Genomic DNA, 135,791 nt, shown 5'->3' with positions numbered 1-135,791 from the left:
CATAACAAACACTGTCATTCTTATTATTATAAACATTACCGCATGTAATCTCTACATATCCGTTTGCTACAGAAAATTTATATCGGTCATACAAGCAGTCTCTAGAAGACGTCAAGCATACTTAAGTCTGTCAATGTTTTTTTTTAGTCGTGTCCTTCTATTTCCTGTTAAGCAAGTTCTCTATAGTGACAATGACTGCGCAGCACTTATTAAAGCTGTACAGGGCACAGAAATGTACAAATGAATGCCTTTATATCTTCCTACGTCCGCCTAGCTCTCTGCTCCAATTCAGCGCCAGTACTAAGTTCACCATTCATCGTGATGACGTTATTCGACTGCATTTTTTTGCACATTTGCATTCCCTTCGCACACTATGCAACATCTCCATATGCCTGTCAAAGCCGTCCATCAGGAATATTTCCGCCAAATGTATCGAATCTTCCGCTCTCCCAGTAGGCATACAATCGCTTCTCTGTTCCTCTTCCTGTACACACAATGCCCACCATGTCCTATTCACGACCTTTCCAGGTTGCGAGTTCTTCAAGGGATACGCAACGCAGAATTTCAAAGCAAGAGGCCTGCGCTTTGACTGGTCACAGGTGCAATATTCTTCCAAACTTACGCACGGCCCCGTTATTCTCCCAATTCTCTATGCTCAGAGCTGATCAAATCTACTACATGAAGGCACTATTCTATATTCAGCAAGGTAAAGGGGGAATTTCTGTTAAATGCGGAAACCACTCGCCAATACAACTTTTGACATATCACAAGTTGCACAGCCAAAAAGAACGAATTATGGGAAACATTCATTGTGCAGTCTAGAATCATTCGTAATAAAATGGAAAAGTTCAATATATATATATATATATATATATATATATATATATATATATATAGAGAGAGAGATTAAACAATACACAAAAGGATACTTTGTAGCCGAGAAATTTGGTGCAGTATCATGTGAAATTGTTTGTGTGCTCTTGTACTATCGTTTTGTTTTGTATCTTCTATCGTGACGTGGTTTTCACAAAAGTAAGTTGAGCTGCTGCTATTTTATTTGTCAATTACATTCACCATGCTTGTGTTGCCAACAACGAAATGTATAGGGGGCGGGGACTTTTGTCAGGCATTGTCTCCTCACGATTGTACGAGGAATCAATACACAGATCAAATGTTCCTTAAATTATCCGTCACCACTACCTGAACTACAAGAATCGCTGCACATGTCGCAGTAGCACAGATGAACATTCTTAGGTTCGCAACATCAGCGTATGCCCCCTTTTGCTCCGGCCTCAAGTTTTGTGCATCACATTTGGGGATGTTAATGATCACCTTGTGGTCGAAATGAAACCGGCGTCCCCCACTACAGCATGCCTCATAATCAAATCGTGGTTTTGGCACGTAAAGCCCCAGAAGTCAACTTATGTGTATCAGAATGGTTTGATGATCAGGACAAAAGGCATGATGATCGCCTTCAGGCATGTTTGAATCGGATCATCGGGATACCTGTATTTCAGGGCTGTGAATTTAAAATTTCACCTTTTGAATTAAAATTCATAACGCTACCTGCGATGTTAACACGGGACGTTTTTACGTGGTGATGTCAATGCAATACCTCTACTGGCTTCTTTAACTTGCCCTTGCCACAGAATTGCACAACACTGTGCTGAAAGAGGCAAGTGTTGCATATGTCATTATTTTAAGATGAATTTGTGTTTACTCGACCCGCAGCACTTTGTCAACGTCAAGCTGGAAGTTCCTGAAACCGGTCCCTTTTCGGAGCTCAACGTTAATTGGGCTAACTACGAGGCAAGTGTGACCCTTCGCTTCACATTCACGGTAAACGCTAGACTACAGTGTTACAACGGTAGACAAGTGTGTGCGGTGTCTGTTGGCGCTGTAAGTTTCGTGCTCCAAGTAACTATTAAACTTTTCAATTCCCAGCAACTCGGCAAACGTTTTATTCAAACCTATTGTTAGTGACTGCAATCTTGCTGTTGCTAGTCGCTTGGTGTAGCCCACTTACTACTGCAACTTAGCGGTGATGTCGAGGAGTATCCCGGTCAGGATAAGCTAGGCCGATTCCTCTAAAAGACTAGTGCAAATAAAACTTGCGATTTGGCACTGTGTAGTGCGTTCTTTAAAAAAAGTCTCAAGATCACCGTGCGGAACTACAAGCTATTAACGATATATAAGTATTACTCATAACTATATACTAATATCTCAGTTTTTAGCTATTTTCCACAGGCACTGAATTTTCTATTCTCTGACTGAACAGGTAATTTGGCAATACTTCATGCCTAAATGTCATAGCTATTAGTGGTGCCACCTGTATCATGTTCCTGCGCATTCACTGCGCTTTTGTGACACGGAACCGCCTTTCTATTTCACTCAGATGTTCTTTTTTTGGCTCACCCTTAAATTTATTACTCTACAAATCGCCAGGTAATCGGAGCAATAAGTGGCAATCGTGTAAATGGTGGCGGTATCCTGCGACGCTTTTGGCCACTATATATATATATATATATATATATATATATATATATATATATTGTTACGACGCGCGACAAACGGTGTTTATTGAACAGGCCTCAGGGCGAGCCTCCGACGAGCCAGAAGAGTTCTCTTCTTCGTCTTCTCCGCTAACACTCCTCCTCTTCTACTAATGCGGCTACATTGACTGTAATATTCCTCCCCTCCTAGACGAAGCCCGCCGGGCAAGTCAGCTAAGTTCTCGGTGTGAAGGGCTTGAGACGAGCGACATGCACAACCTCAGTCTTGGCGGAGCGCGGTCCAGTTGCGGTGAGACGCGCCAGTCGATAATTCACTTCACTGAGTTGGTCAACAATAACGTACGGGCCAGTATAGTTGGCAAGAAGTTTCTGACACAGGCCACGTTTGCGCACCGGACACCATAGCCAGACTAGATCCCCTGGAGAATAGGTGACATCCCGATGGTGCCTGTCGTGCCGTGCTTTTGACCGCACTTGCGAAGCCAGAGTACGTATGCGGGCCAAGCGTCGAGCTTCTTCAGCGAGACACAGTCTCGGCGATGGTGAGATCGTCGTGGGTGGAGAAAGAAAATATGGTGTCCAGTGTGTGACGCGGCGGACGAGCGTAGAGTAGGAAAAACGGGCTGTAGCCTGTAGTCTCGTGCTTTGCTGTGTTAAAAGCGTATGTAATGAATGGCAAAATGTCGTCCCAGTTTTTATGGTCCGATGCGACGTACATGGACAACATGTTCACCAGTGTGCGGTTGGTACGCTCGGTCAGCCCATTTGTTTGCGGGTGATACGGTGTCGAGTGGCGAAAGCTGGAAGCGCATAATCGAAGAAGCTCTTCCACGACATCTGCAGTAAACTGGCGGCCGCGGTCACTGATGATTACTCGAGGAGGGCCGTGACGGAGAATGATCGAATGCAGGAGGAAAAAGGAAACTTGGCTGGCGGTGGCAGATGGCAAAGCAGCCGTCTCGCAGTACCGGGTCAGATGGTCGGCACATACGATGATCCAACGGTTCCCTTTCGATGAGCGGGGAAAGGGACCCATGAGATCAATTCCGACTTGCTCGAAAGGAGAGCTCGGAGGCGTCAGTGGTTGTAGGAGGCCGGCTGGCGTCGTAGTTAGGTGTTTGTGGGCCTGACACTGAGCGCAACTGGCCACATACATTTCAGTTGACCGACGCATTCGGGGCCAGTAAAACCGTTCTTGGGCACGATGAAATGTACGCGCTGCTCCGAGATGTCCGGAGGTAGGATCGTCGTGCATAACCTGCAGAATAGAGGAGCGTAGCTTCTCCGGAACTACAAGAAGGAAGCGGGCACCAGTGGTTGCGAAATTCCTCTTGTAGAGGAGGCCATCACGAACACAAAATCCTCGGCTTGTTGTGGAGTCATGCGCGTTGAAAAGGGGCTCTAAGCTGAAGTCTTCTCGCTGCTCCTTCTCGAAGGTCTCTTTATCAGGGAATGCAGGTGCCAAAGAAGCAATCAAGTGATCAAAGTTATCGGCATCACAAAGAGTGGTGTTTAGCGGCATTCGCGAAAGGCAGTCAGCATCAGCGTGTCGGCGACCACTCTTATATGAAACTGTGAAGTTGTACTCCTGAAGACGTAGAGCCCAGCGCGCGAGTCGACCAGAGGGATCACGAAGATTGACAAGCCAACACAACGAATGATGATCTGTGACGATTGTGAATGGGCGTCCATACACGTACGAGCGAAAACGTTGCACAGCAAAAATGACCGCTAGGCATTCCTGCTCCGTAACGGTGTAATTGCGTTCAGGCTTACTTAACGTACGACTCGCATAAGCAATGACATGCTCGTTCCGGCCGCATCGCTGAACGAGGACTCCCCCGACCCCCACGCCACTCGCATCGGTGTGGATCTCTGTTGGTGCAGCTGGGTCGAAATGCCGAAGGATGGGACCCGTCGTCAGTAAGAACTTCAGTTGACGAAAAGATGCGTCGCACTCGTGAGTCCACTCAAAAACGGCGTCCTTATGCAGAAGACAAGTCAGGGGATAGGCGACATCGGCAAAAGCAGGTATAAATCGGCGGAAATAAGAGCAGAGGCCTAGGAAACTACGAAGCTCTTTAACAGACCGAGGAGGCTTAAACGCTTCAACAGCTGCTGTCTTTTGCGGATCAGGCCTGATACCATCCTTGTCTACAAGATGGCCAAGCACCAATGTCTGCCGCTCACCGAAGTGACATTTCTTAGAATTGAGTACTAGGCCGGCGTTTTCGATGCAGTCTAAGACGACTTCCAGGCGCCTGTTGTGCTCTTCAAAAGTGCTTCCAAAGATGACAACGTCGTCTAGGTAACACATGCAAATATGCCATTTGAGGCCTCGAAGAATGGTGTCCATAAATCTTTCGAAAGTCGCGGGTGCATTGCAAAGCCCAAACGGCATGACGTTGAACTCAAAAAGGCCATCCGGGGTTATAAAGGCCGTTTTTTCTTTATCCGCCGGGTGCATTGGGATTTGCCAGTAACCCGATCGCAAATCTACAGAAGAAAAGTAGGATGCTGAATGAAGGCAATCCAATGCGTCATCAATCCTTGGGAGAGGGTAAACGTCTTTCTTGGTAATCGAATTGAGACGGCGGTAGTCCACACAAAATCTCCAAGTATCGTCTTTCTTTTTCACCAGTATAACTGGAGCAGCCCACGGACTAGATGACTCCTGAATTACTCCTTCTGTAGCATTTCGTGAACCTGTTCGTCGATAACCTGGCGCTCTGACGGTGACACTCTATAGGGTTTCTGTCGAACAGGCTGCGCCGACCCCGTGTTAATTCTGTGCTTGGTTCGAGACGCAGGCAATGGACGGCGCGTTATCGCCCTGGGCGAAGTCGAAGATGCTTAAGTGTTTAGTCAGGACGTTCACTAATGTACGGCGCTCGTCCATGCTGATCGACTTGCTGATCATTGGCAGAATCTTCGAGTCTTCCGAGCAGATGTCAACTCGTGTATGTGGAGCATCTGTGAGCACGGCGACTGGCGTCGATCTGTGCTCTTTGAAGGAAGCAAGCTTCATGCCAGCAGGTACCACTGCGGTTTCGCCTGAAGGGTTGACAACCCATAATTTGGAGCGCCGCTGAGCAACAGACACAAGACAATGTGGCAGAAAAATGTTCTTCTTCATGCACGGTAAATACGCCGGCTCTACTGTGGCGTCGAAAGCCCGATGAGCGGTAGTAGCGCAGCCCACCGGCACACACACAGCTGACAAAGCAGGCACGAGAGTGTCCTCACAGGCATGAAATGCGCCATCCCCGTTTGGAGCATCCTGCATGAGCTCGTAAGAAATTTCACCACTCACAAACATCTCCCCTGTTCGGCAATCAACGGTGGCACCGCACATCTGCAGAAAATCAATACCTAATATAACATCATGTGAGGAACGGGGGAGGATTGTAAATTCAGTCGTGAAAACTCTACCGCCCAGTGACACTTGTGCAGTGCAAATACCAACAGGCCGCAACGAATCCCCGCTGACGCCACAAAATGTTGCCACTTGGTTCCATTGAAATACCACTTTGCGTCCTAATAACCTTTGGAAAGCGAGACTCATCACAGAGACAACAGCACCGGTGTCCACTAACGCCAATGTAGACACACCATCAACGAGGACTTTCACTTTGTTCTTCAACATAAACACAGGCGGAGGCATATCTTTCAGCAGCGAATCTCCAGCGACCTCACCTCCATTGGCCGCGCTCTCTAGTTTTCCGGCGGTGGTGATCTTGAACGACGCCGTGGTGAAGGAGACCGGTGCAATCGAGGAACAGGAGGTGGCGTCACGCTACGATCGGAGGCAGGTGAGCGGTTCCGTAAGCTTCCTTGCCAAAAGTTGCTGCTAGAAGGCGATTGCGACATAGGAGGCCATTGGGCGTTGGGGGCTGGGGCAGCAAGTTGATCGTACGGATACCTTTGGCGTTGAGGACAAAAACGGGATATATGGCCAAGGACGCCGCGTACGTAGCATGTCGGAAGCGGACGGCTTCTGCGGTAGTCTTCAGAGCTGTCAGACACGTCTGCACGCCTAGGACGGCATGACTGGGTCGTAACGCGGAGCATTGCCAGTGGTGGGGCGTCCAGAGGAACGTGCGTAACGAGGGTGAGGTTCAAATCGGGTATCCGAAGAGTAGTGGCCTCTCGATGCCGGTGCGTGTCGGTACTCTGACACATTCGCGACGCTGACCGACGGTTGCCATCCATTCAAAGGTGGTGAAGTCGCCGGGGCTTGCGAAAAGGAGGCATCTGAGACATCAGGCAGGCGACGTGTCGTCTCGGTGTGTCTGTCTAGCTCTTCGCGGACGATCTGTCGTATGGTCGACGCCAAGTCAAATGAAGAGCTCATATCGATGCTGGCCACAGTGGTAACATTGGCCAATCGACCAAACTTTGGCGTTATTCGGCGCATCTTCAGCGCCTCGAACGTACGGCAGTGCTTCATGACATCAGACACTGAAGCGAGACTGTCCTTGCCGATCAGAAAATTGTAGACATCCTCTGCTATGCCCTTGAGCAGGTGCCCGACCTTGTCTTCCTCGGACATTCTTGCGTTAGCTTGCTTGCACAATTTCAAGATCTCTTCAATGTAGGCAGTGCAAGTCTCCCCTGGTAGCTGTGCTCTCTGTGCCAAGGTATGCTCTGCGCGTTTATTTTTTGCGTCCGAGTCGCCAAAGCATTCCTTTAGGTCATGAACGAAACGTTCCCACGTTGTTAATTCTTCGTGGTTCTCAAACCACATCAGGGCAGTGTCAGTGAGAGCGAAGATAACGTTGGTTAGTTGGTCGGTGGTGTTCCAGCCGTTCGACTTGCTTACCCGTTGGTAATGTCTGAGCCATTCTTCGACATCTTCACCTGCTCTCCCGGCGAAAACCCGAGGTTCTCGGTAGTAGCGCCACGTACCAGCAGGCATTGATCCCGGAGCGGCAGGTATCGGTCCCCGAGCGTCTCCTTCGTTGGTCATGTTAACAGGCGCAGGGGGTAGTCCGGCGAGGCGACGACTCCGGCGAAGAATAAATGGCTCCGGGTCCGTCGTTACTTCAAGTACCCAGCACCTTCCACCAAAAACTGTTACGACGCGCGACAAACGGTGTTTATTGAACAGGCCTCAGGGCGAGCCTCCGACGAGCCAGAAGAGTTCTCTTCTTCGTCTTCTCCGCTAACACTCCTCCTCTTCTACTAATGCGGCTACATTGACTGTAATATATATATATATATATATATATATATATATATATATATATATATATATAAACCGTTTTTTGGGCTGCACAAGCTTTCTCGTAGAACAAAAATCGTAAAAGGATTGCGCATTAATGAATATGTCACTAACCAACGCGGTACGCCGGCAGAGAAGTAAAATATGAAAGGCCATTGCAGCTTTATGTGCTTTCTCTACATGTGATGCGTCTCAAAAATATCGCTACCAGCGTTGTTGCTGCTGTACACCTGTCCGGTGATCCGTATTTGCGGAAACGGTAATACGCTTACGGATAAGGTAAAACCCGGCATCGTGCCGAGGCTTCGTATTGACGTTATTGTAATTAGATGGCCACCCGCAAGCTGGTGGGCAAGAAGAGCAGCGTCTCCTATCAATTACAAAAGCGACAAGCAAAACCGCTAACAGCACAGCGTATAAAGCGCTTTCATGTTAAGTTGCTAATGCAATCACAATCAATTGTTTCGGAAAGAACATATATTTTTCGCAAGACAGACGAAAAGTTTGAAATCTAAGATATTTCATTGAAATGAGACAAGGTTGGTCGGACTTTAGAAATTTCATAAGTAGAATGGCATTGCAACCTATAAAAAAAATCGGCAGCATGTTACACTCCTGTAACATGTGAAGGCGAAAGCCTGCTGCACACGTGGTAATACATTACGTTATACAATCGAAGGGGTCACACTTCTTACGCAACATAACGAGCGGCAGTGTGAAGTAAACGTATCGCGCTGTATGTCGACCTTCTCAACGACACATGCGAGCACCTAATTCACTACCTAAAGGTTCTTTCTTTCTTTCTTTCTTTTTTTCTTGTGTTTCTTTCTTGTGTTTCTTTATTTCTTTCTTGTGTTTCTTTATTTCTTTCTTGTGTTTCTTTATTTCTTTCTTGTGTTTCTTTATTTCTTTCTTGTGTTTCTTTATTTCTTTCTTGTGTTTCTTTATTTCTTTCTTGTGTTTCTTTATTTCTTTCTTGTTTCTTTATTTCTTTCTTTTCTTTCTTTCTTTCTTTTCTTTCTTTCTTTCTTTTCTTTCTTTTCTTTCTTTTCTTTTCTTTCTTTTCTTTCTTTTCTTCTTTCTTTCTTTTGTTTCTTTTCTTTCTTTTCTTTCTTGTGTTTCTTCATTAATATTTAGCCGTTGCATCTTTGCTTGTTTACGGAGGTATGAGCCATTCCTGATATTTTTTTTGGATAACATTTTTTTGCTTCACTGGACTAGAAGCGGTTTTTTTTTTTCGGGTATGAGCCATTGCAACCAGCCACTTAAGGCTTTCGCCTTAAAATTAGAACTGTCGAAGTGGGTTTAAAAATAATTACCTGGGGGAACTGCAGAATTGGTTCAGACAAGGCATATGCTTAGAGGATATGTTTGCAACTCGGTGCATAGAGATTTCAGTAGCTCCGAATAGACCTTTATGGATAGCATTTCTAGATATCAAAGGGGCCTACGACAACGTAGATGTGTAATTGTTACGGGATATTCTCAAGCACGAAGACATAGATGACGATTTCGTGGAGCTGCTGCGGGACATATATAAAGACCAATGAGTACAAGTTGTATGGGAAGGTCGAAAATGTAACCAACTGGTGGAAATTGACCAAGGACGGAAGTATGGAAGGCCTGTCTCCATTGTTCACGCCTTATGTTAACGGCATAGACTCCTGGAAAACATTTCAATAAGGTTTTATTTATCTTACATGCGTAATGAACACATGGTGCAACAGAAGGTACCCGGAATTATGTATGTGGACGACATAGTGCTACTGGCGGAAAATGCAAGAGGTTCAGACACTAGCGAATATCTGTGGCAACGCAGCGACAAATCTAGGCTTAACGTTTAGCAGAGAGAAATCGGGAATTATGAGCTTTAGCGAAGAGACGAGTAATTACGTGGCATCAATTCACCAGCAAGTCATACCCATAGTCAAGCATTATAAATACCTCGGCGTATACATAAACGAAGATAACACTTACTCATGCACCCAAGATAATCTGAAAATAAAGGGCAAGCGGAATGCAGCAGTAATGATGCATAGAGTACTTTGGGGCTACAATAAATAGGAGGTAGTGCTTGGAATCTGGAAAGGCGTAATGGTACCAGCGCAACGTTCACGAATGGCATTCTGTGCTTAAAATTGGATATCTTGTCGGGGCTGGAAGTTAACCAAAATTCGGTGGGCCGGATGGCTTTGTAAGCCCACGGCAAAACAAAATTCCTCTTAGTAGGCCGAAAAGCGCATAGCAAGTTTAGTGGAAGAAATATGCAGGATAATGGATGAAAATAAATGGGCAGCTAAAGTGCACAAGTATCTGTACCTGAAAAGCGTGGACACAGAATGAAGAGCTCAATAAGGTTGGCAAGCAGGTACAGGGTAGTTGAAAGTATAGACAACCAGGTGTCGTCAGAAAGTCGGAGAAACAGACAGCAAAATAGATGCAAGGAATGGAAACACAAAAGACGTTGGACATTTACAAGAATTGGAAGGAAGAAATAAAAAGGGAATCTGTACGATAACACAAAGGTCAGTGCATTGCTATTTGAGGCTCGAGCTGGTTGCCTAAGGACAAAAACATGCCGGAGTTTTGAGGAAGAGAAAAAAAGGTTAATCATGTATACAAAAATGCTAGCAATGACAAGCATGCATAGCATACCCGAGTAGCTCAAGCAGGCTGGTTGACTATTTGTCACCACCCCGTTTCAAAGGGGATGTCAAAAAATCATCACTGTACTCACCGGATCCTATATAATTGCTGAAACTGTGCTCCATCCAGAAATGTTTCAGAAATATCTCCGCTTTCGTATACATTGTTGCGCACTAATTGAAGCCGGCGCCGGGGCGGGGTTGTTGTCGCGATGGGAAACTGCCTACTTTTCCAGCGAGAAATTGTCATAGAAAGCCACGAGAGAACCTGGTGTTCGCCTAAGAGCAATGACTACTCGCACTTAATAAGGGCTATCTACTGATGCCCTGAGTGTCTGAGGAATATCATTCACACGTACATGATCAGTTGAACAATAAAACGAATTCTCGTACTAAGATACTATTAACTGGGACGACCACAGCGCTTGTCTACATCTGTCGTTCGCTGTCCTTTGTCCAAGTTCGCGCTGTTAAACGTCATGGATCAACACCACCTAGCCCGGTCGCATACCTCACTAAAGAACTCACCGTTGGTGCAAAAGAAAATCGCAGCTGTGAGCGACGGTTAGATACAATGTTCATTTTTTTCATTATTCCATTCTGTCTGAGCCGACACGTGTGCAGGGAACCACCTCTTCAGTGCAGGGTCTGGCTCTTGTGTCAGGATCGATATCAACGGATATTAGCATAGGTCTCTCAGACCGTAAAATTTTAGTGCTGACAATTCCTAACTTAGACGTGAGCACCAATCATAACCACAAGAGTTCGCGTATCCTAATTGCCGACTGTAACCGAGCTGTTGATGAAAGCATAACAGGCTATTAGAGCAAGTGTTAGGTGATTTCTCAATTCATACTTGCGACATTGCTGACTGTGGTTGAAATATACATTGCGAGTAGTTTACCATCCAAACTCGAGAGAACTAGGCGAAAGTCCGCTTTGATGACACGCTGTTAAGTCCCTTTAAACAGCAGCTGAAAAAAGACGAAGAGTAACCGCATAGATATAGCGGTACTTTCGCGAAATCTTAAGAAATTAAAATTGCAAGAAATAATTTTTTTCGATACCTTTACGGGCTTTATAAATCAACAGCTAAAGTTTTGGAGATACTTATTGAAACCAGAGGACCGTGCTAGATAAGAAATTGCCGGGTCAGTAGTCACAAATGAATGCAATATATATAGTGAATAAGTTCAACGATTATTTTCTGTCATTGTTCACAGGTTCATCGCATATAAGTATGGCTTTGACGTAACCTTATGCCTTTGTGCCAGAAATCGTTATAGCAGAGACAGGTGTGTTGAAGGTTTGCAAATTAATACCAGAAAAGGCACCGGGTCCCGATAACATCCCACAAGTTTGAGTCGTGGCGGGGTGCTCAATGGTTAACCTCCTTTTTGCGCGTTATTTTTAAGGAGTCACTCGTAACAGCTACACTTCCTGCCGAAGAGCGCAGAAGTGACTCCTATTCATAAAGAAGGAAAGAAAACGCTAGTACAAAAATACGGGCGCATATCGGAAAGTTACTGTTGCAAACTGATGGAGCACATACCTAGCAAAGCAATCATGACGTATTTAGGATAAAATATATAATTTCGAATCTAACACGGATTTAGAAAAGGACTATCGACAGTAACTCAACTTTTGGAGAAAAGATTTCGCTTCAGTAATTGCCGATTCGAAACTGATGCTATATTTATTTTCTCGAAGGCATATGATTGCGTCGCACATTCCAAACTCATTGAGAAGCTTAGGTCCATTGGTATAGATTCAAAATTAATAGCACGAATTACTGCCTATCTTTCGAATCGTACGCAATTTGTCGAAAATAGCAAGATTTGCTTGACGCGTGTGGGGTGGGTGTTAGAGCCATTATTGCTTCTGATATATGGTAATGATGTTGCCACTTTCGTGGAGCTTACAAAACAGTATTGCGAACAACCCTCGAGTACGGTAGAATAGTTAGGAGCCCTCATCAGGTACACGTTGCAGATAGGTAGAAAGCATCCCAAATAAGGTACTATTACTCATTTATTCAAAGTATTTTCGTCCCGATAGCTTGAGTGCTCTTCGGAATGCTGCAGGAATACTTACTTGCTTGTCTACGGCGAGTGGCTGCAGGGAAGTTCCTTTTCATGCGTTATCACGATTGTGTCAGCATAGATAAACACGCGCACTTGAAACCGCCCCATCATCACTCCAGTAGAACCTGCCATAAGCGCCTGATTACCATACGTCTCACGCTGCGACGCATTCAAAATTTTCCTGTGATCTATAGATACGGCACATGTTGCCGCGGGAAGTTGTCCAGACATACTCTGTAGACAACTTCGTGGGGAAAGTGGAATCGCACTTCCTCACATAGTAACAATAATATTATGTACTCTTTCATTTGTATGTTTGGTAAGCGTGCCAGTAACCGCCTCTATCTTGTCGCCATTTGGCATGCATTTTTCTGTTAACAAGGCCTAATGATTGGTTTGTTGTAACTGTTTCCTGTTCTTACTATGGAAATGTATACCATATGTGCTTCTGTGTGCACTTCACAACCTACTTCCTGTAACAGCCTGTGCAAGGCTGGCAGTATTTGTCAAGTAAAAGGTGCGCGTACTCCTTCCTACCTCTTTCAGGCATGGGACTTGCAAACACTGACCCAAAACTACGTGAGGTTATTGCTGACGGCGATTGTAAACGGTAAGATCAAGTGTAAGGCTGCCTGCCAAATGTCACTCGCAGCTCATTGCATGTGGCCTTCTCATGTCCTTCTATTCTCGTTTTCCCAGCAGCAATTTCTTACTTGGGCAACACATTCCAACGTGATTGCAAATGCAACTTGAAAACCTCCAAAGTTGTGAAATCCTAACGATTGGACATCGCACGTTTATTGCGACATGTACATGTTGCAATTGTAGTCACCACTAACCATCATTGTTTTTAAACTTCGTCTGGTAGACAAATGCGTGCCATTGCTAATACCATTAACATACTTCAGGGCCGGCATTTTGTAGCGATGCCGTATGATTTATTCTATACTAGTCTTATCATACACAGCTCACGGCGGCTGATCCCGTTGATAACGCGAGCGAACCGTCGCTCTGACCACTGACAAAGCGCGAAAAGGCATTATCCACGGAAAGGCATCGCTACAAATACCGGCCCACGTATTTTGAGTCAAGCCTCTTACGCCGACCCAGTGACCTAAGTTGTCTGCTAGCTTAGGCCACTGTGTTGTAATACAGTCGTCAAACCTTGGTGGTCATACAGCCGTCGTACCGTCATTTTAGAAACGTCATCCAATTGACGTCCTCATTCGTCGTTGCATTGTCGTCATAGCTTAGTCATTCCAACGTAATCATGTTCAATAGAGATCATGCCCCCGTCATTCATTCGTCATGCGGCAGTCATGGTCGTTTCAGCTTCGTTATCCGATCCTCGTCATAGTCGCCGTCATGACGCGTCGTCGTACCATCATTTCAGAAATGACGTCAAACTGTTACACCGCCTACATCGACGTCGTTCATTTTTGGTCATTCTATTGCGGCTATGCTGTTGCCATGGCGGCGGCGTCCTACAGTTCATGACCCGGGCAAGTCAGTGCAACAGCAATTTGGGCCGATATCTTAGACAGTGTATTTCGCATAGGATCGAAGCGATGGAAATCTCCGAATGACTGTAACAGATTCTAAATATAGGTGTATTCAGCAGTAGGGTGCGTCGTTTGGAAGCTAATCGCATTACCGCCGACACTCATTGTATGATGTGTTCCGGTGACATTTTTTTCATTAGCCGTTCCCTGCATTCAAAATAAAAACGTCGAAGCCGCCTTTGTGCAAAAAGGCCCTCCCTGCTTTTTTAGCGGATATGGTGTTGGGCTACTAGGCACAAGGTCGCGGGATCAAATCCCGGCCACGGTGGCCGCATTTCGATGGGGGTGAAATGCGAAACACCCGTGTGCATAAATTTAGGTGCACGCTAAGAACCCCAGGTGCTCCAAATTATTCCGGAATCCCCCACTATGGCGTGCATCGTAATCAGCTCGTGGTTTTGGCGCGTAAAACCCTTTTTCTTTAAATTTTTTGAGCAAAAAGCTGTGTTAAGATCGAGGGCGGAGAGCTGTCATTGTCACTCAAGTTCCCATTGTTTTATTTTCGACACTTATTTCTTTGCGGTGGAAGTGTGCATGCTGGCCCCGTAAATTTGCCTCGCAGGTTAATGTGAACATGCTGTGTGTGGCGTGATGGTCGCTCATCGTAGCAAACCAAGGACGGTGGTACACAAGAAACGATGTTATCAACAGTGGTTGGGTTTAAAAAGGCCTCACCCAAGTTATCGATGAAAGGATTTGTCGAAATACCTATCCCCTTATTGAACCTGTGTGGATCCCTTACCATAGTAAAGAAGCGCAGGTGAACACTAGACGGACGCATTTGAAGCATACTTGCTTACTATGTCGACGCATTTGAAGCATACTTGCTTACTATGTCAATTATGCATCAACTAGTCCCATAGCTGTTTCTTCATAAAGCTTCCTAAATGCCTATTGTGAGATCGTTTTTAATTTTTTGTTACTGAATAAGAAGCGTAATCCCACGCCACGGAACATCCGCAACGTACGGAGAGGCTCATGTTACACTTCTAATGAACTATTGCATGCCAAACTGATCAGTGCGAATTTACTTGCGTAAGTTAGGTGAATCCGGCCTACTGGTCCACTGCATCTCCGGCTGGGACCGCACACCACTATTCATATCATTGCTCCGTCTATCCCTGTGGGCCGACAACGAGATCCACCAGAACCTATCTCCTTTGGAGATGACCTACCTCACAGTCGCTTATGACTGGTTTCTCTTCAGGCAAGTTCATCTTATTTGACAGGACTACTTTGCTTCCGCTTAGACGTTTTCATTTCTTGCCTGTCATTTCCTTCTTTTGCCTTCCAGTCACAATTTACCTGATCGGCTACAAAAGAACGAAGAGGCGAGTTCTCTTCTCGTTTCACGTAGGATTAGTTTCGTCAAGAATTCGCACAGCGCAGATTATCCCCCAGCGCTACTAAGTAAAAGGCATGCATGTTGCGGTAAGACTATGCTACGCGGTAGCGCGACTGCTGTTGATAAAATGTTGAAGCTGGGTTTCCTGTCTGACCGTCGTTTTTAATTATGCCGTTCTGCATCTCCTTAATAATTGTTACCTATGTGCGCCGGTATCGCGCCCAGTGAGGCTAAATAAGCGTTTGCGCTCTACGGACACAACTTCGCCGCCCATGTATTCGAAGTATGTCTGTGGCAATGTACACTTAGTAGAGGTACGCGCTAACCACAGCACTATGTCTCAACATTCGCATCGAGTGATTTGTGTGAGGTGTTGCACCCCACAACCAGAGTGGTGGCAGTGGTGTCTGTTTGTAATCCGGAGGCCATGTCCTACTATTACCGCTAGAACACATACTGTTTAAAGTTCGTATCTAGAGGAATAATTGAAGTTGGATGATACTTCTCTGTCCGCCTTTTGCCCGAATAGTGTGCATGTGTCCATATGTTAGGCCTGCTCCAGATGCCTCGGTTGTGGCACTGAAATTTCAACTGCATTGTCACATCAGCTATGTTCACGGCATTTTTCACATGCAGATATTCTACTTCTGCTTCGATATGCTCAAGCACATAGGCAAGAAGGAGTTCTCGGTGTCAACACTGTAAGTCATCTAGTAAGGCAAACTTTGTAAGGCTGTTTCACCTGACCTTCTTTTTTTCAGCAAGAAGCCAGAAGTGGACATGCCACGCCCCCAAGCACCATTTCGAGGTCAGTAAATAAATCGTACCACGTGCCGACACATCCTCAGTCCTGCGTACTCCAATAAAAGGAAATTACGCTGGGCACTTCTGCTCAAATGTGCGATTTACTCGAGCGCGATATGCAGGATTTCTCAGTACATTGGAATTTCAGGGGAAGACACTACCGAAAGCAGTGCAAGCAGCTGTGCAGGACTCCCTATTCCTGTAATCAACTCATGCCCGCCTGAAGAGGAACCGAAACAAATTGACACCAGTGGCAGCAGTGCCTCAAGCAGTTTTATTCAGCTCGGTTTGTCCGAAGAGGAGCTTCCACGTACTGCGCAACTTACCAGGTTAGTTGCTTCCTTGTGACTCGATGGTGAGATTACTTATTTTGGATTACTTTGTAGCCTCAGTGAGCTAATGCTACTCGCAGTGTCCAATTTGACCTGTGCTGCTCTTAGTCTTAAATTGGCTGTCTGCTTCATTCTCACGCTTAAAATATTGACCTGCGAAATCTGGTGCCGTCTTAAGCCGCTTCAGTAGCTGATGTAGTCCAGCGTACCAGGTATCAGCCGGCGACGTCAGATGCGTTACCCCGGCGACGCCAAGATCAGTGAAAATTCGCCCCTCCATACAGTTCGGCGCATTGCACGTGCCCCCTAGTAGAACGGCGATCAGCTGGTGCCACATCGCATGCACACAAATGTGTGGCGAGGCAGCGCTTTTTTCGTTGCACAGCGCAATCTCTTTAGTGCATCCAAGCGCGTGCGCACGAGCGATGCACTGTGGTCTATTCCGACAAGTTCTGTTCCCGCGTCAAAGTCCGCCGAACCCGCCGCTCACGCTGGCTGTGTCGTGACACTCGACTGTGGAGCGTGCAATTTCCCTGCTGCTGCTCCTGATATTTATTGGGATCCCCTTAAGAATGGGGCGGGGACACATAGTCCCCTAGGTTACGTATAGCGTAACTGCGCCGTGCGCGGCGCACACCCGGGGCACGCCGAACTACATCCGCACCTTTACTCTTCCATACTCGCGAAATTTAAAGTTACACCATTACTGCAAACTTCTTTTCCTGGCAATGCGCCTAGTACAAAGGCACACTGTCGCACTTTGACCTGGCCCAGGATAGAAAACATGCCCCGTTTAATGTTAAGGCTTCCTGTGCTCATAAAAGCGAGAAAATAAATACTCCCACTGTGTCATCTCATTCGCGAAACCACTAACCGGATGAAAAGCGCTGCATTGTTGTGGCGCTGTCTGCGACTAGAAACCAGTCGTTCACTGCTTAGTGCTCCGATCTTAAAGCTTAGCACCCGCTGTGGTTGCTTAGTGGCTATGGTGTGGGGCTGCTAAGCACGAGATAGCGAGATCACATTCTGGCCACGGCGACCGCATTTTGATGGGGGCGTAATTTGAAAACACCCGTGTGTTTAGATTTAGGTGCACTTTAAATAATCCCAGGTGGTCCAAATTATTCCGGAGTCCCCCGACTATGCCGCGCCTCATAATCAGATCGTGGTTTCGGCATGTAAAAGCCCATAATTAATTTTTTAAGGCTTAGCTCTGGCAGGTCTTCCCGCGGCCTCCGTAAGTGGCCAGTTCCTACTCTCTTGATGAAATGCATTGTCATGGCGTTCTTGCTACGTTATTTATTGCTGTTAAGCAGTGGCACCACGTAGTTTGCTAGCGTTAGCTTAGCACAGGTTACACGTGCGGTGACTGAACTTAGCGCAGATGGGCTGCCTCTGTTTCGTGCATTCACCTCCAACACACCACGTTCGGGCCAGCAATTGACCAGAATATTGCCTCCTAACATGAGTTTATGTGCTATCGGCAAAATGTCTTTTTCACAGCATTCTCATAAGTTGTCTGATAATGGAAGCAAATCCGTCAAGTTTCTAGGATCCGTCGGGTCACCGTGCATGTCATCACTGTTTTTCAACAGCTGCTGGTGTAATGTCGCTGCCTGCTTTCATTGCCACGTCTTACCAAACACACCGGCCCTTGAATCTAGTACTTTTCTCCGCACTCTGTAATAAAGAAAAAATTGGGTATTCGCTGCTGCACATTTCTCTAGCGTGCTTCGCATGACTTTCCCGCAGGAAGCAGCCTGTCATCGGAGCCTCGTCCCCTGTCGGTGCTAACAGTCCATGTCATCTCGAAATTGCTAATGGCCGAGGCCTAAAAGTAGGAAGTCCGGCGTCTACGCAGTCCTCGCCATCCGCCGCAAACGGATCTCCAAGCAATCACTCAGAGTGAGCTACTGCACGGCATTGAACGTTTGCGACTTGGTGCCTAAGAGAGGGATGGAAAATAACGTTTCATCGACTGCCACTCACCCATGTCTTTCGAAGCCTTCCTTATGGTTTCTGAAGCGCTTGCTTGACAAAGATTGTAGGTTCTAAAACTGCAGGATGGAGGGATGGCAGAGGGTGAGGCTGCGTGCTACACTAACGTACTTTTAGGGTACAATGTTCAGTAGAAATACGAATGCAACTGACCTTGTTTGTCGGAAGATTCAGCCATGCGCACACACTTTCTGTGGTTGCAGTGTGCCCGTGGCTTCTTCGTTTCCTAAGGTGCTGCCTTCACTATATTTTTGTCAACTGTCTGAGCACTGTCGTCTGCTTTCTCCATCTGCATGCATTAAAATTATAATTCGGAAATGCTGTAGCCGTCGTTTAAATGGCCTTAATTGGCGCACCACACCGGGTCATTGCGCAACAGTGTCGTCTTTTCAGATAACCAGCCAGTGAAGCAATACGTTGAAGACAACCCTGGCTGAACAGTCTCACCTGCTGCTTTACGTATTTCAGAAGCTCCTGGACCATGATCGAGAGTGCTGGATCCACATATGATTCTGCTTCATCCCCGGAAAGCGCAGCTGGCCAGCGTTCTTTATCTAGGCAAAGCTGCTCAAGCATGTAAGCATATTCTGTACCATTCGGAGATTGTGCATTGGTTTTGTGCTTTTATATATTTTGCAATGCTAATTAATCAGTTTCCTCGCCGACACAACTTGCGTTTGCATGTGTCGAGGAGTATCGGTAAAAAGCTGCCTTTTTCGTCATCGCGTGTTTTGTTTACCACGAGGAACTCAAAACGACAAGGGTGGTTCTCTTGCAGACAGCTGATCTTTATTATAAAATGCATGCTTTCAATAAGACTTTACTTTCGCTACCATGCGGACTTTACCATTAAGGTAACGCTTACTCTGGTCTTCATGTCAGACTTTCTTGCAATGCTACAATGTAACCCTGCAGGAGGCAGTCCACTGCGCTCTCCTTCATAGCTGTGCTAAGCAAAATAGTCCAGTATTCTCATTCTAGACACGTTGCCACTTGTTACACTAATATAGCCCATTCTTTTATGACATATATGTGGTACTCCACGGTGTAAATGAGGTCATTACTTGGGTTACTGCCTCTTCAAGTTGTTTAAAGTTTGTTTACAGCTTACAGCTAGGAACTTTCTTCGACACACCTTTTTGACTTCTCAGTCGGCCGTCCTTCACCAGCGTTTTTAATGCTCACCCAGATTCTAACGAGTGAAGTGGTCTTGATGCAAGAAATTGACACTGACGAAGAATAGCGCTACCATAAAAGAAACGAGAAACACGACGTGAGCGCAGACTAGCAACTTTGCTTTATCCCAAATTCATGACCAATTAAGCCGCCATTCACTGCAAAGGCGTACCCGTCAGCATCTATTGCTCGCAAAATACTTTGGGGTCCTCGTATACCCCAAGCTTTGCGCCGTTGTGCACAGCTATCTATAACCATATCACTTTTTTTCAGTGAAATCGCCGAGAATGGCGAGGACAACGACAAACGGAACCTGCAGTTCTTGCTGAAACGTCGTGCCGAGCGACTGCAAGAGATCCGCCGTCTCGTGCAAAAACTCTATACGAAAAAATGAGGCAAGCTACGCCAACCAAATCTGCTTCTGAGCCCGCCATATACGTCATCACTAGAACCACTAGCGCAGCTTTCACGCTTGAACATCCCCAGTCGTTGCTGCAGTCCGACGCCTGTACATGAAGTCAACCATTCCAGCTTTCGGCAAGACTGTTTTGCAGCTCTTAGTCTTTCGCCGCTCTAGGCTCATGACCCTCTTATATTGTGCCTAAATTCCTGGCAGTATTTCAGGCAAGCAGCGCGACAGCGGTGACAGAATTCATTCAAGATGCACACACCTTTCACCTGCCAGGTTTACTAATTCCGGCCGTCTTCCTACCTTTTGTGTATTATCGAATTTTGTTCAATAAATTCATGTAGACTTCTCATGTGCCCGTAGTATCCGCTCCATAACTAGATGTCCTTATCTTAGGGATACAACAACGAACCATTAAATCTTCTTTTACAGCTTGCATAAGGAATAGAAGGCCGATGCAACAAGACCAAAAGTCTTCAATCTGTCCTAGCCGCTTCCGTCGGCGAAGCTGCAAAAATGCTCGTGTAATTAAATTTAGGTGCACGTAAACGAATCGCAGGTGGTGAAGATAAATCAGGAGTCCCTCACAATGGCGTGGCTCATAACTAAATCGTGGCTTTCGCACAAAAAAAAAAGCTCAGCAAATGCCCAGTCTTGGGGTCTCTGACACAGCTTGGCGCGATGAGAACTGGTGGCCGGCGTTGACAGCGAGTGTAAACACGGAGCTGTGTTCAGTGGTGTTCGCCCTCAATGCAGTGGGCACAATCGTGTGCACTCTATTGTCTCAGCCGCAGCACGAGCTGGGAGCTCGAGGAACGAAAATATACCCGGTAGAAGGTGAGCCAGCGAGAGCACGACGATATGGCTACTAATACACGTGTTCGTCTTCGATGCCCATGCACGCTCTGGCCGGAGCTGTCACACCTATGGAGGCGAATGCGCACAATTTACTTCGAATATGAAGCTCTGGCGAATGAACGGTTGTTTTATTTGTTACAACTCTACAAAAGCGGGGCCGCGTTACCGGCAATTGCTCCTCCTGAGCGCCACCTACCACCAAGAGCTTGACAATGCGTACATGACGATGACGGGCGAAGTGGGGTTGGAGTTTGTGCTGACCCTATATGGATGCGATATAGGCGAGTGGCATGAGCTCTATTAAGTTTAATCACGCAAAGTTGATGTGGTGGAGACCACAACGAACGGAAGTAGCATAAGGTTGCCCTGTGTTTTTTTTATCCTGGTGAGCCTTCGTTGGCTTGAGCTACAGCTCATTTTGCGCTTGACTGGCAGCAGCAGCAGCAAAGTAATTCAAAGTGGATCCGCCTTGCGCACTCCACGGCTAAAATTTGTAAATTGCAATATGGGCCATCAGGTAATTAGTGAAAAACTGACTTAGTAAATTTTAATTCGATTATGCATTTCAATTTTTTCTGCAAGTAATGTCCGCCTCTTCGAATAGATGAGCTCAACTAGAATTGGGCTATCTGCCACAGGCAATCTTAAATACATTTTGAAAGTGTTCGCTGAAACACCCTGTATACACACTACTGTCTGAATAGCTCTAATAGTACAGGAACGCGTTAACAAAACCTCCCGTTCGCTACGCTCATAACCATTTTATAAAGAAATATGTGTAGCAAAAGATATCCTGTATTGCCGTGATCTGGAGGACAAGGTGTCCGTAACTTGCAACACTGACCACCCCTGGTGCGCGTACGTCGACAGTTTGTGTCGCTGCTAATGTCCTTACAAAAAAAAAACGAAATATGACGACGATGCAAATTTTTAAGAGAAACTCTTAGTTTAAGTTAAAAGCAGCAGCTGCAGAGAACACTTTGAAATAGCCAGGCCAGCACCTTTTGCTGTATTTGAGCAATGCTCCCGTTGTGGGGAAAGTAATGTAAAAGTAATTATTTTTGAGAATGTTCCAATCACATCAGCGCTAGAGAAATTGCTCCCTGTAATCAATTATGAATTAAGCATTTGTAATCAGTTGCTAGCGTGTAGAAGTCTTGCCTTCCCGGAGTGTCACCCCCCCCCCCCCCCGCTCCGCCACTCTTAAAATAGTTGGTATGCCACTGATTGGATCATCTTTAATGCCCCACTTTCAGTACCTATAAATACATGCACGATCTCTATACGTCCACCTTACACCCGTCTTGGTCCTCTAGTAGCGCCGTCGGCGTTACGCCGCTATTCACGAGGTCGCGGGATGAAATCCCGGCCACGGCGGCCGCATTTGTATGCAGGTGAAATGCAACAATGCCCGTCTACCGTCCATTCGGTCCACGTTAAGGAACGATGGTCAAAAGTATTCTAGTCCCCCACTACGGCGTGTCTCAATCATATTCTGGTTTAGACATGTAAAGACACAATTTAATCAAATTTAACAGTGGACCTGTTTAAGCTTGGCAAAATTCTGCTGTGCAACGCTAAAACTGGTTGAAGCGAGAAGGAGCCACGAGCCTGGACATTTTTGAACACGTGCTCGACGCAGCTATAACGTCAGTCATGTGACCGCGCTAAAGAAAGCGTGCGCGCAACGGCGCCCGCGAATTTCTCTGCTCTACCGAGATATGGCTCGACCTAAGCCCACCTTGACGCCGGAAGAAGCTGCCCGACGAGAGAAGCTCTTTCAAGCCACACGGGAAAAAATTCGCCGTCTTCGTGCCGATCCAGCCTACCTCGTCACCGATATGCGACGTTCCGGGGCCGATCCAGAATACCCAGAACGCGACAATCAAACCAATCGTCGACGCCCAGCCTCGCCATGATAGCCTAGCCTTGCCCTGATAGCCCAACCTTGCCTAGAGAAAGCAAAGCCACGTTAAGCCTACAACTAGTTGGTAAGGAACGTCGCCTAGCTCCGCTGTTTCTTCAGACTTGGCACCGCTAGTGTCAAGCTGGCCGCATTTTTTCTACCTTGTCTTCTTTTGCGTAGGCTTTGATTGACACGCCTTTCGTATATAATGCGTGCGCAACATGCAATAAACCTCACTTGAAGGTCAGCGCTCCGTCGTTTGTGTTCTTACTTTTACCGTCCTTCGCGCTGTTAGACTTCGAAGGGTATACCAGCCAACCCACGTCAACGGTCTGTAAATTAACTCCGCTAATTCCCGAGTCTGCAACCATTTCAAAGCGGCAAGATGTCGATGTTCGTGTTGGCTACCGCTGATCGCGAGCTGCGTGTTCCGCGCAAAGATCGGAGCCTACACGCGTTGACCAGGCGTTTGCAGAGTCAATCAGTGACAGCCTCCCATTTCGGGCGGTAAGCGATGACAAGACAGCGCTCGCTGCCCGATCTCGGAGACAATGAATCAGTGGAGTTTCTACAATTCACTTCTGGGTCCCCTGGCGTCGCGGCGCACGGGTAAATCACAGCACTCCTCTTAAAGCGGAGCGTCATTTTCCTCTTCCTGCGACTTCTTCCTGCCACTGCTGCTGTCTGGCCCGCCGCGTCGGGGGTTGGTTGAGAACGTGTAAAATCCAAGGTCCATCTAAATAGGTCGCGAAGCGTGGAACGAATGGCGGGCCAAAACCTATCGCCAGAGATGTCAGTTAGTCATGCACGATTGAAGCGCGACTAGGTGAGGGGGGGGGGGGGGGCAAGCACTGAGACTAGGAAACCTATGTCAAAAAGAAAACGTTCGAACGTTTTTCATCAGTATACTGCCCTACGAATAAATATTCTGTTTCAAATATTTTGACTGTACATTTTGAATGTAAAAAATGTCATTTTTTATAATTCACAATTTATTCGTTCGTAGAAGGTGCTCTCTACCAACCAGTAATTCTGGCGCAAGGCTTGGCTAGTCTGTGCAAGCCAGCTATTAGCTTACGTTAGAGTTATCGTGCGACGCTAATGCAAAGGCTGCAATGCGCCGTACAAGGTAGTGTTTTAGAATAGCGGAACGGAGCAAAACGCTAATTATGATTTATTGGCATCCTCTTTGAAACGGGGCGGCGACAAATAGTCACCCAGCCCGCTTGACCCAATCAGGCACACCACACATGTTCCCCATCCAGCATTTTTGTATACCTGATTATTTTTCTTTTTCAAAAATCTACCTTGTACCGCAGCCTATGATTTTAAGAGATCAGGTCGTATCCATCTTTTCCCAGCTTTTTTCCCACCAGTACTCTAATCGTCTCTTGCTGATTTCTACGGCTGATCTGTTTGTTTCCTTCCACTTTAAACCCAAGCGCTTCTGGGAGTTAAACGTTACCTACGGTTCTCGCTGGGTGAATCCCGTCGCATTCCATTAGGATGTGCTGAGTGGTCTCTGGATCTTTACTGCAGCATACACATGCCTTATCTAGTTCCGAATACTTCTTCTGATATGTTTTCGTCCTTAGGCAACCGGCTTGAGCCTCAAATAGAAAGGCACTGCCCTTTGTGTTATCGTACAGATTTTCCTTCTAATTTCTTTCTGCTCATTCTTGTAAATCTCCATTGTCCTTTTTGTTTCCATTCTTTGCATCCAATTCACGGTCTTTATTTCTCTCACTTTCTTTCTGATGACTCCTGGTTGTCTATTGACAGTTTCGATTATCCTGTACTTGGTGGCCAACTTCCTTGACCTCTTCCTCCATTCTGTGTCCACGCTTTTCATGTAGAGGTACTTGTGCACTTTAGCCGCCCATTTATTTCCATCCATGTTCCTGAGTCTTTCTTCAAAACTAATTTTTCTCTGTGCTTCTCTGACTTCAAAAGAGGCCCAACCCATGTCACCCTGCACTGCCTCATTTGTCGTATTACCGTGTGCTCCCAAAGCCAACCGGCCTACTGATCTTTGGTTAACTTCCAAACCCGCCAATATATCCGATTTTAAGCATATAATGGCATTTGCGAATGTTAGCGCTGGCACCATTGCTCCTTTCCAGATTCCACGCACCACCTCATACTTATTGTGGCCCCATAGTGCTCTGTGTTTAATTATTGCTGCATTCCGCTTCCCCTTTATTTTCAGATTATCTTGGTGGTTGCTTGAGTAATTCTTTCCTTCGTTTATGTGTACGCCGAGGTACTTATATTGCTTCACTAAGGGTATTACTTGCTGGTGAATTGACACCACGAAGTTACTCGTGTGTTCATTAAACATCATAATTCCTGATTTCTCTGTGCTAAACTTAAGGCCTAGATTTGTCGCTGCATTCCCACAGATATTCGCAAGTGTCTGTAAATCTTTTTTTTTGTCCGCTAGTAGCACAATGTCGTCTGCGTACATCAGTCCAGAGACCTTCTGTTGCACCATTTGTCCATTACGCATGTAGGATAAATGAAAACCTAATTCGCTGTTTTCCAGTCGTCTTTCTATACCCTTGACGTAAAGTGTGAACAACAATGGTGACAGAGGGCATCCTTGCTTCAATCCTTGAATTCCCACCGTTTCATTTCCTCTTCGGCCTTCCCATACCACTTGTACTTGGTTGTCTCGATATATCTCCCTCAGCAGCTCCACGAAATCGTCATCTATGCCTTCGCATTGAAGAATATCCCACAATTCCCTGTCTACAGTGTCGTAAGCTCCTTTAATATCTACAAATGCTGTCCATAAAGGTCTTTTCTGAGTTACTGAAATCTCTATGCACTGAGTTAGTACAAACATATTGTCTTCTAAGCGCCTGCCTGGCCTGAACCCATACTGTAGTTCCCCCAATACATCGTTTTCTTCCACCCACTTCGACAGTTCTAATTTTATGGCTTGCATTGCCACTCTATATATCACCGACGTTACTGTAACTGGCCTGTACGAGCTCATCTTATCCTTATCGCCTTTGCCTTTGTAGATAAGATTCATCTTGCTTTCACGCCATCCAACGGGAATATTCTTTGTTCTAATCACTTGCTCTATGACATTAGTCAGCAGTGCCTTGCTTTTTGGACCGAGGTTTTTGATTAGCTGTATTGGGATTTCATCGGGTCCTGCTGCCGTGTTGTTAGGCACATTTTCTGCTGCCTTTTTCCAATAAAAGCTTTCTATGCTACATTTTGATCTCTCAGGCCTGTCTGTTGTTGCTGGATCTGTTGTCTGAACTACGCTTTTTCTCGTGCCGAAGTTATCCCTGACAACGTCTGTGATGTACCGCAGCGCATCATCGCCTTCATAGATGTTACCGTCCTTATAGCCATTTGCGAGTTTCTAGTTGGAGCTCCGAGTGCTTTTATATGGTTCCAGAATCTTTTTGGAGCGCCTTTGTCTCTTTTGTGAATGTTATGCACCCAACGTTCACATGCGCATTTAATTTTCTCGTGCACGAGCTCACTCGCAACCCTTTTCTTTTCTCGGTATGTATTCCATCTAAGGAGCACCTCTTCTTCTTGTTATCCCAACTTCTTGGCTTCTCGATGAGCCCTAGATGCCTCTTTACGCTCTTCTATAGCTTGTTTAATTTCCTTGTTCCACCACTTAAGTGGTTTCCTCTTTCCAATCCAACAATTGTTTTGCCGTGTCCGCCTTATTTCATGCTGCATAACCTCCACCACTTCCTTATATTCTCAGACTGCTGTAGGAAAAGCCTCAATTTTCTTCTCCATGTTGTTTGCGATCTCTGTTATTTGCTCGTCATTCATTTTTAAAAACTCTGAGGCTATTGGTTCTTGTTGTGCGCTGGTATCTTGACCAAACTATAATGCTAAACGTTTATGATCGCTTCCCAGGCTATTTTTTCCATTTTCGTCTATTATCATTTCGTCTAGTTGTTCGTACACCATTTCTGAGACTAAGGCCCGGATTCTAAAACACTCCTTTCCTTACTAAGGACATCTTACACGCTGTAAGGCGACCTGGCGTCAATTCTGGAACGTCCCTTACTAAGGGGCACTAAGTTAGGGCCTCCTTGATGCTTCCTTTCGCTTAGGGAGCCGGCATGCTACCTTCATGCTTCCTAACCGCGCTCCTCCACCTGAACGCATGCTTCTCCGCAGGACTTTGCACGCGGTACGCTCGGCTTGCACAGGTGCCGTGCGCAGCCAACGCCGCAGTAGCCAGCCGCCGTGTATTGACGTGCAGTTTGGTTCCGCAGACTGCGCTTTGTGCCATTTCATTTGCGATTCTGTTTTTCTGTGAAAAGCGAGCGCCGAGAATGACGGCCTGGCGATATTTATCCGAAGACGATAGCTTCGAAAGCTATGAAAGGTTTCTTCGACGTGCAAATGACCCTTCTTTACGGGACTGTGTACAAGCCTCCGCCGTTGACTCCAGTCCGACATGTGATTGACAGGCAGCATCCACTGGAACACTACAACGAAGTGGAGTTTCTAGCCCGGTATCGTTTTTCCAAGCGAGCTGTTGCAACCATACTGACAGAGCTGCAACTGCTTTGTAACACTGACAACAGAGGAGCGCCGCTACCTGCTCTGTTGAAGGTCCTCATCGCACTGCGTTTTTACGGAACGGGTGCCCTGCAAACTGTTGTAGGGGACCTCGTGTGTGTATCCCAAACCTCTAAATGCCGATGCATTTGAGATAAGACACAGCTGATATGCCTACGTCTGTATCCCAAGTACGTTCGGCTGCCAAACGCCAGTGAAGCGAGGTCAGTCATGACTAGGTTCTATGCCATTGGAGGATTCTCCGGGGTTACTGGGTGCATAGATTGTACTTATACACCCATAAAAATCCCCGGTGTAGACGACGCAGAAGAGACGGAGGAAAAACGAGCCGCACGCCTCGAGAAGCGTCGTAAGTACGAAGTGGCCAGGCGAGTGGATTCAGATGAGGATAGCACCCGAAACGTGTTCAAGTCACTGGACGACAACCCCTTATCCTCCCGTCTCACCGACCATCGGGCCGTCTTTGTGGCAATAGAGAAACAAGATGAAGACTTTCACAATAAATACGTTACCATTTAATAATGTCTAGTCTTTAATATAACCATAACTTAACGAGAGGTAACAACCGAACCTAAACATTCAGACGTACGAAGCTAAATGAAAAAGACGTAACCGTAGAGAGAACCAAGCTAAACAATAAGATTAACTGTACCTCTAGCTACGCACACCCAGGCATAACTGAGTTAAGCCACAGCCAATTTTTCTTCCTCCGTGAAATAAGTTTTACCCGGCATGGCAAATACACACACACGCACGAAACAAAACTCAGGCCAAAAAGAAAAAAAGCGACGCCTGACCAACCGAACTGTCAGATGCTGCCAAAGTTGCTAGGCTGAGCTTGCTTTCCTGCCATGTGCATCATTTTTGAGCTATTTTTACGTCATTGACGAAAGAAATGGTATTTATGCCCTTATATAGAAGTAGAAATGCAATTCTAACAGCGCCGGAAGTTTACTTTGGCAATTCATTAGAAATATTTTGCATATTTTCGTAAGTAATCTCAAAACCAGAAGCCTGTAACGTTCCACTTCCTTTGGTGAGGCGTAAAGCCCCTAGATTTTAAGCATAAAAAATATCTAGGGACTTTAGTGAGGCGCTCCTTCCGCAGGGAAGGTAAAAGGAAGCTTTTAGAATTCGCGATGGCCTTCTGAGGGCGCCTAACGTTTAGGTAGCATGAAGGACTCCTTGCGTAAGGTAGGGAAACGGTTTAAGGTTAGGAGCATTTCTGAATCCGGGCCTAAGGCGTAGTCGATACATGACTGCCTGTTTCCGCATTGCCACGTTACCTGTCCATGACACTAATTCTCCCTGTTAACTACTATAAGGTTTTGTTCATCACACAGATCCAGCACTAGAGAGCCGTTGTAATCAGTGTATCCGTCTAAATCGTCCATGTGCGCGTTCATATCTCCCAGTTATATCACCTGGCTCGATTTACTGAACTCATGAATATCGCTTCTAATGGAATCAACAAATTCCTTATTTTTTTCTCTGCTATCACTACCTGTCGATAGGTAAGTTACTCCCAGCAACGTCTTTTTACCTTGCCATGTACCACTAATCCATAAATGCTCTTTATATGTCTCGTTTACCCTTCGCCACTTCAGACCTCGCCTAATTAGTACACCTACGCCTCCGCCTTTTCTGGACCCGGTAATTCTGTTGCACCCTTCTTATACAAAGTTGTCAATAACAGGCGGCTGCTCCAAATCTCGTAGATGCGTTTCGGTCAAGGCGTACACGCTAATCGCTTCATCATTCAGTTGCGTTTGAATTTCCAGCCATTTTTCCTGCTTGCGACACCCCTGCCTGTTAATGTAGCAAATTTTACCTTCTCTATTTTTATCCTTTATGCGTCTTTTCCTGACTCCTGGTCGCCTAATTCTGCCCTTTACTGGTATTTTGCTATGTTCAATACTTAATCCTGCTTCCTGATTGCCTGGGGCCCGCCTAAAAAAGCTACAGCTCGTGCCGCGAATCGACGTCCGACTTTCACTAAAATGTATCCCGTCACGCACAAAAGCGCCTTCGCGGCCTGCTCGGTGCACTTCTCGGTTGATGTCAATGACAGTAACATTCATTACTTTAGCTAGAGTCCAAATTTCCCTGTTTACTGCAAGAATCGCCTGGTAAGCAGGGCCAAGATATCGGCTCAGGCCCACGGCATCCTGGACTAGGGACGCCGCCCACCTCGGACGATTTTAGCGTCTGCTCATTTCCCTAAATAAAGTTTATTCCTCCTACTGCAAGAACTGCCTTTCAATTACATAACCCTGCCTTTCAATCTCTGGCACCGTGCACACCGCGATTTGCACTTCCTTTGAAACATTCCGCAGGTCTGTGACCCCTTTGGCTATTTGCTTTGTGATCCCTGCCCCTCGTCCGCGCAGTACGTCAATCACTCCACCCATTATCACCACTAGGTGTCTCTCCTGCATTGTGTACCACATGCGCTCCTTGGCCTTCGCTATCACCTCTCTAATCGGCTTTCCCGGAAGCGTGCTAACCTGGACTCGTTCGCCTGCACCCACCCTCTCTGTTATCGCCGGTTCTACTTTACGCATGTTGGAATCCCCAAAAAAGACAACTCGACGGTTTTCTTCCCCCTCACCGCTGAAAGCTGCCCCCGAAGTCACAATGCCCTCCCCTCCTTTCTTATCCTTGCCCTTGGCTTTCTGTTCTTCCGCGGCCGCGTCAGTGGTATCCCCTTCATGACTATCACTGACGTTTCCGCCACTACTTCCCGGCGCGGCGGGTTCGGCTCTGCACTCACATCGGAGCCAGCTCCGTTTGTGGTGCTCGCCTCGATGCGTTCATCATTGCTTTGCAGAATGGTGGCCCTCAGCTGGATTTCTGCGTTAGCTAGCTTTTCTTCTGCCTCCTTCCTCTGCTTCTGCTCGATTTTATGTTCCTTTTCTAGCTTTTCAACCCGCTTAGCTAACTTATCCTTGTCTTGCTCTAGGCGGTCTAGCCGCGACCCTAGCACACAAATCCTACAGATAAAATCTGCACTGTTCGCTTCGCGTGCTAACTTAAACCGCGTTTCTTCCAGCGCGTAAGAACGCTCGCACTCAGAACATTAACACACGCGTGGGTTCCCCCTATAGTACCAACCATCATGTCGTACTAACAAGGCGTAGATGTGACAAAAAAAAACAATTATTCCTTACCTACTTCTTTCTAAGCGAGAAGACCAGGAAAGTGAAAGAGCACGAAAATAATTTTTAAATATTGCTTGGCTAGGCTAACCCTCCTAAAAAAAAAAAAAACAAAGAGCGAAATATAAAATAAGAAAACTTATCTCTTTGAAATACTGCTCCTGCTGCGCTGACACGGCACCTCAACTCGACACGTCCGCTCCCGTCGGCTTCACTCGTGAGAATGATGATGATGATGATGATGATTTATTGGCATCCCCTTTGAAACGGGGCGGCGACAAATAGTCACCTAGCCTGCTTGATTTAATCAGGTATACTATACATATTCTTTATCTTGCATTTTTGTATACCTATCATTATTTTTCTTTTTCAAAAATTTACCTTGTACCGCTGCCTATGATTTTAAGAGATCAGGTCGCATCCATCTTTTCCCTACTTTTTTTCCACCAGTACTCTAATCGTCTCTTGCTGATCTCTACGGCTGATCTGTTTATGTTTCCTTCCACTTTAAACCCAAGCGCTTCTGGGAGTTGCACGTTACCTACGGTTCTCGCTGGGTGGATCCCGTCGCATTCCATTAGGATGTGCTGAGTGGTCTCTGGATCTTTACTGCAGCATACACATGTCTCATCTAATTCCGAATATTTGTTCCGATATGTTTTCGTCCTTAGGCAACCGGCTCGAGCCTCAAATAGCAAGGCACTACCTTTTGTGTTATCGTACAGATTTTCCCTTCTAATTTCTTTCTTCTCATTCTTGTAAATCTCCATTGTCCTTTTCGTTTCCATTCTTTGCATCCAATTCACGGTCTCTATTTCTCTCACTTTCTTTCTGATGACCCCTGGTTGTCTATTTACAGTTTCGATTATCCTGTACTTGGTTGCCAACTTCCTTGACCTCTTCCTCCATTCTGTGTCCACGCTTTTCATGTAGAGATACTTGTGCACTTTAGCCGCCCATTTATTTTCATCCATGTTCCTGAGCCTTTCTTCAAAACTAATTTTGCTTTGTGCTTCTCTGACTTCAAAAGAGGCCCAACCCATGTCTCCATGCACTGCCTCATTTGTCGTATTACCGTGTGCTCCCAAAGCCAACCGGCCTACTGATCTTTGGTTAACTTCCAAACCCGCCAATATATCCGATTTTAAGCATATAATGGCATTTGCGAATGTTAGCGCTGGCACCATTACTCCTTTCCAGATTCCACGCACCACCTCATACTTATTGTGGCCCCACAGTGCTCTGTGTTTCATTAATGCTGCATTCCGCTTCCCCTTTATTTTCAGATTATCTTGGTGGTTGCTTGAGTAATTCTTTCCTTCGTTTATGTGTACGCCGAGGTACTTATATTGCTTCACTATGGGTATTACTTCCTGTTGAATTGACACCACGAAGTTACTCGTGTGCTCATTAAAGATCATAATCCCTGATTTCTCTGTGCTAAACTTAAGGCCTAGATTTGTCGCTGCGTTCCCACATATATTCGCAAGTATCTGTAAATCTTTTTTATTGTCCGCTAGTAGCACAATGTCGTCTGCGTACATCAGAATGCAAATACACTTGGGCGCCATCTCGAGGCGGATACAGCAAACATGAGCAAACCCTCGCGTTAAACCGACTCCGCCGCTAATCTAGAACGTATATTGAAAATAACGCCCATTATTCACCTGTACGCCGCTATCAAAGCATCATCACACAAATCTAAAGCAAACACGAGCATTAGTGTGGAACAAATGAGCCGAACAGTGCAGGTCGATGACTCGATAGATCCGAAGTGGACGGCTCTCGCTTTAACAGGCACCGCCATCTTGCCCAACGTACGGAATCCCTTGCGTGCGTTAGCGTTGAACGCTATATTCCGGAAATAGCGTACGTACGTAAGAGTTCTGGCTACGTTTACGTTTTGCGCATGCGCAGTTTGCAGCACACAACGCTAACGCTAAATACTTGCGTTTGCTGTTTTCCGCTATACTAAAACTCCCTATTATGTTGAGAGGAATGGCGTAGCTCGCTTGTTGGTTTCATCCGAGTTTTATTTCCTTGCGTGTTTGTTCAAAGTGTGGCGTGCGCTTCACTTCAAGTTTTGCGTGACCTAGCGCGCGGCATTCATTGACGAAAGGTGTGAGTGCAGTTTTTTTTATCGTGCAGGTTGACGCTGCGGTATCCGACGCGCTGTGTCTTGTCGTTACGATAAATGCAGAACGCTTCGCGAAGAAATTTCGTGCCATGTTGGCTCACCCTCCGTAACACAGGCTCTGAGTGTCCGACGGGCAGGAAATTTAGTAATTCGAATGTTTTCCAAATGATAATGTGGGGCAATGTTGTCTTGTCTGAAAATTGTTGGATATGAATAGATGGCGTCGCACGGAATTAATTGCGAATGATTCTGTGAAAAGGCTTCGCATATGTTGCTAAACGTTACGACTGTGTGCTGGCCATAGTACTTTTCATCCACTGAAACAAGTTTTGTTCGGTCAGTTATATTGGTTGCATTATTATAGACCAAAAGAAGCGGAGCTGCGTTTGAAACCTCTGTAGCACTGTCAATTTTTTCCATCCTATTCGCTCACTTTCCTAATGAACCTACTGGAGCAATAGCCGTCGAGAACAGCCTAATTTTGTTCACATTAAGACATACGCCACTCCAATAGTTTAATGACACGCTGGCGTTTCATGAAAGTTGAGGCGTTCGCAAGCTCACCTCAGCCTCAAAAGAAAAATAACTGCTGGCGTAACGGTGTAAATGCCGGACGCAAAAGAAATTCAAACATTCGCGCCAAGTAGCGTAAAATCTTGACGTCACTATCATTTCCTGTTGTGCCGTCACTTTATTATTATTTTTTTGCTGGCTGTTACTTGTCCCCCCCTATACATAGATGGCGACGGTTGCAACGAGCCGCCATTTTCTTGACATGTGGGCTTCTATGGAAGCTTCGCTAGGGTGGCTAGTTCGCTACCAGTTTACATATACCTTGCATAATGTTCGTGACAGAGGTGCGGGAGAGGAGTCCGCAAGGGCGATAAAATCGTCGCCGCGCGCCGTATGTGCGAGTGAAAGCGCGCGGGGGACGCGCGCTATCACGGAGAGTGAATGCACGGCGGAGACCAAGTGCGACTTCCGTCGCGTGAAAGGCCGTGGGGGTATGGGAGGGAGGGGGCCCGCGACGCTGTGCGGCGGCACCAAATGCGCATCTTGCAACCGGGCGCAAGCGGAACTGGCGACACAATCTCCCATGCGAAAGGAGGAAAGCGGAAAGGCAGCGCGGCAGAGAGAGAGGGGGGGGGGCAGATTTTACTCTGCCAACAACTGCGCTTTCCGCTGGTGCGGCCCGTCGCGCGCACCGTACCTTGAAAGCGATCTCGACACGGCTCTGACCTTTGTACGCGCTGTGCAATAGGTCGCTCAGTTTCCGTTGAAGCGATATACCGCACGAACTTTCGCTCGCTGCGGTGGTTGCGCTTGCTGCCAGCGATTTGACAGTCTGCGGTCATCGAGCGTGATATCTTCGATGTTTCTTGTGCGCGCTGACACCACACTTGTTAATTCAGCTAGTAAGCGAATGTGTCGAAGTTTATGGAGCCGATAAAACTACTATCCCTACTCCGAATAGATCTCTACTAATTTGCTATCGCAATTGATGCTTCGCCTTTCGGGCGAAACTGCGGCATTTGTTTTTTACCCGTCGTGGTTGCTTAGTGGCTATGGTGTTTGTCTGCTAAGCACGAGGTCGCGGGATTAGATGCCGGCTACGGCGGTCGCATTTCAATGAGGGCGAAATGCGAACACACCCGTGTACTTAAATTTAGGTACATGTTAAAGAACCCCAGGTCATAGGCGGAAAGTTTAAATTTTTCCGAGGGAGGGCTGGGGCCTGACCCGCTGTCCGAACCCCACGCCTGTATGCATATATATATATATATATATATATATATATATATATATATATATATATATATAATGTACCTTTAATAACAGTTACACTGGAATCTGCCTGTGCCCTCGAAAGATTGTGTACTGAAGTACCGAGCTTATTACAGTATTTGCAAGACCTCAGTGTAGGAGACAATTCAGTTTTACAGCCTGAGTCCCCTCGCACCGCCGAGAGACTGGCTTCTCTTGCTTGAGCCATGCGACAAGCGGATTCAGTTAAACACGTTAGTGAGATATATGTGTATTGTGCGTATTAAGTCGCACAAGTACACATCTATGAAAAAAGCAATGTAACGCCTTGTAAACGTTTTAATAGCAAAGATACAATCAAGAAATAATTTCCTGACGAAAGGTCAGTTATTGAGAAGATAAGACATAACATATCTAAAGATAAACGATACATATCAATTTCTGAACACAACCTTTGACTAGAATTATTAGCATAAGTATAATGTGATTCCATAACGCAATAGTTTCATTACTTGTCAGAGCATGCCTTGTGCCACTGATTTCGTGTATTTTCCGGTGGCAGATTAGACAGTAAAATTATCAGCTGCCCAAATAAACATAATAACAAATAAATAAATAAGACAGCGATATCTCAAAAGCGCGAAAGGACTTGATAGCAAATATAGGAACTGCGTGGATTGTGTTATTGAGCGGCAAGTGCAGCATATGACGATAAAAAATTAATAAGGATAATGCACAGGTAGACTACGGAGTTTTGCAAATACCGCAACCAAGCGTCTTTTCTTAGCCAAATGTCCTCACTCTGCTTGGGCTGTTATGTACCTAATTTTCGTTCCTTTGTATAACATTTTCCGCTGTTTTCTAAGCCAGGTGGTTTGCTTTGACTTGTAAGTTGGTGCCTTTCTCTCTCCTATTAAAGACATCAGTTCGTTGTCTGATGCGATTATTTCACCATTGAAAAAGTGTTCGTTCGGGCACTTGATCTGGAAATAAATTCGTCGGTAATCTTATTCAAACTGATTTTGCGGCAGAGTTCTTTGTGGGCGTGCAAAATTGCCAGATGGTTCAAACTGCCTTGTCCAGTCGTCGACCACAAGTACATTTTCAGTCGCCGAAGGCAAGAAAAGGACCTCTCGGATGTGGTCGACGAGACTGGTATGAGCAACGCAATTTTCTTTAGCTTGGCCATTTCGGGCAAAAGGTTTCGCAGGTGTTCTCCCTTGCCCCCCGCAAACATGTGCACGATGTCCTCGAATGTGTGCAATGATGCCGACCTTTGCTGGCTTAAAATCTCAATCAGCATATCTCTGTGCAAAATCAGGCAGTCCTAGTTCAAGGTCGTCACTGTAGAACTATGTTATATATGCTTCGTCTTCCTTCCCTATGGCGAGCTGCTTAATGTGGGACTTATGCTGCCACATATCAGGTGGATACCTGTTGTTTAACGAAGACAGTACTGTGTCAAGTACTTCATAGAACCTCTGGCGGTACATGTAACTCGCTGATAGAAACACCTTCTTCATAGCGGCGTGGAGTCTTCTTTCGCCTAACAGCTAGAACACACGGGTCCTCAACTCCTACTTTTCCTGTCTCTGCTATACATACGCGGGTCACGCACTTTATTTTGGAGTCAATCTGCGCCGAGTTCAAGCTTGGGTCATCCGAGATGGCTGGTCCCTTCGCGTGCGCTGTCTTCCCGCGCGCCTAGTGTTATGTTTCCGCTGGTGCTTATACGGCGGAAAATACGCTTCCTTTTCAGCGTCAGACGGATTCTGGCGAAGTACCGATAAAGGAGGTGTCCACTGTTGGTTTTGTCGTTGGTGCTCATGCTGTGTTTGTAGCCGGTGCACATTGCAACGTCCGCAGCCGTGGTAGAAGCGAGCTCAACGCCTGTTTTCTATTTCTCGTTTATTGCGACAGCAATTGCATCGACACTCCAGGCAAGTTTTCGCTGTCATCGCCATCGTGATATTTCATATAATGTAAAAAAGTCATATCAGTTAGTGACCCCTACACTGTGAGTGCGAGAAAAAGCCCGTAACACTGAGCCGAAAAGGATGGCGGCTTGATGGACATTATCTTTTCACGCGCTGAATGTTAGGGTTAGTTGGAGGTCACGTAATTAAATGCGCGCATGGGGAGGAGAGCACGCGTCTTCTCATCTAGCCCTGTCGCAGCTGCGAATGACTGCGCGGTTGACGCTTACGCGGCCCGTGTGCCATATCCAATTGTTGGTAATCATTGGGGGTGCAATGATCAAGGGCGAGCAGGGATGGCTGCTAACTTCATGCGCGCTGTCTTCCAATTCTTAGGCTGTTTTTCCGTGCCCCAAGTGTTGCAGATCGCATAGCCTAAGTTAAGAGACAGGGGTATTTGGAGATCGCTGAAAGAGGCCGTCCTGTAGTGGACATAAAAATATGCAGATGATACTGATGAATCTAATTTTTGGAGTCACGCTGAATCGCATGGCTGTACGAACCGTTCGACCCCACTGCCGGCGTTCTTCATAATGCCAGCGTTGTGATGGCGACTTCTCGCGGTCATCCAGCGATATATTTACAGGTTTACATGGTCCGTGCATTGTACGATGTTTGTTATTTTAATTAGTCAGTAAATGTTACCATAATTAATATAGCGATATAACCAACGTGCAGACTCGTGTGAGGGCCGTAATTTTGACGAGCCTTACGTGAGTCCGGGCCATTTTATCTCATTTTTCCAAGTACGAGTATGAAATCCACCGTAAACCTCCGCGATCGCCTCCTCTCGCCATTTATAGTCATGTACAACTTTAGAAGGCAGCGAAATTTGCCCCCCAAAGGCGGATGCACATGAGCATCCACCAACGGGCACGCACTCTAGACTGACGTCATGAGCCGGACGGCTGGTGACCCCGCCGACGGAGGACATGGAAGCCCACGATTCGAGCTGGGCCGAGTCGCGTCTGCGGGACCATTTCTTTAGTCGCGGTGGAAATCGGCCGCTACGCTTCAGTGGTCAGGGCGGGGCGCCTCTCCTGTCTTCTTAAGTTGTAACCGACTTTTTTTATAGTTGCGACGTGCGAAAGTACGCTGCGCGGGAAAATTCGCAGTGGAGCGCGATCGGAATCAGCGCTGAACGCGATTGCTTCTCAGTTGGATTTAATATATATATATATATATATATATATATATATTATATTGTCACGGGCCAAACAACAGAGCCAGCCAGAAGTCCACGTCTTTGCCGGAACCAGACGAAAAGAACGTTCTCTTCTTCTTCCAACCCCCAAGCGTGTACGTGCCACAGCAGATGGCTCATATGTGAAGGCAAGTGCCATTACCCCCTCTCCTAAAGAATAATCGTCTCGATGCTGTAAATGTGGGTACAAAATATATATAAAAAATGAGGGTTCCACTATAAACGAAAGAAATGTGTCGTAACGTGAAATAACAATCTGCTGCTGTAAAAGAAGGAACAAAAGTAAAAAACGACAAAACACAAGACGACCAAAAAAAAAAGAACGACGGTAAGTCGTCAGTGTAGTATAGTCACTCGACGGTCGAGTCACGGCGCGAAACATATGGTTTTAGTCTTGAAACATGAACCACTTCAGTTTGAGGAAGCCGACGGGAGTTTCTTGGGGTGCCTTCTGGGAGAACCTCGTAGGTAACGACACTGAGTCGCCGTACAATCTTGTAGGGACCGAAGTAGCGACGCAGCAACTTTTCTGACCGGCCCAGCTGTTGGATGGAGGTCCACACCCACACTTCATCGCCAGGATTGTAGGCAACCTCTCGTGGCGAAGGTTGTAGCGCCGTGCGTCTGCGGTTTGGCGACACTAAATACGGCATCGCGCGAGTTGACGGGCCTCCTCGGCGTGCTGGGCGAACATGGCCACATCCGTGTGAAACATTCCCAAGTTGTCGGAAAGGAGCATGGCGTCGAGCATCGTGGTGACCCCTCGACCGTGCGATAAGCGAAAAGGTGTGAAGCCTGTACTTTCTTGAATTGCGGTATTGTACGCAAAAGTGACGTAAGGGAGGATATCGTCCCAGTTCTTGTGGTCAATGGCCACATACATTGACATCATATCCGCGATTGTCTTGTTCAGACGTTCAGTCAGTCCATTTGTTTGGGGGTGATAAGCCGTTGTTTTGCGACGTGCAGTGCCACTTAGCCTTTAGACTTCCTGTAACATCTCGGCCGTGAAAGCTGTCCCACGATCGGTAATGACGACTGCTGGCGCTCCGTGACGGAGGACAATGCTGTGCACAAAAAAGGGCAATGTCTGCTGCGGTAGCTTTTGGGAGTGCCTTTGTTTTGCAGTAGCGTGCTAGGTAATCGGTATACCGACCGCAATCCACCGATTGCCGGACGAAGGCGTGGGGAATGATCCCAGCAAATCCATACCAATCTGATGAAATGGCCTCTGTGGTATTGCTATTGGTTGTAGCAGTCCTGCAGGCCGCACAGGTGTAGTCTTACGTCGTTGGCAGTCGCGACTTGTGCGGACGTACTGCTTCAGTCTTTGCGAGATGTGGCCAGTAGTAAGAGCGGCGAATTCGTTCCAAACGTGCGTGTGTACCCCAGGTGTCCGGACGATGGTTCGTCGTGACAGGCACGTAAAATATCGTCACGAAGCGAGGTCGGCGCAACTAGCAGGTATGTAGCTTGCGTTTGGTCAAAGTTCTTCTTATAAAGGACGCCATCGCAGAAACAAAAGGAGGCTAGCGCGCGTGGGAAACTTCGAGGAAGACTTGACGTGCGCCCTTCCAGGTAGTCAATGAGAGGGCTGAGCTCCAAGTCGACGCACTGTTGTTGAGCCATGTCGGTTACTGATACGACAGAAAGAAAACTGTCGTCCTCTTCAAGTTCCACGGGGGCACTTCCGACTGGTGCACGTGAGAGACAGTCAGCGTCGGTGTGTTTGGGTCCTGACTTGTGAACGATGGTGACCTCAAATTCTTGCAGTCGAAGGCTCCATCGCGCAAGGCGACCGGAGGGATCTTTGAGATTCGCGAGCCACCAAAGCGAATGGCGGTCGCTGACTACTCTGAATGGGCGACCACACAAGTATGGCCGAAACTTCGTTATGGCCCAGACAACGGCTAAGCATTCTTTTTCTGTGGCAGAGTAGTTTTTCTCGGCAGCGGATAACGTTCGGCTCGCATAGGCAATCACACGCTCTATGTCATTTTGCCACTGAACCAGGACAGCTCCAAGGCCGACGTTGCTGGCGTCTGTGTGCAACTCCGTGCCAGCGTTCTCGTCAAAGTGACGGAGTACAGGTGGGGCCTGGAGAAGGTTTAGGAGGGTATCGAATGCGAGGCACTGATTCTGACCCCAAACAAACCGGACTCCTTCCTTCGTAAGTTGGTAGAGGGGTTCAGCGATTTTAAAGAAATTTTTGACAAAGCGTCGGTAGTCCGCACAGAGCCCCAGAAATCGGCGTAGATCGCGCTTATTTGTTGGCGCGGGAAATGCGGTGACGGCGCTCGTTTTCTCTGGGTCTGGGCGGATGCCGGCATGGCTCACAACGTGACCTAAATACTTTAGTTCTTCATACCCAAAATGACATTTTGCGGATTTTAGAGAAAGTTCAGCTGTTCGAATTGCCTGAAGAACTGTCTGAAGGCGCTGGACGTGCTGTGCAAACGTGTCCGAAAAGACAACCACATCGTCGACGTAAACGAGTCACGATTGCCATTTTAGCCCAGAGAGAAACGTGTCCATCATTCTTTGAAAGGTAGCTGGCGCTGAGCATAACCCAAAAGGAAGCACCTTGAACTCGTAGAGGCCGCCAGGAGTAATAAAAGCGGTCTTTTCACGATTACGCGCGTCAACGGAGATTTGCCAGTAGCCACTGCGTAAATCCGTGGAAGAAAAGTAGCGAGCGTTGCGTATACGATCTAAGGAGCCATCTATTCGGGGCAGGGGATAAACGTCTTTCTTCGTGATCTTATTTAATTTTCGATAATTCACGCAAAAGCTCAAGGTACCATCTTTCTTCTTTACTAACACAACGGGCGAAGCCCAGGGACTGGTCGATGGCTGGATGACGTCATCTTTAAGCATTTGCTGAACTTGATGACGTATAGCGTCTTGTTCCTTTTGCGATACCCTTTAGACATGTTGTCGAACGGGCCTTTCGGTAGGTTCGGTAATGATACGATGCCGGGCAAGCGGCGTGTGGTTAACCTTCGTCGTCGTAGCGAAACAATCTCGAAACGAAACGAGTACGTCCAGAAGCCTTTCTCGTTGTTCTGATGGTAGGCTCGGGTTCACATCGAGAGTGCTCGCAAACGCCTTGGCAGAATGGTCACACGGTGAAAGAGCAGCTATTACTGGCGGACTGTTGACGTCGGCAATTTTCGCAAAATATGCAATCATGGTGCGTCTTGTAAGATGACAATATTCCTCACTGAAGTTCGTGACCAGCAGGTGAGCCTGTCTGTTTCGAGGCTGAATAACTCCTCTGGCAACGCATATTTGTCGTGCGAGAAGGAAAGACTTGCCTCCGCAATTACAGCGTGGGGAACGTCCTGCTCACATTCCACACCGACAAAGAGGCTGCTGCGAGGGGGCAGAGTCACGGATTCATCGGACACACGTAGCACGGTCTTCGGTACTTGGGTGATGTTGTCAGCTTCAGAAGGAAAAGGGTCCTCGATCGACACCAATGACTCACGTAAGTCAATGATGGCGCCGTATTCACAAAGAAAGAAGTCCAATTCAATGATTATTGGGTGGGAGCACACTGGTAATACGAGGAAAGACCCCGTGAACGTCGACGCACCGATTCGAATACGTGCCGTGCACATTCCAGTTGGCATCACCGGATGGCCACCTGCCGTGCGTAACTGGGGCTCTTGGCATGGCGTGGTGACTTTCCTCAATTTAGGTGCGAGTGCGCCGCTCATAACTGAATAATCGGCACCGGTGTCGACGAGGGCAGTGACAGCATGATTATCAACAACTACGGTGATGTCGGCAGAAATAATCTTAGTACTGTTGAAAAATAAAGAAAAACCGGAACGATCGTCGTAGGGTCCTTGCGTCGAGGGAGGTTCTTGGAATATTCGTTGGAAAGCGACTTCACCCCCAGAAGTTGCGGTTCCTAGTTTCCCCTGTGGGGACTCGGTGAGCGGTTCCTTAGGAGAGCGTAGGACGACGAGCGCAAGCTAGGTGACACGGACCGGCGAGGGAATGGTGATCGCGATTGGCGATGCTGAACAGTCGATGGAAGTCGCTGGCCCGTCAGATACGCTTCGATTTCGCGGGGACGCTCACCGTAACGTGGGCACCGCGCGCCGGGATGCGGTACTGGCAGTCGCGGTACACGTGACCCGCTTCACCACATGGTAGCATAGCGGACGGTTATCCGACGAGCGCCATACACTTGCCTATAGTAGCGCCCTGTCTTGAGTGATCAGGTGGTCGATACGTAGGTACGCTCGGGTACCTTGAGCCGGATAGCGGATGCGAAGAGGTTTCAGGGAACAGATGTGTAGCCTGGTCCACTGTACGCATGATGGGATCTGTAGATGGTGGTGCAGGAGCCCTCAATGCCGCCGCATATGTTAGCACAGGGAGATCAGGTTTTGGTGGTGCGAGTGGTTGCACCGCCGGATGACGTCCGAAAGTGCTATCATAGGTGGTTGGGGTCCCACTGGTGCCACTGCTTTGAGTTGCCGCAGTTCGTCACGCACAACGCTTCGTATGAAGTCTGCGAGGGCCTGCTTCTCGCTGTCGAACCGAAGAGAGCATGCAATAGCCGTGATGTCGTGGCGTTCGTATTTGACGACCGCTGCTGGAGAGTACGCTCCATCGTGGTTGCCTCACTCACGAACTCGGCCCCAGTTGGTGGATTGCGTACGAGTTCTGCGAAAAGCGGTTCCTTGACTCCACGCATTAAATGTCGCACCTTCTTTTCCTCGGGCATTGCAGGGACTGCGCGTCTGAAAAGACGAAGCATGTCCTCGACCAACATCGACACTCTCTCGTTGTGCCGCTGGTTCCTAGAAGAGACGGCATGTTCAGCTCTCTTTTCTTTCAGCGTTGCGGTACACATCGCGGAGCTGTCGGCTAAACTAGTGCCATGTCGCAAAGGAACCCTCATGGTTCTCATACCATGTCTTCGCAGAGTCTTCTAGCGTGAAGTAAACTCTCCGCAGCTTGCGAACATCATCCCACTCATTGATGCTGGCAACCCGATCGAAGTGGTCCAGCCAGTCTTCAACATCTTCAAAAGTGTCTCCGTGGAACGGTCTGGGTATCTGTGGCGCATGAAAAACATGCGGGAGAGATACTGGGCATCGTGGGTTTGGCTCGCCTGGTTTGTAGTAGTCGTTGACATTGTTATTTCTAGTCTCGACGACAAGGGAATGAATTCGGGTGGCAGTCCTTGCAGGCAGCGGCTGCTATTTTCTGTGGGAGCTGTGGCTGTCTATGAGGTGCTAGGAGTGACGGCGGAAACTTGAAACGAAGGTGCACCCAGCACCTCCACCAGTAATGTCGCAGGCAAAACAACAGAGCCAGCCAGAAGTCCACGTCTTTACCGGAACCAGACCAAAAAAATAACGTTCTCTTCTTCTTCCAACCCCCAAGCGTGTACGTGCCACAGCAAATGGCTCATATGTGATGGCATGTGCCAATATATGCTTTCGAGTTGGGGGTACGGCTTTTACATGGATTTATACAGGAAGAATCTTCCTTCGTGTTATTGTCTTATGCTTCGCTATCACTCATACTGCTTCGCCTTTCCGGCGAAACTGCAGCCTCTATTTTTTTATTATCATTCCGAGTCCTAGTAAAAGCTCTGCTGCGCATGACTGCTATTGATTCTGATTTCTAGTGAACCCGGCTTTACGCCACTTCGATTACTAAGTTAATTATATATATTTATGACATCTGCATGCACGTTGTGATGTTTTCATCCCCAATAAATGTTGTAACTTATTAGAAGTATTTTTTTCATGAGTCGCTAGCATTACCTACTGGAAAGAGAAGCAATGCTGAGACACATATCGTTTACGTGCATTTCACACACCGTTGATAAAAGACTCTGCCGAAGGAGTCATTGAAGTCTGCAGGTCTTTTTCAGTGTCAAAAAAGCGCGCAAAGCAATTTGTAGTGAGTTGAACATACAGCAACACATTCATTGTCTGGACATAGGCTATCCATATCAGAAAAAAATGTTAGTTGGCTACCTCCATTCTCTTTAAAAATATAATAAACTTTGTACTGTACACATTGAAATATAATGTCTTTGCATGGTGTTTACACTGGAAATTAAAATAACATGTTGAAGTGAAAAAATACGAATGAGGTAGCCGCCGTTGGTGCTTCTAATGCGCTTGTTTCCTATTGGCAGGCTTTTCAGAAATAAAGCGAAAGTATGAATAAAAGCCGTCTTTGTCTCTTTGTTCGCAGCAATTCTTGCTTGGACCCTTTGTCCGCAGTATTGTGTGAACTAAAGAAAAGAAAAATTAAAAAAAAAACAATCGTTCTCATTATACATGATCTGGCATTCTTTGGAATATAAATTCACTTTAAATGTTTTTAAACATTTCGTGCCACCTGGCTTTTCAATTTAGAAACAAATTTTGACCGTCGGTCAGGGGTGTGGGAAGCAGAAACGCGCACGTACACGAGGTGCATACGTTATTTGGACACGTGTTCTGGAACCTCAGCACTATGGCTTTCTTTTTTGTTCATGTAGGCGACAGCTCATGCTTCAGACCTCCGCGCCAAATAGGCTCACTCGGTGCATACATGTGGGGACGTATTCTGCGATGATCACTAGGTGATACTATCGCCTTCGCACGATTTAGTACTCCACGAGCCAATCAGCTCATCTGATTTCGCTCAACCACGCAATCAGCGCGCGCCTGATGCTATCGCCGAAGTGATCATCGCAGAATACACCCCTTGGAAACGTGTGTCTGGATTTATTTATTTATTTATTTATTTATTTATTATTTATTTATTTATTTATTTATTTATTTATAGAGTACTGCTAGCCTCCTGGTGAGGCTGTAAGCAGGAGTGGGTGACATAAACAGAACAATGTGTTCACGCATAAAAGAAATCAAGACACAACAAGCATGTTACACAAACCGACAAGAAGGAGTTAGGAAATGCACTCACGAAAAACGCCTGCTACAATGTTCTGTGCAAAAAAGAACAAGTAAAGCACACGCGCAGCGTTTGAAGCACTGCCGATTGGAACTGATTCCAAAAATGATTACAACTGAAGCGCTTGTACAAATGTATCGCTAGTCGGGCATCACAATGCTGGCTGATATTTTGTCCCATTCAGGAATTGTCTTTGGAAAGAAAGTATTTGCGAATGTTTCAGTACAGCAGAAATATTCCTTTATTTTTTTATTATGGTGCGATCGGGTCGTTCGTCTGAACACTGGCTCTATGTATGTGTGTTTGTGTATACCAAGTTTATCGTGGAATAGCAAGTGAATGTACCTCAATCGGTCACGTTAGCGGTGCTCTTGTAAACAATCTAGACCTGCTTTTTTACCAGAGCACTCGCAGAAGTACGCCAATTATATGAACGGTATACAAACCTAACCGCTTTCTTTTGCACAGATTATAGCTTGCTTATGTTTCCTCGAGAGTACGGATCCCAACTAATCGATCCATATAATATTACAGGGTGAACTAAAGTTTTATATACTATTAATTTAACCTTGTGTGTGCACTATCGCAGGGTTCTTCTTAAGTAACCAAGTCGCCGCATGGCCCTCTTCACATCTTCCGATATGTGCTCATTCCACCCAAGATCCGATGTTATAATTACACCCAGATATTTTTTACCCGCCGTGGTTGCTCGGTGGTTAAGGTGTTCGGCTGCCGAGCACGAGGTCGCGGGATCGAATCCCGGCCACGGCGGCCGCATTTCGATGGAGTCGAAATGCAGAAAACACCCGTATGCTCAGATTTAGGTGCACGTTAAAGAACCCCAGGTGGTCCAAATTATTCCGGACCTCCTCTCCCCCCCCCCCCCCCCTAAGGCGTGCCTGATAATCAGATGGTGGTTTTGGCACGAAAAACCCCATATTGGAATTTTTTTTCACCAGTTATTTATTGCTGTTTACCACTTCGAGAGGGTTGCCATCTATGCAGTATAAGAAACTTTACGGCTGTCGCGTCCGTGTTATGGTTATCGCAACTGTTTTTTTAATGTTTATTGTGATTAGCCAATCTGAGAACCACGTTACAACCTTTGCTAAAGCATTATTAAGTACAGACTGGTCGCTGGAATTATGAATGTCATGACAGGATATGCAGTCGTGAGCATATAGCTTAATTTCGACGGGTAGGTTGTGAACAGTGTCATTAATGAAAATAAAAAGAACACAGGCCCGAGAACAGATTCTTGTGGGATGCCCGACTTAACAGGTGCAGGAGCAGAGTACTCTTCATTAATTCTCAGACACTGGCTTCGACCACACAGATAAGCTTCGATCCATGCATGGAGCAAATTATTTTTAACAGTGGTTTTAGTTTTCAAAGCAGCTTAAGGTGTCAGACGCGATCGAAGGCTTTCTACAAATCTAGAAATATAATGGCGATTTGGCTTTGAATGTCAATTGCTGCTGAGAAGTCTTGAATTAGTTCTAGGAGCGCCATCACAGTAGAGTCCTTTTCGGAACCCATGTTGCCTGTTAATGATTATGTTATTATTTTCAAGAAATATCTAAATATGATTGAAAATAATATGCTCAAGTACCTTATAACGTGTGCGTAACAATGATATTGGCCTATAAGACGAAAGTAATGATGAGCCGTCTGCTGTTGGTCTGGGTACAAGTTTGCTGCATTTCAAATCAAAGGGAACGTCTGCTTTGGATAACGAAAGGTTGAATGTAACATATAAATATTTACTGCACCATTCGGCATACCTGACGAGGAAGGCATTATGTATACTGTCAGCCCCTGCAGATTTTTTGGTGCCAATGTTGAGCAGAAGCGACAGAAGGCTCTGTTGAGATACAGCATTACTAATTGGCTGTCAATGGGCCACTGCGTTGAAATGTGGAGTTCTACCATCATCATTTCTGAATACACAACTAAAAATTGATTAAAAGCTGCGGTGACTTGCGATTGTGATGTTATCGTTTCGCCAATTATACGTAACTTGTATGTTGTTTTCTTTTAAGGAGGTAAGTGCCGATAAAGCTTTTCTGGTGCCGTTGAGCAGGGAGTTCTTCATGGTCCACTGAAGAACCGCGATGGTGGCAGGCTATTTAATCTCCAGGTTGATGGCGTTGACGAGTTCCCACGTGATGCCGCCGACATATATATTCGGTGTAGATTGCCTCGTGTGCACGATTGGCTAGACATGTCGAAGCGTCGATCGTGACGCATGCCGTGTCTTGGTCTGCGCTGACCCTCGCCGCCAGGCCGAAAAAACAAAAAATCTGCACAAGAAACACGAACGGGATTGAGACAGTGCTGACCGAAGGCCAGCTGACGTGCCCCCTCTGCACTGCAAACCTTTTCATCGGGCGAGGAGGAAAGGGCACGCGGCGAGCCTTTTCTCCTCTCTCGCTGATATGCGAGTCGGCACGACGATGCTTGAGTTTGTTGCTATCGCGTGCTGCGGAGCTATTTGGAGATGTTTTAACTTGTTTTCAGCGACATTTATCTGATGTTAGCTCATACAAGTTTGTCGAAGAACCACTGTGTAACCTTTTGGCGTAGTAGTAACTACAGTATGCGGAAATTTCTCTTGGCGGCGCTAACATGCGACGTGCAGCCTCAGCCGCAATGCGTGTGTGTATGTTTTGTGAATGATTTTGGTTGTATCGGTTTTCCGCTCAGCGAAGCAAACCGGTGTCTGCGAATTGCCCGTGTGAACCGGAATATATTCTCACTCTCTGATTGCTTGGCATGCCAGCTAAAGCATAGGAATGCTCGTGTACGACGAACCCAATGAAATCCCGAAACATCTAAGCACCAAACGTTATAAAACATTTCCGTCAGTCACCGGCCGCATCGTTCTCATGCATTTCAATTCTAGTAGACTTAAGATCACAATTCTATGTCTACGTTAGTCTCCTGTATGCGGTCGATGGCGTTGCTAAACACAGCGATCACTGCGGTTGGTAAAGCAGCATTATACATATAGGTATAAGCTTTATTCTTAGCCATTGCCTTTTTGTCCTGTAACGCAGTAACATCCAAAGGCGATCGCATAAAAAGAATCCGACGGCTGCATGTGAGCACACAATGAACAAAACCAAACAAAAAAATTATCATCTTCTTTTGCCAGAAAAACAAAATATAAAAAGCACTGCTAATGCCGCAATAAGACCTCACAAGGTCATGCCGCCATACTTGTACCATGCGCTATATAAAACATCTATAACCAAGCACCTACCACTGCTTCGGACGCTCGCGCAGTCTGTAGCCGGTTGCTAGACCACTCGACTAGGGTGATTCACAGTGCACGGTATGCTGTTATTACTAATCAAAACTATTTGATTCGTAGGCGGAAACCTCGTCCAACAAACAAGGTGGTCGCGCAATTTATCTACAGATAAGTTTTATCAATAAGTTGCACTGTTTACCTAAACAGTGCAACTAATTCCGCAGCAGAATGGCAACCACACTGTTAGGATCGTCATATGTTTCATGACTACCCATTGCTGCTAAATCACAGCTTAGCACTACAGTGAGAATGCTGCAGTAAGGTCACATTCGTGAAATAAATTTTCAGAAATACACAACTGATCTCCGAGGCTGATTGTAGACTCAAATTAACACGTCGCGCACGCATCGCGCAGCTTGCTGCGTCCGCCTCAACGGCAACAGAAACTCCAGCCGTGCCGACTTAAATCACTTAAGTACGTCTCACAGAACCGTTTCTCATGTGGAAGACCCGACATCATACGAAATAGACGGCGCGAGTGCGAGAACAACCACCAGAAACTTCCGCCAAGCGTATACCTGGCATATTTCTTTCTGGGGTTTTATATGTACCAAAACCAGTTCTGATTATGAGGCACGTCATAGTAGAGGGCTCCGAATTAATTTTGACCACTTTGAGTTCTTTAACGTGCACTATAACGCAAGCACACGGACGTTTCTGCATTTCGCCTCCATCGAAATGCGGCCGCCGCGGCCGGGATTCGATCCCGTGACCTCGTGCTGCAGCAGCGCAACGCCTTAGCTAACTGAGCCACCGCGGCGGGTTATACCTGGCATACATCACGGAGCACGCGCCCAAACCAGCATGTCGACGGCCGATAGATGGTATCACCGTATCACTGCCTACGCAATATGGCGGCGTCCATCAAAAACCAAAGCCCCTTGTTTAAATAAAGATGGTTGAACGCGAAGCTTTCTCCCATGCAAACTGAATCAAAATCGAAAGCCGAAGACCACGCAACGAACCTAGGAAATGCTGAGCGACCCGAAGCGATGCATATGTGATTTAATTGCTTGTTTAGCATTGTATTTTTTGAACGTTGAATTTGAATGAAGACACATTTCGTTAAGTTGCATAGCCTTTATTTTAGACCATGTAGCTATTGATTACATGCACACACTCACACTTTTACGGACGACTGTACACTTGCACAATATTGTCTTGTGATCGCTTTGGTAGACGGTCAGAGCCTCTGCCGTTGCCGATACGTTGGGATCGGCCTTACGTTCGCGTACGGCAGCCTCTTCTGCCGTGCGCTGCACCCGCGGCCGGGAATGTACTGTGTGACGCGCGTAATGCAATGCAGATGTATACAGTTCGTCTGGGTAGCGTGGCGTTGCAGTTTCCATAGTGCTTACCGGTGCTACTTCGAATGTTAACGGTAGTGTTCTACGATACGTATGTCGTGCGCCGTTCTGTTGTATGCACAGATAGTTCCAATGTGTAAGTTAGCTTTTCTGCAGTGCGTTTACGGCGCTCACGGACGAATCAGTGAGACATAGAAAGCTCCGCTTTAAAAAAGGTCTATAGCTTTTTTTTTAAACGCGCAGCTCTTACGCGTCCATTCCCGCGCTGAGCGTTGGCGTGCCTCGTCGTACCTCGTAACCGAGCGAGCGAGCCCAGCGAAACATGAAAGCGAACGCGCATCGCAGCGGGAGATGAAAGACAGCATGAGGCGGAATGCGAAGAGGAGACGGCTTGCGCATGCGCTGAGTTGCCGGCGGCCTCATCTCGTCTGCGCTTGCGAGTGGAGGGCAGGGTGGCGTGAGTTGGGGAGGGCTACGCTCGTCCACGGCCTCAGCTGCTGAGGTCAGCCCGCGGTAGCAGCGTGTGTGACGGCGACTACTGCTCCTGCAAGGGGCGATGGCGAGCGGCTACGAGTAAGGCTCAATGTGAAGCTCCCTTGGATGTTGTCGCCGCTGACACTGGTGGCACGATTTTCCCGCGGCGAAGGGCCATTCTCTTCGTTGGTGGAGCGAAAGCGTCTGAAGAAAAGCGTAGTGCCGCGCAAGACGAGCTGTGCGGTGACGATGGCTACGATATCGCGCCAGAGTAGCGCGCGTCGTCTGTATTGAAACAAAGCGCTGCATATGTGCATGCGTGTGTGCGGCGGCTGCTGTGAATCGCGCGCGCCCACGCATCACCAACGCGCTGCCTCTCGCGAACTCCCGATTAGCGAGGCAGTCGCGCCACTCTTCGCTCCGTTTGCTATGTGCCCCACGAGATTGATTGTCCGCGCCATCTACGCAATTCACAGCGTTCTATTCCAAATATAAACCGTGCACCTATATAATCATAATAGACAATATTGATATGCGAAATAGAGGAGGAGAGAAAGAGAAGGCAGGGATGTTAACCAGAAATGCGTTTGGTTGGCTACCCTACTCTGGGGGACGGGAAAGAGGGAATAGACAGATGAGATAGAGAGAGGAGGGGGGGGGTGGAGGAAGGACATGGTGAGCTCGCGCACGCACGCGGAGGGCCTGAGCAATTCAAAGGCCAGAAGCCCTCAAGTAAGACAACAGTGCCTTCACAGCTTTGTGGGCCGACGAGCGATGGGGACGGTCTTCAAGGAGCACCTGCACAGACAATGGTCGATCATCAAGTCGTTGCAATGCGTTCGATAATGTTTGTCTTTCCGGCTGAAATCAATCACAGTGACACAATAATGTTCTATGTTCTCTTCGCTGGCGCAGACGTCGCACGTAGCACTTTCGGTCATTCCAATCAAAGCACAGTACGCCTTCGTGAAATCCACTCCCAACCACAGCCGGTATAGAAGCGATGCCTCACGTCGGTGAATCCCGGGTGGAGGTCGGAGTCGGAGCGAAAGGTTCAGTTCGTGTAGCCTGGTGCGCCTTATATTTGGGGTGTTCCACTCTGTTAAGGAGAGCTTGCATGCCAGGTGACGAAGTTGCCTTCCAGCGTCTGTCCTGGAAAGAGGAATGGAAACGCTGTGTTGTTCTTGATGTGTCTCTCGGGCAGCTTTGTCTGCGTTTCCACTGATCCCGCAATGGCCAGGGAGCCACTGGAAAATAATTTCATAGCCTTTCTGTTTGACGTCATGGTGAAGTTTGACAATTTCGTACTTTAGTTGTTCGTGAGATCCACGTCGGAGAACTGCCTGCATACTTTGTAAAGCCGGTCTCGAGTCGGAAAACACGGCCCATGCACTAGGATTCTCTGCGGCTATAAATTGAAGTGCACTGCGCAGAGCCGTGAGCTCTGCAGCCGTCGACGTCGTGACATGTGACGTCTTGAATCGCATTGTTACCCCTCTCGTCGTATAGAGTTGCACTCAAATTTCGCATCAGAGAGTATCGTAATCGTCGGTGAAAATTTTCTAGACCAGACGGAAGCTCGGGCAACCCACCACCGCAGCAGCGGGCGGAGTGATAGACTGAGAGCAGTCACGTACGTGGCGTTCTACCCCGATACTAATGACCCACAACGCCGACAGCCTTCCCCGCTTGCCAAGTTACGGTGGATCAGGGTATAGATATGGCTAAAGTTGCGGATAAACTGGAAAAATTGGAAATTCAATGTACGGAACGGCAAGTTTGTGCTATTTCTAAAAAAGAAACACAGTGCAAGTTTGTCCATCCGGACAACTGACTCAAAGCCACATTAGAGCACCGCCGCGCGCTTCAAGACGATAATACGCTAGCGAAGGAACCCTTTGCAGAAGATTGCATCCAGCGACGATGCAATGTGCCGCATGCGGAAATGACAGTGCTAACCTTATGGCAGGCTACGCACAATGGCGCACAACAACGCCTCGAGCAAACACGTCTCGCTGTTGGTTCTGTGCACTACGTAGACGAACGCAAGTGATGTACGCACGGTAACATTTATTATCACCTCACGACTGTCGTATGCCGTCATCATCGCAACCAATTGTCAATCAACGCAAACAATACAGTAAGCTTCGCTTACATTAATTCCCAGAGTGCGTGGGATCTGCATAATTTCTGTATCTCGCACTCTACGAGTAAAGAGTGACAAAAAATAATTACGCAATGTACAGCACCTGAAAACGAATGTACGGGAGGATTTAGTGCGCCAAAACAGCATTCCTTTCAAAAGTGGCGCCAGTAATTCAAAAGTTAAATAAATAGTATTCTACAATTATCTAAGTAAATAGTACGCAAAGATTAATCTGGTGGCGGAAGAGGACTGACGACCGAACTCCGTGTAGATCCCAAATCATATATTGCGCCAGTTTCTTATTCCTTTTTATTATTATTTTTAACAGACTGGCTAAAGTTAGTTGCGACACGCTGCATCATTACCGTGTCTTACCGTGCACTCAGGTATTGATTACTACCGACATTGCTAGCACCTGTTGCAATTTTTGTTCCTCTTATAGTTTCTAGAGATGTTGCCTACCCGCTGTAATTGGCACGTACTCAGCAATTCTCATTACTTATAAAAGGAAAATTGTTCTACAGTGGTCTTGCTAGTATCAGCCGCAATGACTCAGTGACATGGCGTTGTGCTTTCGAGCGCGATGTCGCAGGTTCGATTCCCCGCCACGGCGGAAGCATTTCGACGGGGCGAAATGCAAAAACACTCGTGTACTGTGCTTTGTGTGCACGTTAAAAATACACATCAGGTGGTGAAAATTAACCCGGGGCGTCTCTAATATCGCACTGTGTTGCTTCAGTGCGTTGAATCACGCCAAATTGTGTGCATTTTTTAATCTGTTTTATTTCTGTTCTCCTCCGTCACCTTGTATTTCTTCAGCGCACTGTCTTGCGTCTTCTTCCCTGTCAAGTTATTTAGCTCTATTTGCTTTCGAATCCTGTACCAACATAGCTCACCTATAGCCGCCTTATTGCGTTTTACTTTCTTAACTGTTCCTCTAGATTAGAGAGGCCAGCCTGTACTTACACTGGCTAAGCTCCTTTTCTTTCTCTGTCTTTTTTTTAATTGAATTGAGTTTAATAATCACATGACGATTTGTACATTGAGTATGATATAAAGGTGGGGCCCTATAACTCTCGCAGGAGTTGTGGAAGGGCCCCTATGCTATATGCTGTTAAATAAAGACCATAGAGCGCGCGCGAAAAAGAATGTGTGAGACAGTACAAATATGGTACATACTCATGAAGCAAGTGACGGGAGCATAAAAGCTTGTTCCTTCCTTCGTCAGGGCGTTTGATATCTTAGGTACGATAAATTACTGTTGTAAATAACTGTTGACAGGTTACTATTCAACTATTGTTATTACTTATTGTTGGTATACGTTGATTCGATATTTATAGCGATGACTGTGCTTAGGTATTATTGTCATTCCACTGTAGGGGCGCATGAAACGATGAACCATAACAAAAAATGAACAGTATGTAGGAGCAGGCTCTTGCTAATTGAGTTTTGCAACGCCACAACGTATATGAGCTTCACAAGCGTAGGACGTAGTTGGTTTGCAACGCATACGACTTACGCAAGAAAAGTGGTGCTGTCGTTATTGCGTCACGGTGCCACTCGGCTATGCAGCCTCTTGACGTTGTCTTGAAGATCGAGCCCGCATAAATGAAACGAACTATTTGGGCGTCCTAAATAGTTCTAAAAATAGTTCCTAAAAATAGGAACTATTCGAAAGAAGTCCGTTAAAACATGACCCGAACGAGCAACAATAAGATCGTATGTGCGCAGAACAATTGCCACGCCGCCAGCTAGAAAGTGCTTATTAAACACGGTTAGGGAAAACAAGCTGCAGTATCGCCCGAAAGGCGAAGCATCGAGTGTGATGGCAACTTAGTAGACAGCTATACGAAATAAGGATAGTAGTTTTATCGACCGTATCAACTTGCGAACATTCACTTACTAAGTTAGCAAGCATGGTGTCACGCGCGCGCACGCAAACATGAACACGTCTCACTCGATGACCGCGCACACTCGCTGTCAAAAGGCTGCAGTGAGAAAGCGCGGCGGCAGCAGAAACCTCAGCGAGCGAATTGACCTTCGTGCTGCCTCTCGCTTCAAGGCGAACTAAGCAGCGAGGACAAGGTAAATATAGCTGGTAGCGAAGCTTCCATAGAAGCCCATATATATGTTCCAAACATGGCGGTGCATGGGGCTTAGCGCCATCTGTGTGAAGAGGGAACACTTCCGGTAGACGAAAAAGTAATCTGACGCCATATCCCTTAAAACAGATGTGACGTCATTTTGTTCTCGAAGGCGCGATATTTATTTTGGTGGCCTGCCATTAGAGCTGTATATTCAAATGCCCTGCCATTCGACTTAAAGGCGTTTCGAGCTTTCAGTGCGGAACGCGATGCAGTAAAAGGTCGGCCGTACGGGTGTCGAACTCGCACCCCTGCACAGAACATACTTTCTCTGGAGGCCGACGAAAGCTTTGGGTGTAGAAGAGTGCTGGTCCCACCCCCGTAGGCGAAGCTCCTAGGCCAGTGCAATCGAACGAAAACAGCTAAAGTAAACAATTGTCTAGCTGTCGCAGCTCACGACTTTTGACTGGCTAGATTAAGGACCGATGAAACTACACGCGCCAACAAATTCAGGCAAACGTTGACTAGCAAAACAACACAACATGTGAGGGGGGGGGGGGGGGCGTATTCTAACGGATGAACTTTACGAGCTCGCCTTTTTGCACACTTCAACTGCTGCATCGCATTGCAAGTTATAGCAGCACGGCTATGTCAGCTGGTATGCCCCCCAGGTAAACGGGAATCGCGTCACGAGCGCCAGTTTCTCCCCTGGTGCTTGGTAGGCCATGCTTCTGCAAAAAAAAAAAAAAAAACTTGAAAAAATTAAGCCTTCTGGTAGGGCAACGGTTTCGCTGATGCGCGAGGGCGAGACGGCCATCCCGCTTGTATACAATGCGCTCGATGATTGTACGATTTTCTGCCAGAGGAAGCTAGCACGAGTTTACTTTGCTGCTACAGTCTGCTTATTGTAACAACTGTCATTTTCAGCCTCATTTTTTGTTGTTGTAATGACCATTTCCTATTGTGTGTTATTCGTTTATTGAATAAACGCCAGCAGCGCATCTGTGTTTGCTAAAAATTTGCCCTATTCAGTTATGATACATGAGCCAGCATAGCGGCTCATAGCGCGTGGCTACGGCGTTTCGGCAGGACAATAACAGGCAGGAAAATGGGCTTTATTTGCAATTTTTAGCAACATTTGTACAGCAAGAGATACAATTCACAAAACAATATTGCAGACCTTAGTATCTCGCATCTACAGTACAAACTGCACATTCTATAGGCGCATGTATACATAAAGCTTTCAATTTCTAAATATCAAAAGTCATGATTTTTTACCATGCACGAGACAATCCTACGAATACAAATCGTTTGTCGCAACATTTATCTGTCATTACGCATGCAAAAAATAGTATAATTAAAAGAGACCGGTTGAAATACTGAACACAGCGCATTCCGCATACCCAAACACAGACGAGGTGGAGTTGTGGGTGCTGGAGCTGTGGTCTGGAAAAAAAAGTGGAAGTAATAAGTTTTTTGCTTACCGCACAATGCAATGGCAGGAACAAATTTCATCACTCTCTCCGCAAAACAGTGCTGTCCATTCAAATACGTCAACTCTTAATATATCTTGTTGTGGGAAAAGTGTTAAAAATATGGCACCAGAATTTAACAATCCAAATTATTATTTTAACTGCTACTATATTGATGTCACAAGTTTGGTAAAGCTGCTTTCTCAACAGCTTTCTGAAAACACTGATACGTTTCTTACAGCTAAATTATCTTGATCCCTGAATTTATTATTCACTTGTCGAGAAGACACTGGTGGATTAGTTCGTTCCGCCTTTCTGTTTACTGCTTGTCTTCCTAGATCTGCAAAATGTCTATTACTAGAAGATCTTCCAAAAGTTGTAAGCCACTGGTCAACGGTGTATGAGGATTTCCTACTCCAGTAGAATTTGTTACAATGTAGTATTGTACGTAGCAATACTTTGCGGGAACATCGGAGCGCGTGGCTTGCTAAGCGCCGACGTAGGCACCTTCGCACGCATTGCATGCCAGCGCGACTTGACACGAATGTAAATTTGCTCGTTCTGAAGAAAATTTGCTCGTCTGCTTAGTTCTCCATTAACAACTGCAAACATGCAAAATCGCTAATAAATATTCAATAGAACAGACAAGCAGGCGTTTTAAATGCGTAAAGATTTCTATGGTTACCCAACGACGACACGTGTCCGAACGTCCGCCCATCCTCCGCGTAAGACGATCGCTTTCAAGATGGAGCCAGCTGTGGAAGAAGACGAACGCGCGGGCAGTGGCACGAGCACGAGGGTCAGTACGGAAACGCTGGCATGATCAGCTGCATCGGAGCCAGCTGTGGAAGAAGCAGTGGCACGAGCGCGTCTCTGTGACCACGTGACTGTGCAATCAGGCACGCACTAGGCACACCTTTAGTAAGCCAGAACTGTGGAGCAGCAATGGCTTCGGATTGGAAGATCATCATCACACGTGGCGCCACCACCTGCAGTAATTTGCTTGCCTCATCAGTTCAGATTGCGCCGCTTTCTGCAGCAGTTCGTGGCGCCAAGGCCACCGCAGCCGCTGAGTAGTACTAGGATTACCAGCAGTGTTGAGTGTGAGCCCTCAACACCACGTCGTTACTACGAAATGATTACGCATCATTCAGATAACTCCCTGAGGGGAGGATTCTACGTAAATTTTTATTTCGCTTATTTATTAATTTTTTGGCGAAAAATTCACCCGGCGGGCGCCGTAGCAGAACGCGAAGCAGCGCTTGCAGTGGTTTCTGCCCTAGCGCTGCGCTTGTTCAATTGGTTTCCGCACCTTGTGAAGCTCTAGGCAACTTGCAATGTCTAACCAAGAACAGGCAAGCACAATGTTCTCTAACTTAACCCCCTAGTTTGTGCAGCAAGCCTTCAAACATATTCAGCAAAGATAAATTATCAATTTTTTTTAGTCCATAGAGCGAACAGCAATCGCCGAGATATAACGAAACGCAATTTCCGTCAGCGGGTTAGCTAGCACTCACTCGACTCGGGAGCTGCTGTCGATAGGCAGCTTCAATGTATTTACGCAGCACAGAGAAATATACCGCGTACGGAATACCCTTCCTTCCGTCTTATAGCTGTTTTGATAAGGTTAACGGCTATTCGCTACATAACTGCATAAAAAGCGTGCTTACCGTTAATTCCCTTGGAAGCGGAAAAAAGGGGCCCGGCTGTACCTTCCAATGTTGGCTCAACACAGAGCCACGCAATACATATTGTGGCCTTTCTTCTGTTTTTGAAACATCATAGGAGCACTGGCCGATACACAAACGAAATGTTGCAGCGCACAGTAGAAGGCAAAGGCGTGCACATGCGCAGAGGTGAAGAGAGCGGTAGGAGCTGACGAACGGAATGGCAGTCATAGTTACAAGAGCGAAAGCGCCGCCTGTTCGCGCAACAAATGAAGCGTCTAAATAAAGATATAGCATGACAAAAAAGGAAATAGCCAGAAACCTATTTTATTTCTACAAATAATTGCATCACGTTACTTTATTGCTATGTAGGTTGAAAAGATAGAGCCACATATGCAAATGTTACTGAATTTTCCTTTGGCTACCAATGTCATGGCGACGCTTTATTGCCAATGCCGAAACTAGCTGCATTTTTGGTTAGCAGCGCGACGATCTACATGGAAACGAGAGAGAAGGGACAGGAAAGAGCGCTTATGCGCTCTTGTCACGCTTATGCAGGCAGGTCAACTGCTATCCCAAGGAGAAAAACTTCTGCAGAACCAACCATAATAACCGCTTTGTCACGTGTGCTGTAGGTGTTGTTTACAACATTCCCCTTTCCTGCGGCTGCGAATATTTTGGTCAGACGGGACGCTGTCTCAATAAACGATTAAAGGAGCACAATAATCATGTTTTCAACTCCGTTTCAGGTCATCTCGGTATTCATTGCAGAGACCATGGTTGCAATCCGTTGTTCGATAGCACACAAATTATCAGTCGCAATAAAAACAAACATACTAGAGAAATCATTGAAGCGCTTGAAATTCACAAATCTGGGGAGTGCTGTGTCAGTGCCCCTTCATTGTCACTGTGCGATAAAGAAGTGAAATATTTAACCACATGATTTGCATATTGTTTGTTGGAAGCTGAGTCCTGAACACGTGCCACCTTTCTGTTCTTTCTATTGTGCCTTAGCGTGGTATTTAAACCTTGGTTATGTGCGCAATAAAATTGTTGTAAGCCAGCGCTCTTTCCTGTCCCTTCTCTCTCGTTTCCATGTAGATCGTCGCGCTGCTAACCAAATATGCAACTTTACAAACACGCCCGTTCAGCCACCCTTCCGAAACTAGCCCCACGGTCCAACCCCTGATAGCGGCGTCGACGCCCAGCCCCTTCTTATGATGGCGCTGGAAAAAAAGTTGTTCTGGCACACATTGACAAAGAAAAATAGAGCTGTCTTTTGTTTTGTCGTCACGCGTATATAAAATTGATTAGCAATATTATTTTCCTTGAAGTAATCTAACAATGTCTTGTTTTAAATAAAAATACGTTTTTTTTCTTTCCCAATTTTGTTCACTCCTTACACAGTCGTGCTTCAATCGCTGCTCCCATAACCACCCTTGCTGATGTCGGTGACAATTTGTTCTGAACCGCTTTTCGCCCGAAGCTTCGTGACCTATTTGGATCGAACTTGGCGAGAACACAGCGCACGTGAAGCAATCAACAGCTCACGGCGCACTCTGTCCCCGTCACAGATCGCTTTCACGATAGGGACCGCTCGGTGGCTTGCGCGCGCGCCATACGCAGCCGCCGACGGAGTAGAGCGCTAAAAGCGTACATTTTCTGCAAATCTGCTAAAAACGTACATTTTCGCCAATAAACGCTTATAATCATATCGATCATGAGAAATATCGGCTCAAATGGCAACTTCGGCTCTAGTGAGCATCAATCATGGAAAACGGAGAGTCCACCGGGCAGTGCCGTATGGGGCAGACGTATAGATTAGCCGTCGTTCCTGTAGGCCGCAAGCTTCTGCGTGTGCAAATACATGAACCGCACTATGCATTACTTGTTCTTTTCTGTTGGCAATTGCGACCACGCCGTCGTTCATAAAGAAAAACAGTATATGGTAAACACGTTTGCTTGTTAAACAAGAAGTCCCAACCACGCACTTAGTTTTATGTGACAAAAACGTGCTTTATTTGAGGCAGCAATACGACTTTCATGCAATAATATGACAACAGAGCAGGTGGCTTCTAGCGCCGCCGCGTGCTCTGACGCGACACGTCATGCGAAGTGTCACATGATCATTCATATACACGTCTGATTGCTGCAACGAGGGGTGGTGCTGCACTCTTTACCTTGCGTGTGCATTGGCTTGCAGCATCCGTACTGGAAATATGAGTTCGCCGCGCAAGAAGTCGACGCCGGAACTTGTTCAGGACTTCGATCTCGACTATCTCGTGTCCGTCTTTGCAAGCAACGTCTTCACTTCCAATGCTACCGATCCTGAAAAGGTAAGCAAGAAAACTCGCTGTCAACCTTGATATAGCACACTCGCGATATTACGATCTGGTCAGATTGTATCAGATCACGGGGAAAAAAAAACGGCGCGCAAGCAGGACGGTTCAAGCAAGCAGGAACCTATAGACCTACGTGTTCTCGTTGTTCCATCAGTGCGGTACGTTTGTCCTTTTCTTCGTGATAAAAGATCCCTTATACTAGGCGCTCATGAGAATGGCACTGCCTGCAGATTACCTGCAACGGTAGAGTGTTTGAAAATATTTCGAACGCACCCTTGTCCCTAGCGTCAACGGCCTGAGAGGTAAAATTGAAAGCGTGTTTCAACGTCTACGCGGAGCCTCTAAGGCTGCGACTGCCGGCGGCAATGCATTTGTGCAGCTTAGAGTAGCACGACTAGTTCAGTGGTTAAGAAGCTCAAAACGAAGCCAGCCGAGACTGGGGAGTGTTTATGGGTGTTGGAGCATTCCGATTTCTTCTATCGACCCGGCTGCTGTAGCATAAGTCCCAACCACGCACTTAGTTTTAGGTGACAAAAACGGGATTTATTTCAGGCAGCAATACGACTTTCATGCAATAACTTGGCATAAGTCGCGGTCCGTCTATGGTATACGTCCTGGGCACAGTGCTGTCGGAATAAATTTTTAAAGGTCAAAACAAACAAAAATCTGAGTTTTGTGCCCATAGGAAGTCACTGTGTGGCGCCGATATGCAGACGTGGCCCTTCCCTGTGATGTCTGAACACACGCTAAAGAACTTGCACACGCTAAATTTAACACTGAATCGTTAGTTAAGAAATCATTCTTTGGTACATTGGGCCCATTTTAATTTTTCTCTCTACTGCACAACTTCTTCCAAAATATTATTCGAGAAAAATTGATGTAGATGGCTTGCATTTACTTCATCATGGCCACCATCTTAGGGTATACCTGTCTTGCTGCCACGTTTCTTGTTTACGCAGCTTCTCGACGTGCTAGTATGCTAGTACGTCGAGAAGCTGCGTAAACATGGAACCTGGCCGCATGACAGGTGCGTCTTGCACCAAGCGACAAATGTATAAGTGATAACCTGGTGAAAAACGGTCACCATGAAAACGCAAAACGATGTACTCGTGATACGGTTCACGTAAGTCATTGTGACCGCTATATCCAGGTACTGGCACGGTAAAATGGCTCTGTGACGTCACATGCAAACTATGTATTAAATTTGAGTTTTGCCTTGTATGTTCCTTCTTTTTTGCAACGCAGAATTGCGTTACGCTACTGAATTGCTTATCAGCGCTTATTCACGAACTGAAGGATTGTGTACCCGTGTCTACCCGCGTTTCTGCCATACAGGCACACCAACTACTTATTGCAGTCATTAACGTTAGAATACGTGAATTCCCAAATACCATTTCCTGAATAAAAATTAGCCAATGGTGTTATTTTTCTCATTCTGTTTTATTTTATTTTCAGATTATTTGTATATATATATATATATATATATATATATATATATATTGGGCGTTTGAAAATGTTTTCATGGTAACATTGCATTGTATATCCTCTGCTAGGCATCATTACGGCAATCGTTCTTGTTTGATATGTTATATTTATTCGCCTTTTTACTATCCGCATAAATTGTCTTGTAATCTGCTTTGTGTCTGCAGGCTATGTTTTGATTTACGGCTTCAATATCGTCTATGTATAGTTTCTGCGATGGCAGCCAGCTGCTGCCATCATAGACCCCCAGGCACACTCAAGTTGTTTGTAACAGCTTCTCGCAAGGGTGACCCCCGAAAGAGTGGCGCACCGACGGAGTGGGGGGGGGGGGGGTTCGGGGGTGCTAACCCCCCCCCCCCCGCCTGAGGCCGAGGTTAACTATCCCCTCCCCCCCCCCCCCATCCCACGCGTCCATCCCCACCAGTCCAACGTGTTCCTTCAGAGCTCTGTTCACATTGTCATTACAATTCAGGAGGTGGCTTGAGGTCGACTTATCCTCATTAACAAAAACACTCTATCACTGTCTTGTATTTATTCATTCACTCTTAAATTATTTTGAGTTAAACGCTGAAGAAATAGATATCGTCATTATTATTATAATTATTAGGCAATTTATTTGCTTTTGGATTCCTCTGGCTAAAGCAAGGAAATTATCTATTGTGCGAAGTGCTTGCTTCCCCCCCCCCCACCACAAAAATTCACGGCCCCCCTCCTCCCCCTGGCAGAGATCCTGGGTGCGCTACTGCCCCGAAAATTTCGTTGCCAATAAGCGAATCTGAAATCACGATTGATACTGTGTGCATCTTCAGAAACGATGAATTACGGTGTTGTTGCCAATGTTAGCAGCATAGTCACGCTGCCTAGCTGTAGTCTTATTACATAAAAAAAGAAAAAAAAAATGGAAAGAAAAATAAAGCAAGAACATGGCTGTTTCTGTGCATTTATTGCATAGACACTTTAACTCTGGCTTGTGTATCGAACTGATGTTCGGCTACTTACTTGAGGTATCTTGCTCCCTTCCTTTTCTGCGATCTGTGCGGCGCCTATGGCATGTTCACGTGCTACTATTTTAACGAATGTGCTGTTAATGTAGGTTTTTCCATTTTTTAGAATTCTGTGAGAAATTATGGCCCTGAGTAGGATTTCGTATAAAATATTCTTCGCTAATCTTTAGCACATTCAACAGATAATTTGAGGAGCCTAGAGAATTTAGGAAGTAAACTTCGATCTTCCGCGAATGTCTTGTTTCGAAGTTATGCTCAAGTGCGCCGAGCGAGAAGAATAAGGCAATCCAAGGGGCTCGATTTTTTTGTTAGTCGCAACCCCACCAACTGACTCATGAAGTGAGAGAAAGCGAAGGGCAACTTAATCGTTATGTTTAACTGAAGTTCACAAATGTTAACGTAAAGGGGGCGAATGAAAGTGGAAAAAAAAAACTTGCCTCAGGTGGGGGCTAAAACCCCGTCCTCCACATTACGCATGTGGCGCTTTACGAATTAAGCTACCACGGCAGAATCTTGCTATGGTGCAACCATTAGGTGATGTTTTAACGGTGTTTTCGAAAAACAAGTACATGAAATTGCAGCTGTTTGCAAGAGTTTCGTTAGCACATCTAAGCTCTGCGTGCTTTTGGTCTGTGCGTGATTGGCTTCATGGTTCGGACACATCCTATATCAAGCGCTAAATTTTCCACCGCATGAAATCTCGGTTCCACGCCTGAAGCCGTCGATTAAGCTCACCTCGTACATTGTCGGCCTTGGACGGTGTAGTAACCTAAGCTCTATTAGATTCGCCTGAACTTTCTGAACTGTAGTTCATGAGGGGGGGGGGGGGGGCGGGCTACCCTTCGCTATTCGTTTCACCAGTTCAGTATGGCCGCAACTGCATGTCGCCATTCGGTACCCCCCGTGCTGGCTTCATGCGTGGAACGAGCGGAGCAGAGCAGTTCTGGGCTCGAGCAGAGTGGGCTGTGCCGGTCTGTACGAGCAAGATAGGGCATTGCATAGGCGGGAACTAAAGTTACCGAAGTTCAATCAATTGAGGTTGAAGCGAATAGAACTTTACGCACTTTACCATCTTATGATTGCTATAGCGCACACATCGTAACTCCGAATGTGTCAGGACAGAGTGCGCCGCTCCGAGTAATGGGTTGCTGGTGAAAACTAAAAGCCCAGCGAAATCTATAGGGCGAAGGCTAGATACACAACGTAAGCTCTGTCGCTCGCCTCGTTCTTCTCGTCGCACTGTTAAGCCCGGCCGACATGGAGCGAACTTTCACGGCGAACTTCGCGTGGCCCGCACCAGTGCGGCGGAATGCCAGCGTGCCGCCGCCGTGCTGCACCCGCATGCGGCGAAAAACCGGTGACCGCCGCCACCGCGATTTCAGTGTTGCCAGAAACAGCGTGATTCCATTCCCAGTAAAATGCAGTAAAAAAGTTTTTTATCTGCAGCTGAACCATTATTCTGCAACTGAACCATATTGGTCGCGCCTGGACAGCTGTGATCAGTCGATCATTGTAGGTGATGAGTGCAGCTTTTGTCGCCATGTTAGCTGGAGGCTCTCTGGCTGGCTAGCCGATTCAAATGCGGCGGCAGGAAGTCGGACGCAACCGCGCCCTGATTAGTCCGCGCTGACGGCCTACATTCGCCGCTTCCGGCGAGCGGTTGACCGCCTGCGAACATATCTAGCGCGCCTTGATCGACGGCCAACAGCCGCGGGGCCAACGGCCGCCGGCAGCCGGGTGGAAGCCGCGCGCGGCCGTTCGCCAGTTTTTTGCAAGAAAATCGCTCCATGTGGGTCGGGCTTTAGTTTTAGTCATCAGTCCGCACCAAGTATCCCAGTTTTCTTTCTTCCACTTCACCAATAGCAACTGTGCCGATAGCGATGCATATCCTTCAAGCGCGCGGATGACCTGCGTTATCAACGAGCGTCCTGGCGACGGCTAAAGGCAGATAACTGAGATCAAAGGAAGACTAAGTATATAGGGCACGAGCCATCATGCGCAGTGATCATCGCTCTCAGGCGCTGCGTTTTCCGATATCCACCTTTTTGTACAATGGAGCGGCCCGCCTTTGTTCGCTGTTCTACTATATCGGCACGAGGCGAAGGCGGTGCGTGAAATAATTTCAGCGAACATTATCACTAGGGCGGAAACGGCATGTGCCAGTGTCCCATTGGTTGACCTATCGCCTAAAGAAAATGTTTTCTTGCAAGTGAACCTGAGAGTGGTTTTGGTTAGAGAGAAAAGACAGTCGGCTGCAATAAATCAGTTCTTCTGTGTTCTTTAAACATGTCTTGTGCGCTGCAGTGTTTTTCGAGACCGATAAACAAACACGACCGCCAGCTTCGTTACACGAGAGCCGTTTTCTTAGGATGTATTAGCGCACCGGTTTGATGCCTCAATACGCTATAGATGGTTTCTGTCTTTTTTTTTCTCAAGGTTCGCATTTTTGACGACATCCAACAGAAGTGCGTGGAACTTTTTAACAAGGACTACATAGTAAAGGTATGCACTTTTTTGTATGTGAATGACTTGCTAGAAGTAGCAGTCAATCCCTCTGCTATATCGTGTGCCGATGGCACTGTTATATTCGTCACGACTCTCCAGTTGAAGCCGTTGGAATTGCCAATAATGAACTTTCCCTCGTTACTCAGTGGTTATCGCCACATAAACTTGCTCTCAACGCAAGAAATACAGAATTCAAAGCTTTCAACTACCCTTCGAAGGTACCGACGGAGGTTCTATATATTCCCACTAGATGTTATTGGCAACACGTTCCAACGCGTAAGCACTATTCAATACCTGGGCGTTGAATTCGACGAGTCGTTTCACTGGAAACCTCATATTGATAAGCTTTGCAGAAAAACTAAGAAGAGCCAGTTATGTTCTGCTAAAGTGTCGAAATTATTAATGCGAAAGTGTCAAATAGGCCCATTGAGCGAAAAAGACGACGTCTGTTCTCTATAGCTGCGAAACATTAAATAAAATGAAATTGCCATTGGCGGCGACGCCTCGTCACGAGCGCGCCTGGAGGGAGCAGAGCGGGCGAAAGGAAACGTGTGCTCTGGCGCTAGCGCGCCAGGTGTTAAGTGTGGGGAGAGTGCATCGCCGCGACGCCACGTCACCCTCGATTTCGGAATCCGGCGCGCAGGCCTTATCTATCTCCCGCTCTCTCTCTGTCACCCCCACTGTGCTTAGCTGCTGCGTGCGCCTGCCGTCCTTGGTGGCCGCTGCTGCTTCCTCGGTTTCCCGTCGCGCAGGACATTGGTGGCATGCGGTAGTTGGTCCTGCACGCTGCTGCTACTTGCTGGCTCGGGCAGCACGTACCGCTATGGTACATTACTCGCAGCTCAAAACTCGAGCGACCGCTCATCGGCCTTCTGGACATTAATGCTTTCGCATTCACAACTAATAAGTGCTTCGGTGTCCTTAGATTTTTTTGTATAAAAAGCCTCCGAATAATTTTTCAGCTTGTTCCACAGTCATCTGTCGTACTGTGTTACATCTGGAAGTGATACTAATAGCTCATACATTGAGCTAGTTATAAAACTTAAAAAATAGGGGGCCATTTTACGACTTCTTCATATTCCAATACCACTCCAGTGTTTCACCAACTAAATATTTTATCATTTGCCTCATTAGTATATCATAAAACTCTTGTAATGATTCGTAGCATTGTGACCCACTGTCAAATTTATGCGACACACTTTGCTGAATCAGGATGGAATATACGCAGTGGCGTAAAAATGCTTTGCCAAGTTCTAAAAATGAGCAATATATATGGTAAGAATAATTTCAAGTTGTGGCGTAGTCGAATGAAACGTTCCGCCCACAGAAATAAAATCCGCAGCAACTTGGAGATCATTAAAACTGCTTTAATGTGAGAGCAACACTTGGCTCAGTGTGTGACCCCGCCGTCATCAGAAAGCCACGGCAGAAAAACGGCGCAAAAATTACGTCTGCTGAGGATTCGATCTGCCCCACCGCCGTTGCTACCGATCCTTATAGCCGAGCGCGCTAACCACTGCGCCACCGTTGAATTTTGCCACTGCTACAACAGGCGACACAGATGAATATTTTCGAGACTGTGCACGTGGTTGAGCTCTGCCTGGCGGGCGATCCTCTAGATGGAGCGTGATAGGGGTGGCGCCACTGTCGGCGCTATGGAGTCTTCATTGTCCGCAGTTGAATCCCTCGCGTCTACACCAGGCGAAACAGCCAAGCGTGGCCAGTTCGCTGCCGACCAAGTACGAGACCGTCTCAACGCAGCGAAACAACCTTCACCACCCAAGTCACCGACGAGTAGACACACGAGCGACATTACTCAGCGACAAGTAATGCTCTCGCATTTGCACATCATAAGAATTGATTAGGTGCCCCCATAGCTTTTATTTGGTTTACTTGTGAGTGATCTATGTCGGTTTACTGCTTCCTATACATATTGCATTGTAAAAAGTATTTGTGTTGTATTCCTTACCTTATCTTATGGAAAGTACCTGCTTAGTGTTAAGTACGTACGTGTATACAGGATGTCCCAACTATCATGCACGAAGATTTTAAGTTATGCAAATGCCACGTAGCTGGACATAACCGAAGTAATGTTGTTTGCCGTCGCTGGGATATACTGAGATTATTTTTTGCATTCAGCCGAATTGCATAAATATTCCTAATTAATCAAATTCTCAAATATTTTAATTAGATGAAAAGTGTCAGTGAGAAAATTGTAGAGCTACATGAGAAACTGCCGATAAAGCTTTCTGTTGCTCCACACGTGCTACATAAGTGTTTTTCCAAGCGTCAAAGAAGCCCGCTAATACACGCAAAGTGCCTCGCGCGGCCAGTCGTGCGGTCTTTTGTGTTATTGTACACATTTTCTTGAAGATAAACCATTCAACAAATCAAAAGTTCACAACAACAGAATGCCATTTTAGAACGTTAGCGCTGGCACCATTACTCCTTTCTAAATTTCTTGCACACGATATACGTGGATTGTTCAATAAAGACAGACTGATGCTCTTAAATCTTTCTTTTTTGAAATTATCGACCAGTACTTATATTTCATTCTTTTTGGCACACAGTAAGGGAAATGCATGCGTCCCACGATTTCTACCAAGCCTAGATGACATGAGTCGAGCCATATAGTGACACCTACTTAAACTTCGCCTCCAATGCCTTAATTACACCTTGTACAATGTCAAAACATCTTTTAATGTGAGATACATAAACAAGTCTGAGATTGCCGCATCTGCAATGTAGGATGGGTAGGGGGATCGTGGCAATGCTAATGATAACTAACGAAAACAACAAAGGAGATGCTTTGAAATGAAACAAGGCATGGAACAAGGCGTAGTTATATTGGAGGCAAATTTTAAGTATAGGTGTCAAAAGATAGCTTCACTTATGTTATCTGTAGGCTTGGTAGAAACTGCGGAACGGGTGCGTGCATTTTATTTACTGGGGATATTATCCAAAAGATGATAATAATAATAATAATAATAATAATAATAATAATAATAATAATAATAATAATAATAATAATAATAATAATAATAATAATAATCTTCAGAAATGAGGATTTCAGACCATCCATGCCTCTCTATTGAACAGCATTCATCCTCAGATTATCTTAGATGTTAAAGCAGGCTTTTCTTTCGTTGAAACGATCACACCAAAATATAATTCAAATATCTTGCGCCAGTCATGTTTCAGCAAGCGCCATCCGTCATCTTCCCTACCGCATAGCAAAGCGAAACTGTCGCTGAAGAGCACACGCGCAGGCGCTGCTTTCGTCTTTAGTATTATAGTAGTGTGCTTCCACTACTGTGCGCTATCACTGGCATAGTGGTATCCGAGTTAACGCCAGCGAAATCTAGGACTGTTTCAGAAATGAGAGTAAAAAGAATGAGTGAAATAAAGTTTTATACGCATGCGACAGTGGCCGACGTAGTATATTTCGCGTGGCATTTGTTGTTAGCATCTAAAAGTGTCACTTGATATCTCGTTCCCTTGAGTCTGGTTGCTTACTGTAACGTGTATACAATAGTTGCCCAAACTGCTGTAATATTTCCTTCGTGAAGCGAATTCGTTTAAGTTTGGCCTCAAGGACCACACTAGTTTACGTACATAATTTTTCGAATGTCTGTTTAGCCAATGACTGCACCTACTTTAAATAAGCAGGCGCCACTCTTTTATTATAATGCAGTTTGAGTTTTTCCATTCATTTCTTGCTTTATTAAGGAAAAACGCTTAAAGAACAAAATGCACTCTGCCAGGAAAGAATATATTTTAATATTGCAGTTAGAACAAGGATCCGCTTAGCATTGTATCCAAAAGATGTCGCTGCTACAGCATGCAACATTATGTTGCATCGAATTGTGCGTTTTTTTTTCCGTAGATTCCTTCGGACGTCAATTATTTAGGTTTTTGGTGTTACGCTCTCGGGTACACGCGTTGCACGTCTCCAGGTTGCGCGGGGCTCCACCCGCGCAATTTGTATGTACAGTTGATATACAGGTAATTAGGTATATAAAATAATAGTCCCTGAGGCAAACCGCGGCTTACCGATTGGTGCGTCCGAGGACCGCTGAGGTACTGCACGCAACTCGAAAAAAAAAAACGAAAACAAGAGCCAGCATACTTTATTTACCTGCAAAAAATTGTTGGACAACTTTCTACTTTATTGCAACGTCCAAGTTGACTCTTTTCTTCACACTTGCAGCGGCTATCGGTTGCGGAAAATGAACTCACGAATAGGCACTCAACCCACACGACGACGACGCAAAAAATGGGAAAGAAGGAATGTTGACGTTCGAGGTAGCACGCGCGCTACCCGAACAGCTCGACAAGGTTCAACTGACTGCACGCACGACCCACACGGCTCAACTGACTGCACATTCTCTTCTCCACCTCCAGGTGCCAGAAGACCTCAAAGCGCACAAAGAACTGCACTTTGAGGTCTTCGGCGTGGCGCCGCGTGCGATATATCGAACGTGCCGGTGAACGGGCGTTCTATATACGCGTGCACCAGCCCTATACATTTGCATGGGATTTTCAAGGGCTGTTCAATATACACAATAATTCGTTTTATGTGGGTTTGATATATCCGGGTTCCACAGCATACAGTGAAGCCTTTAAGTACAATAGACGCCAGAAACACAATGTCAATGCGAGAATTAAGCAGTACCCAAGAACGCGAACGATAGAAAACGCGCACTGAATTGTTGCAAATGACTAATTGATTTCGGTCACGGCTTCATTCCTGTCTCACTGTTACTTGGTGGGTGCATCTCTGAACTTCTGCTACTTTAAAACAATATTTTAATTTGACTGTGCTGGAATGAAACTGCTGCCTTCTATACAGATCGTATTTCCTTCAGTTTCCGAGTTCCTTGAAGAATCGCGAAATTCAACATGAAGAGACTAGGAAATTAATGGACTTTTTAGATTAGTTCTCCACTTCTCTATGATATATCGTACAAGACCGTGGTCACATCTGATGTACCAAGGCAGCACGGTAGGCCCCTTGCATTAGTGCGAATAGTGCTCTTATCATAGTCAAACCGGTTTTCTTTCCGGCTAACGAGAAGTATGGACCGATTCCGAAGGTAGTGAAGTATAAAAAACATTCAGGCAGAACTAAACTACAATGACTATCCAAGTATGCGAATAGCATTTTTACATGAAAATGAATTTACTAATGGTTATTGTCATTGTGCAAAAATGCAAAAACGTTCGTGTACTTAGATTTAGGTGCACGTTAAAGAACCTAAAGTAGTCAGAATTCTATCGTATTCCCCTACGACGGCGTGCCTTAAAATCAACTTATGGTTTAGGGGCGTAAAAACCGAGGATATAACTTCCCACCCCAATCCATTTCGAAAATCACACGCGATTGCTTCCTGAAAGTGTGCTCATTTGTAAGGTACTGCTGATATTGTGTGACAATGCCAACGTTTTTAAACAAGCTGCATTCGATTGTAAATCTTTTTCTCCTGCACAGGTGATAGACAACGATCGTGGGAAGCTGAGCGCCACTTATCCCAACAAGATAGTGTCCCTGGCACTTCCGGCTGATAACAGCAACAGTAATGATGGCGACGGGCAAGTTATATACGTCACATTTTTCAATTTATCTCCGACCCTCCGGGGAGTCCGAGAGGCTGCGGTTTCTGGCCCTGAAAGCGAGGTCGGCGGCATTGAATACCGGCCTGGGCCGGCGGTCCGCTTCCGGCCGTGGAAGGTAAAAGTGGTAGTGTGGAATTTAGGTCGTTTTAGGAACTTCAAGAATGTCAATCCTGATCTCTCCCCACTATGATGGCCCTCGTGGCACACATTACTGTTTCACATCGTAGAACTGCAATTTCTTGCGTTTGTTTTTTGCGTATAAGCACGAACAGAACGTCTGCTCTTTTTATTATTAAAGGTTTATTCACGAGAAATTGACATCATGGGTGATACAGGCTGCGTTTTTTGCGTTAGTCAAGTAGTTCAGCAATGATAGGATGGGGGCTCAACACGGAAAATCCTTGCGTTTGCTTGTGAGCGCCTTTTATGAAGTAGCCATTAAGGTGTTTGTGCTGTACTTTGTTTAAAAACCAAATCTCGATTAGGGAAGCAGTTGTGATTCTCAAGGAAGTCAACTCCCGTGTAAGGTACCTTGTTGATGCAAGGGCGAGATCGACTATCGAAATAATGGAAGAGGTGCATGAATTGCCGCGCGTCACCTACTTTGACCTCTCTGTCAATTTTTGTTTTATGGTGGATGTTGATTTCAGACTACTATGTAGTGCACTAAGGAGTGCAATCAGGTGTACGCCGTACTATTGTGCGTAGCTTCCCTTTTCCATGCCCCCCCCCCCCCGTTGTTGCTGGTTTCGCCCCATGATTATCCGCTCGATCGTGTCTCGCTCATTCCAGGAATGGCCATCAACGCCGCACTCACAAACTTCGGATGCACATGCAGAAGTCACGAGTGGCCAGGGCACGCACACGCTTTGTCGTTCCCGTCATATTATACGACGGAAAGGTAAATGCTCGCATGTGCACAATGGCTGTGCCGTGAAGCACGCGATGTGCTTCACGCTATGTGCATGCTAATGGAGCTTTTTTGCGTAAAGCGCTCCGCTATCACCCAGTGAACGCTGTAATTGCTATTTGCTCCGTCCAGAATTGAATACTCAAGAGTAGCACTTGCGAACATCAGATCCTGCGTCCTATTTTTTGAAAGATATATTAGCCCAGGTTTCGCTTACATTGGCACAAAGTGTTTTTCTTGGATGACACTTGGCTACACCTAATGTATTATGGAAATAATCGGTAAATATTTGCTGAATTCTCTATTGTACCGCTGAGAAACGTGTCTTAAAATGGACGATGGTGGCGGATAATAGAGGTTAAATAACTTTGTCTGGCTATAGTTTTTAATTACTTCGTTTTGGATATTTCAGGGCCGCTACGCAATAAAAGTATTAGCGAATCATTTCTTCCCGATGCGTTCCGACTTTAGACGCGTGTTTTTGGCTGTTAGAGCTATGAACAATGAGAGCTGGTCAAGCAAGCTTTTAGGTCGACGTTTCAAGCGCTAAAGACCACAGATCCTAGAGCAATTTACAAGTTCGAAACTGCACGATAACTTGCACGTGTACACTTATCCAATTCGGTGTTGAAAAGTGTATATTTGAGCTTTTTTAACTCTTCAAATTTGTGTTAGAATCTTATGTCTGATTGCTACTTTTCTTTCCCCGCAGCATATATGCAGGTCTGCAACGCTTTCTGGAGGAATTGAGATCTATACACGAACACTGGCGGATTATCTCTGTGGTATGCATTCAGTTTTCAAGCATGCTCATCTGTTGCCGTATAAATGCGTATTTCAACCAATACTGTTAGTTCGGACTGTTAAATTTTGATGTGAGAGCGGAGTCTGTTTGCGATAAGTGATCAAGCTTCAAAATGCCAAAATTTAGAGCGGCAATGTTACTATGACAAATGACTCCTACTGTTAAAAAAAAGGTAGTAATGGGCGTATTACTAAATATACCCCCCGTGAATACCACTTGACTAGCTGTTCACTATCTTCGATAATTCAGTTGTACTAAGTGGTACCTTTACCATGAAGTTACTATGTGTCACTGACGAGTTAGTGAAAGGTACAACCTATAGTCTCACCCGTGGTGTATTATGCTGTGTAGTGGAGGTCTTAATGCGATGTTTAGACAGACTAATAGTTTCTATCATAATGTTGGATTATTAGTTATGTGCTGAGCCCCAAGGTCGCTCTTAGAAACGTGTCACGTGTAGAATCCAGATCATTGTATTGTATAATGCGTTGTTCCCCTTTGACGTTTGTTCCTTTCTGTAGAGGGCAGTTTATTTCGCGCAACCTAATGTTCCTGTCATGACTCTTACTTGCCGTGAATTGATGAAGTTACAAATTGTGACGAAACGGTCTGGCAATACGTTTGTCGTGTTTCCTTTTTTCTGCATACATGTTTATAATACTTTAACAACATAAGTGACCTAATTTGTGGCAATGGAAGCGCCTCTTGTAAAGAAAAATCCCCCACTAACGTGATTTGCTAGCAAATGCCACCATAGCTGTGCCATTACTACCTATGGTTCATAAAGTGACTACCTGTGCTGGTCGTATGCACTACTTATTCGGGCAGTAAATGAAACTACTCCTCGGTTACTATCTTTACTAGAATCTTAGTTAATTTTATGAAAAGCAGTTACTAGCTTGTTAGTAATTGACGCGACTTCGTTTTCTAAGAGTTTAGAATAAATCTCGGCAAGTTAGGCTATTTGTATCGCTTTACGTTATTGCGTGGTATAGCTGAGGCTGCGAGTGAAGTTAGTTATGTATATGAACTTGACATAAAACTTTTTTAACGCGAAAGCTTTAAGAGCCCCGTGCCGCACAAAATCCGGCGTCGGCCAACGGCGTGGGATGCGGGTGGCGGAAAAAATCCCCAACTACCCCGACTGCACAGGCCCTCCATTTGGTGCAAGGTTTTGGTGAACAAAAATTGAAATTCTTACAGTGAACTCCGTCGGGAAAATTTACCATTCCGCGTCGCATTCGCCGTCGGACTGTTTACCTATCGGCGTCGGATTGTAATTTGAATGTGTGAGAAAACCTAATTCTGCTACAAGGAAACTCAAACACAAAACCCTTTTCCAGCATTTGTACCAGACCTACAGCCGTGCGTGGTGTTGCGAACGGGTCGCGATAACGCGAAGCTTAAGCGTCCTCCAATTTTCAATTCTGTCTCTTTTTGTTGCGCAGGTCCTTCACGCTGCCGATTTTCACAATTTTGCGCTTCCTTGGGCCTAGGTAAGATAACGTTCGTGTTGTCACTTTTATCTGGCTGTGCAAATGCATGGCGGCAGTTTTTCAATGATGTGTTCAGATGGTTATTAAATCTACAAATGATAATAAGGCAGTTACTCTTAAATAGCGTTGATCGAGCGCGCATTCAGACTACGCTGATTTGTGCAACACAGCAAATGATACAGCGTGGCGACTGCACATGCCTTTTCTTTATTGCTGCCGTCATGGAGCCGCATACTGGCCCCCGATACAGTGTTGTCCATATCATTGTTGTTTCCGCTGTATGCAGCTGTGACGGTAGCATGTGAACATAAATTAATTCATATTGTACATTAAGCCTTCACTTGCAAACGTGTTTTCGTATTAGAAGAGACAGATTTTACTCTGCTCTACATATTTTAAGCTACGGCTCACTCGAATACTAGTCGGAAATGACCCAGCTGCAATATTTGACCCGTGTAATGGCGGGCTGAATCACTTAACTCTAATGATGGGCTAACTCATACTCTCGTGATCTACCAGGACTACTAAGAAATCACCAGGTAAAGTTGGACTGCTCGATATATCCAACTATTTTTGTCTGATTACCATCAAGGTTAAGGTATTTCCGACTCACTTCCCCCCCCCCCTCCTTTTTTTTCCATGGCGTGAGCAAAAGTATTGCGATTGTACGCAGCAGTAGATAAACGAAATTGAGAAAATTGCTGCAAAACATGATTGCGTGAACCGAATACCATCAATTGGCCTGGAAACGAAAGTATTACTGGGTACATATACATATATCAATGAAATGCAACTAAAAAGCGTGGGCACCATGCATATCCGTAAAGTGTGCGCTTCAAATCAGTAAATCTGAAGGATACAAGCCCACTTATAAAGTGCACGTTTGACACGAAACAGGGTAGATGCCTTACTACACCAACACTGCATAAAACCCGCAAGTTTATTTTTTCGCCGGATGCCCTTAACCTACCGTTAGTTACTGATGAGCAAGCGATCCTATCTGCGCGTCGACTCATCAGTTAGGAGACATGTACGCTTGTACTTAAATTTAAAACATCATCGACAGCAATAGCGTGTTATTATCAGTAATATGAAAAAGGGGAACAGCGCTGTGCAATGATGCTAGACGTACATTGCTGCATTCTACTTCAATCCTCCTGTCGTTCAGACGTAAGGTAGATATTTGTTTTCGCAGGCTTCGTCATCCTACTTAAAATGCATCTTGATGTGACAAAACGGTCGATGCGCTGGTGGGGCCACTTGAAGCTTGCAATTTACCATTCGTAACTTTGTACTGTTTCAGCTGAATGCCCGACGGACAGCAGCAGTGAAGCTACTCAGGAGCTAATCCCCGAATCTCCAGAGTACATAGGCAAGTAGGCGCTGGTGTAGTTTTATGATTCTAGACACACATACATGCCGATTGCATCGAGTGCATTCGGCTGCATCTTCATTCCCCAGGTATTCGTCGTGAAATATTGCGTATGTCAGCCTCACCTAATTTTTAATCTTGACTGTTCTAAACTCCGCTTGAAAAGCCGGATCATTACAGACAGAGGATATTCATAAACGTTGTGAGTTGGAAAATTATATCTGGAAACTAGCGGCTTTTGTTTGTGACAAGTTGGCGTACTTAGTTATATTTATAGATTCCTACAGCACCCTATTGGGCATTGTTGTAAGAAGGAAGTAAAGAAACAAGTAGATTAAAAATACCCACAATGTGAAACACTGCGGGTGATCGCAACAGTAGCACTATACTGCAAACAAACAAGACGCGAAAATTAATTCAACGATTGTCAGCATTCCAAAGAGATTATCTTAGCAATAAAGAAATAGACGGAGGTGCAATAACAATTTATTCCGGTAAGAAGTTCGTCATGTACCTAAATACACGCAAAGTGCCTAGTCGCGCCGAAATTTCGCGTGTATTCGCGGGCTTCTTTCACGCTCGAAAAACTTTTCTGAAGCACGTATTCAGCAACAGAAAGCTGTATCAGGAGTTTTTCATGTTTCTCAACAATTTTCTCATTAACACTTTTCATGTAATTATAATATTTGAGAAGTTGATTATTTAAGACTAATTATGTAATCAGGCGGAATGTTTCTCAACATGTTTCATGTTTCTCAAGAATTTTCTCATTAACACTTTTCATGTAATTATAATATTTGAGAAGTTGATTATTTAAGACTAATTATGTAATCAGGCGGAATGAAAAAAAAGTAATCTGAATATCTTCAAGCGACGGCAAACATTACCTTGGCTCTGTCCAGGTACGTGGCATTTGTATATCTTCATATCTTGGTGCCTGATGGTTGGGACACCCTGTATATTTTACGCATGTTGCATCGGCTGATTTTTGGCCCCTTGACAACCACGTTGCATCCTTGACAACTTGTAAATTATCCACTCGTTGCACCATGTGTTCGGTGCTCTTAGGCCAGAACTGGCCTTTGGGCCGCGAAAACTCAATAATAAATCAATCTAACGTTACGGGAAATACACTTAGCAAGATCAATGATATACACAAGGAAAAGCAGCGGTCCAAAAACGGATTCCTGCGGAACGCCAGACAAGTATTCAACATAGGAATACAATTCACCTTTAAGTACCACACGCTGCCATCTGTAACGTAGATAAGCATGAAGCCTTACCAAAATATTATTAGGAATTTTAAGGCCGGAATGGTTTTGCAACAGCAGTGTTTGCGAGACCGAGATGAATGCGTTGCTGTAAGTCTAAAAAGGTACAATCCGTCTGGCTATATACCAGAGTTAATAAAGTCGGCTATTCCATGGGTAAATTCTACTAGTAGCGTGTTGCAGGAAAAGTTTGGTATTAAGCCCGGCTCCATAGGGCAAACGAAATTATCTCCGTTAAGACGACTCATCAGACTAGTGTATATAACATGCTCAAGTAATCTGCAAGATACACAGGTAAAGGAAATAGATCTAGAGGCCGGTGTTTGGTTTTTGTCTTTATTCTTGTGTGTGTAATAGAGACAACGTCCCTATATCGTAATGCGTCATAATGATGACGCATTATCTAGTAGAGAAAGTCTTGCTATGGCGCCAAATTAAAATCTTACGGTCGTTTCAGTGAGATAAATCGGGTATGCTGGTCGATTCATCTCACTGAAACGACCATAAGATTTTAATCTGGCGCCATAGCAAGTACCTCTCCCTCTTTCGGTGAGATCCAAAGTTACAGTAGCTCCAATTCCCAAGAACATGCATCCCGAGTACAACAAGGAAAGGCGCAAAGCACGCGCACAACAAATTCAAGCGATGTACTCCAATAACGCTAGGTACAATACGTACTACACGGACGCAGCTGCGTATGCAGAGGCAACCGGGCAGCGCTATACCTAATCAGGTACGCCCTGGCAGTCGTGAACGCGATCAGCCAGCGGCAAATTACCGCGTAGGCCACGGAAGGCTCCCCCACCTCGGCTGAAATGTTAGCATTGGCGATTGCGCTCACTCACGCGGAGCGTTCGGAAAGGGACTCAGGTCGTGGTCACAGACTCCCGGGAGACATGTTGCATGTTTCTTAAGGGGCACGTGACTGCGGCTAGCCTCGCGATAATCTCCAAACCGTTCAACCACCACCAACGCCTACTCTGGTGCCCGGGACACGCGGGGGTACAGGGGAACGAACAGGCTAACGCGTTAGCTCGAGCGTCTACAAATCGAGCGATGGCGTCCTCTTCGAACCCCAACCCCTCACACTATCCCTCACAAAATCCCATCAATTTAAATGTCAGAAATCCTGGCTCATCAGCGCGGATGGATGGAGGAAAAACTTTATAAGGGTCCTGTAGGGCGCGCGCTAGCGCGCAGCGGGCCGCTCCCACGTCGGGACAGAGAGGCCGAGCCTCTCCGCCGCGTCGCGGGCCCGTTGGACAGCCCATAACGGTTATTCGAGGTTGGGGCTGCGTAGAACCGCATCCCAACGTGAAGAAGTGTTTCTTTCATCGCCGCCTAACGCGGGACACCGCCAGAGCATGTGAGGTAAGCTCGCTAAGTCATTGCATAGTGCACATGCATTTGTTGTCTGAATTTCGGGGTACATTTTGTGAAGAAGTAGGGGGTTTGGGTATGCCCCCATCTGTAGAAGCCTTAGTGTTAATGCCTGTGGTCTATTGAGTTTGCAATGTGGGAGGGGGTAGATCCTACAAGCCAAGTAAAAGGGCTTAGTAATTTCGTTGCATGAGGAAGGCAGAGTCCCGTTTGTCAGTACCTCCAACGTCATGCTGCCCGGTACTCGCAGCTACGCGGTTGATAATCCCTTGCGCAGCATCGTGTGCCGACTCGTTTAGGTTGGGCGGGCACCCTCGATCTGTCCCATGTGGGCTGGAAACCATATCACCCACAGCTTAGCGGGGAAGAGGCCGCCGATTGGCGCAAAATATAGACCGGGGTATTCCCCGCAAGGTATCCCACTCGCTATAGGGCCAAGTACCCTTGGTGCGGTGGCATACCTACCCTAATACATGGAACCTGGGAGTGCACTAAGCACCCTCATAGGCCAACTAACAATATCAGAATGGAGCAGTGGCCGGCAGAGCTCGCCCGTTCCGACTTGGCAGGACAAAAGTCCTTAATTAGCCAGGTCAGGCAGGCGGCAGAGGCCAGTGGGACCCTGGACTGAAAGGGCTCCGCCCACCGCTCTTTAAAATGTTTTCCAGTCAAATAAAGTATATGTATATATATATATATATATATATATATATATGGTTGTTTAATTATTGCGCTCGAGTTTGCTGCAATGCTACAGTGTTCCAACAGTACCTATACCGTCTGCAAAACACTTATACATATATCGTTAGCGTAGTCTGTTTAGATAGGTGGCACAAAGGTGGCACCACCGGCACTCAATTGTAGCTCCAACGATGTTTACATTAATCGCAAGCATTCTCATTCGGCAAAGGCCGCCCATTGTTAAAACTGTATTCTACTTGGAGAACGTAGCTACTCGCGCGTAGGTTATATTATTACAGCCAAGGTAGTCGCATGAGTGGAAGAGAAGGAGTGAGAGTGGAGAAGACGAGAAAGAGAACGTTTTTGCCCGTCTGAGGCTCGCCCTGAAGCATGTTTAATAAACCCCGTTTTTTCGCCTCGTAACAGTTTTGGTGGAAGTGCTGGGTACTTGAAGTGAGCACGGACCCGGAGCCATTTATTCTTCGCCGGAGTCGTCGCCTCGCCGGGCTACCACCTTTGCCTGCTAACATGTCCAACGAAGGAGACGCTCAGGGACCGATGCACGCCGCTCCGGGATCAATGCCTGCTGGTACGTGGCGCTACTACCGAGAACCACGGGTTTTCACCGGGAAAGCAGGTGAAGATGTAGAAGAGTGGCTCGGGCATTACCAGTGAGTAAGCAAGTCCAACGACTGGGACACTACCGACCAACTAACTAACCAACGTTGTTTTCGCACTCACTGACACTGGCCTGATGTCATTTGAGAATCACGAAGAATTAATAACGGACGTGGGAACGTTTCGTTCATGAGCTAAAGGAATGCTTTGGTGACTCGGACGCAAAAAAGAAACGCACCGAGCAGGCCCGGGCAAAGAGCACAGCTACGAGGTGAGACTTGCACTGCCTACATCGAGGAGATCTTGAAATTGTGCAAGCAAGTAAACGCAAGAATGTCCAAGGAATAGAAGGTCCTAGCAGAAGATGTGTATAATTTCTTGATCGGCAAGGACAGTCTCGCTTCCGTGTCTGATGTCATGAAGCACTGCCGTATGTTCGAGGCGTTGTTGATGCGCCGGTTAACGCCAAAGTTTGGCCGATTGGCCAATATTACCACTTTGGCCAGTATCGATATGAACTCTTCATTTGACCTGGCGTCGACCATAAGATAGATCGTCCGCGAAGAGCTCGACAGGCACAACGAGACGGCACGTCGCCTGCCTGAAGTCTCTGTTGCCTCCTCTTCGCAAGCCCCGGCTACTTCTCCACCTTTGAATGCATGGTAACCGTTGGTGAACGTCGCGGATTTATCAGAGTGCCGACATGCACCGGCATCGAGAGGCCACTACTCTTCGGATACCCGATCTGAACCTCGCTCTCGTTACACCCGTTCCTCTGGACGCCCCACCACTGGCAATGCTCCGCGTTACAACCCAGTCATTCGTCCTAGGCGTGCTGACAGTTCTGAAGACTACCGCATAAGCCGCCGGCTTCCGACATATACATCTACGGTGTTCTTGGTCAGATATTCCGTTTTTGGCCTCATCGCCAAAGGCCTCGGCAGGGTCAACTCACTGCCCCAGCGTCTAACACCCAATGGCCTTCTGTGGCGCAATCGCCCTCTAGCAGCAACTTTTGGCAAAGGAAACTTCCGAAACCGCTCACCTGTTTCAGACCGTAGCGTGACGCCACCTCCTGTTCCTCGATTGCACCGGTCTCCTTCACCACGTCGTCGTTCACGGTCATCACCACCGAAAAACTAGAGAGCGCGGCCAATGGAGATGAGGTCGCTGGAGATTCGCTGCTGAAAGATATGCCTCCGCCTTTGTTTATGTTGAAGAACAAAGTTGAAGTGCTCGTTGATGGTGTGTCTACATTGGCGCTAGTGGACACTGCTGCTGTTATTTCTGTCATGAGTCTCGCTTTCCAAAGGTTATTAGGACGCAAAGCGGTATTTCAATGGAACCAAGGGGCAACACTTTGTGGCGTCAGCGGGTATTCGTTGCGGCGTGTTGGTTTTTGCACTGCACGAGCGTCACTGGGTGGTCAAGTTTTCACGGCTGAGTATACAATTCTCCCCCGTTACTCACATGATGTTATATCAGGTATTAGTTTTCTGCAGATGTGCGGTGATGTGCGGTGGTGCAGATGTGCGGTGGTTGCCGAACAGGGGAGGTGTTTGTAAGTGGCGACATTTCTTATGAGCTCATGCAGGATGCTCCAAGCGAGGACGGCGCATTGCATGCCTGTGAGGACACTCTCTTGCCTGCTTTGTCAGCTGTGTGTGTGCCGGTGGGCTGCGCTACTAGCAATCATCCGGCCATCGACGCCACAGTAGCACCTGCGTATTTACCGTGCATGAAGAGTATTTTCTACCACATTGTCTTGTGTCTGTTGCTCAGCGGTGCTCTAAATTATGGATTGTCAACCCTTCAGGTGAAAATGCAGTGGTACCTGGTGGCATGAAGCTTGCTTCCTTCAAAGAGTACAATCGACGCCAGTCGCCGTGCTCGCAGCTGCTCCGCATAAACGAGTCGACGTTTGCTCCGAAGACTCAAAGATTCTGTCGATGATCAGCAAGTAAATCAGCATGGGCGAGCGCCGTACATCAGCGAACATTCTGATAAGCACTTAAGCATCTTCGACTTCGCCCAGGGGGATAACGCGTCGTCCATTCCTGCGTCTCAACCAAGCACAGAATTAACACGGGGTCGGCGCAGCCTCGACAGAAACCCTATCATGTGTCTCCGTCAGAGCGAAAGATTATCGACGAATAAGTTCACTAAATGCTACAGAAAGGAGTAATCCAGGAATCACCCAGCCTGTGGGCTGCTCCAGTTATACTTGTGAAAAAAAAAAGACGGTGGGGCTTGGAGATTTTAGGTGGACAACCGCCGTCTCAATTCCATTACCAAGAAAGACGTTTACCCTCTTCCAAGGATAGATGACGCATTGAATTGCCTTTATCTGGCATCCTACTTTTCTTCTGTAGATTTGGGACCGGGGTACTGGCAAATCCCAGTCCACCCGGCGGTCAAAGAGAAAATGGCCTTTATAACCCCGGATGGCCTTTTTGAGTTCAACGTCATGCCGTTTGGGCGCTGCAACGCAGCTGCGACTTTCGAAAGATTTATGGACACCATTCTTCGAGGCCTCAAATGGAATATTTGCATGTGCTACCTAGACGACGTTGTCATCTTTGGAAGCACTTTTGAAGAGCACAACAGCCTCTGGAAGTTGTCTTAGACTGCATCGAACACGCCGGCCTAGTACTCAATGCTAAGAAATGTCATCTCGATGAGCGGCTGACATTGGTGCTTGGCCATCTTGTAGACAAGGATGGCATCAGGCCTGACCCACAAAAGACAGCAGCTGTTGAAGCGTTTAAGACTCCTCGGTCTGTTAAAGAGCTTCGTATTTTCCTAGGCCTCTGCTCTAATTTCCGCCAATTTACACCTGCTTTTGCTGATGTCGCCTACCCCCAGACTTGTCTGCTGCATAAGGACGCCGTTTTTGAGTGGACTCACGAGAGGGACGCTTCTTTTCGTCAACTGAAGTTCTTACTGACAACGGATCCCATCCTTTGAAATTTCGACCAAGTCGCACCAACAGAGATCGACACCGATGCCAGTGGCGTGGAGGTCGGTGGAGTCCTCGTTCAGCGATGCGACCGGAAAGAGCACGTCATTGCTTAGGCGAGTCGTACGTTAGCTAAGCCTGACCGGAATTACACCGTTACGGAGCAAGAATGTCTGGCGGTCATTTTGCTGTGCAGTGTTTCCGCTCGGACGTGTATGGCCGCCAGTTCACAATCGTCACAGATCATAATTCGTTATGCTGGCTTTTTAACCTTCGTGATCCCTCTGGTCGACTCGCGCGCTGGGCTCTACGTCTTCAGGAGTACAACTTCAGTTTCCTATAAGAGTGGTCATCGACACGCTGATGCTGAGGGCCTTTCGCGAATGCCACTAAACAGGACACTTTGTGATGCGGATAACTTTGACTATTTGATTGCTTCTTTGGCACCTGTATTTCCTGATAAAGAGACCTTCGAGAAAGAGCAGCGAGAAGCCTTGAGCGTAGAGCCACTTTTCAACGCTGCGCACGACTCCACAACAAGCTGAGGATATTGTTTGTGATGGCCTCCTCTAAAAGAGGAATTTCGCAACCACTGGTGCCCGCTTCCTTCTTGTAGTTCCGGAGAAGCTACGTTCCACTATTCTGCTGGCCATTCCCGGCGATCCTATACCTCCGGACATCTAGGAGCAGCGCGTACATTTCATCGTGCCCAAGAATGGTTTCACTGGCCCCGAATGCGTCGGTCGACTGAAATGTATGTGACCAGTTGCGCTCAGTGTCCGGCCCACAAACACCTAACTACGACGCAAGCCGGCCTCCTACAACCACTGACGCCTCCGAGCTCTCCTTTCGAGCAAGTTCTAATTGGCCACATGGGTTCCCTTCCCCCCTCATAGAAAGGGAACCGTTGGATCATCGTATGTGCCGACCATCTGACCCAGTACTGCGAGACGGCTGCTTTGCCATCTGCCACCGCCAGCCATGTTTCCTTTTTTCTCCTGCATTCGATCATTCTCCGTCACTGCCCTCCTCGAGTCATCATCAGCGACCACGGCCGCCAATTTACTGCAGATGTCGTACAAGAACTTCAATTGTGCGCTTCCAGCTTTCGCCACTCGACACCGTATCACCCACAAACAAATGGGCTGACCGAGCGTACCAACCGCACACTGGTTAACATGCTGTTCATGCACGTCGCATCGGACCATAAAAACTGTGACGACATTTTGCCCTTCATTACGTATGCTTTTACCCCGCAAAGCATGAGACTGCTGGCTACAGCCCGTTTTTCCTGCTCTACGCTCGTCCGCCGCGTCACACACTGGACACCACATTTTCTTTCTCCACCCACGACGATCTCACCATCGCCGAGACTGTGTCTCGCTGAAGAAGCCTTGCGCTTGGCCCGCATACGTTTTCTGGCTTCGCAAGACCGGTCAAAACCACGGTACGACATGCACCATCGGAAGGTCACCTATTCTCCTGGGAATCTGGTCTGGCTATGGTGTCCGGTGCGCAAATGTGGCCTATGTCAGAAACTTCTCGCCAACTATACTGGCCCGTACGTTATCGTTGACCAGGTCAGTCAAGTAAATTATCGACCGGCGCGTCTCACCGCAACGGGACGACGCTCCGCCAAGACTGAGGTGCACGTCGCTCGTCTCAAGCCCTTCACTCAGAGAACTGACTTGCCCGGTGGGCTTCGTATAGGAGGGGAGAAATATTAGTCAAGGTAGCCACATGAGTGGAAGAGGAAGGAGTGAGAGTGGAGAAGACGAGAAAGGGAACGTTTTGGCCGTCTGAGGCTCGCCCTGAATCCTGTTTAATAAACCCCGTTTTTCTCGCCTCGTAACAATATTGTCCGTTCATCGTGATATACCCTGCCATGACTGATCAATTGTGGTCGCTCAGTGATTATAGCAGTTTGCTGCCGAGTACGTGGTCGCGACTTCAATTTGCCGCTGCGGCGCGACCTCATTACATGAGGTCGCGGTACAAAACACTCGTGTTCCGAGCTTTCAGTGTGCGGTAGAGAACGTCCGGTGGTTAAACATAGGCGGAAACCCCTCCACTAAGGCGTCTTTCACAGCCAGATATTGGCTTATTGAGACGTAAAGCTATGCAATTGAAATGCTCGTAATATCATGCTGTACGGGCTTAACAAAGGAGAGTTACGTTTCAAAATGAAAAATGCAAAATATTCTTCACTGAGTAGTTATGTAGTTGAACATATCTCAGATCACTTTAACATGATGGAAGGTGCAGTGCTTCGTTATACCAAGCTTTCGATATGCTTTTCGATGTTTGTAAACGCGCATATCCATATACTTATCCTCCAAAGCGTTCATTATTTCATTTTTCATATTTCCGGCATATATTCTTCCGGTGTTATCCATAAAGTTTAGGTTCGTGGCGAATGATAATTTTTTAGCGGTACCCTATCTTTTTACGGTTAATTTTATTTCTTAAAAGTGCGGTGTTAATTTTTTTTCTTTTTCAAATGTCACTTGCAGAACGGACTGATAAATTCTAATGCAAGTTTTGTTGCACATATACATAGAAATAATCAAGAGACACGAAGCGTATCTATAAACTAGGGCAGCAAAATTGCAGTTGTAAATTTTGTCTTTTCTTGTTCTAATCTATACTGAGATAATTTTTTTATCTGGAAAATTATTCGTCGAAAATATTTTGCAAGGTTTTCTGCATTACGGCATTTCCACTGAGGGTTGTGATCCACTGACAATGCATGTCTAATGCATTAGGCATGAACTATTTTATGCTCATACCCTTTTGTTTAGGCCTGAACACGTACCTAGTGCTGAATTTCAGAAATTGCGCATATTCGCTTTCCCGCAAACAACGCTGAGTACTTTACAACATTGACCTGAACTCTAGCGTTTGCACAAATAATTTTATTCATAAAATTAATCTATTGAGCCCTTTATGTGATAGGGCAGCATAAATGATTTCAAATACAAGCTTTCGGTCCGTATTTTGACATACAAAAACGTTCAGAGTGTTGCTACACAACCTTTCAGCTCGGCTCTTCATACAGTACTGGGTATGGTGTTATGCATGAGTTACTTTGATGCACTGTTTTCAGCTTTCCTGTTGTGTCTATGCTGACACCCTCCGCGGTGGCTTAGCGGCTCTGGCGTGGCGCTGCTAAGCATGAGGTCACGCGTTCGATTGCCGGCCACGGCGGCCACATTTACATGAGGGTGAGATGAAAAACCGCTCGCGCAATTACATTTAGGGGCACGTTAAAAAAACCAGATGGTCAAAATTAATCCGGAATGAGCCACAGTCTGCTTCACCATTAAATTGTGGTTTCGGCCAGTAAAACCTCAGAATTCAGTTCATTTTTTCGAGTTGAACTGAATGTCCTATGCAACAGTTTCAAGCCTATAAAACCGTTTCATGCATCAGTCAGCTCCCTAAGTAACTGTCAACTTTATCCACCACCATTACAATATTAGGTTCATTGCAAAGCAAGACCATTACCAGGCATATATGTTGATCCTGTGCTGCGAAAACTGAATTCGTTTAAAACTAACCAATTTCCCGATCTCATAAATGTATCTCGTTATCATTTCTTTAGAACTTTCTGTCACAGTAACAATTACCTGTCAGCACGTGGTGTACGTACGTGTACTATGACTTCACTAGCTCCACATTCTCTCAAATTGAATTTGATTAGCATCCACTGTTACCTGCAGCCTAATTCATTCAAAAAGTTACCCCTGTAAGTTTCCTCTCAATTGCGCGTCACGTGGTGTTTAGCTGAATTATATGGAATCCTCAACAAAGCTTCATCAATAGGACGTCGCAAGTACGCAATGTTTGCTGGAGTGCCACTCGCCGATCCTTCCAAAGCTACACTATCTGCGCAGACGAGCCCGACAACTCTAGTCTTCCATCGACCCCCAGGGACCGAGAGGAATACGAAGACATCTCTCAAGGAGCAGAAAGCACCTCGCCACTGCCTCAAGAGTGAGAAACAACTTACCCTTTCAAATCCTTTGCTCACCCACTGCCAATATGTATCAGTCAACTAATCACGTGCGTACACTTTTCCTCATTTTCGCTAAACTTTGACCCATAGGTTTCATAACGTCCTTAGTGACCACGAAAGAATATTGAACTCTATTAGCTGTTCAAAAGCAGACGGTTGAGGTTTGCGCACCCTAGAACATCGACTTGAGAAACGCCATTTTTTTTCGCCGGACATCAGGTTTCAGCACTGAGAAGCGTTGCCTGGTGCAAATAGTGTGGCGTCTACACTTTCATTTTCCATTCGGATTACGTCATGGATCACACGAGCAGCTCGTCTCGGAGATCAGATCAATCTGCCATCGAGTAGTTGAAGGATATGAGATAACATTTAATGGTTGCTATTCACTGCGGCATCATAAAATGATCATGCGGACGCAGCTGTCCGATCTGCCCATGTGTCATAACAGCATCAACTGCGTTGCCATTCCTCTTTCGAGAGCCGACGCAGAGAAACAAGTTTGCGGGCTTGCGCGTAACCTAGCACTTCATCAGTGAAATTCATCCGACTTTTCAAGCACATGACTTTATACCCTAAACCCTAATTTGAAGCTTCGTATTCCATCCGGCCTTCCCTGACGAGACTACACTTTTCTGGTCCATGTATGGCTTGGAGTAGAATGTTCAAATTCGTACTCCTTGATTGGAATGACCAATGACACATTTTGTGACTTCTGCGGGTGCCACGAAACAATCACGCGCACCCTTTGCGAGTGTCCTCGTTTCAACTCGCAACAAGCAGCGCTCTCAGCCACGATTAACCATATGGACAAGCGCCCACTCACGGAAAGTAAAATTGCTGAACACTGGCCTATAAGGATATAAGCGCGAGTCGCTATAAAGGCACTGCTGCGTTATTTAAGAGATGCCGAACTTTGTGACCAATTGTGACTGTGCACTGTATCACGTTGAAGTGTATTAGTGGGACGTTGACACTATGTATGACTATGTGGCGCCTTTTCAGACTGTGTGGCGACGCGCACATTGACCTTTCTAGTGTTTGTTCGTTCGTTCCTTTTTCCCTCATATTTCGCGCCAACTTCCTCTTCCCCAGTACAGGGTAGCCAACCGTAGATATCCGCTGTTTAACCTCCGTGTTTCCTTTGCTTTTATTATTCTCTTGGTGTTCATTTTATATAACTTCTGCTTGATTGAAGTCACTTCACGCATTTGATATAAAATTACACAAACCAAGGTATGGTCTTCGTGGTGGGTTAATTTCAATTTTGCTGAATGGTATGCTTAGGGTTCAAATTTCTGTGAAGGCGGACGTATTCAAACAGGAGGATGGAGAAACGTTGATATTTAAAGCTTCCGAACACAAGAACTGGTGGTCGCCGAAAATTGTAACAACGTGAAATGTTCCTAAGCCTGTATTTCACTTTGGGTTAAGTTTTCATCGAATACTGTAGTGTGTAGCTTTTGTTGTATATGTTCCAGATGCCTGACGGAAATCATTATTCACAACCACCGTCATTGTAGCGAGTAGCGCTGGTTAATACTCCGGGTTAGGCCCAGTAGATCCAGTTACCATATGCAAGCAGGCGCAGCGGCCATCGTAGCAACTGTTCGAGAAGCGCACATATCACGCAGAGATTGTGCGTTTGCCTCTCATCCAGCTAAAAATTGTTTCCTTACGCTTTATTTTCCGTTTTTTGTTAAAAACACGAATTTTATCGTAAAATTAACATACATGCCTAATTCTAAACTTCAAAGGAAAGTGTTAAACTTCGTACGGTTCTTAGCTTTATCATCCCTTGGTTTCATATGGTTCCTACTCAGAACCGAGCCCCTAGATTCCCCTGATTTTTATTGGTGGTGTTCAATAAGCGCTATTTGCAAGCGGATTTGTACTGAACTTCTGCCCACAGCGATGCTTCACTGCACGCCGAACTGCGTAAGGAAGACATAGAGCTCCTCAGGCTCCTGTCAGTGCGCCGGATTTGCGACTTGATGGTCGAAGGCAAAAAGGAAAAATTCTGTTTAAAGTGAGTCTACTGTTTCTTATTTCATCCTCTTCTTTTTCTTCTTTTCAGCCATGTAGCCAAAGATAAAAAGCAACTTGAATTTGCAAAAGAAGCTTCCAATGGGAATGTTTATGACTACTATTACTTGACTTTAATGGCTTGCGACCTATTAAAGCGAATAACTGTTTTGCTCTTTTCTCGTTGTCGGGGGGAGGGGGGAGGTTCGGGGGTCGGGCATTCAGTGCCCACATAAAAGCGCCAATGCAAATGACACGTCCCCTCGTGCGGCCGAGTTGCAGGGCACGCCAACTATTATAGCTCTTTGAGACGCATGTGTTCAGTGTACTACAATAGGGGCAGTGTGCTCACTGCCGTATCCCTGCGCCGCGTCGCCGCGGCGCACTCAGTGTCGACTGCTCTGGCACCCGCCAGAGGCGCTGCCGCCAGTTTCTCCTGAAAACTTCCCTCGCTTGGTATGGAGTACGTTATGTTTGATCGCGACGTTGACCATTCTCCCTCAAGGGCTGCAGAAGATAGCGCCAACCTCTCCTTTCTGAAAACTAACCGCTTAATATCGACGTTGTCGGCTCTCGACTACAAGTCCCGCCGGCGTTTTCAGCAGTATCCTCTGTGCTTACTCTGTGCTTGACGCTTTACTCTATGTGCACTCTGAGTGAGTGAGAATGGCCAGCCGCCGTCGAAATTACTGCTTTGCACCCGAGTGCAGAACTGGCTATAGTCGCGTGAGATGCACCAAAGGCGTCTGTGCTCAGCGTTCCACGTGATGAAGAATGGCGAAAGGAATGGGAGAGGAACCTCAATCGTGCAGATAAGACACTGGAGGAATCTTGCAGGTCTGTGAGTTACACTTCGAACCGCGATTAATAATTAGGTACTTGTGCACCTTATAGAATGCAAAGAGGTGTGCATTCCTCGTGACAATTGCCACTGCTATCCGAAAACGCTGTTCCCACGATTCTTCGGAATTTACCACAGTACCTGACGAAGACGACACCGAAGCCCAGGAACAAAAGGAAAAGGTGTGAAAGGGTTCAAGCGCCCGCGAAGAAAAGCCGAAGCGCACTAGACAGTAGCTATTCGGAGTGTTCACCGGCTGCTCCCGGTGCTTCCGGGATCATTCTTTATTTCGTTGTAAATAAACATTGTTATTGCATAAATGTGTACCTGGTATTTTCATCCTTTCGATTTCATGTCGCATTAACGTTACGAAAGATGTAATACATAAATAACCAGCCAACCAGCTTAAATTGTGCAACAGTGATGCCTAAATATTAAATTTCGTGAAGAGATGGGGCAACGTGAAAATGTCTAAGGCACTGCACGCCTTAGCTGCGAAAAAAAAACAACAAAAAAAACGAAGTGGTGGTTAAATTCGGCGCGGTGGTGCTGGAAACGCGGATGCGCGGTCGTTGTGGCGAAACCACACTGACCATTTTATCGATCCGCTGCAGAAAAAACTCGAGTGCCTCTTGCTACCGTGACTGCAGCGGCCGTATCAAGCCTTTAAATGAACAGCATGAATAGCAAGGCTAGTTCATCCGTGCCTCCGGCTCAAAACATCGCCAACCCTCTGTAGATCAGCCGAAACAATAGTAATTTATTTCACCACACACTGCGAAGGTGCACCACAATAACTTTCGTGCGCTGCACGTCGTGCATATTAGCTTTATACGGTGAAAACAGCAACACGCGATAGCTGTTTTACCGCGACGCGTAGGAAAGTTTCAGGTGACGATGCGAACAGCGCCACCTGTCGGCGCTTAACGAAGTGCGTCAAGCTCTGCCGCGATGTGAGCGCACTACAACTCTTCTAGTACACTGTACGCATGTGTGGTCGCGCGAGAGCTCTGGGGCTTCTGAAGGTGTAAAATGATGCTGTTCTGAAGAGCTTGGAAAGGACAGGCCTTAGAGCCCGAGGGCTTTAACAGGCCTCTTCTCCCACTGTCCGCCTGTGCCAACTGCGGGATGGTGCGGTAGTGACAGAGGAGGATGGCAACAATCTTTCACGCCGGCGCTCGCGCCACTGAAGACAACCCACCAATGAAGAATTGGTTTATATATGTTAGCCACCTACACTACCACTACAAGTGTGCTAGTTAACTGCTCTTCTCTACGGAATTACCCAATAAAACAAGCGCTATACCTTATTATCCTCACTACATCAGATGTACGACTTCAAGCCCATAATCTCTTTAATAAAGCAAATAGCATTCTAGATTCGTTCGCCTATTTGTTTAAATTAAAAATCATCATAGATGAATTTCGCACATTTTTTTACACTCGCTATCACTGTTTTTAACTTGTGCAATCTTATAAGTTTATTCCTAAGTCTTTGAATCTGTCTGTATGTAAAGAAGCTTACCTTACTGCAGGATGACATCCTCGGAGAAAGTTGACAGGTTCGGGAGATACCGCGACTTTACCATTTTTAAGCTTCCTTACCCAGGTAAGTTTCTCCTTTTTTCCTAGCTAACCGGGAATTTCACTAAACAGAAGAGCTTTTTGCACTGGAGTATGAAACGCATGTGGCTCAAAATAGTAGTTGCGAGTGAGTTGTGTTGGCAGTCGACATGGAATGAATGGGAAAGAAGCATATAATACAAGTTCCATCATTAACATTGTTTTCGGTGCTAGGTGACATTGTGATGTACCTGTCGCGCTCTGCTTTTGCTGTCAACGAATACAAAGCGACCAGTGCTATTCTTCTAGACACGGCTTTGAATCGCCCTAGGTGCTTACTGTTCACTACAGGCATCACCTATCTAAACGTTTTATACAGAAGCGGTTGCCACACGGAATGCATTTTGTACGAATCTATGGCATGGTGTGGAAGCAACTGTACCGTGGAACGCAATGTAAGCTCAATGATTTATTTGTGCTGTGTGTATTGCCATCTTGCGACAACGAATCAGCGACAGGTAGCTACCTGGCAGCGTCTTGTCGGGTGTGTTGCATGGAGCTATACTGCTGAACAAGGAAATTGATTTCTCCTCGTTCAGTACTCGGCTTAAAAAGAACAAGACTAATTCCACCATGTGACACTGCGAAGGCTGACATGTGCTGACTTTCTCATCTAATCCTAGCCCTTTGTTCAACAGCGTTGACTCTTGGGTCAGTTGGTGCATCATGTTTTGTTGTTGAGTGGAATGAGGGCGGAAAGACCTAATAACTCGCATTACAGTGCTCAATAGTTAACCATTGGGCAAGATCAGTTTATTGCTTGATTGCCCTTTCATGCCTACAGGATATTGCTGCTAACAAACCGCACATTGCTGCCACTACTACTGAAACTGTATCTAACGATGCCTTACAACTGACTGTGTGTAACTGATATTGCGCGACTGATATTGCGCGACTGATATTGCGCGACTGATATTGCGCGACTGATATTGCGCGACTGGTATTGCGCGACTGGTATTGCGCGACTGGTATTGCGCGACTGGTATTACCCGACCGATAGGAGAGCACTGCTCCTGTTCCCGCACTTTGACCTCAAGTGAGCTGATGTCCTGTGATGGACTTTTTTTTTGTATTTATCTTGCGCATAGGTTATTGCGTGTGCTTCTGCGCATGGTACTCGCTTATTCCTTGTGTAGCTTGTCTTTGGTATCTACTAATAATTTTAAGTTATATACTTTAAATTTTAATGTTTTTTTTCTTTTCATTACTGTAGGTTGCGAGTTCTTCGAAAAGTACGTAAAGCAGCACTACAATCCAGAAGGCCTTTACTTCGACTGGACACAGGTACGTTCCTCCATCTGTACGTTATCGCATGTACTACAAGACGTTGTTTCAGTATAGATCTTGTTAATAGCACCAGTGTCAGAACTACCATTGTAGAACGAATGGGTTTCTTAGCCGAGCACCTATGCAATTAGGTTACAGTGGATGCTCATTTCAAACGGCAAAAAAATATAATTGGCTGTGGCTTAACTCAGTTATGCCTGGGTGTGCGTAGCGAGAAGCACGGTTAATCTTATTGTTTAGCTTGGTTCTCTCTACGGTTACATATTTATCGTTTAGCTTCCTACGTCTGAGTGTTGAGGTATGGTTGCTACCTCTCGTTAAGTTATGGTTGCATTAAAGACTAGACATTTTTAAAGTGTAACGCATTTATTTTGAGTCTTCATCTTGTTGTTTCTCAATTGCCACAATTATGGCCCGATTGTCGGTGAGGGGGGAGGATAAAGGGTTGTCGTCCAGTGACTTGAACACGTTTCGGGTGCTATCCTCATCTGAATCCTCTCGTCTGGCCGCTTCGTACTTACGACGTTTCTCGAGGCGTGCGGCTCGTTCTTCCGTCTCCTCTGCTCACTGCACCCTCTTGGTTTCGTTCCGACGAAGAAGCCTGGCTTCTTTCAGTCTCTCCGACTCACTTTTCATATCTGCCGACAAATCCCACCGAGCCACCCTTTCTACATATACAATGCAACGCCGCCTCCTCCTTTATTGCAACGCGGTTTCACCGGCTCCTCCTCTGACGTCATGATAGATGCAAGCGGCGAACGCTTGCAACACAATTGCGGCGGCGCGTCGCCGCGCCGTGGTCTCTCGAGCAGACGACGCCAGATGGCGCGGCGAACGGCGCTGCCAGCTACGGTGGTTGCTAGGCAATAACTCAGCTGGCGGGGCGGCCACCGGCCACAGCGAAACGGCGAGAATTCGGCCAGTGTAGCTCTCGCTACAATAATCGCGTACTGTAATACCGAATTGTAAATGTTTGACGCAAGGAAGGCACCGCCGCATGTATCGCAGCTGGGGCCCCAATCTTTGACAATTACTGCTCCAGTCAACTGCGCCATGACAACGGCTAAGCGCGATTCCTAAAAGCTATTGCGGCTCGTAAAGGGAACCGGTCTGGCTAGCTCCGCAGTGCACTTTAACAGTAGGGAGTTTTAGTATAGCGGAAAACAGCAAACCAAGGATTTAGCGTTAGTGTTAGCGCGGCGTGCTGCAAACTGCGAATGCGCAGAACGTACACGTAGCCAGAACTCTTACGTACGTACGCTATTTCCGGAATATAGCGTTCAACGCTAACGCACGCAAGGGATTCCGTACGGAGGGTAAGATGGCGGCGCCTCTTGAAGCGAGAGCCGTCCACTTCGGATCTATCGAGTCGTCGGTCTGCACTGTTCGGCTCATTCGTTCCCTACTAATGCTCGTGTTTGCTTTAGATTTGTGTGATGATGCTTTGACAGCGGCATACAGGTGACAAATGGACGTTGTTTTCGATATACGTTCTCGATTAGCGGCGGAGTATGCTTAACGAGAGGGTTTGCTCATGTTTGCTGTATCCGCCTCGAGGTGGCGCCCAAGTGTATTTGCGTTAGCGTTAGCGTTTTGCTCCCGTTCCGCTATTCTAAAACACTCCTTATTCCGCGCAGTGCAGCCTTTCTTTGCGTTAGCGTTGCGTCGCACGCTAACGTAAGCGTTTTCCGCTCTACTAAAACTCCCTATTATCATTACTACGTTGCCAGTGTTGGCACTGAGGAAGTTCTTTGACCGAATTGGTGCTGCATCTAAAAATTACCTATACCCCAGCACCTATCTACACTTTGTGGGTGCAGTGACAAATGAAATTTATCCTCAGCGAGGGTAGCCTGACGGAAGGTTTTCTCCTGCGCGTTTTAAAGGAAGGGGGAAGACACCATCTAGAAAAGGATTTCAAATCGTTTTCAACGTTTCGGCTTTCCTATGGGAGCCTTGTCAAAACGATTAAAACGTTCAAAACGATTTTAAGCCATTTTTTGGTAGGTATCTGGTGCCCTTCCACTAAATATGTATCATCCCGACCAGCCGGGCTTCCTTCACACACTCCACTTCTCATGAGCTTCACGGCATGATATTTGAAAGAAGCGGCATGTTTTCTGCAGGCTCCGGACGTTAAAGGGACCCTGAACCACTTTTTACTGAAGTAGAGAAAGAGACTTGAAGTGGAAATAGGCTATTTCGGTAATACTTTGCCACAAAAAGTACTTCAGTGCGTTCAGCAGAAGCGGAGTTATTGGTGATCAAACACGGCATCCGCTGTTCTCCCGTTCCTTCTTCAATGCCTTTCACTTCGAAGGCTATCGCAGAGTGCGGTGTTTCCACAACGCTCCGCCTTCTTCAAAGTTCAAATTTGATTTGGATGTTAACGTAGACGCCACGACTTCCGATTTTGGTGCCTACGACGCACTAAACGTAAGCCCAACGCGGTTGTCCTCAGCGAGCCGCAGTGCGCTTAGCCAGTGGACTCGTGGCGGCACCCCGCGGCGGCCGCTTTATCTATGCTACGTACTGACCGCAGCTACGAATGTCAGCCGCGTATGGAAATCCGCTTTATTATGAAATAAAGCTTCTAGAAGACAGAAGCATGGCCTCTGTTGAAAAGAGAGCGTTTGAGGGAAATGTGAATTCGCGCTCTGCTTGCGAGCTCCACGCACCGCGTACGACAGCAAAACTTAGCTGAGATGTCCAGCAGCGTAAGCTATGCCCGTGGACTATGTCATTTCACCAAGCCCGAGGGTTGGTTCAGGGCCTCTTTAAGACCAACTTACCCTTTTCTCGGCGCATGACCTGACATTGAAACTTCGACGAGGACAACTAAAGTGCTGTTGAAGTTCCTGCATGACACCATTGTCTCTTAAGGGACTATGATGACACGAAACGAGACAAGCGGATCTAGTAGGGCCACTGTCTAATATACATAAGCAGTCAGTTCCTTTCTCATCATCATCCATCCCCACACTTTCACTCACCTTCCCTCTTCCCCAGTTCGGAGCAGCAGACTAAAACGCACTAGCTCAGGTCGACTCGTCTTTCCTATCAATAAAATCTTTCTCTCTATCCTTGGTATTTAATTTTTGCTTAGTTAGAAGCTAGCTGTTAATAAATGTTTCCGCTACTGAAAAGATTAGCCTCTTGCATTGTGTATATTAGAATTTTTCTAGGTGACAAAAAGGAAAAAAGTAAATTGAGTTGTCGCAAAGAAACACAGCAAGTTTAATGTTGCCGTAAATACTGTTTCGTATACGCTATTGCGATAGAGCTTTAATAACTGCTGTGTACTTTTTGCGAAGCATTTTGTAGACGTCGAGCTGGAAGTTCCTGAAACCAGTAGCCCTTCGGAGCTGAACATTGACTGGAAGGATTACAAGGTAAGTGAGAAAATAAGATCAGCCATTATCTAGAAGGTAGTGCATGGAAGGAAACTAGTGCCAAGTACCTTTTTGCTTTGCAAAAGACCCAAGAACTCTACAGCCGCCGTCAATAATTGTGTTTAGTAGAGGATTGACTAATTAATGTATGGCTATAATACTCGAATATTGCGTACATTGAACGTAAGAAGTGTAAACGGAAGCTTTACTTCCGTGATTGTGTCTACGAGGATGTCTCGAGAGCATGGCTCGTAACCGCTTTGGGGGATGGGTCAGGAATAGGGTGGTTGCACACACAGTATATTCAGAAAAATGAGCTTTATAAGGTAAAACTGCGAATAATAGAGTATTGTGTAAATGCGCAGTGAGTCCAGGTGAATGGGGGAATATATTAAAAAAATGCATTGAAGAATTAGAAGTAGCGTGAATTTAGAAAAAGTGGCAATAAGAATAGTAAGAAAAGTAAGTATTAGCATGATATGCGTATTCTTGCTAGAACAAATTTCGGCACTGCGTCAAACACTTCCCTGTGGCTATATCCTAGTGACGAGGCCTTGTTGTCCTCGGCATTGCTACTTCCACCAACCATGAGCAAATTTTTTTCGTCATTCATACACCTTCACGGATGACTACATTTCAGAACTTCAGCGTCATGAGTAACACAGGTGGCGTGCGGCAAGTGCACCTCACTTGCACCTAGAAGGCTTGAGTGGCTACGTTGATATTTAATAAAAAATATAGTTTTCTGAACATTTTATTGTAATCTTAATTTAATTTAAAGCAATCTACATCGCAACGACATCATCATTCCTAATACAATGAATAAGCTGTTCATTAGTGTTCTTTTTTTTCCTTTTCAGCATTGGGACCTGGTAGAGCTCACCAAAAATTACCTTAAGTTCCTACTAAAAGTCATTATCGATGGTAAGGTTTGCTTTTACTTTCTTGAACCGTCAGTAGTAGTTGGCTTCACATTCTGGCACGCCGAGTACGCAAGATGTTTACGGCCGCGTGTTATGCTGGGAGTATAAATTACGTTCTCTTGAAGTCGTCATGTGTGTAAAGGAATGCCCTAGTCTGTTGACTTCCAGAATACGCATGGCTCTTCACTGCAGCCGCAATAAGCAATTAAAAACGCCGGTAGAACATCCGCATGAATGAAATCGACTGGTCATGCCGTCCTCTTGCTCTAAATCACCCTTGCGACCACTTTTAAGACAAGTCGTGTTGTGGCCTCTTTGCTTACTCAAGATCATTTTGCTTTTAGTCAGTAGTGTGTTACGATTTTTCTGTCAATCAGTAACAGTAATAATTTTGATAATGTAATTTGAAACACACTATAAAATGGATTGCGACACGCACTTCTACGACGTTCCACTCTTATGTGACTACTTCCTCCAATGTGGAGTTCCACTACCCACGTCGGATGTGCTAAGCGGTAAATAATGTTGGTAATTAGCTAAACTTGCTTCGTACCCTTACCCACTTAAGTGTGACGCCAGGAGTATGTTATATTAAAAAAATTAAATTCTGGGGTCTTGAGTGCCAAAAGAAAGATCTGAAATGAGGTGCGGGATAACGGGGGCCCTACGCGTTGATGTTGGCCACTTGGGGCTCTTTGACGTGGACCTATACCTAAGTATACAGGAACAACTTTTGCATTTCGCTCCCTATCTAATTGCGGCCGCTGCGGCCAGGACCAATCCCGTGACCTTGATCGAGCTCAGCAGCGCAACGCCATAGTCACTAAGCTACCGCGGCAGGTGCCCCATGCATATCTATGCAACCATTAGATAAACCAGATTCATATGACTCGAGTGTCGCACCTGGACGGGTTATTTTGCTACCACCGTGGCTTTCTCAGGTTACTTACGGCTCTCTGGAATATTGGCGTGCGTTGTTTTCTATGTAATCAGAGGCCAAATGAACCGCTGGCAGGTATTTAGCAATAGAGTCGAACTGGGCTTGCTGATTCAGATGGAGAGAATGCCTTACGCTGGCAGAAAATTCAGACAGGGAGATAAATTGGAGAAAGACAGCTAGCGTTTGTTCTGTCATCTCTGTAGGCCCCGTTACTCGTTTTACTGCAAGGTATGTCTAGTGATTGTCGCGAAAGAGTGGGCGCTATGCCCTGAACTAGACGTTGCCTGGAAGACCAAGACCGACATTACTCACCCACGACATGGCTACGGCATTTGGCTACTCATCACGAGGTCATGGCTTTGATTCTTGCCCTCCGCAGCCGTATTGTGGTGGCAGTAAATTGCAAACTACATTCATGTGTTTAGATTTATTTAAATTAAATTATGGGGTTTTACGTGCCAAAACCAGTACTGATTATGAGGCACGCCGTAGTGGGGGACTCCGGAAATTTGGACCACCTGGGGTTCTTTAACGTGCACCTAAATATAAGTACACGGGTGTTTTCGCATTTTGCCCCCATCGAAATGCGATCGCGCTTCCTTACTCCAGCGTTTTGACATCGAGTTCCCCCGGTCATCGAGTGAGATGTGTTCATGTTAGCTTGTGCGCGCGTGACACCATGCTTGCTCATTGAGTTAGTATGACTATGTTTACAAGTTTATACTGCCGATATAATTACTATCCTTAGTTCATAAAGCTGTCCACTAATTTTCTATCTCAATCGATGCTTCGCCTTTCGGGCAAAACTGCGACTTTTTTGCCTGCGATTCCCTCTCAACCTGGAAACCATCGACGTGCAATTCAATTGTGTGTCAATGAATGCAACCTTTGGGCTTAAACATCGACTGGCCAAATACTATTTCGAATGGTTAGGCAACGCAATAAATACAGAGCCAGATATTGTATATCGTTCGTAATAGCTTAGTTGTTTGCACGCACTTTGAGGACATCAGTTTCTCGCTCGAGTTTATAGTAGGTATGGTATAGCCTATGCATAACATGAAAATGAGCAGATGTCAGGGTTGTAAGCTGATTAAATCAGTTTTTACTGATTTCAATTCTTAAACAAAACGGTTGCACTCTTTGCGCATAGTACTCTTAGGTACACACACTACTAAGCTTAATAACGGCTGGAGCTGGGGCCTACGTTTTCATGTTCGCTTATGCATATAGCTTGACATTTCTGCAGCCGGCTAGTATTAGTTCCTTCAAGAGTATGATATTACAATTTCTATAAATCGCTCTAACTCTTCAGCAATAGCAGTCATCGTTATCGTGTTCGATCTGAGGTTTTTCAAGTATTCCGCTTTGCCATGTCGCGAAAAGTGCGTTACCTGTATTGACCAAAGTAGTAACTTACGTGTACCATGGCAATTACGATCATTTTCGTTAGAAATAACTCTTCCTTAATTCTGGATCTGAGTTCTGCACTATCTACGTGTGCAATTACCCCCGCCCCCCTCCCTCCGGCTGGAAAACGTCTATCCCAGCGACCTCCAGCATCAACCGGCTCTATCGGATGCCTGGAAGTTTAATAATCTCATCATTTCTTCTAATATTCGGTCCTACTGAAGTTTCTCTTTTTAATACACCCCAGATGATGTGTTATACGCATTATATTACCTGTATGACTCCACGCGTTATCCTCAACTAGAATAAATATTTTCCAGTCCATCGTCCAACCCCTTAAATAAGTGTGTCGTGCATTCGTCTGAATCTGTTTTGAGCTCTCCGAAAGTCTAGAATGGTTCGGAACACTAAGCCCTTTCCTTTTGGGATCCCTAAAGTTGGCCTGCGATCTACATATTCGAGTGTATGCTCATATATGCACTGCAAATGTCAAATCTAACATAACACACACTTAGGTGACTCCAGCCTTTTGGTCCACTGTATCTCCGGCTGGGACCGCACAGCGCTGTTCATCTCAATGCTGCGTTTATCCCTATGGGCCGACAACGAGATCCACCAGAACCTGTCGCCATTGGAGATGGCCTACCTAACGGCCGCGTACGACTGGTTCCTCTTCAGGCAAGTTAATCGCTTGTTGTAAATTATCAGCGATTGTTCAGATGTATTTTTTTCATAATTGCCCACCTGTTCGGAATACGTTTTTATTTTTCTTCCATTTCAGTCATAATTTACCCAACCGGGTACAAAAGAGCGAAGAGGTGAGTTTTGCTATGATCATCGAAAGCTTTGAGACACATATCTTTAGTTAATGGTAAAAATAAAATAAAAATGTTAGGCTATTAAGATCTAAATCTTGGAGGGTTGCTGAGGGTCTGGAGATCGCGAAATCGTCGCTAAGGGGGGCTCGAGAATGCTTCCAGTATTGGGATGTGAGTAAAGGCTCAAACGAAGCTGCTTGATTTGTCGCACAATAATGGCGCATTACGCAAAAAATGGTCATGGTTTTGTTTCTAATTGTTGCTATTGCACATCATTTGGCGGAATTTTGAGTGAATCAAGCTGGTGCATTGGATCTCATGGCGGCAGTGGTATGGTGTGCGTCGAGATGGAGGCACAGTTAGAGACGTTGCAGACGCAGTTAGAGAACCTTACGTTATGCTTGCCAGTTAAGGGGCTTTACTGTTGGGATGTGACACATGATGACATGGTCCCACACAACAACTACGCGCCTTTGACGGCGTATTTTCTGCACTGCTGCGTGCTGAAGGTTACTGAGGTTTTAAAAAATTGGAGGGGATAGAGCGCAACGAATGCTTCACTTAACAGTTGACGACCTTCAGGTATATGTCTAATTGTTAGAGAAACTCTCACGTTATGCAGACAGTTGAACAGAGCAGCACAGCAGGAGCTTTACTACTATTCTTCGGATGAAGCTTTCTCCGTTAGCCATTTCCTAGCTGTACATGGATCAGTTGTACGAACAGTCAACAAAAGCTGGCGTTGCATGTGCCATCATACTATACGAAGACTTCCACCCTATAACATTTTTATAACCGCGTTTGGCCAAAAAGTATTGTTCCCTGCATAAGCTTCGACTTGCAGATATTCTTCTTCTGCTTCAACATGCTGAAGTATATCAGCACGGAAGAGTTCTCAACGCTAAGCCTGTAAGTTTGTTCTGTATTTAGACAAGAGGCCATAGTAGCACTAAATGTTTTTCACTCGACATTTTCAGTAAGAATACCGCCAACAAGAGCACTCAATGGACAGGAACGTCCAAGGCCTCAGGTATGTAAGCTTGATGACAACTTCCACATTCCATCGAGAGCGGGTTCAGTTTGCTTCTTTGCCACATTCGTTTGTTCATTTTTCTGTATGTAGTCTAGCTACGCCCCTGTTCGCTAATTATTTATAAGTTCTTAAGGGCTGGGAAACGACCTCTGGTCGGCGATAGGTATTGCAGAGTGCTGTAAGTTGAGCATTACGTAGAAATTGGTTAATCCCAACACCCTACGGAAAAGCACCCACTAAAGGTAGAACTCCACAGACGATCTTCCCTGCAAGCTCCATTTGAATCGTTTGCTTAATAGTAATGACCAGCAAGGCTGTTGTCCACACCATGTTCACCCGCTATGGTGGTTTAGCGGCTATAGTGTTGCGCTGCTAAGCACGAGGTCGCGGGACTGAATCCCGGCCGCAGCGACCGCATTTCCATGGGGGCGAATTGCAAAAACGCCCGTGTCCTGTGCACTGGGTGCACGTTTAAGATGGCCTGGTGGTCAAAATTACTCCCATACGGCGTGCTTCATAATCAAATAGCGCTTTAGGCATGTAAAACTCTAGGATTCATTTCACCATGTTCCTTATGGCTAAGAGTAGCGGGTAAGCTAGCCGGGAGTGTCGACTCAGTTAAATGACGATGCACTTATGACACTTTATATCCTTTGCTTAGTACCTCACTTCCTTGCGCGGTAGCTAAGTGACCAAGACGTGATAGTGGGGCGACGACAAAACAGAAAACCTCGCTCTTCCCTTCCTTGGCCAGAGCAACATGAACTGTTCTGAATGACTTCCAGTACAGTTATTACACGTCTACGCGCTCGTATTGTGACTGGAAATGGCGCGTGCGTAATTAGAGAACAGTTACTTTGCTCCGTGGCAGGGGCACATTTCCACTCTTATGTGTCGCTGCCTAACAAGACCGTATAACGGTGAAACTGACTTTAAAGAAAGCCGCCATTCCTTCACGCATACTAGGCCTTTGCCTCACGCGCACTCCACAGCGCATGTTTCGATCTGAAGCGAACTGAGTAAGGGCTACACTGCCCTTACACAAATGGCTTGCATTTAAATCTGGCTTTGGCGAGCTACCTAGCGCATATTGGAAATTATGTATATAGAGTGTGGTTGTGCTGCACGACGCCGTTATCTTTTTTTACTGTTTTTCGCAGTGGGACTGGGGCAGTTTTTCGGGAGATTTAAGGCCATAGCTGTACAATCTGAAGGATCAGTCGGAATTCAGGAGTCTCCTGGACAAATCTGTAGAGTTGGCATGTATGCGATTGGCCCCATGTGATCTACGTACCGCCCTTCTGTCTATAACGAGCAAAACTGGTTAGAGGCCTTTAACTGCAGCAACTGAGAGCTACGAGCTTCAAAAAAGCTTCCCTTGTCGCGGAAAACGTGTCGCATTCTTCTTAGAGGTATTTAAGGCCAATAAAAGTGTCATTAGTCTGCCTTGCGCAGTTCAGATCATACACTTCGAGTCGGCAACTCTTAGTAAAACAGAAGCTGTAGGGATCAGATTAACGAAACAAATGTTTTTTCTTCTTCTTGCCCTACCAATGTTTTTCGATAGAACGCACAGAAGCCATTGCGGGACATAAACCAATCTGCACACAGGCTGTATAGCTCAATATAAACGTCCGCACTGCGACACACGGAGTACGAGCGCGTACTTATGGTTAAGGTGAACACTGTACGCATGAGCTTGACAAATCTCGCCGCGCTTAAGGGAGCACTACAACAACATTCACAACACTGTACAAGGCTACTTGGGCATCCATTCCCGGGATTGCGGCTGCGTGCCCCTCTATTAAAACAAGAACATTTTGATGAAACACAGCTCACGCAGGAAATAATAGATTTCATCAGAAAACTGGGTAGCTTATGCTTTAGTTCCCCCTCTATCGCGATGACACGCAGTGAAGTCAGGTATCTGGACAGGTAGCGATAGTAATGTGCGTTTTTTTCACGTGACCATGTAGGTAGCACGAATGATTTGCTGTTAGAGCCCCCTTTTGTCCTCCTTTCATTTTGTGCGCATGCACCCTTATGTATATATACACTTGATGTGGCAATGGCAATTAAATATTGTTGGAAGCCAGCGCAGTGTTTGTCGTCTCTCAGTCCCTGTGATCTGAAGTGAAGGCGCGAAAACGACGACGGACGAAGAGAGAGCACACACACACACCGCTTAACCAACACGCCCAACTATCCATCCTAACGTCAGTCCCTGTCCTTCGCGCTGTACGTCGTTTCTATCATGAATTACCAACTTGCCGAAGCCACCCCCCTTGTTCGCTTCTTAAGCTCCTAATCACCCGAAAAGCTTAACAACCCTGCCGCCATGTATATAATGTTATGCTACCTAAAATAGGGTTTTCTATGTTATGAGAGACATCAGGTGGCTCAAAGGTAGCGTGACCGGAGGGCCTAAGGACTGTGGCTGAATGGGAGGCCGGCAAGAACAAGGGAACATTTAAAACGTTTTTTTTTTTCATATTGAGAGCGAAGACGTAACGCCAGATGCGCTGGCTTTTTTGGTAGCCGCCTGGGCGCTAGGAGGGGGAGCGATAAATTCTGCATGTGCAGACACGTCCAAATACGCCTACACACCTCCTTCAGAGAGGGGAACCACGGCAATGGAGCGAGCACTGCACATGGACTGCGTGTTCTGACGTGTTCACGTAAAACCCCAGAATTACAAAGAAGGCAGAATACATCAGAACCCGCTGTGGTTGCTTAGTGACTTTGTCGTTGCGCTGCTAAGTTGCTAAGTGACTGCTAAGTGGCTGCTAAATGACTTTGTCGTTGCGCTGCTAAGTAATAAGGTGCTAAGCGAGGCGGCCGCTTTTTGATGGGGGCAAAATTTAAAGAAAGACGTGTTAGGTGCATCTGGTGCACATTAAAGGACCCCAAGTGGCGCAAATATGACGTTCACAGCATTGATTTGGTGCTATTTGACTGCTTCAGGGGAAGGGTCTCAAGAAACCGATGCCAGCTGTTCAGTGCTCCTGACTGCGGCAGTCGGCACCAGTAACACCGGGCAAGAGACGCTGCAGGTGGACGCGACCAATGCCGCGCCATCGGTCCAAGGCTTCGATAGTGACACGAGCCACGATGCCAGCTGCGGAAGCACCTTGAGCAGTCGGGGGCCTGATGCACTGCGGGACTTTTCTCTGCCCGCCGACTCCTCTGACGAATGTGGAAGGCGTAGGTAAGCCCCTTGATAATTTTTTTGTTTGTTATTGCTTGGATAGTAAAATGCGTTAAATTTGTTAAAAGCTAATATTATACTACGTGACGCCAGTAATAAATGGCGTTCCACATCGGCCCCCAAGGCCGCGAGTGGCGTTGGTCAATACTGCGAGAGCCAGTTATAGTCCAACCTCAAGCCACCACTTCGTACAAGTTTTCGAAGTATGAATTTCATAAAGAAGTCGCACTTTCACCCGAAAGGCGAGGCATCGATCGCGATAGCAAACTGTTAGCCAGCTATACGAAGTGAGGACAGTAGTTTTATCGACTGCATAAACTTGTAAGCATAGGCATGCTAAGTGAACAAGCATGGTGTCACGCCAGCACAAGCAAACATGAACACATCTCACTAGATGACCGAGGAAACTCGCTGTCAGAACACTCGAGTGAAGAACCGCGGCGGCGAGCGAATCGACCTTCCTACTGCGTCTCGCATCAACGCGAACTAAGCCGCGAAAACTCAGCGCACGGACGACTGTGTCCCTGAGCATAGTAGCTAAAGAAAGTGATAACTTTATTTAGCTACTATACCCACAAGGAATGGTTGGATGATCTCGTACAATAAACAGTGGCTCATACCAATGTGACCCAAGTTGTCTACTAGCTTGGGCAACTACGTATGCGTTGGTAGCTCTTGCCGAGCAGACAACTTGGGTCACCAGGTATGTGCCACTGTATGCTGTGCTACGGGGTTTGTGACGCAGAACATACAACTCAGGCAAAGCGTTTCTCATATTGGTATCTGCTAATTTTTGGTGAATCCCGCAGAATGGGTGTACCAAGGTGATGCAAGGGTATGTAGACTTCAATATATTAAAGCCATAGAACCCCATCGGCAATAGGCAGCCTCCGCGTCAAGCGCAGATGCTTGGTGGATAGCCATTTCAAAAACTTTCAGCCATGATACTTGGGATAATGGGGGCTCATACAAAGTTTAAACTGGGGTATGGTGATTCCAAGAAAATACATTGTGTCGTGGGATCAGTGATGCTCACGAGCCCTTTTCTCTAGCGGAGACCGCTACTGACAAAGCTGGCTCTTGTATGGGTCGCTGACGAGAGAAGACTAAGACGAGTAAATGCAGTTTCTTTATTGCACGATGCGCACTCGGCGCTCTCCCAGATCCGTCACCCCAGAGCTCCCCTAAGGTCTGCTTAAAATCCCCGCTGTACGGTGTCCTCTCCAGTTCATTCACGGTGCTCTCAATCAAACGTCACCACCTTCCAACGGTCAAAGCATGGTAGAGGAACGCCTCCAGCCATATGTAGGGCCACCGTATAGTCGTCGGGCCATGGCGCTCAGCATGGCACGCACTGGAAGTCATCAATCTTAGCACCCCCCCCCCCTCCCCCCGCTCGGTGAGTAAACGATCACTGCTGCTGCTACCTGTGGTCTGCCGCACTGGTTCGCACTCTCCGCAGGGATGTACAAGGCGCTGATGGAGACGTTCCGACCAACTAAGTTCGAGGGCGCCCTTCCCGGAACACCGCGGCGACGCAAGCTGCGACCCGTGCCGACCATGGCATTCCGCGCGCAGCTCGGTTTCGTTTATAGGACTCACCAACATCGACGTCTGGGCCGCTGTGTTTGGGCATTCTCACAGGCGTCGCGTTGCTCTGCCCGACAGGATCATTCGGCATTGTGGTTCGCAACGAGATTGCCAATTCGTGCGCCTGCTGACGAGCCCATAAGGAGTGTGTACAGTGCAAGAGGGAACACGGGGACCCAGTCAGCCTGGTTGCTAAGTGCCCTTAAGGTTACGTGATTCAGGGTTGGTTTGGATGTGTGCAGCAGTGTACGCAAGAGCGTTATCGCTGACTTGACAGCTATCGATGGTTTCTCCCAAGTTCTTATTTCATTTTATTTCATTGATTGATTCATTCATTCATTCAAAAGCATATTCATTTTCTAATGTAGGTGAAATGCAACAACCGGCGGTGTACTACTTCGAGGGTCTCCAGTTGGACCCTGTTTAACCCAAGATACCCATGAATAGGTTGTACGTCTCTTCGCCTTCAAGCCCAATTCCTTCATTTTTCTGCAGAAACGAGATAGCCGAAGTAACTGCGTCCTCCACGGGTGGCCGAGGTGTCGCCGATCTCGAAGTTCTTCCGGGTCATGACGTCACGGGAGTCGAAAGGCCAGTTCTTACGCAAGTATCATCACACCCTCTGACCGACGAGCTCGCTGCCATTCACGAAAGGTGAGTCGTAGTGTAGTCGTGGCAGATCGGTTGCTGCGGCGCCCACCTGCTGCGCACTAGGTCACAGATGCTGAAATGATCTTGACAGTGGTGCAATTTGTAAGAAAAATATCCAACCAGCTTGTGTTCCTAAATGCAAGAATTGAAGGTCATGTGAATTATTCCGGACGTTTTTATGACTGCATTCATTATAAATCTGGCTGGACTCCACCACATAATTTTTTTTCCTGCCTTTGGCACTCACCAGTACCGTTTCAACAATACGTGGCAGCTTTTCGGTAAAATGCAGAAAATTACTTGTTTTCATTCGGGTCATGTATGCCGCGCAAATAGGGGCATATTGAATTGTAGTTTAGGCTGAAAGCTGGACTCAACAGCTGCTTGAAATGAGTCACACATATACAGCGCTTAAGACGGAATGTAACCTGAAAAAGACAAAACGAGTGCAGTGTATATATGTCGCGCATTCCATCGAGCTCTATGCTGGGAAACTTTCATAGGTCAGTCTACTTCTTGACATCATTCACTCGAATTTATGTAGCTTCATTACTTACTGTTATCTCTCCTCAGCAAGGTATCTTAAATGGGGAGCGAACACAAAACTTAGAGAATTTGGCTGCAGAGCGTTGCCTAAAATTTAAAGTCTGGGGCTTTACACATAAAAACCACAATCCAATTATTAGGCACGCCGTAGTGGGAGAACGGACAATAATTGTGTTCACCTGGTGTTCTTTGACGTACACTTGAATCTAGGTGCACCAGCGTTGTTCTATTTCGCCCCTGTGGTAATGTGGGCGGGATCGAACCCTCGACATCCAGCTCAGCAACGCAGAGAGATAGCCACTAAACTATCGCGGCGTGTAAGAGTGTTGACTAATATTTCATGATTGCTATGCCGAGTAATAAAATCTGAATTCGCACTTTGCGCACATTGAAAAGTATGCTAGCAAAATTATAAGTGCGCCCATGACATTCAAACGAACATAAATCTGGAAAGAAAAAATAGTTGGTTGGTGTAACGTCTCAGGTGTCCTGGAGAACTAACATTTGCTTGGACGCGCTCGTTTGGACACTCAAGTCGAGCGCCTGGACTTATGGTTCCTCCGGTGCCCCTTCAGCATCTTAACAACGGCGTCTAAATAATGGGCGCGCAAAGTCCGGCTCGTGCACACCAAATGTCACTTGTGTCGGGAGTGCGCACAAACGGACCCTCAAACGTGCTTGTTGAATCTGTGCACCTAGTGTTCCTGTCTAGTGTTCCTGTATGTTACTCCAACGGGAGCCATACTCGGACACAGCGCCGACACGAGATTCTGGCTCTTGAAGGTGATCATTCTTCGAGAAAAACGCTTCTCTATTCTCATTTGTCTTCCTGTTCATTTCTCTCCACTTCCACTACTGATCGACGTCCAGGTGCGATATATTTATTTTTATTTTATTTTATTTAGGAGTCTGTGACATGGCCATCAAACTGTTCTTAGTCTGTCATTGTAACTGAAAGTAAAAGGGCAATTATAGAAGCTGCCGAGAGACAGGGTCTCTCTGCTGCCCCCAGCGTGGCCTAGACTCAGGCCATCAATTTGCAGGACATTCATTAAAGTTGTCTCATTCACTCACTCACTCACTCTAGTAAAACACACAAAAAACTTGGCTCTCGGCGCTAACTTTATTTCGAAATTTTGGTTTGAAATCTCTGCTTCTAAGCCTTTGCCATCTACTACGACCTTCATTTTGGCTTGAACTGCCTGAGGTCCCAAAGTGTGGGGTCACCGCTGTGTTGACTGCTTCATAACAGTCCAAACCCACATCGGCTGTCCTGCTCCGCGCGCTCTGACACGCAACTGCGCTGCGTGGGCGTCGCCGTTGAATTGTGCCCTCAGTTCTTTAACTCGCGCAGTAAAAACCGCATAAACCTGGCAACGACTACAGAAATTAACTCGGGCAGCACGCCGATATGCCCATGCAACGACAACGCATGACGGCTATGCTGTATTTCCAGCTCCTGCTTTTGCTTCCTGCGCCTGCAATGCAGAAAAACATGACCGTCACGATCGGCTTTCGTTACCCCCAGAGAGCCGTAGCTGAGAGTTCAATTCATTTTCTTCACCAATTAGGCGGAGGAGGAGTAGAGAAAGAAAGAAGCCGGGACGTTAACAAGAAATGCGTCCGGTTGGCTACCCTACTCTGGGGGACGGGAAAGAGAGAATAGAAAGATGAGATAGAGAGAGGAGGAGGGGGGGGGGCGGAAGGACATGGTGAGCTCGCGCACGCACGCACGTGGAGGGCCTGAGCAATTCAAAGGTGTTCACATAGCCCAGTCGCCCTCAAGAAAGACAACAGTGCCTTCACAGCTTTGTGAGCCGACGAGCGATGGGGACGGTCTTGAAGTAGCACCTGCACGGACAACAGCCGATGGTCTAGTTGTCGCAATGCGATAGATAGTGTTTGTCTTTCCGACTGAAATCGATCGCAGTGACACAATAAAGGTTCGATGTTCTCTTCGCTGCCGCAAACGTCGCCCGCAGCACTTTCGGTCATTCCAATCAAAGCACAGGACACCTTCGTGAAAGCCACTCCCAACCACAGCCGGTATAGAAGCGCATGTTGTCAGACAGCTGTACGGTTCAGCTGCAATATCCCATTCAAATACAAATTTATTGCTACACCGAATGAGCTCAGTTTGTCATGTTGCTGTGGGACGCGTACAGTTTAACATGCAATGCATAATTCAAGCTGGAAACTTTGGTGTCATGGCCCCTTCAAAAATAACTTACAGGGGCACAGAATAAGTGGGTTTCGAACAAGTAAAACAAATAACATTATTGCGAAGGTAACATAAAGATCACATACAAAGAAGCGGAATGGAGCCTATCGAAACAACCTAGAAGCAACATCAGAAATTCTTACATGAAAACTATATCAGAACCAGGCAACCAATTAATGTGCTAGACATGCATTCTACGGCGCACAGGCTTGCTGCTTCTCTCTGCCTTTTTTTTTTCGTTTTGTGAGCCGGTCTTTAGAAACAACAAAGAAGGTTTATATCTGGACTATTTAGTGTGGAAGCGCTTGAAAAACTCTAACAACTCGAGCGATTTCTCTACTTTTGAACTCATTTACGGCCACAGCAGGAGGTTCTCGTAGCGTCGCGCACCACCATCTCCTCAACTACTACAATTTGTGTCGTGCACAACGTCGTCTTCGTTTACTGTGGCATAGCTGGAACAGGCCACAACATTGTGGCCTCCGAAATGATTGCACAGACAGCACCACTCACTAGGTGTGGCGCATAAAGGCCGGCACAAATTACAAAGTGCCAAAGCTTCGCGGTAAAAGTGTATAGAGCATCCAGATCACGAGTGGCGATGGTGGCCATTGTTGCATTTTTATTAGCCTCACAGAGAGGATGATGATTAGAATGAGACGGCTTGATGACTACACGATAACGCAAACAAACAGTTGGCGGCAGCGGTGGCCTAATGGCAAGGACAGACAGGCCGTCATGGCAAATCCAGTGCGCAGCTTTCGACTGCTGTCGCAGTATAAGACAGTCGCTCTCTCCGCTTATTTTCCGCCCTTTTTTGCTTGCATAAATATTTTATTTCAAGGAAGCGGCGTTTTAACTTCAGTGAATGGTAGATGCGACGGAAATAACAGATGGAACGTCAGACTACTTGCATTCAGATTTCTCGAGTCGTCACCCGTCGATCATTGTGGCGTCGTGGTTTTGGCGGTGGGCTGCTATGACCGAAGGCGCGTGATCGGCGAACGTGTGGCCGCATTTCGAAGGGGCTGCAATGGAAAACGCACGTGTACCGTGCATTGGGTGCACGTTAAAGAACCCCGATTGATCAAAATTAACCCGCAGTCCTCCACTATTACGTGCCTCATAATCAGATCGTGGTTTTGGCACGTGAAACCCCAGAGTTTAGTTTTCTTTTTCTCGAGTGGTCGTTCCGCTACTCATTTTTCAAACTTTTTTTTCGCCATGCACGTGCTCGCACTACTTTGCGAGTAAAGCTGTGCATATGATTTCCTTAGTCGCGTGTCTTTCTTGCACGGTTGCCATCACCGGTAGCGCCTAACAGTGCTAATAAATAGCCGTTTATTTACTTTCGTACCATTTTTGCTTCTCTTGCCGTAGTCCAGAGCTTGAATGATTTACCTTCCCCTTTTCTCCACCAGCTGGCAAGTCATCAAGGATACAGGATCCACAGACAGCAGTTTGTCCTCCGATGTCGATAGTGACCAACACACGTCCACGACAAGTATCCGCGGAAGCAGGCAAGAAAACGTGTTCAGATGCCTTCTTCGTCTTCCTGTTTGTAGACAATGTAGTATCATGGATAATGTACAATAACACTGCGCATAGTCTGTATAGCATTATTATTCTGAGCACAAGCTAAAATAGCTGGTGCCTCCACTGTTCTTTATTAATACTTTTGACTATAGCACTCAGGGTTTAAAATTCTGCAGCATAGCATGAAGCAACTGCACTTTTCCACTTGTACTGTTTCGGCTGCGTAGAGAAGCAGGCAAACAAACCACACTTTCTCCGTCTTGTTGCGGATATTCGAGTTTCCATTGTTTCTTGAAAAATAATACATGTGCCTTTAGTGTTCATTATCCTACTTGCATGACATCAAGCTTCTTGTGCAAATGTCACGAACGCCTCTTAGTTGCAACTTAGTTGAAATGCTGGTACTACAGTGGTGCGTACAGTCCACTGTAGAGCTTACACAAAAACTATTCAAAATTGAAGTTTATTCATGCGTTATTGCGGCAAGGAATAGGAACAAAATCGACTGTGCTAGTCCTGAAAAAGGCTTCTTCTCCGTTATGTGCTCAGCCATTAGCCAACTTGTAAATTTTTAACAATGGTTAGAAATGCAGTGGCCTTCCAGTAGTTTTTTTTTACTCTGCCATCACTCGTGGTACTAATATAGACACGAAGGCAACCCTGGCGAAGAGATGTTTCCTTGTCGTAACGTTGCTTCCAGACTGACACTTGCCTTATTCAACCATTGTCAATCAATATTACACACCTGGATTATTTCTGTGAGCTTAAATTGCAAGCCTACAGCGAGTGGCTGCAGTAGCATTGCTAAAATTGTATTTATGCTTTCTTCTGTCAACAGCGACAACGTGCACAAACCGGGTAGCTCTGAAGACGGGGCCCCCTCGAGCAAGGATTTCTCGCTGAAGCTTCGCCGGGAACGACTGGAGGAAGTACGCCGTATCGTGAGCAGAGCTTACATAAACATCAGGGCCGCAGTTGCGAACAGACCTGGTTCCGCGAGTTGTTTCAACGCAATCGCGCGCACCTTTTCTGTGGCAAGTGCCCGAGAAGGATCGGGATCGCAGAGGGCAGAAATGCAACCACCTGTGGAGTGAATATACTCGCGTGCATTATGGGGCGAAGAATACAACACCGTCTTTCGGCGTTTGGAGTGCTTGCCCCATGCCACTGCATTTCCGGTGTCGGTTCTCGTGCCAGCATTCTGCGTGAGGTGAAATTAACTGGTAGACACCAGTTTCAGCACTACTGGCCAGGGTGCTTGTCTTGAAAAAAGAGCTAGGCATTGAGCTGATTCCCCGTCGACGCTGGTTTTGTGGAAACCTGATTAAATTTTCTGGGGCATGTGAGCGCAGAAGAGTCAACTCTATGCTGCTAGACTGCAGAAGGTGTCTTTCCTGCAACTTTTACCGAAAGTCGTTACAGTGCCATCCCTGTTTCACACTTCTACGCTGTTGCCCACTTCAAAATGTTAGGTTTTATTGCTCGCAAGGGCACCGTATTGGTGTTCGCAGCCGAATAAGTTTAGCATAATTCTTGTCAATATTTATGGCATCGCGTTGCACTCCGGCCTGTGAACGTTTGTATTTTAATGTTTATCCACTTGCAAGATTGCATATTACGACTTTTATACTTTGAATGTATTTTGCTATTTACACGCACTGCTCTTTTATTGTATGACCTCATTAAAGAGCTACATCACTATGGTGAATGGCGTATATACCTATACGCGGTTTTTCACTGTCATTTCAATAGACCTAATAAAGAGTTTTATGTCTTGTATGCATGGCAAGAGTTCCTGAACGAGCTACAACACAAAGCTACACAATGTCCTTGTGGCCCACCATATGATCCGGAGTTGGTTTTCCGGCCGTGAGCTGCGCAGAGCAGCCTCCCAACGCTCTTCTCGCTCGGCGCCTTCAAAAGGGCGGAGTAGGTTTTCTCGCGAACTGGCTTTAATCATATACCGTTATTACCCTTTTTGGGTAGGTGCAGTGGTGGGCTGCCGTCAAATAGGCGATAATCTTCGAACGAAGATGAAACGGGGTCTTGAGTGGAGCAATTCGTCCTTAAAATATTACCTTGCTTACTCTGCGCGTACAATTTCACGCACTGGCAACACGGAGGATCCCACATAAAAATACATCGCATTTACATTTGCTAAACTAGAAGAAAGACTTCATAAACGTTTTTTTAGTTCCATGTACTATGGTTTTGACTTCCTTGATGTGATTCAGCCATGCGTGTGTGTGTAATTTAAATGCCTCTCAATCAATGAGACGGACACAATTTGATAGGTGGCCGGCTGTTATACAACATCACATACAAAAATAACGAACTCTGGATATGATTGATCGCCTTAAATACTGTGTCTGAGATTTACACCTGGGTAAGTTTACTTGAACAAAAGCCCAAAAAGTTCAGCCATGTCACTCTGTGAAGGTGGATGACCAGCGGAGCTGTATGAGGTCTATACATGGCCGATGACGTGTCGTGGGCACACTGATGTTTGTGTAGCATTGAATGCCGAACCTTTCCCAGAGAAACCCCACGAACCACTTTCTGTTTGGCCGAGACACGTCTATGCTGAAATCACCGATAATTAAATGGGAGTGGAGTCAGTAGGTGTGATCTAACAAAGGTGCTTACGCTTGGTGTTTGCGGCACGATCTTAGTCCGTATTTCGTGCTGCCCGCCATCGTCGCGCACATTCCCGCTTCTGTTCACGATGGTGTTCTTCGTAGGCGCGCTGTTCTTCCGCATTCCTTTCCGCACGCGGCCTACCCACTGCACGCGTGGAAGGGAACTGGGATAAAGTTGCGTGGTTTTCCAATAAAGCCCGTGATGTCAAACTGTAATCCGTACTAAACGGTGTCTATTCCGCTTTTACTTTTTTATGATATTTTTTATCGCAATACGTTTTGACACTTATCGCGATTAAACGCAGCTGGGGCATACCTGGCGATACGCTTTTGTCGCCGTTTTTATCACCGGGATCGGCCGTTCGTGAGCTCTGGGGTGGCCGCCATATTTTTTGCCTACGCATGCAAACCGCCAGAACCTAGCGTATAATACCACGTACACACTAGCGGAAAAACGCGCGCGGCGCGCCGCCGGCGGCAAGACGCGCGCCGCGAAAGCAGCCGCGAAACGGTTTTTTTTTGCCGCGGCAGGGATCGCTCCTGGACCGATTTTTTGCGGTTTGCCGCGTGCCGCGGATGAAGGAGACCAATGAGAGCGGCCCGCTTCCGTGACGTGCGCGCGGGAAACTGGTGCCATGCGGACCCGCCCGACCACTTGTTTCTAGTTTTGCACTATCATCTGCACGCGTCAGCTCCCGGATAGTTCGAGAAGGGGAGAGGAGCCTAGTCTGTCACGTGATTGCCGCAGCGGCGCGCCGCCGGTTGGTGTGGCCGCCCTGCCGCTGCTGCGTTTTGCCGCCGGCGGCGCGCCGCGCGCGTTTTGCCGCTAGTGTGTACGTGCCATAACAGCTCCACTGCGAAAGTCCTGCGTTACTACATGTTGGGGGTGTTACCAAAGTTGGGAAAAACGGGCAAACCGAACGACTATTTTTCAGCCCGCTTCCAGTACAACCAGCGACTGGAGCGGCGCGAACGGAAGGGACCGTGTTGCGACTCGGTGTAGCGTTAAGGCCAGGAGCCCTCCATGGCATAGGGATTTCATTTCATTGCCTTACCTTAAGGTCCCCTTGACAGGGGTATTACATAAGGGGTGGGAATACATTAGTACATAATTTGCATAATACAGAAATGAACACGCAAACAAAAAAAGAACAAAAGAAAACTACATGAGTTAGTGTTACATACGTCAGCGCAAATACATCGATCTAAATAATACTAACTAAAGTTGCACGAGCATATAAGTATGTTCAGACAAGTGACTTTCATTGTGAAAAGTGCGCAGTGAAACTCTCCATAAACGTACGAGGGCAAATGAGGGCGGCGATTTGGTGGGGCAGGTTGTTCCAATCTGTAGCGGCATGGCAAAAGAATGAGGCGGGAAATGTAACAGTGCGCATGCGAGGGCGGCCCACGTGAAGTGTGCCGTGTATGATGAGATGTTCGGGCTGCGGGGAGGATATAGGGTGGTTGATTAAGCGAGGTGTGATAAAACTTATAAAAAAAGTGAAAGGGTTCCAGTGCGCCGGCGCGTACAAAGGGGAAGTAAATTCAAGTCTTTCTTTAAGTAAGATACGCTCACGTCATATGCATAATTAGAACAGATGAACCTTGCGGCGTGGTTTTGAACGGCTTCGAGTGCGCTGATGAGATATGTTTGGTGTGGATTCCATATGGCGGATGCCTATTCCAGTTTCGGTCGCAATATTGACTGGTAGGCCAGTAGTTTAAGAGGTTTGGGGGCACGTTTTAGAGGACGCTTGCGAAAACCAAGTGATTTGTTAGCAGATGAAATGTTACTTACGTCTGTGCGCAAGGATAAGTCGTTAGATATAGTAACACCTAGGTACTTGTAAGACTGCGCAGTACACACGGGAATGTTATTAATTGTGTATTGGTAAGGAAACGGATCACCCCGACGAGAAAATACCATCAAGTTGCATTTCTTAGGATTAACTTCAATTAACAAATGGTCGCACCATTGCTGTAAACAGTTAATGTCCTCCTGAAGTAAGTGTTGATTAGATGTGCTAGTAATTATTCGATAAATAACACAGTCGTCTGCGAACAAACGAACGTTGCAAGACACGTGCAGGGGTAGATCATTGATGTATATTAAGAAGAGTAGAGGTCCAAGAACAGATCCTTGCGGTACACCGGAAGTCACTGGTAGGGGGTTAGATGCGCGGTTGTTCACTGTAACGAACTGAGATCGGTTTCTCAAGAACACTTCAATCCATCGCAAAATGTCGGGGTTAAGGTTCGCAAGAGAAAGTTTTAGTAGTAGACATTGGTGTGGTACGATTTTCGAACGCTTTTGCAAAATCTAGAAATATCGCGTCTGTTTGGAGGTTATAATCTAAGTTGGTATGAATATCATGCAGGAAAATGGCCAGTTGTGTTTCACAGGAAAAACCCTTGCGGAACCCATGCTGTGAAGAATGAAAGTATTTGAGTCAAGAAACTTCATGGTTTCTGTGTACATGACGTGCTCCATGAGTTTACAGGGCACACTCGTTAATAAAATGGGGCGATAATTAAGCGCACAATTCCTGTCACCTGCTTTGTGGTGGGGAACAACCACCTCCACCTTCCTATAATATGGTGTTTCACCAGTTGATAGTGACTACGAAAATAGCAAACACAGGAACACCATGGTGACATGTTTAGTATTCTCGAACAGTTTCGAATTATAGTTATCCACGCCGGCTGACGATGTGAGTTTAAGAATGTCAATTAACGATGATTTCTAGATAACGATTTCTGGGTAAAATGTAATGGTTGGCATAACACTTGTTGCATTAGTAGGCGAAGAAAACGGGGACGTGGTAGGTTATTCTGTAAATACAGAGACAAAAGCTGCAATAAAAACGTTCGCGCACTCTACATCGTCGACCGTTTCACTTCCTTCATTGGTAAGTGTTACACTGTGCCTTTATTGAGGGTTTATCACCTGCCGGTATTCCTTGTGTTATTGATTGAAAGTTTCCGAAGGTCATCCCCGAAGAATGCATCTTTCGCCTTGCGAATCGCTGATAGGTATGCGCGTTCAGCAGCGTAGTATTTTTCCCATGCACACGTGTTCGTCCTGCATTTCGCGGCGCAACACATGCGTTTCTTCTTGTTTTCTAGTCTTTTTAACGAATTGTTAAACCATGGTTTTTGTTCATGCGTGCGAGAGGTAATTTTTGGTATGAACCGGTCCATTAAGTTGTGTATTCTTTCTTTGAATATCAGCCAAGTTTCATGAATGCTGCGGTTATGAAACGTATCTTGGAAGGAAGGTAGAAAATTCTGTAAATGTCCAAATATTGCATCATAATTACCTTTGTCGTATAAGTATATAGTTTTCTCGTGCTTCTGCCGCAGAGTTGGAGCAAAGCGACAAGAAGCATGGATGACCTTGCGATCACTGATTTCTCTAAGAACGGTGATGGACGACAAACTGTCTGGATGATTGACCAGTATTAAATCTAAAATGTTTGCATTGTCTTGGGTGACGCGCGTTGGCTCTGATATGAGTTATGTTAGATTAAAAATGCGGCAAACGTCCAGAAAATATCTCGCTTCGGTTTGGTTTACTAGAGAGTACTGTGTTGCTCCAATCAATGTCTGGTAAGTTAGTCTCCAAAAAGGTCGGCATTAGGATAGTGAGAGAAAACCACATTTAGTGCATTGTTTAGATTACGAGCGAAGTCGGCGCTATTGCGGGGAGGCCTGTAACATACACCTAAAATTAGACTGTGGGGCGGCATGGCATAGAATAAACAGTATTTCTAATTTTGATGTGATGTTTATAACAGAGCACGACAACTGTTGACTAACGGCAATAAGCACACCTCCTCCTCTAGTCCCGGCACGATCTTTTCGAAGGACGCTGAAGTTTGGCAAATTAGCCAACACTTCTGAGTCATAGATGTCACTACAAAACCACGTTTCCGTGAGTACAATAACGTTGCTATTGGATGACAGCACGAGGTTAGACACGTGTTCTCGTGTTGGAATGTAGCTTCGTATGTTAGTATAAACTATTGAAAGGGAAACATGCGATATAGGTTTCGTTCGAGGGGGTGGCTTGTTTTTTGATGATGTGATGACTGCTATATTTCTTTCACTGTTTACGATGCGTCATCGAACACGTAGCGCTTAGAACCATTGAGAAGAATAAGAGTTTGAGAAGAGTTTTAAAGCGCAAAGAAAATGGCACAGATTTGGCTTTCGCAAAAGAAACAAGCTGCTTGCGGGCGTTCCAAACCGCTGGGGAAAGATATTCACCCATGCTGAGTTCAGTGCCCTTAAGTTTGCGCCCATTTGAGAGCACCATGTCTTTTCTCTTATAATGACTAAACCTAACAATTAGTGGGCGTGGGCGATTAGCAGAATGGCGACCAACACGATGCGCTCGCTCTATATCTTGAGGTTCAAGTGGCACGTTCAGGTGGTCTGAGCATAGACGTAAGCTTTTTTCTTCAGACGTGGCCGACGTTTCTGATGCTGCCGTGTAAGGAAGGCCGTAAAACACAAGATTGTTTCGCCTTGAGCGGTTCTCTGCATCGTCAACGCGGGCATTCAGAGCGTGGACAAGCCTTGCAGTTTGCTCGGTATCCGCCCGTACAGTCTGTATCTCGATTTGCATTGGTAGTATGTTCTGATAATGACCTTCTAGATCCGCTAACCTCTTGCTTAAGTTGGCGAGTGCAGCACTTGTAGCCGTGCATTGGCTTTTAAGGCCCTGCATGTCGGCAATTATTTAGGTTTGGCCAGCGGACAGTTTTTCAGTTCGGCAAGCACAGTATCAGGACGAGAGTTCGTTTCAATATCCCCTGACTCTAAAAAAATAGATCTAATCACCCTAAGCCACTCACAAGCAATATCAGAGCAGCATTGCGGGCTCGGAAGCTGCACCAAGAATTGCTAGTTCTTAGTCACAGCACTCCGCCCATGGTCGCACCACCTTCCTGTACTCCGCCTTTGACGTCCAACCTTCAAACCCGCCTACGATACAATGACGAAGCAATCGGTAAACTGGGGTCCACGCTGTTCCCACGAAAGTTGTCGACATTGACTCCTTGCCACAATTAGGGGGCTCTCCGTGACGGTCAGCTTGTCCGGTTCAGAAGCCTGACCTTGCCAGTCGTTACTGCTTCCAGAGAATGCGGCGGTTGTCACCTCAAAGGGAGCTTCTTTGTTTGCCCGTCAATAGTCAGCATCGGGCCCCGTTTCCGTCTAGGCGGCACTGGTGAAGGGTACTCCAGAAGAACGTGTTCTTGGGCTAGTTGGTGTTTAAGCTTCGTAAACATTTTGCTTCGGGCACAAAGTACGGAACATGAAGAAAAGGGGTACAGGTAAAAGACACACAGGAGCGCCTCTGTCTTTTACCTGTCCCCCTTTTTTCATGTTCCGTACTTAGCGCCAGAAACATGTTTAGCAAGCTGGTGAAGGGGTCGCCTCGTGGTGGGCACCCAAACAATGCCCATTACCGCTTTGAGACGCAACAACGGGAAGCACACCACCACCGCGTATCTGCGCCTTGGGGATCATGTAGGCTTCGTCTAGATGTACGCTGTAGAGCGCGCGCCCTCGCGCATTTGCACAAGTTCGAAGTGCGAACGACGTGTTCTTATTTAGTACACTACGGCGGCAGCTGCAGCACACCAAAGGGGAAACTGGAATGCCTACGCTGTAAACTGACTGGTCGGTGGGTTGGGGTCTGACCGAGGGCCTCCGCATGCCAGGGGTATACGAGATCGGCTGTTCGTGACAGCAGACAGCTGATGTTGCATTCCAAGAAATCCCCCGGCGCACACCGGCCTCGGCGGCTTCCAACCCATGGACCGCTCTGGTTCCACCTTTGATGTTCCTACTGCACCTTGAGTGGGTACCCTAGAGACTTAACGCCACCTGGTTTATCACTGGTGCCCTCCTGAGACCGCCGCTGATCGGTACATTTATTTTCGCGTGTTTGGCTCTTTCCAGTGATTATAGTGGAGTGGGAATACTAGGGCGTATACCTCTGCGATGTCTGATCCCCAAGGCACATATACACGGTGGCGGTGTGCTTCGCATCCCTTCCGCGGGGAAGCGCTGCTGTTGCCGGCCATACTGGGGCCACGTTCATAATGCGCATGTCGGACTTATTCTCGTAGGCCCTTATCTCTGACCTCTCCTCCCTATCCCACTGAATTTAGTTGTGGTTTGATTTAATGCCATTGTTCATCTGTTTCTAGCGAGGCTCTATTAGCGGCTTGTTAAATTCACCAACAGAATATAACCAAGAAGCGTATGAACTAAACAGAATGAAATCTGTTGGACATACTTCGAGAATGGGCCTCTTCACCATCAAACACTTATACTGATCGGCCGTACCGCTGACTTGATTTCCAGTCAGGTGGATCACTGAGAGCTACGGTAATCTTTACTGCGACAGGTGATTGGCACTCTATATAATGACAAGAGTAACCAGCTTACTGCGGAAAGAAATTCATGCCCTCAAGTATTGCATTCGAGCACGTCTTGCAGGCAGGTGACTGGTTACTCTGTTTCACAACATCCGCGTGGAGCCGCCACCTTCGCTCTGCAGCAAAAACGCACAATGCTTCCAATTGTCATGTTCTCGTTGTTTCTTCCCAATTCTCAGCAATACGTAGCGCGGAGTGTGAACCATTTTACAGGATCCAGAGCTTTAATTCATTTATAAATGGCGAAAGGAAGAGGACAGCAGCTTACTTCAACACCGGTGTGAGCTGCGGCAAGCCGGGGGTTATTAACAGACTTGTTGGTCCAGTCCTGCATATTTTTGTTTTGTAGAATCGTTGTTCATTAGATTATCGTAGAAAGCGTGCGTACACTATGTTTATGTATGTCATGCATGATGAAGTGGTTAATCAGCATACGCTGATGAACCGTTCTATGGGAAAATTGAGCGTCGGCACACTGACGTGCTTTCAAGACATATTAAGCAGAGATGATAGGTTTGTGCTTCCAGCCTCTCATATAACTGGCGCGCGGCTAAAGGTTCTGTTGGGGCAGAGAGAGACATAGAACTTTATTGAGGAAAAATAAGATTATGGGGGCCGGAGGGTGGGTGCTCAGTCCAGGACTCCAGTGGCCACCGCCATGCACCGGGTGCGGTCGAGGAGGTTCAATTGAGTCTCCAGGTGAGTTCGGGCGAGGATGGCTGCCGAAGGCTACAGAAAAGAATTTTGTGCTAACTGGTGTGAATTTCAGTTTTCTGGCCGCGATTTGGACATGCATGTCACATGGGGCAAAAAAGGCCTCCCCCCACACCAACGGCATTGGTTGGCATATCTGGTTGGCCAGATGGCATTAGGGTGCGTCGATATCAGCGCCGCGTCCCACCGTTCAGGGTGAGGACGCCCTTTGACCAGGACGGCGCTGCACCTCCGCCATATTGTCTCGGAGCTGTTGAAGCGGCTGCACATGTGCGTGCATTAGTCAGTGCAGCGTGGTCGTACTGCTTGGTGTTTGTAATTTCCACGGTAATGCGCACATGTTAGCTAAGTTGACTTCTCGCGCTCGCTACGTGAGATGAAAGGTACGTGGTCCCTTTATTTATCGATAAAAATACTCAGCTTTCTGCACCAGCTCAATGAAAAACATCACCCATGTCTTAGATATCCCCTGACCCAAAACGCAGGAAACAATCGACAACAACTTTGTACTTCTAAGCCATGATGCTTAAATTTGTATCTTCCTATGAAACGATCCCCTGGAAATTTGGTCATGCACGAGGCGTTTGTATTCGAAGTTATTTAATCAAGACGATGAGAAGCCTGCTGAAACCGAATGTGTCATTTCAAACAATCTTGTGCACCGAGCATCCTAACGTTACGAAAATGCTCTTGGAGCGTTTTGTCTTGTTGCAGCTCACTTGCACTGATTTTTCCAGCTATATGTAAGTAGGGGGATGGAATATGGACGTAAAACCGCCGCAGATGTAAACTTAGAGTGACCTGTTTTCATGTGTGTAGGAAGCATATACCTTGAGCTTTGTTCTGTCAATGTTCTCGAGTTCTTCTATGGCTTCAGACAGATGAACATGTTGGCGAGGTGGCTTGAACTACATCTCGGTTTCCAGGCTGCCTTCCTCTGCTTTTACTAAGTGGCAGCTATGCATTTTGGCTATAAATATTCACTTTCTTCTGGTGAGATGTGTCATTGTGCTTCTTTTTCACATTGCTGTGCTCATCTATAGGTCGTTGCATAACAGAACGTAAGGCAAATATGTTTTTCACCTGAACGATTATGCACTATGCTTATACAGTTCGGAATTACTATAATATACAACAAGCAATAAATTTTCACAAGCCGAACGCACGGTCTAATATTTTAGGTTCGATGGCTGCAATGATGGTCTTCATTTATCAGTATTTAAGGGTCTTACATTGCGCCTTGCTTTTTCGTTTGACTTATCGCAAATAATAAATTCTGTGTTTTTTATCTGGAAAGACAATGATCCGATTATTAGGCATAGTGAGGGACTTCGAAATAATTTTTACCACCTGGGGGGTCTTTACCATGCACAGAAATCTAAGTACCGCCGTCAGCACGCTTCACACGAACGCTCCGGAGCGTGAACTAGACCGGCTTGGACAGACGCCAGCACCGGGAAGTGTTGTGCACTGCTATCTCGGTATGTTTGTGGCAGCTGACGATAGCTGGAGCGCTTATTGATTTGACAGGTCGACATGTCCTTCGCTTCCATCTGACCGGACCGGTGGGGAGAATGCGGGCACTTGTCAGGTGCGTTTCGCCATGTTTCGCTCGTGGCTGAGGTCTCACGTGCGCCCCGAAAGCACGTTGCGGTTTTCTATCTCGGCCAATTGAAATGGCGTGTGACAGCTCGCTTTGCCGTGATAAGCAAACCACAACGTGTTTTCGGGGCGCGTGAGAGACCGCAGCCACGAGGCGAAACGTGTTGCGACTGCTTTCACAACAAATCCGCGCAGGGGCGGGGCCTCGCCTTGATGACGTATCGCCATTTTCTTTTTTTTTCTTCATCTGTTTGGCGGCGCGGTCGGTTGTGCCCCGGTGGCGCGGTGCAGGGCGCCGACGCGAAGCGGCGGCCGTTGGGGTGTTGCGGAGCGCAGCGTAGCAACATCCCAAATAAAAAAATACTGCTCCAGTCAGGTAGACTGCTCTCCCCCTGATAGTGAGATTATATTTGAATCATCGAAACAGTGATGCGTTTATTTAGGAATAGCATCGAGCCCTTAACAGCAGCCACAGTTGTGCCTAGTCACCAACAGCCCAGCGTGTTCTCCGTTCCAACGCCGGCGGCGTTGGAACGCGGCCAAACAGAGGGGAGAAAAAAAAATGGTGATACATCATCAAGGTGAGGCCTCACCCCTGCACGAATTTGTTGTGAAAACTGTCGCACCCAGCGAAACGTGGCGAAACGCACCAGACAAGGGAGCGCACTCTCCCCAAGGTCGATTCAAATAGGTCGCGAAGCTTCAGGCGAAAAGCGGTTCAGAGCGAATTGTCACCGACATCAGCAAGGGTGGCTATGAAAGCAGCGATTCAAGCGCGACTATGTTTGGAGGGAACAAACATTGGGAAAGTAAACAAGCGTTTTTTAATTGAAGCGAGACACAGTTAGATTCATTCAATGAAAATAAAATTCTTAAACAATTTTATGTACGAATGGTCGGAAAAGGACGACTCTATTTTACTTGATCATTATTAAGAAATAAATTTTTTCAGCGCCCACCATTAGAGCGCCAACCCGGCTATTGACGCCGCTATCACTTGCAATGCAATGCAGCTCTTGAAGTGGGCAGAAAGGCGCGCTCGTAAAGTTCACCTGGTACAATACGCCCCCCTCACCCGTTATGTTGCTTTGCTTGTCGACGTTTGCCTGAATTTGATGACGCGGGTAGTTTCATTGTTTCTTAACCTGTTCAGCCAAAAGTTGTGAGTTGCGACCGCCAGATAATTGTTCACTTTAGTTCTTTTCGTGGGACAGGGCTGGCCGACGGGCTTGGCGTCCGATGAAAGGACGAGCACTCTACGCCCAAAGCGTTTGTGGGCCTCCAAAGAAAACCCGTCACGGTGGCTCAGTCAGCTAAGGCGTTGCTCTGCTGAGCACGAGATCGCGGGATCGCATCCCGGCCGCGGCGGCCGCATTTCGATGAAGGCGAAATGCAAAAACGCCCGTGTGCTTGCGTTGTAGTGCACGTTAAAGAACCCCAGGTGGTCAAAATTATTCCGGAGCCCTTCACTATGGCATACGTCATAATCATAACTGGTTTTGGCACGTAAAACCTCAGAAAGAAGAGGTCTCCAAAGAAAGTATGTTCTGTGCAGCGCTGCGATTTCGACACCCGTACGGCTAAACTTTTCCTGCATAGCTTTACACGCTGAATGCTCGAAACGCCCATAAAGTCGAATGACGGGACATTTGAAAATCCAGGTCCAATGGAAGGCCCCGGAAAACAAATTTCGCACCTTTGATCACACGATGACGTCATTTCTGTTTTTAACAGATATGACGTCAAATTATTTTTTCTTCCGCTGGGAGTGTTCCCTCCTCACACAGATGGCGCTAAGCCCCATAAACGATCAATGAACCGCCATGTTTTGAGCGTATGGGCTTCTATGGAAGCTTCACTACCAGGTATATTTACCTTGCTCTCCCCTCCGGTCTCCGGCTGCCGCTACTCTCAGGCGGCGACGACGACATCGCCACCGAAGAGCATCACGAACAGTTGCATCTACTGATAGAGATACACCATCCTCCGGCAAAGCGGCTACCATACCAACGCCGACTTCCACAAAGACGGACACTGCGACAACGAAGAAAGGGGCAACACTCGCTCCTCCTGAAGAGTGGCCTACACTTCCACGAGCACAACCTGCCTCGAAGTCACATCAAATCGCGCCGCCCTCGATGACCTCACAAACCGCTGATACGACAACTGAGGATCGCCAAGTCATAGCGATGTTGAAGTCACTTATGGACGCCATGCGCATTCTACTGAGCAGCATGAAAACGCCATCGGCGCAGAGCGCACTGCAGGTGCTGGACACCTTGAGTCCGGTACTTGCGGCTCTAGGCTAAAACCACAGCCCGAGAGATGGCGTCGTTTCAAGAGGAGGTCAAGAATGCATCTGTCTTTCAGTGGAACGCAAGAGGGCTTAAGTCACGCATGGCCGACTTTAGACAGTTTGTCTTTACGCACCAATTCCCCATCATTGTGATATGCGAGCCAAACTTGTCAGCCCTCATCAGACTGTCCGGGTATGAGTGCTTTATGTCCTCTACCCACGGAGAGTGCAGCAAGATTGTTGTGTTTATACGCCGTGACTTGACTTATGTGCATCACCCAGTGCCTCCTGACGAAGTGAATCAATATGTTTGCTTGACAGTGAAGAAGAAAAAGCTCACGTTTACAATTCTTGGTGCCTACTTATCTCCAACAAGTCGCCTGGATTGTGAGCGCTTACAGGCAATTTTGACATCGACTCCACAACCGTGGGTGATCACTGGAGACTTTAATGCCCACCATTACCTATGGGGAAGCTCCAAAGTGAACTCTAGAGGCAGAACATTGGTGTCCTTTGCCTCTGAACGCGAACTTTGCCTGTCAAATGATGGAAGCCCCCCTTATCTGCGTGGATCAGTGTATAGTAGCTGCTTGGACCTTACCTTCGTTTCACGTTCGTTTTCGAGAAGAGTGCACTGGTTTTCGGATTTAGAAACGCGAGGTAGTGACCTCATCCCAACTTATTTGAAGATTGACGGTCTGACTAGCTCCAAGTCCCCCAGAGCCGTCCAGTTCACCGATTGGCCTAAATACAAAATAATCATGGAAGACTGCTGTCGTGACGGTACCTCCTGCAACCTAGAGGGCGCGATAAAGGTTGCCATACAAACAACCACGCATTCACCTTTGAAGAGTTCTGCCCGCACCAATTTCGACATCGAACTCGAGAAACTTCGAGCAATTCGCCGTCGTGCGGAACGAAGATATAGACGCACGAAGTCCACTCATGACTTGAGTTTGGCTAGACGAACACAAAAGAAAATACAGCGTCATATGAACAAGCTGGCTTCCCGACAATGGGTATCCTTTTGCGAGTCGCTGGATCCGCGAAAACCTTTATCGCTTATATGGAGGACTGTTCGTGGCCTTCGCACAACCTTTGGTCAGCGCCACCCGTTTAAATCTCTGGCACTACATCTACAATGTAGGGAGATTGACGTCGCTGAATCTTTCTGCAGAAAGATTGCTGGCGAGGCAAATTCTGATGGAACGGGAACGGGGACGCTCGACCACCCACTGTTCTCACGCGATCCTCGCATGGAGTGCCCGTTTTCTATGGAAGAACTAGAAGCTGCGCTGGCTTTGTGCAGGCGTTCTTCAGCGCCAGGACCTGATGGCATTACGTACCGTGCCCTGTGTAACCTAGGAGACCAAGCTCGGAAGGCACTCTTGCTCCTATACAACGACTCCTGGCAGACGGGTACGGTTCCGCAGGAATGGAAGTCAAGTCGCCTCATTCCACTTCTCAAAGCTGGCAAGTCGCCTTTGGACATTTCCTCATACCGTCCTATCGCACTTGCAAGTTGCGTTGGAAAAACAATGGAAAGAATGATTTTAACACGTCTGGAATGGTACTTCGAGTACTATGAAATCTACCCAGACGATATGACCGGATTCAGGAGTGGCCGTTCGTCAACAGACAACGTTGTTGACTTGGTAACATTTGCGCAACACAAGAAGGCCTGTAAACGACTATCTGCTGCTCTGTTTCTTGACGTTAAAGGGGCTTACGATAATGTCACCCATGAAGCCATCCTCGGCGCGTTAGAAGCAGTAGGACTTGGTGGTAAGATATATATGTGGGTGTGCAGCTACTTACAGAGAAGATCATTCTACGTGCACACTGAGAATGGCCCGACATCCGAGCATTACGGTAGCAGAGGAGTGCCTCAAGGCGGAGTGCTTAGCCCGACGCTTTTCAATCTAACCCTCATTGGATTAGTTGACAACCTGCCAAGTACCGTACGACTTTCCATCTATGCGGACGACATCTGCATTTGGGCATCAGGTGTAACACGACTTCAGCTTCGCGCTCGGCTTCAGAAGGCAGCCACAATGACATCTTGCTACCTTCGTCAACAAGGACTTGAAATTTCATGTGGAAAGTGCGCAATAGTGGCATTCACGAGGAAGCCAATGTCTGCTTACGGAATATCAATTAACAGACAACTTATACCATACAGCAGAAGTCACAAGTTCCTGGGAATCGTAATTGACAGAGACCTGTCTTGGACTCCGCACGTGAATTACGTGAAAAAGCGTCTGTCTGCTATCTGTCACCTGTTCAGGTTCCTTGCAGGAAAAAGTTGGGGAGTATCCATACACGGTATGTTACAGCTGTACATGGTGTTGTTCGTTGGATTCCTGCGGTACAGCCTGCCTGCAATATCCAACACCTGCAAGACTAACCTCCGTACGATTCAAAGCATTCAAGCTCAAGCCCTTAAGATATGTCTTGGCCTACCACGCAGTGCGTCAACGGCTGAAACCATTGCCATTGCCCAAGATTACCCAATCACGACGCACATTACCGTTGAGATAATGCGTACGCATCTCAGACACTATGCTAGGACCCCTTCCCACCACCTGGCGAGCCTCACTGCTGAAAGGCCCTGCTCGACATTTAGCGCTACTGTGAGTGCACATCGTGAGTTGTTTACTTCAGGGTATGCACCTGCGGCCAAACCAGTGCTTCCTCGTGGTGTTTGAGCCGTCCACAAGTACATATAACGATTCCAGGACTACAGAAGAAATCAGATGTACCGGCCCCTGCTCTAAAACAACTGAGCTTACTCCTCTTGCATGAAAAGTACAGCAACCACGTGCACATCTATACCGATGGATCGACTACGTCGTCCAGTTCTGGTGGTGCGGTGGTTATACCAACGCGAGGAATAACACTGCGGTTCAAGACATCGCATGTCACGACTTCAACGGCGGCAGAACTAACGGCTCTGCGTCATGCACTAGAATTCATTGATTCTGAAAGACCTACAAAATGGGCTGTGTTTTCAGACTCAAAACCGGCATTACAGTGCATGCAGTCAGTTCTCCGACGCGGCTGTCATGAACAGTTGACATACGAAACCGTGAAACTTCACCATCACGTCCAACAAAAAGGCCACGAGGTTGTATTTCAATGGGTACCTGGTCATTGTGGAATCAGTGGCAATGCTTCCGCAGACAACGCTGCTCGCACATCACACCAAGAAGAGCTCAGCGTTCCAATTCCACTTTCGAGGACAGACGCCGCAAGGCAGCTTCGACACCTGGCACGCAGTCTCTCACTGACCGAGTGGAACTCGCCGAACTTACGACTTACACGACTGCATCAATTAAACCCCTCACTGCAACTCCGACCTCCATTCGGACTTCCTCGACGTGAAGCTTCGCTTCTCTGTCGCCTTTGGTTAGGAGTTGCCTTCACAAAGGCATACTCTACATTAATTGGAGTGACCGACAGTGCAGCATGCGAGGTCTGCGGCACCAACGAAACTATTGACCACCTGCTGTGCCACTGTCCACGATATGCCCAAGAAAGACAAGAACTCGCTAACGCGCAAAAAAACTGGACAATCGGACGCTTTCCGTGCAGGTGCTGCTGGAACACCGCCCCCATCGCTCGTCGGCCCATAAAGCGGTGAAGGCACTTTTGTGCTTCTTGAGGACGACGGGCTTGTGTCAACGTCTGTGACTATTAGTGCACTAACACACGCGTCAGCGAACTAACCGCTCATTTCCCGTCTTTCCTTCCCTCCTATCTCTCCCTGTCATCTTTCTGTTCCCTTTTCCCATTCCCCCGGTGTAGGGTAGCCAACCGGACGTTATCCTGGTTAACCTCCCTGCCTTCTGCTTTTCTCTTGCTTCCTTCCTTCCTTCCTCCGGTCAGACGGAAGCGAAGGACAAGTCGACCAGTCACGCTCCGGAGCATTCGTGTTAAGCGTGCTGACGGTGGCACTTTACCCCCTTTGAAATTAGGCAGCTGTGGCCGTGGTCGAAACTGTGACCTCGAGCTTGCATTGTGACACTCGCAGAGTGTACCTCTGCTAATGTAAAGCTGCTTTCGGCCACGTGCTCTTTATCCTTGTTACCTTTCGCACGCACAATTTGTATCAATCTCGATGAACAAAATGTCTTCAGTTATTCGTAACGCTGCTGTATTCATCTTTATTTTGTCCTACATCTTTCCACAGCGTTACGCATATATAGCTTGTGGTCATAAGTTGCGTCACTCTTTTTGAAGGAATGGCGATTGTGGGGACGAGGAAACGATTCGTCATGTTCTTTGTCAGTGCCCACAATACAGTGTGCACAGACAATCGCTTTCCGTCGGGCTGAACCAGTTGAACGACCAGCCTTTATCGGAAGAAAGAATTCTGCAACATCGACGCGACGCAACATTGCATCAAAAGGCCGTGCTAGCGCTCCTGCGCTTCCGGAAATCGACTGGCCTGTGTGAGCATCTGTGATCGGAACGCCTTTTCTGTTACCTATGCCTGTGTTTTTTTCCGCTCTCTCTCTCTCTCTCCCTTTGCACTCTTTCCAAACCTTATAACGTCAACCCCAGTGTAGGATAGCAAACCGGAAACTCGCTTCTGGTTAACCTCCCTGCCTTTCCTCTATCTCTCTCTCTTTCCCTTGAAGGACAACCTCTAAAACCTTAAGTATACACCCTATGCGTCAACCTTATTTTTGAAACACATTTGATAGCGTAAGCGCAGGTGTGGAAAAAACGACTATTTATCTGCTTGGCTCGAGACTTATTCTAGCATTGCTTTACTGTAAGCGTTGCGCCTCCATTGTTAAGGAAGGATGTAAATATTGCAATGCACGCAATCGTACAAACTGCGAAAATTACAAATTTTTACGCTGTCAGCGAGCACGGAACCTAAATTCCAGCTGTCCGTCATAGCGCGCCTTTGCGTGTGCCGATACAACATGGCGGTGCAATCGTACCTGTCACCACCCTGTACGGAGAAGCGTGGAACCGAGGCATGCTATATGGCATGCCACCGCCCCAGGGGTAGGTGGCGTTTTTCTGGATTTTTCTGTACAGCCGAACCTCATCCACTGTTAATTTCGGGTTTGGCGCGCCGAGTTCTTGGCGTGAACTACGTTGATGTTTCAAGACATCGCACGCTAGTATTTGCTTGTTGTTTACGATTGGGGTGTCCTTCCTTGCTCGGATTAAAGTCTCGCGAGCAGGAGCGTCTGCACCTGTGTCGCCGGTGACACCAACATGCCCCGGACACAATACAATGTGTTGTTCTTGTCTTAGTCAATCTGTCAAGATGTTAATCGCGATCCTGGGGATTCTTCCGGGCAGTTTTCTCTGTTTCCGACCTTAAAGGGCCCCTCACCAGATCTGGCCATTTTGAGCTGACAAGCGCAGTGCATACAATGCTAAGAATTTCTGCTAAGAATGCGTGCCAAGAATGGCGTCACTACGCGCCGCTGAAAAAGCTGAAACTCAAAATAAACGCTGTTTACCCTCCCCGCGGGCGCCGTGCTCCAAACCGCAGCATTGACGTATATGCGCGAGTGCGCCTCCTTATTTGTTTGTGCTGTGACCTCGCTCATAATGATACGTGACTTCGAGAAATAATTTATTTCATTTACAATACTGCTAACCTTAACGGTAGGGGTTCTTGCAGGGTTCAAGGGAATAGAAATATTCAAGGCACCAGCAGTTATTTGTTTAACGTGTTGCTTCAATAGACAATTCAAGTTTCGAGAAATAATAAAAGCTACAAACCGAATGTCTGCGTGTCCTTGTTTTACTTCGTACCGTAGCAAGAGAGGTGTATACTTCCGTTTCGACTGCTTGTTCCCATGTCATGCAGTCGTGCGCGCAGAGCGCGAAACTATGTCATTTTCTACCGTGTTCCAGCGCGCGATCATGGTCTGTGATCCGCTTGCGTCTGCCTCAGTGTTCGTGTAGCACTGAATTATACCGATAGTCAGGTGGTGTTGTGCACAGCGCGCAAAATCGTTCGCTGCGCGAAACAATTCGCGATCACCCGGTCCTCGAGCTCCGGTATGGAAGAACGCAGGGAAGGAATTTCGCTTGCGGAGGCTAGAAGGGGGAAGTGGAGAGAGTTTGATGTTGGTGGCCACGATAGCCGTGCTCCCTCAAGGGCTGCAGAGTATAGCGCCAACCCCCCTTTCCTTTTCTCATACAGTACCACCTTTCCTTCCTTAAATCATGGTTTCGCGGCACTGAACTCTTTCTATCTCCGCTATAACTGCACCAATTTGAATTTTTTTTTGATGTAGAACGTTCTCTAGGGGCCACGTAAAATATTCCCGCATATAACGAAATTTTCTATATGGCCGGTTGAAGGGCCTTTTAAGAGGAATCTTTAGCTCGGGCTCCACTCTGCTGCCACCTATTCATATACACGTAAATCGCAGAAATGCTTTTCCGAGATTACCCATTGGCCGATATTAATGTATTTTGTTGCATTCTAGAGAGAAAGTTTAATTTTGTTGTGCTGCTGAGCACCATATTGCGGGATAGAATCTCGGCCGCGGCGGCCGCATTTCAATGGAGGTGAAATGCAAAAACGCCTTGTGCTTGCGTTGTAGTGCACGTTAAAGAACCCCAGTTGGTCAAAATTAATCCGAAGCCCTCCGGTACGGCGTGCCTCATAATCACATCTGTTTGGCACGTAAAACCCCAGAAAGAAGAAGATAGTTAAATTCTGGTGAATGTTGAAGTGACATTTTGATGTTATGTTCTAAAGTTGTAACTTGGAATTTTAACTACTGTAAGTTAAAAAAGAAATGGAAGCCCGGAGTTTACAAATTTTGCCGCCTGTATCAAAAACATACATCGCGGTTCTGTAAACTGCGTTCGTTAGTGCACCTAAAGCGAACAAATTTGACATTTAGGTGTACAGCTTACGCAAATTTGTTACAATGTTTACAAGGCTCTTCAAGAAGTCATGCTCACCTTGGAACAGTATATTGCAGAGCGGTTTTTAGTACATCAATTTTGTCAACTTTACATATGTACTATTGGATGCACTATGCAGAATTGTGGTATCCGTTTTTTATCGCCAAGTTACACAGTTAAAAACTTGATAGTTACGATTTCTGAAAATTTGATATTTTCGACAACTTTTACAAAAACATTGACAGTCTAGATCAAAAACCGGCTGGCAACAGTCACTAGATTTTAGAGTTTTCTTTTAACTACAACACACCTAGCCACATTTGGTGCAGTGGCAGCCGAGAAAAACGATTTCTCCATTCTCATTTATTTAGATAGGAGCCGCCGAGCTAAAGCTTCCTCTTAAGCGACAACCGCTTCGTTGCAGTCCGATTTGGGGCGTACACTGTAAAAAATTTCCGTCAATATACGGAGGATTTCCGTCATTATACGGAAAAATTGCAGTAAGAATACGGAAAATATCTCATTTTCAGAAATACAGCAAAATTTCCGTTAAAATACGGAAAGTGCTCCCCGTTTTCAGTTTTACGGACATTTTTCCGTAATAAATACGGAAAAATTGCAGTAAGAATACGGAAAATATCTCATTTTCAGAAATACAGCAAAATTTCCGTTAAAATACGGAAAGTGCTCCCCGTTTTAAGCTTTACGGTCATTTTTCCGTAATTATACGGTGACTACACTGTTCTGTACGAAACAGACAGAATTCCGTATTTTTGTTATGCGATCATCCGTATTTTTGCAAGGAAAACTATACACGCTGTCTGCGAGAACGCTTGTACTCACAAAGTTTCCTCTAAGAATATTTTATTGCAATGCAAATGGCGCCTGTGTTTGTACTGATGTTTATTTGGTGTCAGCACTATATATATATATATATATATATATATATATATATAGCAAAGACCAATCACCTGAACTTCACTTCCGTTCCAAAGTCTCAAACTAATACTTATATTTTAAACAATAGCATAGTAAACTCGGTTACATCGGCTAAATACCTCGGTGTCTACATAAATTCTAGCTTAACATGGTCTGACCATGTAAAATATATCACAACTAAAGCGCAAAAGAAACTTGGCTTTCTGAAGCGACGCTTGCATCTGGCCGACAGGGACACCAGGCTTCAAGCGTACATTTTCTTCGTGCGTCCCTCCCTGGAATATGCATCAGTCATTTGGCATCCCTACCAGATCGCCCTTACCAATCTACTCGAAGCCGTCCAGAATAAAGCAGCGCGATTCATCATGTCATCCTACTCCCGATTTCAAAGCGTTTCATCTTTGAAGCAAACACTCAACATGCCGCCACTCGCAATGCGCAGAAAATTCGCCAGATTATGCTTTCTTCACACACTGTATCACAGCAACACATCATTTGCCCGGTCACACATTTTACCGTCACCTCATACTTCACATCGCATCGATCATGCCTACAAAGTTAACCCTATCTTTGCCCGCACGGAAAAGTCCAACAATTCGCCATTAACCTTATCAATAAAAGAATAGAATCAGTTACCCTCCAGAATTGCCACGATAACACACAGTCTTCCTTATTTTATTCAGCATTACTAACGTATTTACAATCCTAGCACTTTTAGTAACATTTTTCTCTCCCAGAGCACTTATTCGCTTTCGCTGTTTTGTTCTTGCTTCGTTGAGTGTGAATTTTGTAAGAATATTTACCTTGTGAATATGTTTCACGACGTGCTGTACCCCGAAGTGCTGTATTTACCACCTGCGATGCTCCTTCATTTGTGAAAATTGTGTTCTGCTTTATGCCCCCCCCCCCTATGTAATGCCCCTGTGGGCCCTTAGGGTATCTAAATAAATAAATAAGAATAAATGCTTGCGATTACATCTTACCGCAAAAATTGACAACACTGTCAACAATTGAACAGTGCAGAATATGCGTAATGGGGGTGTGTCAATGAATGGCAGTTGACAGAGATGAGATATTTTGCAAATACTATGGGGCAATTGAAACCAAATACTGTACAGTTCAGTAAAACCCTTCCACTCCTGAGTTAATTCTTTCTCTCCGTCTAAAATTTCATCTATAGCCGCAGTACTTGGATTTATAGGCCGCCAGTTCTCTTCGCGGCCATTTCTTGTTAAATGTAAACGCAATCGTGGTCATTATACTGCGTTTCGGTACTGATTTAGAGTGCGCACAATTTTTGCATAGCGCACCAATGTAATTGCCAATGCACCAGCACCTGAACGGCGCAGGTTTGTTTACGTTCTCATGTATGGCCACCGCTCTTCGTTCACTAAAACTTATATATATATATATATATATATATATATATATATGTATATAATTTATGTAGACACCGAGGTATTTAGCCGATGTAACCGAGTTTACTATGCTATTGTTTAAAATATAAGTATTAGTTTGAGACTTTGGAACGGAAGTGAAGTTCAGGTGATTGGTCTTTTCGGTGTTAATTTGCATCTGCCATTTGCAGCACCATTCCGTTAGTTTATTAAGGTCAGATTGCAGTGTTATAATGTCGTTAGGGCTAGCCGTATATCTCTCTGTAAATCACACAATCATCGGCAAAAAGGCGAACTGTTCAATTAATATTTAATGCTACGCCATTAATGTATATCATCATGTATCATTTAGCGCTTCATCTTGAAACAAGACCGGCGAGCGCACACTTTCTTGTACGGAATTCTGCTGTACAATAACAGATGGACGCATTGTGAGTGAAGAACAAAAACGATGGATGGTTAGGCTGCTTGACTCTCGGCATGTTTGAATGGGCAAAGTTCCGAATTTGTCGCTGTCTGGTGTATGTTTGTGTGCTCGTCATCTGCCGTCATAGCGCGGGTATACTTGCGCGGAATGTGTTTCACTCGGCTGCAAAACTTTGCACGCTGCGGCATCGAACACGCACCAATACGTGTGCAAACTACGGGAAGGTGATCGAAGATGAGGGATATAGCACTGTGTGTACTGTCAAAAGGAAAGAAAGAAAGAAAAAGAAAAAAAACGCCCTGTCCCGAGTTGGCATAATGATTCAACCTTTATTTCTTCTTTAACCCGACATGTAACACCATTTATTACATGAGCTTTAGCCGTGGGTAAAAGTAATGGCACAACTCATTATTTGACCGTTCATTACATGCACCAGCCAGTCCAAATTAACACTATACTAGAGCTTATTGACGCATCGCATTACACTCTAGCACGGCATTGCAACGCCCACCGGACTCTCGTCTGGTTGACTTCTCTGCCTTTCTCTCCTTGCTTTCTCTATCTCTTTGTATACAATGTACACAATGCCCTGTGGCAGAGAAAGCGATCTCCTCTTCCAGAGTTCAATTATTTGTCAAGCAATCATTTTACTCTTCCAACAACTACTGCATAAATGGGAAAACGAAACCGATTTTGTTTTGTTCTCCGCTCTCCCAGCACCAGGTGGAACCACGCGCGGCGCTTCCGATCTCGGAGGATGTAACAAGACGAGCGGTTGACGAAGCTGCATTGTGTAGCCAGCCGGTTTATCTTTTTATGTTGTATAGTTTGTTAGTTTACCGTAAATATGTCTTGATTTGTACTCAAGAGCGCTCAAGCGTGGAGCAAGGCCCTATGGAACAGAGATTGACGCATCGTGAGCGAAGAACAGACGCGATGGATGGTTAGGCTGCTTGACTCTCGGCTGTACGACTCTCGGCATGTTAGGACTGGCAAAGTTCCGAATTTGTCGCGGTGTGGTGTACGCTTCTGTGCTCGTCAAGTGCCGTCAGATCGCGGGGATGTTTGAACGGAATGTGTCCCTTCGTCTACAAAACTGTGCACGCTGCGGCATCGAAGTCCTCTGTACGGGTGCACGTATGCGCTTGGATACGGGATAGCCTGCCCTCAACGGATGTTCAACAGGGGCCGTATTCTGAAACGTTCGCCTAGACGAAATTTCGCCTAGGCGAAATCAGCATGCGCGCTGATTGGCTGGTTGAGCAAATTGAATGACGTCGGGCTCAACCACCCAATCAGCTCATCCAATTTTGCTAAAACAGCCAATCGGCGCACGCCTGAAAGCGAAAAAAGAAATTTCGCCTAGGCGAACGTTTCAGAATACGGCCCCAGTGTACGCACGCTGCGCGTACGCGTACGTATGAGGTAAGCCCTTTGTAATTCTATTTCGGTTTGCAGAGTGTAGCTGTTTAGATGATGTGTGGTAAGCTGGCGTCGCGAACAGAACTATTTGTTTTTCAAAAGGCCAGTGAACAGCGTCATAGGGCAAAAATGGCGCATGAATGGGAAAAAGGATCCCATAATTTCACATCGATCTCCATGGTAGCGCGATCGAAATTTTTTGTGTGGCGCGTATAACCTATTGCTCATGCGCGTTAAAAACTTAGAATAAGAGTGCATTCAGTTGCGCACATAATTCCTATTCACGCTTGTACTGTCACTATACGTGCGATAGTTGCCTCCTTGTTTGCATGCATTTTCATTATAGTTACCAAAAAAAACAATTGTTAGCTCTGCTGTGTCTTTCCTTGGTGCAACTGCTTGTGGTGCAGCAAGACGTTTTGCTTCTAATGATGTCTGGGCAATCCAAGCGTTCGTGTCGTGTAGCTAGCTGTAAATGTATCAGTTGCAAAAAAATTGTACATGCCAGAGAAGCAAATGCAATCAATATAGACTGTATTTTATAAATCCTTCAGTTGAACTGCTTAAGCAGAAAGTAGATATGCGTGAAAGTCAGATGATTGTGCTGATGCTTAGCAAGAGCAAGGTAACATAACATTACTGATTCAATATTTTCTTTTACTGAAAGACTAGTTGCTGGTGTCCTGCTGGAGCTGAGAAGAGATCTGCTGCCTGCCATGAGGCCATGTCTCTCAAGTTACCGCAATATTGTTGCCTTCAAAGTAAGTGGATTTGTTTCTCTCAGCATTTTACTACCAACCTGCATCATGGCAATCCACATAGCTGTGTAGGTGATCACTGTTAGTGACATTGGAGTGCTGGTGGACAAGCACCCTTTGAATGTTACAACACACAGCTGTAGCAATATGTGAAGCTGTTAATATACAGAGTGTCCCAACTATGATGCATGAATATTTTTTAAAATAAAGATGCCACGTAGCTGGACAAAACCAAGTTATTATTACGTTTGCCATTGCTTGGAGATACTGAGAATATTCTTTGCATTCTGCCTAATTAGATCATTAGTCTTAATTATTCAACCTATCAATTACTCTAATGAGATGAAAAGTGTAAATGAGGAAATTGTAGAACACCATGAACTCCCGATGCAGCATCCTGTTGTGCAAAAAGTGCTACATAAAAGTGTTCTTCCGAGCGGGAAAGAAGCTCGCGAATACACATAAAATTGCCGCATGAATGGCCGCTCGAGGCTCTTTGCGTGTATTCGTGGCTTTCTTTCACGCTCAGAAAAACTTTCATGTAGCACGTATTTCATGTGATTATAATATTTGAGAAGTTGATTAAATAATTTACACTTAATTATGCAATTAGGCAGAATGCAAAAAAGTGAGTATCTCCAGGTGATGGCAAACTTTACCTTGGTTATGC

At 46.4% G+C, this 135,791-nt stretch overlaps 2 protein-coding genes and 1 long non-coding RNA gene across 3 annotated transcripts; all 3 read left to right on the top strand.

The window, feature by feature from the left end:
* Window positions 1-10,864: 10,864 nt before the first annotated feature.
* LOC125942258 (myotubularin-related protein 14-like) lies at window positions 10,865-20,418 on the top strand. Its single transcript, XM_049660421.1, has 10 exons — window positions 10,865-10,936; window positions 13,013-13,076; window positions 15,073-15,235; window positions 15,323-15,359; window positions 16,010-16,074; window positions 16,135-16,181; window positions 16,326-16,506; window positions 18,262-18,414; window positions 18,976-19,083; window positions 19,957-20,418. The coding sequence occupies exons 3-10, from the start codon at window positions 15,195-15,197 to the stop codon at window positions 20,075-20,077; spliced, it is 753 nt and encodes a 250-aa protein (XP_049516378.1). The 5' UTR covers window positions 10,865-10,936; window positions 13,013-13,076; window positions 15,073-15,194; the 3' UTR covers window positions 20,078-20,418.
* Window positions 20,419-58,933: 38,515 nt separating this feature from the next.
* Window positions 58,934-99,703, top strand: LOC119442487 (myotubularin-related protein 14-like). Its single transcript, XM_049661708.1, has 17 exons — window positions 58,934-59,023; window positions 59,279-59,411; window positions 64,340-64,405; window positions 69,900-70,000; window positions 70,817-70,925; window positions 71,647-71,719; window positions 73,188-73,235; window positions 74,539-74,611; window positions 85,396-85,512; window positions 87,444-87,560; window positions 89,933-90,006; window positions 91,234-91,304; window positions 94,622-94,699; window positions 95,560-95,623; window positions 98,488-98,650; window positions 98,754-98,790; window positions 99,635-99,703. Exons 2-17 carry the CDS (start codon window positions 59,295-59,297, stop codon window positions 99,701-99,703), a joined length of 1,377 nt encoding a protein of 458 aa, XP_049517665.1. The 5' UTR covers window positions 58,934-59,023; window positions 59,279-59,294.
* A 3,083-nt stretch (window positions 99,704-102,786) lies between these two features.
* On the top strand, window positions 102,787-109,559 carry LOC125942259 (uncharacterized). Its single transcript, XR_007464940.1, has 3 exons — window positions 102,787-103,031; window positions 105,117-105,275; window positions 109,461-109,559. It is a non-coding gene; the product is annotated as an uncharacterized LOC125942259 (long non-coding RNA).
* Window positions 109,560-135,791: the final 26,232 nt, after the last annotated feature.

The sequence above is a fragment of the Dermacentor silvarum genome, chromosome 1 (assembly GCF_013339745.2).
Source record: "Dermacentor silvarum isolate Dsil-2018 chromosome 1, BIME_Dsil_1.4, whole genome shotgun sequence".
Taxonomy (NCBI): domain Eukaryota; kingdom Metazoa; phylum Arthropoda; class Arachnida; order Ixodida; family Ixodidae; genus Dermacentor; species Dermacentor silvarum.
Note: the sequence above shows the minus strand (reverse complement) of the source record. Positions and strands in the feature narration are given on the sequence as shown.

What these genes read in the sequence shown, in the direction of transcription:
- LOC119442487 (XM_049661708.1), top strand. Translation starts at nt 59,295, where the DNA reads ATGAGTTCGCCGCGCAAGAAGTCGACGCCGGAACTTGTTCAGGACTTC. An exon ending in ATGCTACCGATCCTGAAAAG is followed by an intron (nt 59,412 to 64,339) that starts GTAAGCAAGAAA and finishes TTTTTTCTCAAG; the next exon opens with GTTCGCATTTTTGACGACAT. An exon ending in ACCTCGCCACTGCCTCAAGA is followed by an intron (nt 85,513 to 87,443) that starts GTGAGAAACAAC and finishes TTCTGCCCACAG; the next exon opens with CGATGCTTCACTGCACGCCG.
- LOC125942258 (XM_049660421.1), top strand. Translation starts at nt 15,195, where the DNA reads ATGACCTACCTCACAGTCGCTTATGACTGGTTTCTCTTCAG. An exon ending in CCCCCAAGCACCATTTCGAG is followed by an intron (nt 16,182 to 16,325) that starts GTCAGTAAATAA and finishes TTGGAATTTCAG; the next exon opens with GGGAAGACACTACCGAAAGC. An exon ending in AGGCAAAGCTGCTCAAGCAT is followed by an intron (nt 19,084 to 19,956) that starts GTAAGCATATTC and finishes ACTTTTTTTCAG; the next exon opens with TGAAATCGCCGAGAATGGCG.